Source organism: Panthera leo, chromosome B4 (genome assembly GCF_018350215.1).
Source record: "Panthera leo isolate Ple1 chromosome B4, P.leo_Ple1_pat1.1, whole genome shotgun sequence".
NCBI classification, from domain to species: domain Eukaryota; kingdom Metazoa; phylum Chordata; class Mammalia; order Carnivora; family Felidae; genus Panthera; species Panthera leo.
In genome coordinates, this window is record NC_056685.1 from 93117399 (window position 1) to 93261098 (window position 143700).

Sequence of the window (143700 nt, forward strand, 5' to 3'; positions counted from 1 at the left end):
AGGTACTGAAAGATACATACCAGGTTGTTAACATGGCTACAGAGAAGGGAAGGAGTGAGGAAGTTAGGGGGATCTGAGTAGGTGCAAGAAGAAAAGCAAAAATACATCAGTGGGGAAAAAGAAAAACAGGAACATGAAGATACAGAGAATCCTCATTGTCAGTAGCAGGTAAATAACAGTTTCTGGAATATACATTTTAAAAGCTATATGAATGTCATTATATGTAAAATGTGAATGCTAACGTGATAAATAATGTGCAATAATAAAAATTACTGTACTAAGCAGTAGTAATATGGATGCTTTTGAATTATTTGTTGTCTCCTAATATTGTTATGCTATCATTAAGTAAAGTTAAAATTTTTTAAATGAAGTCATCATCATAACTTCATACTTAAATCAGAAAAAACAAAAAGCATCATTCAAAAAGTCAAAGAAGTTTAGCTTTCTTTTATTACCCAAAATTCAACCTTTTTACAAAGCTAGAGAGCTTCCATTGATTTTGTGAAGGACAAAGAAGCGGTACTCCCCTAGGATGGCAAGCAGTTTCCTAAAGATTAAACTCCATCATTTAAAAATTGCAAATAGGACGCAAGGATGGATTTTGAAGTACAGCTTTACCTAATGCCCTTTTACAACACAGACCAAAGCTTCCAAATAAGTTTCAAGGTCAATGTTCAAGACAGGCACAGGTTTTTTTGCATTACAGCCTACTGCCAATACTTATAGTCTATATTTTATGCTTTTAAATGCACTTCTATTTATAGAACCTGCATAGTTTGCTCTTATATGTCAATATTTTTGTAGCTCAAAATACTCTCAAAGTATTTTAAAAGTCAATTCCTGCTCTTGACTTATGAACCAAATATGCTATATTTTCTTTTCTTTCTTTTTTTTTTTTTTTTTTTTTTTGAGCAGGGGAGGTGCCGAGAGCGGGGACGGGGCGGGGGGGGGGGGGGGGGGGGGCGGTGGTTGTGTGTAAGAGGATAACAAAGTGGCTTGTCATCAGGAGCCTGATGCAGGGCTTGAATTCACAAACCTTGAGATCATGATCTGAGCCCAAGTCAGATGCTCAACCGACTGAGCCACCCAGGTGCCCCAAAATATGCTATATTTTCAATCTTTAAAATAACACCTTTAAAATTTTGTCATTAAAGAATAGACTCGGGGTGCCTGGGTGGCTCAGTCAGTTACGCGTCCAACTTCAGCTCAGGTCATGATCTCGTGGTTTGTGACTTCAAGCCCCGCGTCAGGCTCTGTGCTGACAGCTCGGAGCCTGGAGCCTGCTTCAGATTCTCTGTCTCCCCCTTTCTCTGTCCCTCCCATGCTCATGCTGTGTCTCTCTCTGTCTCTCAATAATAAATAAATGTTTAAAAAAAAAAAGGAATAGACTCATAGCATTATGGATGCATGATGCATTCTCTTAAGGATACATTTTCAAAGATCCTCTCAATTAGAAGATATTTACCTACAGATAAAGATAATGGTCCATATATGGTAAACTACCTATTCAAATTTTAACTATTCGTTATATTGTTTCTTAAAGGCTATCATTTAGTCAGATAATAGTGTGTGTTTGTTTCCTCTACATTCTTTCCCCCTCCCTGCCTTCTTCCATCTCACTCTGTAGGTAGGAAGCACATTCCTCCCATATTCAGCCAACACACTCAGGCTGGACAATGACCTGCATTAGGTAAAGTGAACTGAAGGCTAAATGCCTTTAGCACCACAGAAGACACTCACTGGATTCTTGTGCAAACCCCAGAAGAGAGGAGAGAACACTGTGATCTGTGAGATTAAATTTCTCGCCTTCACCCCACCAAACCAGGCAGGATGAGGACTCAGTCAGAACTAACACCATAACGCCTGGGTGGCTGATTCGGTTAAGTGTCCAGTTTTGGCTCAGGTCATGATCTTGCAGTTCGTGAGCTCAAGCAAAGGGTCAAGCTCTGTGCTGGCAGGTCAGAGCCTGGAGCCTGGTTCAGATTCTGCCTCTTCCTGCCCCTCTCCCGACTTGCGCACTCGCACACTCTCTCTCTCAAATATAAACATTAAAAAAAAATTTTTTTTAGAACACTATATAAGAAAAAAATTGTAATGTGACTTTTCTTAGTTGAATTTATGGGGTAAGGTTCATGCCAGTTATCTTCTTCTCATAATAAAATCTAAACACCGTATAAAGCGTACTATTTAGAGAAAACAGAACAAAGCAATGCTCTCTCCAGGGCCTTAATAAATCATTCTTCAGAAACGCAAATGTGTTTGATTTACAGAATTCCTATGCCAAGTAGAGAAGTATGTGAAACAGCATAAGCTGCATTGTGGTCTAGCTGGAGAATGCCCTGTATCAACAGAGAATAACGATTTTAGCTTTTCAATTGCTTCCAAGATCATTTCCGCTATTGATGAAGCCTGAGATGTCTGTAAAGAGGAGTCATTGCAATTGATTTATTTGTCTGGCAAACTTTTTGTCAGCAAATTCACCACTACCTTGAAAATGTCACTGACTACTTTATGCTTAAGACACTAGAAACACAAGCCACAGTGAAACCTACATTGAGCTAATTCTTACTGTTAGAATTCTAAGAAGCAATAATGTATTTACGATTTTATGTTAAAAATCTGCCAGACATCGATGTTTAAATCACAATTCAGCAGTAAACGGGTCACTCCAAATTACAAAGTTTTACATTTCATCATTCTATTTTCCTCTTCAGATTCAACATAATTCGAAAGAAGAAAGAGAAGCTGTAACATAAATTATTCACGGGTTCTTCCTGTTTTTAAGCTTCTCAAGATGAAGATGATAAAGAAATCTTTTGAGGTGGTAGAGGGTACTGTGAAGTATCTACATATGACAGAATATAAGCGAAAATAAACTTAACCTGATTATACAAATGTGGATGCTCTTACTAGAATACTTGCTGAGGAATTGAATGCAATTGTATTGATTGGAAATGACCCACTCATTCAAGAAAAATGTGAGCTTTTACTAAATGACAAACGGTAAAGGTGAAAAAAACAGATATGGTCCCTGCCTTCTTGGTGCTGAACAAAAGAGCAAACACTTATATTGAATATTTGCTACATGTGGTGCATGATAATATCAGCCAATGTTTCTTGAGTGATTATTATATACTAGTATTGTTCTAAGTGATTTATGCATTCAAACTCATTTAATTCACACCATAAACTTGTGAAATAAATTTATTTGTTATACAGAAGCATAGACATAATTTGTCCAAGGCTCCACCAACTAAGTAGGGGGGCTAGGATTCAACCCAAGGAGTTTTTGTGTTCTGCACCACCTCTCAAATTGCGGTACAGATATTATTTAATTGCCGGTACAAACTGTGAAATAGAATACTCTTATCTTCTCAAGTTTACAGAAGAGAAAACTGGATTGTAGAGAGGTGAAATAACTCATTAAATGTGAACTGACCAAAATCCTACCCACCACCCTGCCTTACTGGAAAGAAAGACCAGTGTCAACCTGACTCTGCATTGAAACTTTTGACCCTCCTTGACCTCAGCGTAAAGCATTTTGCTTCAAACCAAATAGCATCACCTCCCTCCCTCAAAAAAAAAAAAAGAGTCCTATCTGAAAAGACATAATGTACTCAGTCAATAGCTTCCCGGTATTATCACCACAACCACATCCTTGGCTGGAATCCTATCAGTGTCCGCTCGAGCCTTTAGTCTTTCTGCTACTTTGTCTTCTAAACGTGAAGTCAAATAACACATCTGAATCTTGGAGGGCATACACAGTTTACGCTTCACACTTAAGTACATTTTTCCTCCCTGACTCATGAACTTCTTTTTCTTGAAATTTAACATTTTATCCTGTCTTTTTTGCTGCCTGATCTGAACCAAACTTGAACGTTGCAGGTTCCCCTGTAATGCATTCAGAGCTCTGTTTTGCTTCATATTATTGATGTTTAACTACTTTTTTTTTTTTTTTTTTTTTTTTTTTTTAAGTAGGCTTCATGCCCAGCGGAGAGCCCAGCGCAGGGCTTTAACTCAACACCCTGAGATCAAGACCTGAGCTGAGATCAAGAGTCTAACGTTTAACCAACTGAGCCACCCAGGTGCCCTGAATTACTTTACAATATCACTGCTCCTTATGTATAAAATGTTTGTCAGAATTTCATCTTAATTACCAAGATCTGATATGTTTTGAGCAGGGAGACGAATTAAATAAAAATTATTTGGGGTTCATTTATATGTATATACTTATAATGATATATATTATATATTTTTATATATATATTTAAGACTATACATAACTTTGCACAACACTTTGAATATACTTAACTCCACTGAACTGCACACTTAAAAATGGCTAAAGTAGTAAATTTTATATTATGCATGTTACCACACTTTTTAAATAAATAAGTAAAAGAGCTGGTCAATATGAGGAGGAAAAAAGAATAAAACATTGCCAACCAAGTACTAATATCAATTTGCAAGATGGAATAGTTTAACCTCAAAATAGGTTTTAAGCAAGAGCATTTTAAGAAAATAATAACCAAATTTTATCTGGTAGCTACGATAGTGATTTAAAAGACTTATGTTGTGGGGCACCTGGGTGGCTCAGTCGGTTAAGCATCCAACTCTTCGTTTCGGCTCAGGTCATGATCTCACGGTTCATGAGTTCAAGCCCCGTGTTGGGCTTTGCACTGACAGTGCAGGGCCTGCTTGGGATTCTCTCTCTCTCTCTCTCTCTCTCTCTCTCTCTGTCCCTCCTCTGCTCGTGCTCTCTCTCTCTCTCTCGAAATAAATAATAAACTTAAAAAAAAAAGTATATATTTATGTTGTCCATGTTATGATTAAATAAGTATGTTCGAATAGGTAAGTTTACATGATTTTTTTTTTAATGAGTAAATGGTCTTTTTCCCCCAATCTGTATCTTCGAGGTGCAAGCACAGTGCCCAGTGCATAGTAGACATTTAATACAAAATTGTGAGTGGATGAGTAAAGGATTCTTCAGGGTTAGATCCACTGAACTCCTTTATATGGAGAACAAAAGGAGACTTTACAGTCATATTTATATTTTTCAATATAAAGTATTCATTCTTTTGAGCTCTTCATATAGACAGGGGAAATTGCTTCTGCTGTCATTACAGCATCACAGAAAAAAAAAGGATTGGGATTGGTTCAGTTCAATCTATGTTACTCATGCCTCTATCCCTGTGTCTTGAGTTTGATGTTGCCAAATGAACTGATAATTATTATCAGAGTAAGAATAAGATCGTTTTGAATATATATAAATATGCCATACTTATCATAATTCCCGGTACTGTTCTAAGGCTTTACATATATTAACTCAGTAAATCTTTATAACAACCTGATGATCTCGTACTGTTATTACACCCAGAAGAAGAAACTGAGGCATGCACCGGCACTCAAGGTCACCTCACTATTTAGTGGTGGAGCTGGATGTGACCTCAGACGATCAAGCTCTCAAGTCTGAGCCTTTGACCAGTTTGCTCTATTGCTATTTGTGTAGTTAGTCCTTGCAACTACCCTAAAGAGAAGAGTCTCATTTACAGAGAGGAGGTTTAGAACAGTTAAGGGCCAATAAACTGCCAAACTGAGATTCAAACCTGGGAAGTCTGATTTCCAACACTGTGCTCTTAACTTCCAGGCAATAGTGTTTCCTGAGTCAAGCCATGTTTTAAAACCTAGATATTGCAGGGGCACCTGGGCGGCTCAGTCGGTTGAGCGTCTGACTTCAGCTCAGGTCACGATCTCGCGGTCTGTGAGTTCAAGCCCCGCATCCAGCTCTGTGCTGACAGCTCAGAGTCTGGAGCCTGCCTCCAATTCTGTGTCTCCCTCTCTCTCTGCCCCTCCACCATTCATGCTCTGTCTCTCTCTCTCTGTCAGAAATAAATAAACTTTAAAAAAAATAAAAAAAAAAAACCTAGACATTGCAATTGGTTCATGGCTCAGCCAAAAACTGGCATTTTTTTTTTTTTATGTATTTATTTTGAGAGAGAGAGGGAGGGAGAGAGAATCCAAAACAGGCCCCACACTATCAGCACAGAGCCTGATGCAGGGCTCGAGCTCACGAACTGTGAGAACATGACCTAGGCTGAAATCAAGAGGTGCTTCACTGGATGAGCCACCCAGGCACCCCCAAAACTGATATTTGTATTCAGTTCATGATCCATTGTTGTTTACTATACTTTTGGCTGGTGGTTTAGTTTAGTTCAAGTCCATGTCTATAAGTAAATTACTTCAGCTTCTGCAATTCTACTTCTTCAGATTTTCCGAATAGTCTTAGGAAATTATAATCGAATGTTTGCAGTGTTTTGAGCTCAAAGAAGAAAACTGCTCCCATAATACTAAAATTAAAAAAAAAAATCTCATATCTGAACAAGAGGCTAGTAATTTAAGTACTTCCTTTAGTTTTATAGAAGTTGCAGTGTATCCTACAACTGTATTCAAAATCCTTCTAACTATCTTTTGGGCAGGGAAAAAGTATTTAAGGATGTACCATAACAGGGCCGTCTGGGTGGCTCAGTCGGTTGAGCAGCCAACTTCGGCTCTGGTCATGATCTCACAGTTCTCAAGTTCGAGCCGCGCGTTGGGCTCTGTGCTGACAGCTCAGAGCCTGGATCCTGCTTCGGATTCTGTGTCTCTCCCTCTCTCTCTGCCCCTCCCCCACTCACGCTCTGTCCCTCTCTGCCTCACAAAAAAATGAATAAACATTAAAAAAAATAAAAAAGAATAAAAAAGAATGTACCATAACAATTCACCAGATTCACGTCTGACTCACTGGAATTCTTAGTGAATTTATTTAAAAAAATTTTTTTTGAATTTCAATTAAACCATGCTATGAAAATAAATCACTTTAAATAAAGCAAATTGGTGAACTTGCAACAATAACAAAATCATCCAGTCTCACCAAAGGCAACCGCTATCAACATTTGGTGCGATCTTTGTTTAGATACTTCTTAAGATTTCATTTTTAAGAGCAATTTTAGGTTCACAGCAAAATTGAGAGGCAGGCACAGAGATTTCTCATATGCTCACTGCTCCCAAACATGCGTAGCCTCCCCTCATTATAGTATCTCCCGCCAGAGTGGTACATTTGTTATAATCTCTGAACCCACATTTATACATCATAATCACCCAAGACCCATAGTTTACATAAGTTGTGTATTCTACGGATTTGGACAAATATATATGACAGGGAGGACACTAGCCAAGAAAGCCAGAGAGGACTAGGAGAAGCCCACTACGAAAGTAGTAACACATAGGGACAGGAGAGTGACAGAAAAGAGAGTAGTCTCTGATGTCAAATGCTCAAGAGACGATGAGAAATGAAAAAATAGACTTTTACTGACAAATCATTGGTGACCTTGTTTCGAACAATTTTCCTTTAGCAGTGAGGGCTGAAGTCAGACTGCATTAGGTTGCATTGTAAATGTAAATGGAGACAAAAAGGAATATTATTTTTTCAAAATGTTTGGCTAAGTTAAGAATGATATAGATGAATGATACTGGATATGATACGATGTTCATACTGTTAAGTGAAAAAGCAGATCATGAAACAGTGTTACGGTATAATCCCACTTGTTCCAGTTATCTGTGACTATATAACAAGCCATCCCAAAACGTAGTGACATAACATGTTAAGTTTCTTGGTTCTGTGGGTTAACCAAACTCAGGTGATTCTTTTTTATTCTTATTATTTTATCTGACAGAGAGAGAGAGAGAGAGAGAGAGAGAGAGAGAGAGAATGAGCGGGGAAGAGGGGCAGAGGAGAAAGAATCTTAAGCGGACTCCATGCTTGGTGCAGAGCCCAACGTGGGGCTTGATCCCAAGCTCCCGGGATCATGACCTGAGCTGAAATCAAAAGTCAGATGCTCAACTGACTGAGCCACCCAGGGGCCCCCCAGGTAGGTGATTCTGGATGAGAGTCTCTTATGTAATTGTAGCCAGATATAGTTAATGGAATCATAAGAATCGTTTCATTTTCTCCATATCCTTGTGTCTATTTTTGTATCTTTCTGTAATAATCACATCTACTGGATTTATAGTAAGAAAACCACTAACCAGGTACTTACAATTTACCAAAAAAGAAATTGGGCTGAGAAGGAGAAGACTAAAAAGACAACAGCTAGAAAGAGGTGCCAGGTGAAAGAATGCTTTCTTTTGAGAGAAGAGAGAGGTCAGGCAGATTTTGAAACAGACAGACTGGCCTCATGTGCCACTTGATGTGATTGTGAGAAACACCCAACAATACCTATGTAGTATGCCTGTATCCTATCTTCCAACTGTTTGTTTTTATTTTTTTATAAATTTATTTATTTGTTTGTTTTGAGAGAGAGAGAGAGAGAGAGCAAGCGGGAGAGGGGCAGAGAGAGGGAGAGAATCCCAAGCAGCCTCCACACTGTCAGCACGGAGCCCAATGCGGGGCTCGAACCTGCAAACGGTGAGATCGTGACCTGAGCAGAAATCAAAAGTCAAACATTCAACCAACTGAGTCATGCAGGCGCCTGGTGTGTTTTGTTTTGTTTTGTTTTTTTAAGTGCTCATGTTTTCATGAGGAAACAATTGGACAAATCCAAATTGAGAAATATTCTGCAAAAACTAGTCTGAAAGTCTGGAGGACTACTCTAAATGAAAGTAGAACGAAGAGACAAGACAACTAAATGCATAATCCTCTGTTGGATGCTGTATTTGAGGAGAGCTGTTATAAAAGGCATTATTGAGGGGCGCCTGGGTGGCTTAGTCAGTTAAGCATCCAGCTCCTGATTTTGGCTCAGGTCATGATCTCACGGTTTGTGAGTTCCAGCCCTGAGTGGGGCTCTGCACTGACAATGTGGAGCCTGCTTGGGATTCTCTCTCTCTCTCTCTCTCTCTCTCTCTGTCTCTCTCTCTCTCCCCCTCTCCTCTCCCCCCTCCAAATAAAGAAATAAACATTAAAAAAAGGCATTTGAGACAACTGAGGAAATTGACTATGTTAATTATGGTATTCTGCCAATGCCAAATGTTCTGTTTATTGTATTGGTTAAGAGAATGTCTTGTTCTTGATTTAGGAGATGCCATTCTGACGTATTTAGGGGTGAAGTGTCAAGATGTCTACGACTAACTTTCAAATAGTTCAGGCAAAAAAACCCAAAGAGCAAGCAATTGTGGGGAAATGTCAGCAATTGGCTGTTGCAGGTAGAGAATATATTGACACCTAGAGTACTGTTTTACAGCTTTCATGGAGGTTTGAAAGTTTTCGAAATAGAAAGCTAGGGAGGGGGCAAACAAGTAATGATTTTCTTCCTCAGCTGCTGAGGGTAAGAGAGAGAGCAAAGAATGCTCCAGATCAGAGACAGTTTGGCTCTGAGTGCTTTGGCGGTAGTTGTTTTCTGGGTTCTAGCTCCTGTGCAACTGTTCCCAAGCCTTTTTTCCAGCTTCGTAACAATTCTGTGAGTTCCTGATAGGCTTCTGGTAAATTCCCCTTTGCTGAAGTTAGCTGTAATGAACTTTTTTCATTGAAATCCAAACATAAAGCCAGAATATATACACCAGGCACCATACAAAAGATTTTATTGCAAATAGTTTTAAGGTAGGTAATCAAACGAATACATTTTCAAATATTTTGGGGGTAGTATGATGTTCATGCCTACTAATTAAATGTTCATGCCTACTAATTAAATGTGTCAAAAGTGACCCCCCCCCCCACGCTTTTCAACAAGTGTTTTCTCTTCGCATATGAACTGAATATTGGGCTAACCCTTCACCCAAGACTGCTCTTCCTTTTTATTGTGTGCCTTATGGTCAATCACTTCAAGTACATTATATGAATAGAACACATTGGAATTCAGTTGCCAGGGGACGCGTGGCAAGAACCTGAACCACTGGCTCACGCTGTGAATAACTTTGCTCCAGCACCACAAAATCATTAGAACCAGATTTCACCTTCAACAAGAGAACAAGAACCAGATTGCACCTTGGATAAGAGAACAAGTGCACTTTTTGCACAGGAAAATTAGGAGACAGGATGAATGAGAGAGCACCAGGGTGGGGACTCATTAAGTAGGTAATTGAAAGAGGAGACTCAATGACTACCATGTGAAGGTGTACATTTGGCATCTTGTCATTAATCTTTGCGACAACGGTGATAAAGGTGGTATTTCCATTTTACACATGAGGGGGAATACGCGTGGAGGGTTTGTGCCTAGATGGAATCCAAGGTCACTTTTTTTTTTTTCTCCAAATGTCACGTGGTCATGATGTGGGAAACAGAGGCAAGTGAAAAATTAAATTTCCTTACTGTCTACAGCCCGTTGACAAGTCCTTGAAACAGGCAGAGTGACCTCCCTCTAGGAGCTTGATGATGACACTTTGCTGAGGGCAAAAAGCAATCTTAGCTTAACATTATCCTGACCTCAAGATCCTTTAAGTCTACTTTAACATATAAAAATTCCTTTCCAAACTTCCTTTATTTCTACCCACCCCCCGTTATGTTAGGAATCATCCTCCAAACTTATGGCCCACTGATATGCATCTGAAGGGTCTCATGACTGAGTTTTGACTAAACAGTAATAAATGAACTTTTCCTAACGATAGCTAGCCCCCTCCAGGTCCTGGAAACCTTGCTTCCAAAAATCCTTAGAGACTTACGCTATCCCTAACCCCCTCATAATTTGAAGGTATATAATTAGTCACTCATCAAAACCCTAGGGCAGCCTTTTCTGCCCACAGGTCCTTTCCCAAGGTTTTAGTAAAACCACCTTTTTGCACTGAAGACATCTCAAGAATTCTTTCTTGGCCATGGGCTCTGAACTCCAACACTTCCACATCAGTCTTAATGGGAATCCAGTATGAAGAAGCCTTCCCAGTACATTACCCAGGAGTGCAGCAGAATGTAAATGGGTAAGGCAAAGCTTTGATTCCTTCAGCGCGGGAATATACTGCTTTTTGCCTATCCAGGCACTTTGAAATAGAGGGCAATTCTATCACCCTTTATACTTTGTTTGTATCAAGTTATTAAATTCCAGTTAGTTAACATATAGTGTAATATTAGTTTCAGGAGTAGAATTTAGTGATACATCACTTACATATCACTCTTTATGCTTTTTCTTTTAATGTTTATGTACTTATTTTTTTAATATTTATTTATTTTGGGGAGCTAGAGAGACAGAGTGCAAGCAGGGGACGGTTTGAGAGAGAGAGGAAGAAACAGCATCCGAAGCAGGCTCCAGGCTCCGAACTGTCAGCACACAGCCCCACGCGGGGCCTGAACCCACTGAAGCGCGGGATCATGACCTGGGCGGAAGTCGGATGCTTAACCCACTGAGCCACCCAGGTGCCCCTTTTAATGTTTATTGTTGAGAGAGAGAGCGAGAGAAGGAGAGGCTGAGCCAGCAGGGGAGGGGCAGAGAGAGAGAGGGAGTCAGAGGATCCGAAACCGGCTCAAACTTACAACACAGGAGATCATGCCCTGAGCCAAAGTTCAATGCTTAACCGACTGAGCCACCCAGGCACCCCACTCTTTATGGTTTCTAAGGCAAATGATCCTTTTCTCCTTAATAGGGAAAAATACCAAGTTAAAGAAAAACAAAGAGCCATTACGGAAAACAATATCAAGAACTGTAGGGGGTTTACGCTACAGTTCAAACAAGATTGAGTTGAGTGAGACTGGCAGGGACCCCGGAGGTGGAGGGGAGAGCCTGCATGTCTGAATTCAGGGTCCAGGTTCCTTCTCAGTCCCGGCCTCCTGAGAATACCAGGAAATGACCGCACACTTCTCTAGACTATCAATACAAGCCAAGTTTCCCTCTAGGATAACCTGGCGCCTGGACCACGCCCACAAATGCCAGTCAGGCAAAGCGGCAGCGTCGCCACACCGCTAAACCCACCCCCCCGTCCTTGCCCCGCCCCCTGCTCCGCCCCCTCAGCCCTGCCCGGCTCAGCCCGGTCCCGTCAGACGCCATCACACTGAAGCACCGCCTTCGCGCCTGCGCAGACCGGACCTGCGGCAGGAAGGCGGAAGTCGTCGCGCGTGCGCTCAAGGGGAAAGGTGTTTCTTCCTCCCTCCCCTTTTTTTCTAAGACGGCTTAGCTAGGACATGCTTCCGGGTCGAAGGGTTTGCTTCCGGAGAGCGGGAAGGCTGAAACGCGGTGGTTAAGCTGGAGTCGAGTTGGCGAGCTTCTCGGTGGAGAAGGCTGTGGCCATGGACAGGTCAGTTGAGGTGGTAATGGTTAAGCTAGGACACTTGCCCTTCCTGCTTGTAGGGCGGAACTAAACAGTCGAAGCCCGACTCCCACAGGAAGCCGAGGAAGGCCCGGGTGCTAACCCTAGGACTCCTTCCCCGGGCTGGGAGTCTCTGCAGATGATGGAAGAAAGGTAGCTTGGGTCGGGAATGGATACGGACAGTGATCGTCCCTTGCGTTTTCGCGGCAGCTCTGCCATCTGTTCTGCGTTTGGGGGCAACGTTTTTCATTGCTGGGGTGGGCGGAATAGGAGGTGGTCTGGCTTTCGACATGCCGACTGACCTGACCGAGATCACAAAGCCAGACAGTGACGGAACTGGGATCTCAGCCCAGACTTTCTGATACAAGTTCCAGCATCAGGTAGTTACAGTATTAAAGTCTTTCTATGACCCTGGCACTATGCTAGCCTCCTGCTATACAGGTGAGTTTTTCGTGTTCTTGGCCTCTGGGAATTAGTTGTAGTGGAGGAGACAATGGAGCAGTGCAAAATGATGTGTTTTAACTTTTCTGTGGGAAGAGAAAATGAGGATGCGATAAAAGTCTCTCTGCCACGGGATCTATCAGGAAGACTTCTCAAAGGAGGTAACTCTCTAGTTGGCCTGAATAATAGCTAACATTGAGTGCCTTAAATGCTTTGTTATTACCATATATATTGTATTAGCTAATTTAGTCTTCCTACAATCCTATGAAGATAGGTACTCTGATCCTCTTTTCATAGATTACACTGGGGCTAAAAGAGTTTAAGAACTTAGTGACAGTTAGGAAGCTAATAAGTAGAAGAACCAAGTTGCCCACCTGATATATGTGTCTCCAGACTCCAGGAGGCTCTTTGGTGAGTAAGTGTTCACCAGGTGGATGAGAGGGGCAAATGTAGGCTTCTGTGGAAGAAACATCTACAGGGTGCAAGAATATGAAAAGGAAGGCATTGTGTAGCTGAATGGTCACATGCAATGTATGTTTGTATGGGGATGTTTGTGGTTGAGTATAAGACTGAACTGGTAAGTCGGGGGTTAGATTGTAAAAATAAAGGAAATTTGGACTTGATTCTATAGGCTTCAGAGCTATCTTAAGATTTTGAGTGGAGGAAAAAGCATGTGAGATTCTTGTCTCAAAATACAGGTCTTTTTTTTTGTTTTTAATGTTTATTCTTTTGTTAGAGAGAGAGACAGAGCATGAGTGGGGGAGGGTCAGAGAGAGAGGGAGACACAGAATCTGAAGCAGGCTCCTAGCTCTGAGCTGTCAGCGCAGAGCTGGACACGGGGCTCAAACTCACGAACCATGAGACCGTGACCTGAGCCGAAGTCAGATGCTTAATTGACTGAGCCACCCGGGCGCCCCTCAAAATATAGGTCTTTTAATTCACACGATTTATTTTCTAGACCTTGAGCTGAGAACAACGGGAGATCAGGGCAACTGCAACAGTACTGAGACAGGAGATGCCATTAGTGTACTTTGTGGAGAAATGACTTGAAGAGTCATTTCTCCAATTTATTAGAATTCTTTTTTAGTTAGCTCCCCATCTCACCAGTCCCAACAACAGATTTTATTTTTCGTAGTACCCATGGTTTGAAGACTTTTGGAAACTGCGGAAGATTCTTTTAAGAGATGGTTCCTGCAATTTCAGGGAACTCCTCAATTCAACCAAGGAAAGACCTGCCTTCATGAAGCAATTATGTAAAACAGTGCTATGATATAGATGCCAAGTGTTGAAATCATTCCATAGGTGAGAATAACATAGTGAGTGCTAGAAACTCAAAGATGCCTGTGCAGGAAAAATTTGAGAAGTGGGCTTTGAGGGATAAGCAGGGTTTGGAATCAAAGAGCGCTGTTAACCAAAAGGTCAAAGACTTGGCTACTGGGATGATCTATGCTTTGACTGACCCAGGGTCTTTTGCTCCAGTCACGATAGAGTTCTTTGCAAATGGTACATTGTCATTTCACTCACATGAACTTAATTATACTGTTTTAGGAGCGGCTATGGAGAGATGTCATCTCCTGTGATCCGAGAGGCAGAAGTGACTCGGACTGCACGGAAACAGAGTGCTCAAAAAAGAGTTTTAAGTATCCTTTACGTTGTAAGCATCATTATTCAAATTACAGCATGCTTGGAATCAGAATTATAGAATTGTCTTTTTATGAGAGATATTAGACATTCAGTATTATAATAAAATGATAGGGAAATTGTTAAAATTTGTGTTACCCTGAAAATAAGGACGTTCTTGCTATCCTGTTGTAGCTAGCTTCTGCTGAGATGAGGTATCCTTTTTTTATTTGAAATCTAAGTACTCTTAGTTCAGTGTGTAGTAATATAAGACTGATATCTGAGAAATTAAGCAGTAGAGGGAGTGATTTACTCTTTGCATAGAAAAAGTGGTAGCCATCAAAATCTTGTTGAAAAGTGTATTCAGATATTTTATGTATTCAGAATATGGTTGATTCTAACTTTAATGGTGTCTTTTTTGTATGGAAAACTTTTCTTAACTCTTCCTATAGTTCGGCCATCCCAAGATGAAATTTTTGCTAATACTACACCAAGAAACCAGGTTATCCCTCGAACTCCCAGTTCGTTTCGACCACCTTGTAAGATTTTTTTTTTTTTTTTTTTTTTACTGTTTTATTTATTTTCGAGAGACAGTGTGAGCCGGGGAAGGGCAGAAAGAAAGGGAGATAAAGGATCCAAATTGGGCTCTGCGCTGACAGCAGCAAGCCTGATGCGGGGCTCTGACTCATGAACTGTGAGACCATGACCTGAGCTGAAGTGTGATGCTCAAATGACTGAGCCACCCAGGTGCCTCATAAGAATTTTTGCCTTTAAAGCATTTAAGAATATAGTAATGTATATTAATATGTACAAATATATAACAAGTATTTGTTGTATATATAAATATTATGTACAATATATAATATATATATTTATATATATATAACAAGTATTTGTCATATATATTTGTATATGTTAAATATACATAATATTTAATAACTAATATAATATTTAATAATAGTAATAGCTATATGTTAAAGCTTACAGTACACATGATAATCTTTGGTTACAATATCAATAGTTAAGAACAAATAATAATGATTGCATTACTATTTGTTGAACCCTTACCATGTGTGAGGCACTATACATAAATACACAATAACTGTGATGTAGGTATTCTATCTCTATTTTACCAAAACTGAAATCGAGACGTGGAGAAGTTATTCAATGAGGATAGCATGGCTAAGCATATATGTAAGTGATGGAACCAAAATTCAGACAATGATCTGTTTACTTCAAAGCCTGTGCCCTTTACACTAAACTACCTCTTCAGTATTTGTAAAATTGGAATATGAATAATCCATGGACTCATTAGTGTCTTTCTTTTTTTTACTACTTAATTATGTTATAATGAAAGCATCTCTGTTTGCAGTAAAAGATTTTCCTGCTGGGCTCACTAGTACCAAAAGATCAAATTTACAAAAATAAGTTAAATCTTCATATCATGGAAATGTTAATATTTAAAGGATTTACTTGGTTAGAATCTAAATAATTAGAAACAAAGTTATTTATTGGTTGTTTGATTGTTTTGTTTTCATGATCAATGTTCATGCACTTTGGATTCTTTTTCTAACCTCTTGTTTGTAGTTACTCCACCCAGCCGAAGCTTACTGAGGCATCCAGATGTTTCCTGCATTCTTGGAACAGGAGGGAGGTCTCCCCGGCTTACACAGTCTTCAGGGTTCTTGGGAAATCTGTCTATGGTATGTGGAAAAATGGGGTAAAAATTTCCCCCTTTTCATATAAGTAAGATATGGAGCTTAAAAGCCTTTAGTGAGGTTTGAAGTCATAGTCCTCAAAAGAGTTAACTAGGTTACGTAGATTGAAACTGTTTTTTGGTTAGGCTTTCAGAAAACTGAAAACCTTAAGCATCTCCTGTCACAGTTGGAAACTAATGCCAGCAACATTTGGGTGCAGGTAGAATGTGTTAATCTGACAGTCTGCTCCTCTGAAGAAATACTTGATTGGTTGCTGATGATCCCTGTTTTGAAGCATAGAAGAGTAGGAAGCCAAGAGAAATGGATGAAGAGTATCATAAGGAAGAGAGACAATGTATTAAAGGAAAGAAAAGAGAAAATGTTGGAAAAAGTAGATGAGACACTCTTTAGAAATCACTGTGTGGTACAGTATTGAAAATAGAAGAAATGTAGTATAAACATACAGAATGACTTGACCTAGGTGTTCAAAATACCCTATAAAAAAGAAAGGATTCAATCTAATAAGAGAAGGAAACAGAAGAGTTCTGTTGGAGTAGTAGAGGATGATGGAAAATTTAGTGCTAAAAACAAAATAAAAACAGTTCTGTGTTTGGCTCTGTGCTTATTAAAAGGGCACAGCGATTTTTTTTTTTAAGTTTATTTACATTGAGAGAGCAAGCAGAGGAGGGGCAGAGAAAGAATCCCAAGCAGGCTCCACACTTGTGAGTGCAGAGCCCGACATGGGCTCCATCTCACAAACCGCAGATCATGACCTGAGCCGAAATCAAGTCAAACACTTAACTGACTGAGCCACCCAGGCGCCCCAGAAAAGTCACAGGGATTTTTGCACACATTTGAAATTGTCTAGATTAGGTGTTTTCTGAAGAATGGTTTAGCTTGTTAAACCTCTCCTTAAAAGGATAAATTGATTTGTTAAATACTTCTTATTGTCTTACGGATTTTTAGAATGTTAATGTCTAACAATGATATAGTCATTGAATAATTTTACGCTGCTTTTGAATCTGGTTATGTTAGCAGCATTTATCTTATTTTGCTTAAAAACATGAGTGAATTGACTGCATCTGGGGTTAAACAAAAGAAGATGACTTATTATTTATTGCTTCAGAACTGCAAGATTAATAGTAAGATTTCTAGTCTCATAAAGCCTAGGACAGAGTAAATTATTAATAATATGGGCATTATTATAAAATGTTTGGGTTTAAATAAACATTTTTATTGTTGTTTGTGCCTGGATTTTAATAAAGACAAATTTTTAAACCTTCAGACAGCTTTCTCTGGTTTTCAGAAGATCTTAAATAAAGGTGATTTTAAGTAAAGGTGAATTTAAAAAAATGTGGGGGCGCCTGGGTGGCTCAGTCGGTTGTGCGACTGACTTCGGCTCGGGTCATGATCTCACGGTTTGTGAGTTCGAGCCCCACGTCGGGCTCTGCTGACAGCTCAGAGCCTGGCGCCTGCTTCGGATTCTGTGTCTCCCTCTCTCTCTGCCCCTCCCCCCCTTCATGCTCTGTCTCTCTCTGTCTCAGAAATAAATAAACATTAAAAAAATTTTTTTTTAAATGTGTGTGCACACACTTCAGACACGTCCGGGAATAGAACAAGCCCTCATGTGCTCTTTGCCCAGTTATTAATATATGGCTGATCCTATTTCATCTACACCCACAAGTGTTTCCCCTTTGTTACTTTACACCTCCCAGATTTCATACCATTTTACCCATAAATATTTTTGTGCATATCTCTGAGACATAAGACAATTCTTTCTTTAACACGATGCCATTAACACATCTAACATTCCACACACGCACATACGTACACACAGAGTAATTTGTTTATCATCTTAAATATCCATTTTGTGTATATATATGTTTTCATTATTGTATATATTTTACTAAGTGTTCACATTTCCTCGGCTGTGTCAAATTTTAAGTTGGTTTGTTTAAAATTTCCTCAGTTGTATCATGTCTTCTTAAGTCGGTTTGTTTAAATCAGGATTCAAATAAGGTAAACACACTGCATTTGCTTGATGTGGCTCATCTTTTAATCTGTAAGTTCTTCCATCACCCTTTTTGTTAGCGTTTATATGTTGAAAAAACTGGATCATTTGTCCTGTACGTTTTCCCAATAGTGAAAAACCGATGTGAACTTAGAGCAGTATGACCGCCTTATTTTACATGTTAATATCAGCTTAAATGTTACAAAATGCAGTATTTATTGCCTTTTAAAAAAAGATACGGAGTGGTACAGAGAAGAAAACAGTATAAAAGCTGTGATTTCCTTAACAAAATAGCCATTAATGTCTTTTTTTGTACTCAATGGCAATAGCTCATTACTTTTCCGTATCTTCCTTTTTTTTTTTATAGGTAACTAATCTGGATGACAGTAATTGGGCTGCTGCATTCACATCACAGCGTTCAGGACTCCTCACAAGTACAGAGTCCCACAGTGTAACAGAGGATGTAACTCTCAGTGCCGTTATGTTACGTGAGGATGATCCTGGCGAAGCTGGTAAAATGGCGTTAACTCTTTAACAGTGTAGCCTGTTGGCTTGACTGAGACCCAGGAAACTATCTCCTATTCCTGAGCGTCATTATAAAATATTTTTCATTAAGCTGATTAGTTATGGTTATGGCTGAGCCATTTAATGTAGTAGCTCTGGAAGGTTGAGAGTCTCACCTTCGTTCTCGGAGCGGCATCTTGCCACTTCATTTTTCAGTTCAAATACCTTGTTAGGTTATTAGATAAGTCTCATATCTTCATTCTTTTCGTATTTCTGTTGAAAGGGCATCTCTTTTTCTCTAGGTTTAGTTTTTATCTAATATTGACATGTTTTCACCTGGATGCTAATGCTGTCTTTTTTTCAAATAGTATGAAGACCTTTCTAGTTTCAGGTTGGTTATTACCATTCCCCTTTGGAAAGAAAAGTTTGCTTTTCATGTGCCTGTATGTGTTCATTACCACATGGGATCTTCATTTTATCATCATCGTCAGCTAACGTGCCAGAGTCCGTGTGCTTACCCCTGGGTGAACATTATCTTCTGTAGCGGTCCATTGAAGAGTTACAGTAGCTATTACCGTCAGAGGGGAAAGGGAACTGCTGCTCAGAATGGGTAGCTTGCATAAGCTCACCTGGCTAGAAAGTGATGGCACCAGGATTTGAAACTAAGCAGTTTGATTATACAGCCCTTCTCTTAACACTGTGGTAACCACTGCTTCCTTATAGTATCTGCCAGTAATAAGTACTCAGATTTTGAGTGATTTAGATATCCTTTTTACTAAATAGATAAAATAGAAAGAAAAAAAGTTCATTTTTAGTATGAACACTGGATGAGACCTTCAATATGATACAGTACTGTAGTGGAGTGTGTATGTTTTCCCTGAGTAGAATATATCATCTTAGTATCTGTTACAACTTTCTCAGCTACTTTGTTATGTGTTTAAAATACAAATCAGATATTTTAAAATTTGGCTCATATTTTTGTAGTAGTTGTTGACAGATTAATAGCCAACACATCCGTGTGCTCTTAAAAGACTTGTAGGTAACAAGAGAAAAAAATACATTGAACTACATCAAAATCTAAAATTTTCATGCATCAAAAGATACAGTCAGTAGAGTGAAAAGGCAGCCCACAGAATGGGAGAATGTATTTGCAAATCCTATGTCTGATAAAAGGGTAATATCTAGAATGTAGAAAGAACTATAACGTGGGGTGCCTGGGTGGCTCAGTGGGTTAAGCATCTGACTTCAACTCAGGTCATGATCTCACAGTTCTTGAGTTTGAGTCAGACTTTTTGACTTTTGCTTTTGTTTCTTGTGCTTTTGGTGTCATATCCAAAAAGTTGTTACCAAGACCAATGTCAAGGAGCTCTTTGCCTATATCTTTTTCTAGGAGTTTTATGGTTTCAGGTCTTAAGTTTAAGTCTCCATTCCATTTCAAGTTAATTTTTTTTTAACATTTATTCATTTTTGAGAGACAGAGTACATGAGCTGGGGAGGGGCAGAGAGAGAGAGGGATACACAGGATTTGAAGCAGACTCCAGGCTCTGAGATGTCAGCACAGAGCCCGATGTGGGGCTTGAACCCATAAACTGTGAGATCATGACCTGAGCCAAAGTCGGATGCTTAACCAACTGAGCCACTCAGTTGCCCCTTTAAAAAATTTTTTTTAGTGTTTATTTATTTTTGAGAGAAGCGGAGCACAAGTTGGGGAGGGGCAGAGAGAGAGGGAGACACAGAATCCAAAGCAGGCTCCAGGCTCTGAGCTGTCAGCACAGAGCCTGACACGGGAGTTTGAACCCACAAACCATGAGATCATGACCTGAACCAAAGTCAGATGCTTAACCGACTGAGCCACCCAGGTACCCCACAAGTTAATTTTTATGAGTGGTGTAATCTAGGGGGTCCAATTTCATTTTTCCATATGTGATCATCAGTTTTTCTAGCACCATTTATTGAAAAGGCTGTTCTTTCCCCAGTGAGTATTCTTGGCTCCCCTGTCAAATATTAGTTGACTATACATGCGGGAATTTGTTTCTGGATCCTATTCTGTTCCATTGATCTATGTGTCTGTTTTTATGCCTTCTCATACTGCTTTTTTTTTTTTTTTTTTTTAACTTTATTTATTTTGAGAGAGAGCATGTGCACATGAGAGTGGGGGAGGGGGCGGGGAAGAGGGAGGGAGAGAGAGAATCTTAAGCAGGCTCTGTGCTGCTTGATCTCAAGAACTGTGAGATCATGACCTGAGCCCTAATCAAGGGTTGGACACTTAACAAGCTGAGCCACCCTAGGGGCTTCTCATACTGTTTTAATTACTCAAGCTTTGTAGTATAGTTTGAAATCAGGAAGTATAGTACCTCCAGCTTTGTTCCTTCTTAGGATCGCTTTGGCTGTCCTGAGTTGTAGTTCTGCAAGATGAAAAGAATTCTGTGGATGGATGATGGTGATGGTAGCACAGCATTGTGAATGTACTTAATGCCACTAACCTGTACACTTAAAAATGGTTAAGATGGTAAATTTTGTTATGTTTATCTTACCACAGTTACAATTTTTTTTAAGTTTAATTTATTTTGTTGGGGCGGGGGGAAGGACGGGGAGAGAGAGGGAGAGACAGAATTCCAAGCAGACTCCACACCACCAGCACAGAGCCTGATGTAGGGCTCTAACTCATGAACTGTGAGATCATGACCTGAGCCAAGATCAAGAGTCAGACACTTTAACTGACTGAGCCACCAGGCACCCCACCACTGTTGTAATTTTTTAGAAAATACAGCAGAAAAAAAAGAGATACGTAGCTGTGTTGTTAAGTTTTCATAGAAACATAATTACCTAGGAGTATGTCACTTAACTTTCTTGTTCCTTTTCTTTTTAATGTGTTCTAGCATCCATGAGTATGTTTTCTGATTTCCTGCAGTCTTACTTGAAGCACTCTTCAAATACGGTTTTTGACCTTGTAGAAGAATATGAAAACATCTGTAGTAGTCAGGTAAGTTACTTTCACTCCATTGTTGGTCAAACTTCAGTACTCTTAGTTTTTTGAACAGCATCAACCTGTGAATTTCCATACTGTATTTAAGGGGGGAGATGTCTTAAGGGTGTAGTGGCAGGGGTAGCATGGTTGGGAGGTTAGCCAGGGCAGCTCTGCTTTTTGCTTATTGAAGGTCCATATGAGATTTCTTTGGGAGACCGAAGGATTCTGCTACTTAAAAAAAAAGGAGAATCTAGAATATACAAAGAACTCTTTAAACCCAATAATTAGAAAATGAACATCCAATTAAAAAAACAGACAAAACACATTAACAGACACCTCACCAGAGAAAATCTACAGATGGCAAAAAAGCATGTGAAAAGGTGTCAACATCATATGTCATCGTGGAATTGCAAATTAAAATCATGAGATGTCATACGCCTAGTAGAATGGCAAAGGTCCCCAACACCTATCAATACCACACGCTGGCAAGGGTGTGGAGCAGCAGTAACTCTCATTCGTTGTTGGTGGGATTGCAAAACGGTGGAGTCACTTTGCAAGACACTTTCTCAGTTTCTTAGAAACCTGAACATAGTCTTATCATATGATTCCACAACATTCATACTGTGGTATTTACCAAAACGAGTTAAAAACTTAGGCCCACACAAAAACCTACATATAAATGTTTATAGCAGCTTTATTTGTCATCTCCTAAATTCAGAAGCAACCAGGTTGTCTTTTAGTAAGCGAATGGATAAATCAACTGTGTGTATCTAGACAATGGAATATTGTTGAATGCTAAAAAGAAATGAGCCATCAAGCCATGAAAAGACAAGGATGAACCCTAAGTGCATATCAGTAAGCTAAAGAAACCAATTCGAAAAGGCTACATATTACATGAATCCAACTAAACAATATTCTGGAAAAGGCAAAACTTTGGAGAGAGTGAAAAGATCAGTGGTTCCCAGAGGGTGGGGGAATATAAGGATGAAAAGTGGAACCTGGTAAATGTTTAGGGGAGTGAAACTGTATGAGATAAATGGTGGTGGATACATGTCATTTATGTCAAAACCTGTAGAATATACAACACCAAGAATGAACCCTTATGTAAACTATGGACTTTGGATGATAATGACATGTCAGTGTAGGTTCATTGTTGTAACAAATGTTCCACTCTGGTGCTGGATCCTGATAGGCAGAAAGCAATGGGAACTCTGTACTTTCCACTCAGTGTTGCTGTAAACCTAAATCTGCTCTAAAACATTAAGTTTGTTTTTTTAAAAAGGAAGAGGAAGAGCATTTGGCTGGCTCAGTTGGAAAAGCATGTGACTCTTGATCCTTAGGGTCATGAGTTCAAGCCTCATGTTGGGTGTAGAGATTACTAAAAAAATAAGCAAATAAATAAATGGACTTTATTACATTCAAGAATGATTACAATATAATAGCCAACATTTCTTGATCGTTTAATATTGTTTCAATAATCAATCTCTGAATTGTTCCATTATAAAAGCAGTAACTTCATTAAATAACTGAAGCAGTAACAGTCACTTAGTGAATTACTAGAGTTAGGGTTCCAATAGAAAATAATGAGAAGTACTGATAACACTTTTATTAAACACTGGCCTTAAGACAAAAGTAACATTATTTTGTGAGTACTTTTTAAAGAGAGGGAAAAGGTGTTGTGGTGGTAATGATTCTTCATGTTCTGAATAAGAGCGATTCTGTGTCTGAATTTCACTTCAGAAGATTAAGAGGTACTGTTCAAAACTTTTGAGAAAGGTTTCCTTTACCCTGGATTCTTAAACCTTCTGATAAATAATTTTGTGTGTGTTTCTGGGGAGAACATCCATGCTGTTCGTTAGATTTTCACATAATGCCTCAACCTGAAAAAGGTTAAGAACTCTGGTTTTAGAACAAGGAGGGGACTTTGGTTAAGTTGTGGTTAGCAATGACAGTGTTTTAGTACCAATCTTAAAATATTTTTCTTGATTTGATATATGGTATAAATTTTCCAGGCATAAATTGAAGATAACTTTATTTTCAACTTTCATTGCTATGCTGTTAGTCCATGTTATCATTTTGTCAGGAATAGGTTAGATTTGGTTTATCTTCTGGTTAGATATAGGTTAGATTTGTCAGGAATAGGTTAGATTTAGCTTATAAAAGAAGAAAAAAATGTATCCATGGCTGTTCTTGTTTAATCTGAAATTTGGAGTATATTAAACTTTTACATATATACTCACATAAACACACCTTACTTCAAATTAAGACCGTTTCGAGTGGGAATGTTATATTTCCATTCAATTTAAAAAAGGCAATAGATAGGAAAAATTCATACTCTAAATGTGTGTGTGTGTGTGTATGTTTAGTTTTAGAGCTGTGCACTTGAAGAATACGCAGTTATGGCTCAGAATGATAGAAAACCTCTTTACATGTGTGTCTTTACGTTAGGTGAATATACTGAGTAAAATAGTGAGCCGAGCAACACCTGGACTTCAGAAGTTCTCAAAAACAGCCAGTATGCTCTGGCTTCTTCAACAGGAGATGGTCACATGGAGGCTGCTGGCTTCTCTGTATAGGTAAAGTTGTGTAGGCCTCATAAGTGAAATAAACACAAGGTAACCAATAGGCAAATTAATTTAATTAATTTAAACATGGTTTGTCTTTTTAATGTTTATTTATTTTACAGGGAGAGAGAGAGAGAGAGAGAGAGAGAGAGAGAGAGAGAGAATGAAAATCCCAAGCAAGCTCCACGCTGTCAGCACAGAGCCTGACATGGGGCTCAGTCCTAAGAACTGTGAGATCATGACCTGAGCCACCCAGGCCCCCAAATAGGCAAATTAATTTAAAAGTTGGAGTAGGATGTGTGGAAATAGGTTCTATCTTTGGTACTTACTGTTTCTAATGCCTCATCATTAGATGATTATCAGGAGTGAGTGAGGAGGGAAGAGGGGAATATTAGATCATAAAGCTGGTAGCTCCCAAAAATAAGATCAGGAAAGTACTGAAAATACTGCAGTACTTAGGATAGACAAGAAAAAGAACTCTGCTTTGGATTCTGTGTCTCCCTCTCTCTCTGCCTCTCCCCTGTTCATTCTCTCTCTCTCTCAAAAATAAATTAACAGTAAAAAATCTTAAAGAAAAGGAACTGAAAAATAGACTTTATATAAAGTGGCAGTTTGAAAGAAATTAACCAAATATTCTGTCTCTCAGATGCTCAGTGGTTTTGCCTCTCATTCTCTGCTTTCTCACTGTGATGAGAAAATCCTGAAAGAAAATTAGATTATATAATTTTTGCCATGTGAAAACAATTATATTAGCAAGTTCAGTGTGTGCCTTAGCAGGTAGCCAGGAAAGACTTTTGCAGTGTCTGTTTTTAGTAAATATCAGATTTGCTCAGATGTCAATATCCGATCCAGAAGGTACTTACTACTTGTATCTTTGTTTCAAAAGAATGATTAAGTTTATTGGAAGCTCAACTTGTTTATGCTGGAGAGAATGTAGGTTTGTGTATATATATAGTTTAAAAGGTGATTTCATATATTTATGCAATTTAAGCCTTTTTCATTTTGTTATTTTTCCTCAGAGACAGAATACAGTCTGCATTAGAAGATGAAAATATGTTTGTACTTAGTGTAAGTTTAAGATTAATTTTTTTCCTTTATAAATGTTTAAAACTTAAAATGGTTTTTAATAACAGGATTTGATTTCTGACCCTCCATCTTGAGTTTCTTCATTTAAAAAATTTTACAAGTAAAAGATACAATCTCATAAAGTAATCAAATATTGATTTATATTATAGGGTAAAAGGTAAAAGTCCTCTTTTATCCCTTACTGTTCTAACAATTTACAACCAGACACTTTTCTGTGCATCTTTATATGTATATATACACATGGTTGTGTGTGTGTGTGTGTGTGTGTGTCTGTGTCTGTGTGTGTGTGTGTGTGTCTGTGTCTGTGTGTGTGTGTGTATGTGTGTGTTTTAATGTTTACTTATTTTGAGAGTGTGTGCACACGAGAGGGAGAGAGTATGTGTGTGACGGGGCAGAGAGTATCTCAAGCATGCTGTCAGCACAGAGTTCCAGTTTGGGGCTCAAAATCAAGAGTCAGAGGCTTATCTGACTGAGCCACACAGGCGCCCCATGGGTTTGTTTTATTTTTTTAACATAGAGTATGATTTCATTTATACGTCATACTAAGAGTTTCTTTTTTAATCACCAATATTTGTTTTTTCTGTCAGTTCATGTAGGTTTACCTTATTTTTTCATAATATGCCAGAACTGAAATTTTTTCAGACATTCTGATAGACATATTTAGGTTGTTTCCACTATTTCTGCTGTAGCAATCAGTAAGGCAGTGAACATTCTTCTTCGTATTTGTCTATGTATTTCAATATTTCCTACATTTCTGGAAGTGAAATTGGGTCAAAATTTGATAGATTGTCATCTTGCCTTCCTAATGCAGTGTACTGACAATGGGTGAAAATGCTTCCTCTAACTCATTTGACGTTGCCAATTGGAGATTAGGTGTGTCACTTTAATGTGTATATTATCGATTATTAGCAAGGTGGAGTGTTCTTCATTTTTAAAAAAACGTTTTTTTTTAACGTTTATTTATTTTTGAGAGACCGAGTGCTAACAGGGGAGGGTCAGAGAGAGAGGGAGACACAGAATCTGAAGCAGGCTCCAGGCTCTGAACTGTCAGCACAGAGCCCGACGCGGGGCTCAAACCCACGAACCATGAGATCTAGACCTGAGCTGAAGTCGGACGCTTCACCGACTGAGCCACCCAGGCACCCCTAGTATTCTTCATTCTTAAACCTTAATATTCTTACATGAATTCTGTAATCATACACTTTGCTCATTTTCCAATTATTGTTTCCTCTTGTATATGTTAAAGATAGTCCTCCTTTTACTTGTCGTTCAGTTTTGTTTAAGGGGTCTTTGTCAAGTAGACATTCCCATTTTTATATGATCACATCTGTGAAGTTTTCCTTGATCATTCATTATCTTGTGTCTTGTTAAGGAAAGCCCTTGGATTGTGAAATTTTATTACCTATCAATTTCTGCTATGTAGAATGAAAGAGTTTCTATTATTTTTTTCAAATTTTTATTTAAATTCTCATCAGTTAACATATGGTGTAATAATTGTTTTCAGGAGTAGAATTGAGTGATTCGTCACTTATGTATAATACCCAGTGCTCCACACAGTTTTGTCCTTAATGGCCATCACCCATTTAGCCCACCCCCACCCAAGAGTTTAGAAGTTTTTAAATGTTCACTTTCTGATAATGTCACATGATTGCATCCTGCCCTTTACTATGATTTTTTTTGCTTGTTTCATTTTGTTCTGTGTTTTGTTTTCCCTAAACATCTCTGAGGAAGTAGAGTTTTAAAATTCCACGAATAGCTAAAGTATAAAGTATCAAGAACAGCTGCAGATTGATCTAGCAGTTTGAAATTTGCTTAAGAAAAATTTTCACACATGAATGTACAGATCTGCTGTGTGGTTAAATGTTTATGGGTAATTGAATACATGTCAGGTTCACCTTTTCCTTTCTATTAAAATAATATTCTTAGAACATCTTTTTTTTTCTTTCTTTAAATAATTTTTTTAATAGGCTCTTAATGCCAGTGAGAAAGTGGTGGTGGAAACATTATTTCAGAGAGATCCACTTGTCCGACAAAGTCAGGTAAGATTAGAATTTTAAAATATTTTTTTATGAAGCATGGAGAAAAGGTAAATGACACACAACTGAAACTTTTTTAAATTTAAAACTTAAAAAAACTGTTTTTCTTTTTGATGTTTTTACTTACAGTTAAAAGGAGTTATGAACCTTGTTCTTCAGTTTTCAAATAAATAGCCCTAGCATTTCCAGGAATAGCTTTTTAAGAACTGTATTATTCCTATAGAAAATTTCGTTCTTTTGCTATATTTATGTATCTTAAAAAAGCAAAAATAGTGGTTGGAAAAATTGTTAGTTGGTATTTTTTAATCAGAAACATTTTGAATTAAGGATGGAAGTACCATTTCAAGTAAAACAGTAACAGATTTTATAGTTAATGGTCTTTTTTTTTTTTTTTTTCCTTTCCTAGCTCGTGGTGGATTGGCTAGAGAGCATTGCCAAAGATGAAATTGGAGATTTTTCTGATAACATTGAGTTTTATGCAAAATCAGTTTATTGGTAAGTTACTAAACGCTTATTCTTGAAGTCACTCAGTGTTGGTTTTGTTTGTTTATCTTTCAACAAGTATTTAAATTCAGTCTGTCAGCAAAGCAGACAAAAACCCTGCCTTTATGGTGTTGACATTATTTAAGGGAGTTAGACCACAAATAAATATTTAGCCTGTTGGGCAATTAGAGCTTTGAAAAAAAGAGAGTTGATGGATAGAAGATGACAGTGGGTACAACTTTAAATAGAAGAGGTAATCAGGACAGGCCTCTTCTAAGGAAGTAACAGGTAATGAGTGAGAGGAGGCAAAATGTGCAAAAATTTGGGAGACAAGTTGTTCCAGACAGGAACAGAAACTGCAAAGATCCTGAAAACAAACTATTTATGCAAGGAGGCCAGTCTGAACACAGCAAAGAAAAGTATGGTAGGAAATGAGATTGAAGAGAGTCAACTCATATGGGACTTTTATAGGCAGGCTAGGGTAAGGCTGTGGGACCTTATTTTAAATGTAATTTGATTATCAAGAAGATACTTCTGTTATGTTTCTAGCTACTTGTGCTTTTTTGAAAAACTTTGGTCACTACATCCTTTAATACTTCTAAATTATTTTAGGACCTTGAAACCAAAAAGCATCCCTAAGTTAAAGGGACAGTTTATATTAAGACTCGAAGAAACTGTTCAGATTGCATTTGAATTCAGTAACATTATGCCTGTACAAAATCTGCAAGTCAATTATTATATCTTTTCTGTGCTAACTAGGAAATTAGTGCTATTCAGTGGTTGTCAAAAATTAAATCTTGAGTAGTTGTGATTTTTCTGGGAGAAAGAAATTTTCATTTAAAATTGAAAAAGTTAAGGTAAATGTCTTCGCACATTTTTTATGAGTTAGTCTTTTCTTACTGGTCAGTGGAACAGAATAGAACTGTAAAACAGACCCACACTTTGATGGTCAGTTAGTGTTCAATAAAGGCGTCTAAGCAATCCAATGAGGGAATGAATGTCTTTTCAACAAACCTTGCAGAAAAACGAGATATCATGCAAAAAAACACCTCCCTCACACCATACCCAATATTTAATTCAAGATGGATCATAAAAGCTAAAACCACAGAGCTTTTAGAGGAAAACATAGGATATCTTTGTGACTTGCGGATAGGCAAGAGTAAGAAAGATCATAGGAAGCAATAATTGGGAAAGATTGATTCGATTTCATAAAAATGAAAAACTACTCATTAAAGACATCATTAAGAAATGAGAGAGGGCGAGCCACAGACTAGAAGAAAAATATAAGACTTGTAGCTGATAAGAGAACTACAACTCAATAATAAAAATATAATAATATAGTAAAAGAAAAAAGGGCGGGGGACAAAGATTTGAACAGATAAGCTCACAAAAGCAGACAGATGAGTGGCCAATAAAGACATGAAAACATGTTTAGCATCATTAGTCATCTGAGCTAAAATGCCTCTTAAAAAAATTTTTTTTTTTTAATATTTATTTTGAGAGAGAGCAAGCGAGCATGAGTGGGGGAGGGGCAGAGAGAGAGAGGGAGACACAGCATCTGAAGCACGCTCCAGGGTCTGAGCTGTAAGCACAGAGCCTGACATGGGGCTTGAACCCACGAACCTCAAGATCATGACCTGAGCCGTAGTCAGTCACTTATCTGACTGAGCCACCCAGGTGCCCCTAAAATGCCTCTTTATATTTAGCATTTTTGCCTGATTTTCTGAGTTTGTACTCTCTTTTTCTACTTTGACTTGATTTTATTTCCTTAAATAAACATATTAAAGTTACTCCTTTTAAAAATGTTATATTTTTTCTTGCAGGGAAAATACTCTGCATACCCTGAAGCAGCGGCAGCTGCCTTCTTATATAGGAAGTGTCCGTCCCCTTGTCACTGAATTGGTAAGTTTCTTTGAAATGAAAGTTGTCTTCAAGGTTTTGTGTTTGTTTGTTTTTTTAATTTTTATTTTTATTTTTTTTTATTTATTGTGTGTGTGTGTGTGTTTGTTTTTTAAAGGCTGAGAATTTTCTTCATAGGGATCCTTGTTTTGGTTTCCCAAAGATTGGTATATACCGTTTACCACTAACTACTTGGTTGCCTTTGAATTTGATGGAATGTATTTGAACATTTGAACCTATTGCCTATGAATTGTAAATTGTAAAAGAAGGTAGAGAAAGTGATTTGCCAGCTTTAAAAACAAATTAATTTTGGTCTTACAGTAAGGTTTGACTCTTCAACTTTAAAGTGATGACTCATGAAGCCTCTTACATATAAAAAGTGGGGGGGGGGGGTGGGTGGTGGGGGAGGAGAGGGGAGCTTTGCATAAGCTTGAGGTTAGAAAGGCCATTCTAGGATATGAGTAATAGGAATAACAATAGATTTGAAAAGAAAGGAGTCTAATTCTTGTAGAAATAAAGAGAGAAAGAAATAAAGAGAAATAAAGAAACAGGAGTCTAATTCTTGTAGAAATAAAGAAAGAGAGAAATAAAGAAAGAGGAAATGTGCACTAAATGTTTATAATGAAAAGTAGAAGTAAGTAACAGATGGAAAAATTGATAGAATTCTTTGGGAGCAAAAGTGGTTTTGATGAAAATTGTTTGGAAGCTACTGGAAGAGCTTGAAATAAATCATAGCTAAATCACCCTGTAGCAAACAACTAAAAATCATTTACTTTTAACGTGGAAAGTGGTGATTTCCTTTTTGCCAGAAAGAGACCATGTTCCAAAACTGAATGATTGTATCGGTCCACAAAATACTTATGAAAGTAGCCATTTCACCTAAAATGTACTTTATTTTCTGAATTGATGTATTACCATACATAAGAGTAGCATTTAAAATAAGAGTCACATTAAAATAGTTTTTCAGTTAGGGGCACCTGGCTCGCTCAGCTGGTTAAGCATCTGACTCTTGGTTTTAGCTCAGGTCATGATCTCACAGTTCGTGGGGTTGAGCCCTGCGTCAGGCTCTGTGCTGACAGCAAGGTGCCTGCTTGGGATTCTCTCCCTCTCTCTTTGCCCCTCCCCTGTTCGTGCATACGCGTGCTCTCTTTCTCAAAATAAATAAACGTTTTCAAAAACTAAAATAGTTTTTCATTTAAAATTCATCATGAAGACCACTTGTGATGTTTGCTGCAAAAGTGAGGACAATATGTTATCCCAAATGTTTAAAGGCACATTTCTTTATCCATGAAAAATAATAGGTGGGAATAAACTTCTAGGTAGATTTATTTATTAGAAATCTGTTCTTGAAAAATTATTTTATTGGACATCAGTGTGTTTTATATGGCCTTAATCCCACTATGGCTCTCCTCTCATGTGAGAAGCACTTTCAAGTCATAGAATGTATTATTGACTCTTCCTTCAGTGTTTCCTCTGTGCTCATTCTCCATCTAGACCTAATTCTGTTTAGGATTAACTTGGAGGTACAGTTGCTACAACAGGCTACAGCTCATGTTGTAGCATTTTTAAGAGTTGCCTGGTTTGGCTGCCATTGTGTTTCTGCCTTGTCTGACGGAGGTATGTACCTTTGTGGGCCAACAGTCTTTTTTGAATGGGCAGCAGACAGTTCTATGGCTCTCTGGAATGCTTGTGTGATACTTCACTCCCTTTGTTACTTAACTAAATTGTAAATAAACTTATCTCAGTATATAAACTCGAGAGTTTTATCATCTCTTGGGGATGTTTAAAATGTATGTGGGTACAAAGAATTTATTGTTATTTGTTTATTTATTTGTTTGTTTGTTTGTTCAATAGGACCCTGATGCTCCCATTAGACAGAAAATGCCCCTTGATGATCTGGATAGAGAAGATGAAGTCAGATTACTCAAATATCTTTTCACTCTAATCCGTGCTGGAATGACAGAAGAGGTAAGTCATATACACCCTGCTAGTTCAGTTTCAGAAGTCATAGACTCTTTCAGTTGGAAAGGACCTTTGTGACTACCTCGTATGTCTCCTCGATGCTGTAATCTCTGCCACATTATTTCTGGATCTACTTTGTGTTTGAACATTTCCAGTGATGAGAAACACATTACTTCAGAAAGCAGTGCATTGTAGTTTATGCAACTCTAATAGAAAATCTTTTGTAAGAAGTCAGACTTTGCCTTCCCAAATTGTACTGCATACCCTAGGCATATCCCCATTATTTTTAGTTCTGATTTTTAAGAGTTAAGAATGAGTCTGACCGTAATTGCTCTTCTAGGTGACACTATTTACCTGTGAAAACTACAGTGGCCCTCAGACTTCTGCCTTTTAACTTCATGTTTTAAAATCTCTTTTGTTGGGAGGGTGCCTGGATGGCTTAGTCAGTTAAGCATCTGACTTTTGGCTAGGCTCAGGTCATGATCTTGTGGGTTTTGGAGTTCAGGGCCTATGTGCCGGGCTCTGCACTGGCAGCATGAAGCCTGCTTGGGATTCTCTCTCTCTGTCCCTCCCCACACTTGTATTATGTCTGTTTCTCTCAAAATAAATAAACTTAAAAAAAAAAAAAAAAAAGATCTTTTGTGATAGTGAAGATATTCTATAGAGAATGTTTAGTATCTAAGTAGACAACATACTGGATGGCTTTGCTGACTCTTGAGGACATCCGGTGCCTAGGAGCTCCAAGCTTACGGTAACAGCTTGTGCCTATTTTGCAGTCTCTTTGGCAATGTTCTTTAGAGAGACATATGTTCAAACTATTAGAATTTCTTATAGTAATAAGTGGTAATAAGCATCATTCCTTTTTTCTTCTTTTTAATTTTTTAATGTTTATTTTTGAGAGCGAGAGACAGAGCATGAGTTGGGTAGGGAAGAAAGAGAGGGAGACACAGAATCTGAAGCAGCCTCCAGGCTTTGAACTGTTTGCACAGAGCCCGACGCAGGGCTTGAACCTGCGAATCGTGAGATCATAACCTGAGCCAGAGTCAGACACTTAAACGACTAAACCACCCAGGTGCCCCTCTTTTTTTTTTTTTTTTCCAATTAAGAAAAGAAGTGTTTATTACATACTAATTTATTCAGAAAATAGTTAAGTTCCAGCCACTCTGCCAGGTGGTACGGAAAATAACTAGGAATCATAGTGGCAAATAGGGATGTATTTTAAAAAACAGAAAACAAAAATGTGATCACATTACTGAAGGTTTGAAAAACAAAAACCTTCAAGGTCCCACTGCCTTTACAAAACCATAGATAATGGGGTTTTTCTTTCTTCTTATTTTTTACTTCTAGCATTCTTTTTTTTCTTAGAGCTAGAAAGAGCTTCAGTATAGTCCGTGTTTTCCAGTGGTCTCATTTACAAGCAAACAGTAATACAACACTGAAACTTGGAGAAGTTTGGTGACTTTCAGGGTCACAGAATCAGTGAAATAATCAAGGCTGGAATCCAAGGCTGTGATCTCAGTTCAGTGCCTGTTCTATTACAATGTGGTCACTCTGGCTGTACCACTCACTGTCTGTGTGTCCATGAGTAAGCTAATCACCTTTGTGCCACGATTTTCTCATCCATTGAACAGGCACAGAATTAGCACCTCTCTTTGGGTTCATATGAGAAATGAGATAATTCCTGTGAAGTATCTAGCACATTGTCTGGCTTACAGTAAATACTCAATAAATGAGAACTTTCATTATTAACATTTTCATCTTACATATGATGAAAATTCTTTTTCTTTTTTCCTTTTTACCTTTTGACCCCCTTCATCCATTTCTCCCACTCCCAACCTCTGGCGACCACCAATCTGTTCTCTGTATTTATGATCATGTTTTGTTGTTTATTTTTTTAATTGCACGTATAATAAGAGCAGTCCTATGGTATTTGTCTTAGTCTGACTTCACTTAGCATAATGTCCTCTAGGTCCATCCATGTTGTTGCAAATGGCAAGATTTCATTCTTCTTTGAATGATATTCCATTGTGTATGTGTATTGGTATATGTATATATACCACATCTTTTTATCCATTCATCTGTCAGTGAACACTTATGGTTGTTTCTATGTTTTGGCTACAGTATATAATGCTGCAGTGAACATGAAGGTGTATATATCTCTTCAAGTTAGTGTTTCTATTTTCTTTGGATAAATACTAGAAGTGGAATTGCTGGGTTGTAGGGTAGCTGTATTTTTAACTTTTTGAGGAACCTCATTGGTTTTGGTGTTGTTGTTGTTTTGTTTTGTTTTGTTTTTGTTTTTTTTTTTTGAGAGAGAGGGAGCAGGTGAGCTAGGGGCAAAGAGAAAAGTGGGGCTTATCCCAAGCAGCGCTTATGTTACACCTAATGCGGGGCTCGTGCTCACTTGAAGCGGGACTCTAGCTCACCTGATACGGGACTTGAACTCATGAACCATGAGATCATGACCAGAGCTGAAGTCAGATGCTTAATGACTGAGTCACCCAGGTGCCCTCCTTATTATTTTCCTCAGTGGCTGCATCAGTTTACGTTGCCACCAACAGTGCACAAGGGTTCCCTTTTCTTCACATCCTCACCAACACTTGTTATTTACTATCTTCGGACAAGACCTGTCTTTTATACCTCTTTTGAACATAATTGTAATCATAGTATACATTAAGGTTTTTTAATAACTTTATTTAGATACAATTCACCTACCGTACAATACATCCATTTAAAATATACAATTCAGGTGCACCTGGGTGGGTCAGTCAATTAAGCATTCAACTCCGGGTCAAGTCATGATCTCGCGGCTTGTGGGTTTGAGCCTCGCGTCGGGCTCTGTGCTGACAGCTCAGAGCCTGGAGCCTGCTTCAGATTCTGTGTCTCCCTCTCTCTCTCTGCCACTCCCCTGCTCACCCTCTGGCTGTTTCTTTGTCAAAAATAAAATAAACAGTAAAAAATTATTTTTAAATCTATAATTCAGTAGTTGGGTATATTGCATTATTCATTTTTTTTCACTGTGGTAAAATATAGATAACACCATTTGTCGTTTTAACCATTTTTAGTGTACATTTCAGTGCCATTAATTGCATTTCCAGTTTTGTGAAACCATTACCACTATCTATTCCCAAAACCTTTTCATCACACCAGACAGAAACTCTGTAACATTGTGTAATAACTCCCCGTTTCTCCCTTCCCTCAGCCCTTGATAACCTCTGATCTACTTTCTGTCTCTCTGAATTTGCCTATTCGAGCTATTTCATGCAAGTGGAATCATGCAATATTTGTTCTTTTGTATCTAATTTATTTTACTTAGAAAAATGTTTTCAAGATTCTATATTCAGTTTTTATCCTTCCTTTTTTAGATAGCATATCAAAGCATTTCCCCATGTTAATACATAGCTTTCATTATGTTTAATGGCTATAAATCCAGAATGATGTTTTGGGGTACGATATTCTTTAGTTACATTAGTTGGGTTCTCTAGGTTCAAGTGGTAGAAGCCCAACTCAAGTTACTTACATGGGGAAGAATTGATTGGCTTGTGGAACAGGGAAGTCTGTGGGGTCATAATCTGGTTTTAAGCAGGATCCAGGGATGGTATTGGGATACTGTCTCTTTCCCAGGCTCTTGGCCCTGTCCTCCTTTCTGTGGCTTCATTCTCAAGAAGCCGCTCCTTGTGTCTCTGATGGCCCCCAGCAGCTCCAGACTTGCATCCTCCTGCCAGCTAGCAATTCCAGCAAAAGGACTGTGTCCCTTTGCCAGTATTTCCAGCAAGAGTCCTAGGAATGATTCTTGTTCGATCACATGCCTAATCTTAGGGTTTGGAGGTGGGATCGTAGGATCTGGCCCAAACTATATGAAGTAAATGACGAAGAGATGGTTCCTAAAGAGGTGGTCTCTCTATCTCACTGATGTATCTTGCTGGTTACTCTAAGTTCATCTGATTCATCACAGTGCACACAAATATCAGTGGGCTGAATGAGCACTAGCACCCTGTCGTTATAGAGACTGACAATGTTTTTATAATACTTGAAGTCAAGGGTCATCAACCTCTTTAGCCCCATTTGTCTCTAGCAGAATTAAATGCCTGTGAGCCCCATGGGAGCCTCCTCTGCAAGCCCAGAACCAAAGAGCAAAGGGTAGCAAAGTGAAATGCCATGACTAGTTGTTGTCTGCATCTCCCTTTGAAGTATCATGCTTTAAGTTACCTAATCTTGATATGTATTGCTTGTACTTTTCTGTAAGGCACAGTGCTTTTCCAGTATCACACTTGGTTATAGGACTGACTGCTCTTTTTCTGTTTCTAAAGGCACAACGACTCTGTAAACGTTGTGGTCAGGCATGGAGAGCTGCGACACTTGAAGGCTGGAAACTCTATCATGACCCTAATGTTAATGGAGGTATTTTAGTAGATTTTATTATGAGAATTTAATCTCTGGGTATGTATTTAGCTCTAAATGCCAATCTTTGTGAAGCACAGCTTTTGTTTTTAGAAATTGTTGAAATAAGGAGTTCTATATTTTATACTATAAATTTTATTTCTTTTACTGTTTTATAGGAACAGAATTAGAACCTGTGGAAGGGAATCCATATAGAGTGATTTGGAAAATAAGTTGTTGGAGAATGGCAGAAGACGTAAGATATTTACTGATACTCATTTTTACTCTAATTAATTGAAGGCCTGCTGAAGGTGCTTTGAAACATTCAGAGTAGTGTAAGACTAAAGTTTCTGTTTTCAAAAAACTTCTGATCAAATTGGAGAATAAGGATGGTCAGGCTTAACTACTAATCAAACACTGATAAAAGATGAAAATATGAAAGAGGTACCAAGTGAGTTCAGAGAATAAACATTTGGGCTAACCTGGCTTCCCAGGAGAGAGAACTGAATTGCACTTTAAAAAATTACTAGGATTTTGAGTTCTTGGGTGTGAAAAAAAAAGGAAGGAATTCTAGGTAGGATGTATAGGTTGGACAACTCAAGGGAGGTAGGTCTACCAGGTTGGAACAGAAGGCTCACAAAAGAATTACAGTCAGTCCTATTATGACATCATGTGACTTGTGCATTCCTAAAAAATCACTACAGCATGCAAAATCATGCAAAAAATCCACAGGGTTTTTGGGGAAAATGGAGTTGAGAGCACAATACTAAAAAATTCTCAGTGATACATAAAAGGGTAAAAACTCAATAAAGCACTGTTAAACAGGAAATACACAAATGCTACAATAACTACAGCATTTTACCTTGAAAAAGCACTGAAGTTTACTTGTGGAATTGAGGGTCAGAGGGTTGCAGCTTGTGAGTTACTGTGAAGTATAGAAGGAGGTCAGCTGAAATCAATCAAACTGAAAATTGTCACACAATGTGGATGGGTTTAGCTTATAACACATGTAATGAAGTGAGGTAGTAAGTAAATGTTTGAGGTATCTCAGTTTTGTGTAGTATTTCTAGGTGACATCATTCAACCAGGTGTAGTTTTCTGCATTCACCTAGTATTACTTTCGGATGAAATTGTATGTTATGGGAAATTTGCATCATGTTTAAATAGTTCCTTAATAGATCAGTTGCATTGGAACCAATTCACAGTTTCAAAACAAACATTGTAACAGGACTAATGGGAAAGGTGATTGAAAAGGGTAAATTAAGAACAGGCATTGGTGGTCCTCAAGTGTTGCTCTAAAGAATGAGTATATCACAGATAGCAGTGAACCATCAAAACCTCAAGGCACATGACAGCAGTGTTTTCAGATTAGCATGACAGTGAAAAATAGGCTTAAAAATTGAATGGACTATAGATGTCTGGCTGGCTCAGTCGGTGCAGCATGTGACTCTTCATCTTGGGTCATGGGTTTGAGCCCCCACATTGAGTGTAGAGATTAACAAAAAAAGTAAAAAATAAATAAATAAATAAATAAAAATGGAATGGACTAAAGGCTGAGAAACTAGTTAGGAGCCTGTTAGAATTATTCAGATCCTAAGTAATAAGGGCCTGTCCTAGAATAATATTGATAATAGAAAGGAAGAGAGCAAGAATGGTCAAGAGGGTGATTGGAAACAAAGGCAGAGGACTCAGAAATACAGTGATAGTCTCTGAGGTCACTGGATAATAAGAAGACTGGAAATGCCATCAATAGAATGTGGTAGTGAAATGGGCTAATTTGCTGAATATAATTAATTCTACTTAGGAATTAGATGCAAACTGGTGCACGACAGGTTCCATCCAGGTGCCTTGCTTGATGTTCTCAGAGAAGGATCAGGTGGTGTTAGGTATTTAGAAACTTCTTAGGGGAAAATGCCTACACCGGTTCTGGCTGAAATAAAATTTGACAGTGATACATAATCAAAGCATCCGCTACAGTTGGATCTGCTTTCATCCTGTATTCGAAATTTAGATGGTTGATTTTTCCTGAAGTTTTCAGCACTGACTGTATCATCGAATTAAAGGGTCCTTCCCCTTTTTTGCCTCACTAGATTTTTCACTAAAGTTTACAACTGTCAAGTGAATAAGTTCAGTTTAGAAGACATTGTAAAATTTCAGATTATGAAAAAAATTGACAAGCTGAGGAAAACTGTAGTTCAAATTTATATTCTGTATTTCAGGAGCTTTTTAATAGGTACGAGAGAGCAATTTATGCAGCTTTAAGTGGGAATCTCAAGCAGGTATGTAGTCTGTTTTAATTCTTTTTTCCCTGTGGAACAAAATCAGATATATAAAATATTCTAATCATATAGAATAAATTTTATAAGCTTTTTTTTTTTTAATTTCTATCCAAGTTAGCATGTAGTGCAATAATGATTTCAGGTAAATTTTATAAGTTTAAGTTACTTTGTAAGAAGTAGCAGCGATAGCGATAATCGTGAAATGGGATAGTGACTTGAGCTGCTTAATTTCATGTATCCTGTACACCAAGTGATGTTTTAATACATGGAATCAGATTTTAATTTCTGAGAATTGTAAATTTAGTTACAACACACTTTTTTGCAATACACATTTATTGCTGACTTCTAGTGCCCATAGCTTTATACAGAAGTGTGCCCCTAAGGCACAGGAACTGTTTGGATTGTCTTACGTGTGTGGGCTTCTTGCAGACCCCACCATCCCCTGCACTTTATAGTTATTTGAGGGATGTTATAATAATTAGTTGAAACACCATCTTACATCAACATGGAAAATTGATGCTATTGTGAATTCAATAGGAAAAAGTCTCAGTACTTCAAACTTTTTAGGGGCGCCAGGCTGGCTCAGTCAGCAGAGCATGCGACTCTTGATCTCAGGGTTGTGAGTTTGAGCCCCACGTTGGGTGTGGAACCTACTTTGAAAAAAAAAGTTAATAGTTCGAGCTTTTTAGAAGATGTGGGGGGGGGGGGTGGTAAAGGATTATTTGGTATGGTATGTTATAATCCACAGTGTTTTATGTTATTCTAATGATTTTATAGTCCATATCAATGGAAGTTAACTGTTTTTTCCCCTTTTTTTTCGTTGACTGTGTGTATGTTTCTGGTTTGGAATGGGGGAAAAGCTGCTTCCTGTCTGTGACACCTGGGAAGACACAGTGTGGGCCTACTTTCGGGTGATGGTGGACAGTTTGGTAGAACAGGAAATCCGGACATCAGTACTGACTCTGGATGAAACTGAAGAACTCCCCAGGGAATATTTGGAAGTAAAGTGAGTTTATTGGTTTGGTTTTTGTCCTGGTAATTTGTAATACGCTCTGTAAAGTTTTATTTTGTAGCCCTTGTTCATATTATTAATACTGTTTTATCCCTTTCTTGTACTTTCTTTTTAAAGTTGGACCTTAGAAAAGGTATTTGAAGAACTTCAAGCTACTGATAAAAAGGTAAATATTGGTAGGAACATTTTAGGATAATTGGAATAGGAAACACTGAATGTTATGTTGGTGTGCACTGTAGCTGAAAGGCAAAAAAATGTATGAAACTGTTCTATTCTCTTCTTTTCTTTACCTCTTACCCAAATGAGAGCCATTCTTGAAAAGGAAGAGACTTAGCTGCATACTTAAATAATGTTTCATTTCTGTCTCTTTAGTTTAGGATTGGTTTTATCTAAAAATAAGAGTACGGAGGGGCTCCTGGGTGGCTCAGTTAGTTAAGCATCCAACTGCGGCTCAGGTCATGATCTGGCGGTTTGTGAGTTCGAGCCCCCTGTTGGGCTCTATGCTGACAGCTCAGAGCCTGGAGCCTGCTTCACATTCTGTGTCTCCCTGTCTATCTCTACTCCTCCCCCGCTCACACTCTATCTTTCTGTCTCAAAAATAAAAATAAGCATTAAAAATAAGGGTATGCATGTAAGCTAATTTATCCCTTTCTTTTTGAAAAGTAAAACTATTAATGGGAAATTAACAAGACTTTTCCTAGATCTTAAAATAATCTAATATTTTTAAGTATTATTCGCCTAACAAATTGTAAATAACTGAAGTATGTAACAAAATAATCCAAAAATATAAATAAGACCTATATAATAACTTCTTCCCAACCCCTTTATGGTTATTCTCATTCCCCAGAGATGATAAATATATAGCTCTGTATTCTTCCGTATCCTTCTCCATACCATTACAAATATGTGTAAATAATGTATACAGTTCAAGATAGGATTTTGATTTTTGTTGTTGTTTGCATCATACTACATACATTACAACTTGGTTGGGGGAGAGTTGTTTTGTCTTGTTTTTTCATTTAATGATACTTTATCCAAGGTAGTGGATATAGATTTAATGTAACCTAACTTACTCTTTTTAAGCATTCCTCTTTTGATGGTATTTAGGTTGAGAGCTTGTTTGGAGGTTCTAGCAGGGGAGCGCAGCTACTCGTATACCCTTGACCGAAGAACGGTCCTCCTCTATCGGGGAAGGTCGTCCTCTTCGACCGAGCGCGCAGCTTCGGGAGGGACGCACATGGAGCGGTGAGGGAGGAAGGGGACACCCGCCTAGCCAGCCAGATCAGCCGAATCAACCCTGGCGATCAATGGGGTGACAGATGTCGCAGCCAGATCGCCCTCACATCCAGATGGTATTTAGGTTGTTTCTTAGCACTGCAGTGAACATTCTTTCATTCTAAAGTTGCTGTTAAGCTTATATACATATATGCTTATCTACCAAGCCTGTTATAGGATAAGTGTCCTGAAAGCAGGGTTGCTGAGTTAAAGGGTAGATGTATAATTACCTGATTGTAGCACTTCATTCACATTCCTGTAAATAATTTATTAGTGTGGTCATTTCCCTGAATTCTCACCAGTCCCAAATGTCACACTTCTAATTTTTTTTGCTAATCCAACAGGTTAGGTGGGAAATAGGAGCTCACTATTCTACTCTTATTTCCCTTCCTGTTCGTAAGGCTGAGCAAGTTTTCCTATGTTTATTGACCATTTGTGAATTTCCTGTTCAAATCTTTTACCTGTTGTTCTGTTGAGTTTTATTTTTTCCGTATTACTTTACTTTGTATAGTAAAGAAATTAGTGTTTCTTCTGTCAAGTATTCATTACCAGTCTGTTATTTTGGAGATTCCAGCTAATGAAAAATAAAGGAATAAACATAAATATTAGAAAGGGGGAATGTTTACATATGATAAAAGTATAAATCTAGAAACTCAAGATTCAATAAGTTATTAGGATTAATAAAAGAATTAATAAGAATAAGAGAATGTTGGGGGCTCCTGGGTGGCTCAGTTTGTTGGGCATCCGACTTCAGCTCAGGTCATGATCTCACGGTTCGTGAGTTCGAGCCCCGCATCTGGCTCTGTGCTGACCACTCAGAGCCTGGAGCCTGCTTCAGATTCTGTGTCTCCCTCTCTCTCTGCCCCTCCCCTGCTCAAACTCTGTTTCTCTCTTTCAAAAATAAATAAACATTAAAAATTTTTTTTAATTAAAAAAAAAAAAGAATAAGAATTTTTTAAGTATAAGTTCCAGACAAAGTTATCCCCCCAAAAATCATAGCCTGTCTGTACTTTCTACAACTAATTAGAAAAGTCCCATTTAAATTATTGACCGAAACTATAAGACACATAGGAATAAAATTAACTGGGGGTGTGAGGACCTTGGTAAAGAAACTATAGAATCTTATGGGAAGACTTGAATAGATATACCATGTTCCTGGATGAGAAGATTTGATGTAAATATTAGCTATTCAGAAATTAACATAGAAACTTAATACTTTCGGAAATTTTTCTGAACAGAAAAATTTACAAGTAAAATAAGTGAGAATGGCAAAAAAAAAACTGGAAAAAAAACAGTATTATGCAGTACTTGTCTTATTCGATAATAAAGCAGCATAAAGATAAAACAAAATAATATGCAGTTGGTATGGAATGAATAGATCAGTGAAGCACAGAAGTCCATATGAGATCCAAGTATGTATTAGAACTTAATGACAGTGGTGATCTTTTCATTTCAAAGGAAGAGAAATGGTTTATATACATACATGGTATGGGCATAATTGACTTTCCATCTGGATGAAAACAAAGCTAAATCACTACCTCATGCCATGTTTTAAAATCAATTCAGATGGAGCAAAGATTTGAATGTAAAAAAGAACAAATGTGGGGCACCTGGGTGGCTCAGTCAGTTGAGTGTCAGACTTTGGCTCAGGTCATGATCTCACAGTTCATGAGTTCAAGCCCCACGTCAGGCTCTGTGCTGACAGCTCAGAGCCTGGAGCCTGCTTCGGATTCTGTGTCTCCCTCTCTCTGCCCCTCTGCCACTCGTGCTCCGTCTCTGTCTTAAAAATAAACATTAAAAAACAATAATAATAAATGCTGAAAGAAAATTCAGATAATGAAATAAAAATTAAAACATATTCAACAAAAAAGAAATAAACTCTTTGCTTCTAAACACTCTAACAGGTTACTTGGTTTTTCTACTCTATCTAATCACTATTTTGGTGATTTCTGTTACGCTTGGTGCCATGTGCAGAAGAGAATACCCAAGGAATGCCTGCAGGAACTGCCGCTCACGTTCGAAGGACTCATAGGGTTTGTTTTGCTTAGGTTCCATGTGCCCTCCCTTTCTGGCTCACCGTGGAGTGCCAAGAAAAACAGTAGTAAAATATAAAAAGTAAAACTTTAATAATATTCATAGAGATTAAACCGTTTTGTCATAGTTCCCTGCTTTCTTCTTTTTTTTTTTTTTTTTTTTTTTTTTTTTTTGATGTTAATTTTTGAGAGAGAGAGGGAGCACGAGCGAGCTAGGGAAGGGCAGAAAATATCCTTCTCATATTTTGTTTTGATCTCCTGAGACCCTTCATTAAAACTTTTTCTTTGTATATATTGTTTCAAAAGTTGACATTTTAGTTTGCCAGTGAACAATACTATAGAATGACCACTGGAAGATTTATGGAAAATGTAAACATTTTTTCAGAGAGTTCTGGAAGAGAATCAAGAACATTACCATATAGTTCAAAAATTCCTTATCCTGGGAGACATTGATGGTAAGGTACTATACTTTTCATTTTAGTTGGTATGAATTCTTTTTTTCTTATGGCAATTTTGTAAAAAGTCAACAAAACAATGCATGACTCACCACATCTTTTAATCTTTATATTGAATGCAAGTATTGTTAAAAAATGGAGTTTGAAAAAAAAAAAATGGAGTTTGAATTTAATCCAGGATCTGTTTTATATGTCGCATATTAACAATGAGGTAGTGATTTAATAGCACTATAGGAATGCAGTAAAATGTCTTTGATAATGTTTATTTCTCCTTTTGATTTTTATCCCTATTGTTGAATCTTTGCTTTGATGGCTTGTAGGTTTGATGGGTGAATTTAACAAATGGCTTTCCAAAAGCAGAAACAATCTACCTGGACACCTCCTCCGCTTCATGACTCACCTCATTTTGTTTTTTCGCACACTGGGACTACAGACCAAAGTAAATAAAAAAGAACAATTTATTCTTCTTTGCAAGGCTGATGCTATATGCCTCTCATCAGGAAAACACACTTATTTTTTTGTTGTTGTTTTCTAGAAATGGTGGTATGGGTGCAAAAGTGTTCTGTATAGTCTCTTATGGTCACTTGGTGATAACCCACTGCGGGTAACCATTTAGGGCTCTAGTCTGTGAATGTAGAATGCTGGTGGTTATGTGGTTTTTGATAAATTCAAGAACTTTATCCCCATCAGCACCCAACTCTAAATCAGTCAACTAAGCTAACTGAACCAGACTCATTTTTGTATGAGATTTAAAATTTCTGTTTTCTTTTTCTTTTTGTTACTTTTTTCCTAAATGATGATAACATTTTGGTCAGAGTACATGTAGAAGGCAGATGGTACAACAGTTGAAAGCTTGGGCTTTGGAGTAAGAATCCTGGGTTCACATCCTCACTCGGCAGCTTCTAGCTGTGTAATTCTGGGTAAATAAAACCTCCCTCGTTCCTTAGTTTAGAAATTCTTAATTCCCTCCTTGGTAAATTGTGAACAATAATAGTAACCGCCTACAAAAAGCTATGGTAAGGTTAAATCAGGCAATACATGAACTTTGCTAAGCGCTTAGCCTAGCGTATAGTGATTGCTCAGTGGTAAATATTAAAGTCATTAAATCATTTGATAGAATTTTTATTAGATATATTGCTGGTACACATACACATAAACAGTTGTGTTTATAATTGGGTTGTATACTTTTTTTTCTATCAAGGAAGAAGTCTCCATTGAAGTTTTAAAGGCATACATCCAGGTAAACTTTGAGAATCCACAATTTGATTTTTTTTCCCCACCATTTTGATGAAAACAAAAATCAGAACAGTAGTATGTTAATGCTCAGTGGCAGGAGAGCCATCAGAATCCATAAGAGATCTTTTAATTATTATAAGTACATTTTATTTGGAATTTTAAATTATCCTGTTTAGCAGCACAAATCCATGTCTATATGAATCTCTCATAAATATGTTTGAAATTTTGAAGTGAACTTTTTAAAAAGCACTGTTGATTCCAGAACCTGTTTTATTATTAACATCCTTTGATTTTTTTTTCTGTTTTTTAGCTTTTAATAAATGAGAAACATACAAATCTGATTGCATTTTATACTTGTCACTTGCCACAAGACCTAGCTATTGCCCAGTATGCGTTATTTTTGGAAGGTGTTACAGAATTTGAGCAGCGTCACCATTGCCTGGAGCTGGCTAAGGAAGCAGGTAAAAATGGTTGAGAACTTTATCTGTTGGGCTTTGTAGGCAAGTTACCATTTTGGCATCAGTAATACTTATCTTTCCAGGTTTAAATTTTATTTCTTTTGAGAGAAAAAAAAATAAAAATTTTCACGGAATTCTGTTTTAGGAATAAAATGACTTACAACTCGTGTGTAAAATATCCTCATTTTGGCGTTTTCTTTTGTAACGTCTTTCATATTTTATGTGTTACATTTTTAAGGAAATTTTATCCCAGTTTACCAAATCATTGTGACCATTTAGAGAATATTAGTGTGAATGATTAGTTCTTATTTTTGTCTCTTAAAAAAAATTCCTTAGATTTGGATATTGCGGCTATAACAAAGACCGTAGTTGAGAATACCCGAAAGAAAGATAATGGTGAATTCAGTCATCATGACGTGGCCCCAGCCCTAGATACTGGCACTACAGAGGTAATATGACTGGCAAGGGAGGTGTGTGTGTAACTCTGAATAATCCCTCATGTTGCTTTTTGGTCAACTTCCAACTTAGAATATTCTGGCGTCTTTTCTTTTTTTAAGAATTTTTCTTCGTCAGCCAAAACCTTTTAAATTATAAAAGCTGGCAGCAAAATGAAGGTCTTATGTAAGGGATTAAAATTATTTACAGTAGTATTGTGTTAAAGGAAGCTTCTTTATTATTATTTTTTAATGTCTATTTTTTGAGAGACAGAGACAGAGTGCAAGTGGGGGAGGGGAGAGAGAGGGGGAGACACAGAATCCGAAGCAGGCTCCAGGCTCTGAGCTGTCAGGACAGAACCTGACGAGGGGCTTGAACGCATGAACGGTGAGATCATGACCTGTGACCTTAGCCAAAGTGGGATGAGCCGACTGAGCCACCCAGGTGCCCCGGGAAGCTTCTTTAACAGAAAAAAGTGAGCTTTGGGTTTTTGCTCTTGAGACTATTCTAGATACTTGACCAATCACTAACTCTTCAGTAGTTTACTTATCCTATTTTCAGACAGGACACCTGGTTGTCTCTGTTGGTTAAGCATCTGACTCTTGATTTTGGCTCAGGTCATGATCTCATGGTTTGTGGGACTGAGCCCCAAGTTGGGCTCGGTGCTGCTATTGTAGAGTCTGCTTGGGATTCTCTCTCTCTCCCTTTCTTTCTGCCCTTCTCTTGCTCTCTCTTTCTCTCTCTCAAAATAAACATCTTTTTTAAAAGGGTTTTGTTTTGTTTTTTTTAATTTTTTTTTTAATGTTTATTTATTTTTGAGACAGAGAGAGACAGAGCATGAACGGGGGAGGGTCAGAGAGAGAGGGAGACACAGAATCTGAAGCAGGCTCCAGGCTCCAAGCTGTCAGCACAGAGCCCGACGTGGGGCTCGAACCCACGGACCGTGAGATCATGACCTGAGCCGAAGTCGGACGCCCAACCGACCGAGCCACCCAGGCACCCCTGTTTTGTTTTTTTAAAGAAAGTTTTATCTAGGAAAGAAAAATGTTTTAGAATAACAGTTAAGTAATGACCTGGTTAAGTTGGTGGGACACAGAATATTTAATTCCAGATTCACACTCCAATAAGTTTTTTTGTAATTTAGTAGAGAGCTATTAAATGTGAAAAGAAACTAAGGAAAGGTAGATTCTTTCATAATTCTGTATAACTTGGGGGAAAATCATGTTTACTAGAAGTGCAGATGTAAGTTAATTCTACTAATTTGCAAAATATCTTAGAAAAATACCAAAATTGATGTCTTTTTTCCAATTAAATAAATAGGAGGACCGCTTAAAAATTGACGTAATTGACTGGTTGGTATTTGACCCAGCACAGAGGGCAGAAGCGCTAAAACAAGGCAATGCGATAATGAGAAAATTCTTGGGTATGCTTTATTTTAATACTTTTTAAAGTTTTTGTTTGAATCCATATATTCCTAAATTTAGTTTTAACTGGTTTTCTAATCCTTCCAATGGGCAGGGGAGGACAGATGACAAAACAGCCCTTCTTGTATATCAAATCTGATGTTATGAAACAAAACATATAACAATGGATTTTCATTGTCTAATCAATTTTTCATATAATCTCAAGGCTTTGAAAAATATAATTGCTTTAAGACACAAAAGTGGGTAAAAGCAACTGCATTTAATGTATCCTTTTGTGGCTGTCACATTGGAATAAGGAAAATCCTGGTCATTAGGTAGAAAGATCCCCCACACCTTTAATAGAAGTACATTGGGACTGGAGATGCTTATAGCTGACTGTAAAAGTTGCAAACCAATGATTTGGCTCCTTTATAAACGATTATACAGAAATTCACACGTGTACCATCTTTTTCACAGCATCAAAAAAGCATGAAGCTGCAAAAGAGGTATTTTTGAAAATTCCTCAGGATTCGATAGCAGAAATCTATAATCAGTGGGAGGAACAAGGAATGGACAGTCCACTTCCTGCTGAAGATGATAATGCTATCAGAGAACATTTATGCATTAGAGCTTATTTGGTGAGATTGTAAAGAAAATCATAAATGTGCCTATCTTCCTGATGACTTTTCTGATTCACTCTCAGACTTTGAACTGTTTTTCAGAAGTGGTGATTGACTTATTATCTTATTTCTCTTGTGACTGTGGTACTGACTGATCCACAGGAACATTGAAATCGTGATCTGGCCTTCATTGGCCTTAAGTATCTAATCAATGCCAACCAACCAAGAACATCTCCTGCGGTAGTGTGTGTGATGTCTGAAACTTAGTTTTCTTAAGATTCTTTGAATGCTTGTATCAACTTTAATATTTCTTTTTCTCTTTCTCTTTTTTGGCAAAAACAGAAAAGCGAAATATTCTAGAGTCTTTATAACTAAAATAACAACATACTCATTTAAAATTCATTCAGCAAATAACAATTACATTGGGCTAAGTTCTAGAGCTACATCTGTGGATAGCAGTCTATCCTTGCCCTCTAGAAGCTAATGGGCTAGTCAAGAAGACAGACAAGTAGACATATGTACATCACAGAATGGTAAAGGTCAAGATACGTGTATGACCAGGTGCTGAGATAGGAGTAGGTGCCAGAAAACACAATATATGCGTACCTTGCTGGTGTTTACCACTTGACAAAATATTTATTCACAATGATTTTTTTGTGTGCAAAAAATAAATATTGAACGGTTCTGTTTCTTGATGCCGCAAAATTACTTCTAAGAACCAGATTTTAAGTACTGTGTTGAACATATGGAAAACCTGTGGTTTTTTTGTATTTTTCTATTTTACATCTTAGGAAGCCCATGAAACCTTTAATGAGTGGTTTAAGCATATGAATTCAGCTCCACAAAAACCTACATTGATACATCAAGCAACTTTTACGGAGAAAGTGGCTCATGAACACAAAGAAAAGAAATATGAAGTAAGTTGAATATAGATAAGATGTGTCTATTGCATCTTAAAAATACAGGTCATATGTTTCACATTTTTTAAAAAAATTTAATTCCAGTATAGTTGACATACAGTGTTATGTTAGTTTCAGGTGTACAATATAGAAATTTAGCACTTTCATATATCCCCCTGTGCTCATCACAAATGCGCTCCTTAATCCTCATCACCTACTTCCCCCATTCCCCCCACCCCATTCCCCTCTGGTAACCATCAGTATGTTCTCTGTAAGAGGTTAAGAGTGTGTCTCTTGGCTTGTCCCTCTTTTTTTTTTCTTTGCTTGTTTTGTTTCTTAAATCCCACATATAAGTGAAATCATATGGTATTTGTCTTTCTCTGACTTATTTCACTTAGTGTTACACTCTCTAGCTCCATCCCTGTTGTTGCAAATGGCAAGATTTCATTCTTTTTTATGGTTGAGTAATTTTCCATCATACACACACACACACACACACACACACACACACACATATTCACATCACATCTTTATTCATCCATCAATGGACATTTGTGCTGCTTCCATAATTTGGCTATTGTAAATAATGCTACTGTAAACATAGGGATACTGCATGTATCCCTTTGAATTAGTGTTTTTTTTATTTTTTGGGTAAATATCCAGTGGTGTGATTTTTGAGGAACCTTCATACCATTTTCCACAGTGGCTGCCCCAGTTTGCTTACCCACCAGCAGTGCACAAGGGTTCCTTTTTCTCTACATCCTCGCCAGCACTTGTTGTTTCTAGTGTTTTTGATTTTAGCCATTCTCACAGGTGTGAGGTGATATCTCATTGGAGTTAAGTTTTGATTTGTATTTCCCTGATAAGGAGTGATGTTGACCATCTTTTCATGTGTCTGTTGGCCATCAGGATGTCTTCTTTGGAGAAATGTCTGTTCATTTCTTCTGCCCATTTTTTAATTGGATTATTTATTTCGAGGATGTTATTTGTATAAGTTCTTTAATATATTTTGGATACTAGCCCTTTATCAGATATGTCATTTGCAAATATCTTCTCCCATTCAGTGGGTTGCCTTTTAATTTTGTTGATTGTTTCCTTCACTGTGCAGAAGCTTTTTATTTATTTGTTTGTTTGTTTATATTTTTTATTTTTTCTTCTTTTTTCTTTTCTTTTTTTTAATTTAAATTTTTTAAAAATTTACATCCAAATTAGTTAGCATATAGTGCAACAATGATTTCAGTAGATTCCTTAATGCCCTTTACCCATTTAGCCCATTCCCCCCTCCCACAACCCCTCCAGTAACCCTCTGTTCTCCATATTTAAGAGTCTCTTATGTTTTGTCCCCCTCCCTGTTTTTATACTATTTTTGCTTCCCTCCCCTTATGTTCATCTGTTTTGTCTCTGATATTTGTCTTTCTCTGACTAATTTCACTTAGCATAATACCCTCCAGTTCCATCCATGTAGTTGCAAATGGCAAGATTCCATTCTTTTTGATTGCCGAGTATACACACACACACACACACACACACACACACACACACACCACATCTTCTTTATCCATTAATCCATCGATAGACATTTGGGCTCTTTCCATACTTCGGCTATTGTTGATAGTGCTGCTATAAACATGAGGGTGCATGTGTCCCTTCAAAACAGCACACCTATGTCCCTTGGATAAACGCCTAGTAGTGCAATCGCTGGGTCGTAGGGTAGTTCTGTTTTTAGTTTTTTGAGGAACCTCCATACTGTTTTCCAGAGTGACTGCACCAGCTTGCATTCCCACAGAAGCTTTTTCTTTTGATGTGGTCCCAATAGTTTATTTTTGCTTGTATATCTAGAAAAATGTTGCTACAGCCAATGTCAGAGATAATACTACTGCCTGTGCTCTCTTCTAGGATTCTTGTGGTGTCAGGTCTCACATTTAGGTCTTTGAATGAATTTATTTTTGTGTGTGGTGCAAGAAAATGGTCCAGTTTCATTCTTTTGCATGCTGTTGTCCAGTTTTCCCAACACCATTCATTGAAGAGACTTTTTCCCATTAGATACTCTCTCCTGCTTTGTTGAAGATTAATTGACCATATAACTGTGTGTTTATCAGGTTATATATTTAAAGAAGCAGGTTTTTTGGCAGTTATATCCTTGTAATAGGTGATATTTCTGTTAATATTCTTTGAAAAAAAAAAGCCATGTGTTTAGTTACTTTTCTGTAGGTTATTAACCAAACGTGAAAAATGCCTTCAGATGATATTAGTGTTCAGTTTTAGTGTTTTATTTAACTACAGTCTGTTGATACTTATTTTTGTATTTGGCTGATTAAAGTCAACTCTTTTTTTTTTTTTAAGTTTTATTTATTCGAGTAAGCTCTACACCGCACAGAGCTCAAACTCAAGGTCCCAAGATCAAGAGTCGCGTGTTCCTCTGTTAAGTCAACTCTTTAGAGTGATGTTCCATGTAAATATTCCTGTGTGTGCTTTACAAATACATTATTTATTGGTTTTGGTCTGTTATATGTCTGCCCTTATGTTTGTTTTGCAGATGGATTATGTTATTTGGAAAGGGCATTTGGATGCCCTAACTGCTGACGTGAAGGAGAAAATGTACAATGTCTTGTTGTTTGTTGATGGAGGGTGGATGGTGGATGTTAGAGAGGTAAGCTTGTGCCTTGTGTACAGCTAAAAAAAAGTCTTTTTTCAAAAGGCTCTTTCTCTGAATAGGAGCATCTACAGATCTTATATAACTGTTGTACTTATAACAGAACATCTCATAATTGAAACCTAAACTGAAAATACTAGCTAAGGAATAGAAATCTTGACTCTTGGATAAAGTATTTCTTCAGATTTAATATGTTCATTCAGGATACTAAAATCTAATTTTTTTAAATTCTGGACCTGAAAATTTAATTATATGTCATATTCAACTCAATTTAAGGATATGAAGGTAGGTCTAATAACCGTGGCTCTCACCTCTGAGCTATTCATGTAAATGACTTGGGGAGCTTTTCAAAAATGGGGTGCAGCCTCAGAGATTCTGGTTTGATTGGCCAGAGGTAGGTCAGGGGAGGGTGGTTGTTTTCTGTTTTTTTTTAATCTGGCTTGAGAGCTTAGATGTGTATCCTGGGTTGAGAACCAGTTACAAAAGTACTAAATGTCGTAACAAAGCACAGGTTAAGTATTTTGTGAGTTCAGAAAAAGAAAAGGTTGCTTCTCACTGGAAGAGGTCTAGATAGGATGCTTGAAATGTATAGCATTTGACTGATTCCTGAATGAATGGGGTAGAATCTGGATGAGTTGAGATAGGAGAAAGGAGGCATACTGCAGGTAACTATTCACGTGAGTGGAAGACGCTGAGGCCTGATCCTAGAGCGTAAAAGAAACCAGGAGTGACCAGCTTTGCCTCTATAGACCTCATGATCTGTCTAAGGGGAAGTGGAAATGCTGGATTTTTGGATGTATGGTGTAGTATTTTGAACAGAAAACCATAGAAGCATTCTCAGTATCTTTCCTTCTGCTATTCTCCATATCTTGATATATTCCCTTTTTTTTTTTTAGGTACTATATTTTTCTAGCTCCTCTAGCTCCCCTTTTCTGACCAGAAGCAAAAAATGATAGGTTATAAGGCTAGATTAGAGCCCCTATTTACTACTATTCCTGATACTGTAGTTATCTTAAAATTCTCCCTGAAGTTCATAATAGAACTCTGCTGATTTCTTACATGGTTTTGAACCTTCAGTAGGTTACTTGGGCTAAATTTTTCTCTTCAGATTCATGCTGGTATTCATGAAGATAAAATTTTAATGTTGCAAAATGCTACTTAAGTATTTAAATTTTGAAAAGACTTGAGTATTTATACATAAATCTTTGTTCTAAATTATTAATTTTAGTAGGTTAGATGATGAAAGTTACAAAATGGATGGTCTGGAGTATTGTAAAATAGAATTGACAAGAGTCACTGGTTCTGAGTGACTGGGTTGCTCGCATCTTTGCCCCTGCAGCCTTGGGGACAGACGGCACGGGAGCACAGATAGCAGTCACTCAGAAGGAAGCAGGCTTCTCTCATTCTTAGCAGGCTCCAGCTGCTCATTTGACTTATGAGTAAGACCTTGATTTTAAATCCCCCTCTGAAAGTAGGGAGTGTCTATTTGAGGAAAGAAATGAAAGTGCTTTCCCTTTTAAAGCTAAGAAAGCATGAGGTATGCATTTTAATATTTACCGTTCTATATTTCTATCTCAAAACAAGACTAAAAGATTGATAGTAATGTTTCCTGTGTGTGGAAACCTGACCTAGGTCAGCATCAGTCAGTACAATTATTCATTGGTAGAATTACCACATTACATTTTATTGCTTCCTGCCACCACGTACATCTACCTTTGAAAAATGCTTTAGCAACTTAATACTCTAGTCTGTCACATGAAGATACTTTCACTGATTCATATAAGTGGTCCTAAAGGAAGAAAAAGCCAAATTCTAAGAAGATTCTGCCTTTAAAAAAATTAGGTTTTTTAAAAAATTTTTTTTTAATTTTTAAAAATTAGGTATTTTATTAGGCTCTTCTAAAGATCAGTTATTTAGCTTGCTTTTTCTTTTTTTTTTTTTTTTTAAGTTTATTTTGAGAGAGAGTGAGAGCCAGGAAGGGGCGGAGAGAGAGAAACCCAAGCAGGCTCCGTGCTATCAGTGCAGAGGCCAGTGTGGGGCTCGATCTCCTGAGCTGAGACCCAGAGTTCGGACGCTTAACTGACTGAACCACCTAGGAGCCCCTAGTTTGTCTTGTTTTCTGTTTTATCTTACACTATGAATTCTGTGGATTTCCTTCCTATATTTAAGATTATTTCATACATTTCAAAGCTGGATACTTTATTATTATTTTAATGATTCTAGTTTTCAAATCTGTTATGACAAAATGCCTTGGATATATTTCTGTACTCTTACTGCCCACATAATTTTTAGAAGATCCACGTATATTTAGAAATGTTAATTGTTTTCTCTAAATTAAGTTTTCCTCATATATCTGTTAGTTCTCTCATTAATGGTATTTTTCAAATTTATAGGTTTTTTTAGTTATATATATGTATATATATAGATAGATAGATGTTTATTTTTGAGAGAGAGAGAGGAGACAGAGTGTGAGCGGGGAAGGGGCAGAGAGAGGGAGACACTGTATCCAAAGCAGGCTCCAGGCTCTGAGCTGTCAGCACAGAGCCCTACATGGGGCTCGAACTCACGAACCATGAGATCATGACCTGAGTCGAAGTCAGACACTTAACCGACTTGAGACACGCAGGCGCCCCTAGTTTTTATATTTTTGAAAAATTATACAAAGGAATCCTAAATTCACATTGCTTAAAAACAAAGTTTGCAGTGACATTGTCCTTCTGTGTATGCCTCTCCCCACCTTCCCCCACCCCCATCATGACCTTTCTCCCCAGCAGCAATCACCACTGTCAGTTTGGTGTCCTTTCTGGATGTTTTTCCATCTGTACACATACATCCAGGGGAAAGGGGCTTATTTTCTGTTCTGATTTTTGTTCTAGCAATATTTAGTCTCTAACTCTTACTGTTTTAAGCATTTTTTTTTTTTAAATGTTTATGAGAGAGTGACAGAGAGTGAGTCGGGGAGGAGCAAGAGAGAGGGAGACACAGAATCTGAAGCAGGCTCCAGGTTCTGAGCTGTCAGCACAGAGCCCGATGCGGGGCTCAAACCCACGAACCTCAAGATCATGACCTGAGCCAAAGTCAGACGTTTAACCAACTAGCCACCCCAGGCGCCCCTAAGCATGTTTTTATTCAAGACATAATTATTAGACATACAAATTCAGAAGCATTTTGTTTTCATTATCAGACCTGGGACTCCTCTAGTATATTTTGTTTCCCTTCATGCTTTTTTACCAAAAAATGGTGTCTCTAGCTATCATGATTAAAATCCTGCCTTGTTTTATTTTGTTTTTAATGGGCGTCACAAGCTTTAGAGAAACCCCATTAGGTCCTACCTGTTACATTTTGGTTTTGATTTACTACTTGATTTTTTTTTGTGACACTACTTAGCTTAAACTTGTTAAGATGACAACTTGATGTCTGTCTATAGGATGCTGAAGAAGACCATGAAAGAACACATCAAATGGTTTTACTGAGAAAGCTTTGTCTGCCCATGTTGTGTTTTCTGCTTCATACCATATTGCATAGTACCGGCCAGTATCAGGAATGCTTGCAGTTAGCAGACATGGTATCCTCTGAGCGCCACAAACTGTATCTGGTAAGTTCTAGAGCATTTGCAGTTTTAAATTTTAGTGATTTGAGAAGCTCTGTAGTAATATTTGATTTTGCGAGATGTGTCTACATTTTTTAGATGTTCTTAGGTTTTCTTTTATATTTTTATTTTTATTTTTATTTTTTAACGTTTATTGATTTTGGAGACAGAGAGAGACAGAGCATGAACGGGGGAGGGTCAGAGAGAGGGAGACACAGAATCTGAAACAGGCTCCAGGCTCTGAGCTGTCAGCACAGAGCCCGACGCGGGGCTCGAACTCACGGACCGCGAGATCATGACCTGAGCCGAATTCGGCCGCTTAACCAACTGAGCCATCCAGGCGCCCCTTAGATTTTCTTAAAGTAATGGTCCAGTTCTAATGTTTGTTCTTTTCTCCAAAAATATGTACATATTCGTAAGCAGTTAGAAGTAAATAGATTGGCTCAAAGAAATAGCTTTGAAGTTCTTGGACCACGCTAACATACTGGCCTCCAGCTACATAAATCGTTTTAAAGAGGAATTTCTTCTTACATTAAGCTAATCTGGTTGATTAGGTGACTCCAAGTTCATAGATTCTTCCTTGTTCTCATTCTCTTTTTCCTTTTCTTAAAATCAGGTATTTTCTAAGGAAGAACTGAGGAAATTGCTACAGAAGTTAAGAGAATCCTCTCTAATGCTCCTAGACGAGGGACTTGATCCATTAGGATATGAAATTCAGTCATAATCCACCCACTCTTTGTGATCTCGCTAATTTCCATGATAAGTGGACTTTTCTGTAAAATATACATATTTGTAACTACTGGGTTTTTTTCTTTTGCATTGTCCTGGGGAAAATGCTTGAAAATTTAGACATTTGAATTTTGTATTTTTTGGAATATTATGGTGATATACTTTGAAATTTTAATGTATTATGTCAGTATTTCCCTGTGTTTATTAATAAAATTATGTAAAAATTAAAATTTTCTGTTCTTACAAGTTCCAGGATTGTCTATTATGTAATGAATGAGAAGTTGAATTTCTTATTATCATATTTTTCTTCTGTGATCATAAGTACTCTAATATCTCAAAATTATAAAGAGGATGAAAAGTAGATACGTTTCTAAGCCAGTTATGTAATTGCTCATAAAACGTAATACTTTTTAAATACTACAGGTAACATGAATATAGCAAGACTTTTGTCTAATATTATGCTCTTGTTTATTTTGAAAACATTTCTCTTTTATTAACCTCTCAGCAAACTGGCTACTAAAATAAGTGGGGGGGGCGCCTGGGTGGCTCAGTCGGTTGAGCGTCCGACTTCAGCTCAGGTCACGATCTCGCGGTCCGTGAGTTCGAGCCCCGCGTCGGGCCCTGGGCTGATGGCTCAGAGCCTGGAGCCTGCTTCCGATTCTGTGTCTCCCTCTCTCTCTGGCCCTCCCCCGTTCATGCTCTGTCTCTCTCTGTCTCAAAAATAAATAAACGTTAAAAAAAAATTTTTTTTAATAAAATAAGTGGGATCTTGCAAAGACTTAATGTAGTATCTGGTACATAGAAAGCACTGAATAAACTAGGAAATACAAAATGAGTGGAATCTAGTCCAGCCCTTCTAGTAGGGGAAATAAAACAAATACATTTTTAAAATACCGTCAAGGGGCACCTGGGTGGCTTTGTCGGTTAAGCGTCCGACTTCGGCTCAGGTCATGATCTCACGGTCCGTGAGTTCGAGCCCCGCGTCGGGCTCTGTGCTGACAGCTCAGAGCCTGGAGCCTGCTTCAGATTCTGTGTCTTCCTCTCTCTCTGCCCCTCCCCTGTTCATGCTCTGTCTCTCTCTGTCTCAAAAATAAATAAACGTTAAAAAAAAATAAAAATAAAATAAAATAAAATAAAATAAAATAAAATAAAATAAAATAAAATAAAATAAAATACCGTCAAAAAATGCAAGTAATCTGGGGCACCTGCGTGGCTAAGTTGATTAAGTCTCCAACTCTTGGTTTTAGCTCAGGTCATGATCTCGTAGTTCGTGGGTTTGAGTCCTGCATCGGGCTCCATGTTGACAGTGTAGAGTCTGCTTGGGATTCTTTCTGTCCTCTCTCTGCCCTTCTCCCCCCACCCCCCACCAAAATAAATAAATAAACTTAAAAAAAAAACGCAAGTAATCTGAGCAGGAAGAAACTACTTCCAGCTAAGACGTCTCTGAGGACGAAGCACTGGAGTTGCCGTTTGAGTAATGCACTGAATTTGCAAAGGCAAAGATACGGCCCAAGAAGGGTGAGGCACTGCATGTTGGGAAATCAGTATGTGCAAGGCCCAGAAATGGTGCTGCCTGTTTATGAATCAGCAAATACGCCAAATTGACGAGAGCGTAGGACTTACAAGGGGGAATAACTAAGATAATGTGACTCTAAAAGAAAACACGGTCCAGATTAGTAACTCCTAAAGCTGGCTGAACATCTGAGTTACCTGAGGAATTTCTTAAATACATATTTATAGATGCCACCTCTACAGATGTCTGGCAAGGGGGCCTGGAATAGTGTCTTAGAACTTGTACTTTTAAGTAGAATATGGCATAGGTGATTCTAATTAGTTTGGGATATTCTGGCTTAAATGATCCTCCCCTTGTACCCAAGGCAGACAGCAGTAGTTGTCCTAACATTGTTCTGTCATCAGCTGGGGAAAGGTGGAGAAGCAGTGGACTCTGCCTCAAGTTTTTACTTGTGAAGCTGATCCAAAGATGAAATATTTACTTCCCAAAACCTCTTTCATTTTTAGACATTAAAAAAATGAGATGGGGCACCTGGCTGGTTCAGTAGGTTAAGCGTCCGACTCTTGGTTTTGGCTCAGGTCATGATCTTGCAGCATCATGGGTTCAAGCCCTATGTCGGGGTCTGTGCTGACAATGCGGAGCCTGCTTGGGATTCTCTCTCTCCCTCCCTCTCTCCCTCCCACACTCGTGCTCGGTCTTTCTCAAAATAAATAAAATTTTTAAAAATTAGAGCATTATGAACGGACTTGAAAATCTAAATCTTAAACTATGTATAAGACTTGTATGCTAAAAACTACAAAATACTGATAAAGGAAATGGAAAAAGACCAAAATAAATGGAGAGGCACACCATGTTCATTAAATGGAAGACTCAACATAGTGAAGATGCCATTTCTCCCCAAATTGATAATCAGGTTTAACACAGTTCTTACCAATATTTCAGCAAGAAAATAGATTGTATATTAGTTGCTGTGCTTGAATTAATTTTCTTAGGTGTGATTGTTGTATTGCGGCCAGATAGGAGAGCATCCTTATTCTTATTCTTTTTCTTTTTCTTTTTTAATGTTTATTCTTGAGAGAGAGAGAGAGACAGAGCATGAGCAGGGGAAGGGCAGAGAGAGAGAGGGAGACACAGAATCCGAAGTAGACTCCAGGCTCCAAGCTGTCAGCCCAGAGCCCGACATGGGGCTCAAACCCACGGACCACAAGATCATGACCTGGACTGAAGTCAGACGCTTAACCGACTGAACCACCCAGGTGCCCCAAGAGTATCCTTATTAAGAGATACACACTAAACTATTTAGAGATGAAAGGTCGTGAAGTCTGCATTTTACTTTAAAATGGCTTAGCTGTAAAATAAAAGTCTACACTGGGGCGCCTGGGTGGCTCAGTCAGTAAGCGTCCAACTTCAGCTCAGGTCATGATCTCGTGGTCTGTGGGTTCGAGCCCCGCATTGGGCTCTATGCTGACAGCTCGGAGCCTGGAGCTTGCTTCAGATTCTGTGTCTCCCTCTCTCTCTGCCCCTCCCCTGCTTGTGCTCTCTGTCTCTCAAAAATGAATAAATGTAAAAAAAAAATAAAATAAAAGTCTACACAGATAAATATGTCAAAATATTAACTAGGGACTCTGTGAAGGGCACAGGAGTGTTTATTATACTAACCTTTCAACTTTTCTGTAGATGTAAAAATCTTCAAAATAGAAGATTTGGGTGGCGTTAAATAATGACAGGACAACTGAATATCCATATGGAAAAGAACTGTGACCCCCACTTTATACCATTAATAAAAATTAATTAGAGATGGATTATAAAGCTCAATATTAAAGCTAAAACTAAAGCTTTGAAGAAAAGGAATACCTTTATGGCCTGCAGATAGGCAAAGATTTCCTATACAAGAAAAAAATGACAGAAAGCCAAAAGCATAAAGGAAAAAATTTAATCCTTAGACTTCACCAAAATACAAAATCACTCATCAAAGACACCGTTATGAAAATAAATAAGGTAGACACAGACTAGGAGAATATATTTGCAAAAATATATCAGATCTTTGGTCAGAAAAAACTCCCACTCAATATATAAAGAAATCTTACAACTCAATAAAGCAAAAAGTGGGCCAAAGAATAGATGATTCATAAAGGAAGATAATGCATAACCAATAAGCCCACGAAAAAGTGCTCAAATCAATGGAGAATGCAAATGAACACCACAATGAGATATCACCACACGTCCATCAAAATGGCTAAAATCAAAAAAGACTGACACAACCAAATTGTGAGGTTGTGGAACAGCTGTGATACACCTGCTGGGGGAATATAAAATGGTACAATCTTTGGGGAAAGTTTTGACTTTCCTATAACCACCTATCCTTTAACCTAGAAATTTCACTCCTCTGTATTTATCCAAGAAAATGAAAATAAATTCTACAAAAACATGATGCACACATATTCATAGCAGCATTATTTATAATAGTCCAAAACTGGAAATGCCCCAAATGTCCATAAATAGGATGACTATAAACAAATTGTGGAATGTTCATACAAAACAATACTCAGCAATATGAAAATGGAAAAACCGATCTACTCAACAAAAGAACCTAGGGGCGCCTGGCTGGCTGAATTGGAAGAGCATGGGACTCTTAATTACAGGGTTGTGAGTTTGAGCCCCATGTTGGGTGTAGAGATTACTAAAAAAATAAATAATTTTAAAAAATATTTTGAGAGAGAGCAAGCAGGGGAGGGGCAGAGAGAAAATCACAAGCAGGCTCTGCACTGTGCCTGACACGGGGCTCGAACTCACAAACTGTGAGATCATGCCCTGAGCCGAAAATCAAGAGTCAGACACTTAACTGGGAAAAAAACAAAAACAAAAACCTAGATACAGGGGCACCTGGGTGCCTGGGTGGCACGACTGGTGGCTCAGTCGGTTAAGTGTCCAACTTCAGCTCAGGTCATGATCTCGCAGTTCGTGAGTTCATGCCCCACACTGGTTTCACTGCTGTCAGCCTGTCAGCGCAGAGCCCGCTTTGGATCCTCTGTCCCGTCTCTCTGCCCGCCCCCCCCCCCCAAAAAAAAACACACAAAAACAAAACCTAGATGCAAAAAGTACATACTGTATGATCCATTTATATGAAGTTCTAGAACAGTCGGAACTATGGTGAAGAAAAAATGAGAACAGGGGCGCCTGGGTGGCTTGGTCGGTTAAGCGTCCGACTTCGGCTCAGGTCACGATCTCGCGGTCCGTGAGTTCGAGCCCCGCGTCGGGCTCTGTGCGGACAGCTCAGAGCCTGGAGCCTGTTTCAGATTCTGTGTCTCCCTCTCTCTGTGACCCTCCCCCGTTCATGCTCTGTCTCTCTCTGTCTCAAAAATAAATAAACGTTAAAAAAAAAAATTAAAAAAAAAATGAGAACAGTGGTTTCTTTGGGCGTTGGGGAGTGGGGATTTTCTAGGGAATTTTGTGAGGTGATGGATATGTACTGTATCTTGACAGGGGTGTGGGTTACATAGGTGCATACACTTACCACAAAATGTACAGTTTATTGCATTTGAATGAATGCAAATTTGCTTTTGAAAGATCAAATGGAGAAGTGAAGGGGCGCCTGGGTGGCTCAGTTGCTTAAGCATCTGACTTCCGGCTCTGGTTATGATCTCTTGGCTCTCGTGGATTCAAGCCTCCCAGTCGGGCTCTGTGCTGACAGCACAGACAGAGCCTGGAGCCTGCTTCTGATTCTGTGACTCCCTCTCTCTTTGCACTTCCCCTGCTCACACTTTATCTCTCGCTCCCCAAAATAAATAAGCAACAACAACAACAAATGGAGAAGTGAAGAGCAGGTACACATGAAAATGGCAGTTGGTGAAACCAGGTGATGGGTACAGGAGGGTTCACAATACTATTTTAACTTTGCACAAGTTTTCAATTCTCCATACTTAAAAGAAGGGGCAGTGGTCCCAGAGCCAGAGAAATTGGGGTTGGAATCTTACTCTCATCCCATTCTAGCTGCAAGGTAACAGCCACAAACCTCTATAGTCAACATCTGTAAATGAGCAATAAGGCTAATAATCACATTTCAGGACAAGTAAGGATTAGGACTCCTGTGCTTTGGTAGAGAAAGCCACTTAACCAATTAAATCGGTCTGGAGAAGGGCAGGTTCCAGAACAGCAGAAAACTGGTTGAATGGCAAAGATGGAGTCAGACTCAGGAAGGTCTTGAATGGCAGGATTAGTAACCCTAACCCAACAGGCAGTTGGAATCCACTAGATGCTATTATATCTTAACCCGAAGTTCAGAGTTCATATTGTAACTATTTTCAAATATTGCAAGAGAAATAGATGAATGATAAAAAGATAATGTATCATCCATGCTAAGATTATCAGTCCAAATCTACAACCACAAGGAGACAATGAATTGAATAGACTAAATGAAGACAGGGTGCCACAGCTCTTAAGTGGGGACCAGGTGAGGGTTAACGTTGTAAATCATTGACCAGACAGTTCTGTAGGTCCAAACTGGACCAGAGGATGGCAATATAAACATACAATGGAAAAGGCACGCAGTATGGTAAGAATCAGTAGAATTTGGTAGCATGATAGGAAGAAAAGCTTATCAGGAAGACTATGTTAGGAAAACTAGACTGTAGACTTTGCCTTATTAACTTCTACTCATTCTCAAATCTTCACAGTCATTTCCTTGGGGAAGCCCTTGACCGCCTTGCTCTCCCTAAGTTTAGATCTGATTCTTTTATTATACATTCACAGGACCACATTTTGTTACTTTGGAGAAGTAGACAAATTGCTGGCAGCCTAATCAAGGGACAAAGAAAACCCAAATGCATAGCTTTTAGAATAAGTGATAGAACAACAGATGAAATAAATTTCAAATATGTTAGATTACTATATAAAACTCTAACCAAGTATATTAGGACATTTAAGCTAAACGGGCAGTTTTCTAGAACAATTAAAAGGCCAAACATTGATTCAAAAAGAAGAAAATCTTAATAGTGTACTAACCATGAGTTTACGAGAGTTCATCATATTGTCTACTTTTTTGTATGTTTTGATTTTTAAAATAAAATGTTTAAAAACATGCTTTCAAAAAGTAATTCTTCCCCCTCTCTGGCCATGACTACATTTGCTCAGCACCTGTCTCATACATAAACCGGCCGATAGCGTGTGCACTCCACTAACTTGAGAGCAGCTGTCTAGCAAGTAAATCAAATGACACACAGGAAATGTCCAACCCCAAGAGAGAGGTCCCATATTCACCCAACCAGAGTCCAAGTTAAGGGACCAAGCAAATAAGGGACCGAGAAAGCAACTTTCCCTCACGCAGAGCCCAACGCGCCTGCGCAGGGTAGAGACTGCTCCGCCCACACCTCGGGGACGGAAGCACTGGAGCCCCGAACCACGTGGTCGCGAGCGGAGGTGGGCGGGGCGCGCGGGACGTGCTGCCGCGTCGTCACCAGCTGAATGGGCGGCGGCGGAGCATGTGTGTGTGTGGCTGAGGCTGCTGCTCGCCAGGGACGCGGAGAGTGCATGCCTCTCCCGGGTCGGACCGTGAAGCCGGCGAGGACGTGGAGGCAGCGGAGGAGGGGAAGAGCAGCCGGAGACAGACTGGCATCCCTCTCGGGAGCTTAAGGGCCCCGGCTCGGCCGGGGTTATGGCATCGCTTGCGGACCGAATGCGAGGCAACGGGCGCATCGCCGCTGGGCTCCTGCTTAACCTGCTGGTGTCCATCTGCATCGTGTTCCTAAACAAATGGATCTATGTGCACCACGGCTTCCCTAACATGAGCCTGACCCTGGTGCACTTCGTGGTCACCTGGCTGGGCTTGTACATCTGCCAGAAACTGGACATCTTTGCCCCCAAGAGTCTGCCGCCTTCCAAACTCCTCCTCCTGGCCCTCAGCTTCTGTGGCTTCGTGGTCTTCACCAATCTCTCTCTGCAGAACAACACCATAGGCACCTATCAGCTGGCCAAGGCCATGACCACGCCGGTCATCATAGTCATCCAGACCCTGTGCTACAAGAAAACCTTCTCTACCAAAATACAGCTCACGCTGGTGAGTAGCTTTAGCTTCGCAAGGCGCACCTCTAGCAACCTACCTCCTGGATCGTCTTTCTCCCCGGGAAATTTGAATGTGTAACCTTGCGCCAAGCTCTTTCCAGTCATCTTGAAATGCACAGATGAGTCATCTGTGAGTTTGTGAACTTCAGGCTTATTTGGGAGAGGTGAAAAAAGTCATCTTGGCACTCTGTTGGGCTCTTAGCCCAGAAGAGTGTGCTTGTGTGAGCTTTAGTAACTGCTGTTTGATGGAAATCCTTAAATGCTGTGATTGGTAAGAAAAGAACGCTGCATTACATTATGCAATTCAGTGTATTGGAATATCTGCAAAATCTCAAACTGAAAAACGGCCCTCCTTCGACCCAGGGGATTCAAACCATGTATGAATTAACGTTAAGGGTTCAGCATAAAACATGTCTCCGAATATGTCTGCAGCGAGATACTGCAGAGGTTTCTGTGTCTTTAAATAAGAGAACATACTTTTAGCACTTAATGACTTACAGTGTTTAAATTCTTAATGCTTTTGCTATACGTTCATGCTTATATGTTGTTTAGACGCTAGTTTTGGGGGTCTGTTTACTCCTATGTGCATGCACGTTGTATGCCTTTGTTGCAATTTGCAATGTATTGATTCATTTTACCCGGAATTTTAAATAGAATTAAATATGAACATAAATATAGAATTCACATATTTCACTTTGAGGAAATCGGTTTAACTGTTTTTTTCAGATGGAAAAAAAAATTACAGAGGTTGTTTCCCAGTGATGCTTTTATGATTAACTTTGTAAGACAACATGAAAGGAATACTAAATTTGTGTCTCATGAATTTAATCTGAACATTTACCTCTTTTTCTTTACAGATTCCTATAACTTTAGGTGTAATCCTAAATTCTTATTACGATGTGAAGTTTAATTTCCTTGGAATGGTGTTTGCTGCTCTTGGTGTTTTAGTTACATCCCTTTATCAAGTGGTTGGTAATTTTTTTTTTCTTTATGTGCCTTTTTAGCAGATTTCATAAATTTTGAAGCTGTATCCCAAGGTTTAGAAAATACAGTATAGAGACAATAGACTGTTGGGAAGAAAGCCTAATTGCATAAATTGGCTCAAGGTGAAGAGAAGAAAGGAGACAGAGAAACTTGGGTGTGATGCTCACCAAATACCTACCTACCTGGTGTAAGTGTATAATACCCATGCTTGACAGTCTGAGTTTGGGGTGATGCTATACTATCATCTGGGAAATCTTTACAAAATGAGTAGGAAGACTTTGTTCTTGAGACCGAGATCATTGGTTAAATTTATGATTGACTCTTTAATTATTAAGATTGCTGTGAAGGAATGAGTACATTTCCGAAATTTGAGCAGGAGAGGAAAATTTCAGATTTATAAATCTTTGTCTCAGAACATACGCTGCTGTTACAACTTGTATATCAGCTCCCAATAATTTGTCTCTCTCAGTATTTTATAGTATATACTATATAATATATAGTATATATATATGGGTATTTCCCTTCTTGTACTATAGCAGCACAGTGCGTTGCCTTTAGCAGGCGTTCATTAAAAATTTGTGCATGGATTCACTTACTTCATTACCATAAAGTCTCAACAAGTATGTTTTTTGTTTCTTGTACAGTGGGGAAAAATAACTTGGTGTAGGGCTCAGCGAAACAGTATTTTCTCTATACTGGAAACCTTGGCCTGGAGATTCTGGGTGAGCCTGCATGGGGAGTCAGAGCCAAAATGTGTAACCGGTTTTACCTTTTTCGCATATGTCTGCTGGTTATAAACTAAGGCATTTCTTGTTATGAATGTTGGAAGTTTACTAACACAGCCTTAGCATATGAAGCTTTCTAGTACTGATCATTTCAGAAATACTGTTATGTGAAAATTCTGGGGTTGAGGACATTTGTAAGTGGCAAGAAGCGGTGTTAACAAGAGACCAGTGGCACGAAAGGAAAGAGCACCCACTCAGTGTTGTCACTGGTCGCCAGGATACTGTGTCTTTCACTACAGAGAGTAATCAGAGGAAGTTCGGCTTTGTGCTCTAAGAAGGTTGTATTTAGGTATACTTCAGTGAGCTTAAATTTTGTTACTAGAAACAGTGAACATTCCTATTCATCCTTTTTGTGAAACTGATTTTGTGTGGCCCAGGAAGGATTAAATGTTTATTAAATATAGCAAGGAATTTTATTTATCGAACATCAGAATTTCTTACATTCCTTATATGTAATTTCAATTCAGAGTATTAAGTGTCCCTGCCAATATGACCATTTTTGTTCCCACAAGTCTCAAAATTGCTACAGATTAGAACCAAAGGATTCTGTATCCCTCAGGCGCATATTTGAAATGGGATTGACCAAGGAATGATTGTTCACAGACTAATAAACAGAGTTTTCTATTATTAGTAAACAGTACATGTACTGTTAAGGAATAGGTATATTCCCCCAGAAATTCATTTTAAAGTTGTTTCCCATTGTATCCAGGTGTAATCTCTAAGCTATTTCTGCCTTTACTGCTAGGGCATTGGAGTTAAAAGGGGCATAGGAGTTAAAAGATGAGTGATTGGGTATTAGCTTTAGTTGCGGAAAGGCTCACTTATTCAGCAGACATTTCTTTTGCTTGTTGCTCGAAGATAACAAAGATGAAAAACGGCTGTAATGCAGCATGGTAGAAACACATGTAGACAGGTGATCGCAAGTAGGATAGCTCAGGATGTGAGGAAGGTTCTGAGGAACACCAGAGAGGAAGTGGCTGTTCTTCAAGGGGGTGGTGAGGTAAGACTTTATGGGCAAGTTAACGATTGAAATGGAAGGGCCCACAGGAATCTGCTGAGCAGAGAAATACAGCAGACGTCTTTCTTTGTGGTGATGTGTGAAAGTACAGAGCATTTTTGGAGAACTTGATTTATTTGGTGAGACTCTTGTTGCGTTGTGGAAGGACAAGGTCTAGGGGCGGATGAGACCAGATGGCACAGTCTTGAATGTCATGCGCTTTATCCTGCAGGGGCCAGGAAAGGGGCTTAGATAGGGGAGTGACTTGACCGTCCCCTGTGCTTGAGAAAATTAACTCTGGTGGCAGTGAAGGGTGAGTAGGAGGGGGACAAAGGGTGAAGGCAGAGCAATTAGGAAGCTCTTCGTGGCTCAGGAGGAAGACAGGAAGGCGCTGAACAGACAGTGGTAGTTGATAGAGACCCCAGAAGCCTTTTGGAGAAGGAATCAGCAGGACCTGACCGAATGTGGAATGAGGAAAGTAAGGAGTCTCATCCTTGGGGGAGATTATGTCTTTAATTATGGGAGCAACACAGGAGGAGCTAATTTGGGGAAGTGAGTACTGAGCTGCTTTTAAAACAGTCCCTGCAGATTGTGTGAGTTAAGGCGTCCAGGCAAGCTGTGGAAGTTTGAGCACGCCCTGAGAAGGAGGTCAGAGCTGGAGAGGTCTTCGGGTGTCAGTGACGTCAGTCAGGGAGATAAAAGAGAAAAAAGGCCAGACATCTACCTTAAGAATAGTAAATGGAGGAAGAGGTAAGTGAGTGCAAACCAGAAGTCAAGTTCTTCCACGAGAAACCTGTCAGGTCTGTCGAGAGCCCCCACAGGAAGAAGGCAGAGGGGTAGCCATTGGGTGTGGCTGTTGGAGGTGTGTGCCCTTTGGGAGAGCAGTTTCATTCACGGTGGGCAGAAGCCAGGGTGCACTGCAGTGAGGGAAAGTGGAGGCCCTGAGAGTTGCCACCCTTCCAGGCGGTTCAATGTCAGAGACATGCAGCTGCCTCGTGAGGTTGCTAAAAGAACCGAGGAGCGGGCATCCATGCTCTGCACTCATTTTTGCTCTCTGCAGCACCCCCGGGAGCGGGCAGCAGAAGAATCGATTCTTTGTCCTTCATATTCACAGAAGACTCTTAGTTGAGGCTGGCAGGGGTATGTTTCAAATTTCCTGCTCTTCTATTTTTGTCTTGGTGAATTTCTATAGACTTCACGTTTGTGTAACAGGATACCCAGATCTACAGGAAAAAGAATTATGTAGGAGTAGTTATTCAAAAGCCTGGCTGTTCTCTGCCAGATCTTATTCAAACGGTCTTGTCAAGCTTTCTTGAAAGTCTCCTTTTTATTCATATTTGTGCAACATTTTGAGGGCTGATGGGATCTGAGGTTTCGAGGTGTTGGTTCTCCTGAATGATGTAGTCTTTGAAAAGGGTTTGTGACTATCTAATTTCTTCCAGTGCATCAGTGCGAGATTAGCCACAGAAAAATCAGTCATCGAGAGGAAAATTCCTTCTGCCATTGATTGGGTTTTCTAAAGTGGATGAGAAGACCTCACATACTTTTCTAGCTACACACACTGGCAGCCACCTGGGGCAGCTGAGGTTTCTGTCAATCCCTAGTTAGTCTGCCCTGCCCACCCCTCATCTTCTCTTGCCTGGGGTGGGGGGGGGCAGTTTTAGAAAGAAATGAAGTCTAGCACTGTATTTCCGGTTCCTGCTTATCACCTAAATCTCCATTCCCGTCTCTTTCCCAAGATCTCTGATACTCCTGGGCCCCTGCGTGCATTCATTGATTCCCCCCATTTACTAGGGCCAGCAGGGAAGAGAGGACTCTTTTTTCTCTCTCTTCAAAGCTGAGAAGAAAACAGATTGTCACATACTGAATTTGTAAAGCTCCTTTCATCCAGGGTGCTTAAAGGACATTCGTATATATTATTGATCTTTGGCATCAAGTAGAATAATCGGGTTTCCTCTTCCCCGAGCACCACCCCCCCCAACCCGCCCCGCCAGGTCCCCATCCTTGTGACTAGAGTTGCATCATTTGTTTACTAAGTGATGCTATTTTTTTCTATCTAACTTGTTTTGTCTCCTAATTTTCAGTGGGTAGGAGCCAAACAGCATGAATTGCAAGTGAACTCAATGCAGCTGTTGTACTACCAGGCTCCGATGTCCTCCGCCATGTTACTGGTGGCCGTGCCCTTCTTTGAGCCCGTGTTTGGAGAAGGGGGAATATTTGGCCCCTGGTCAGTTTCTGCTTTGGTAAGTTCTAATTGTTATGGTGCCTAAGAACCAAGATAATCCTCCCTTTGCTATTAAGTGTGATTTTTAGTTTTCAGAGCATGATCTCAGAGCCGTTCTCACATTTATCTGTATAATCACCCTTTAAGGGAAGCAAGCTAAGGATTATTTTTTAGATGAAGAAACCAAGGCACTGTGTGTGTGTGTTCATATACATGGTTTCATGGATTCCTTCTCGCCAGCCCTCCTCCCCGTACACATTCCACACTTCATTCCTGGTCCCTGCCCCTTGAGGTGAGTCAGGTTAACATTCTAGTGTGTGTTCTTCTGTATTTTTCTCTGTGTTGTACATACCCATGTAAACACAATACACACACACCTGTATAAACATAAATTACACATTTGTTTCTTTTACAAAAGTGGGATCATAACATAAATAATTTTCTGCATCTTGCTTTTCCCACTTAATATCTCATGCAGATCTCTCCAGCTCATTATTTTTAGTGTCTACAAAATAGATCTAGTTCTTGACCACTATGAACAGTGTTGTAGTAAACATCCTTACACGTATGTCTTCAGGAACTGGTACTTTTTCCCTTTGGAATAGAGTCCCAAGAGTAGAATTGCCAGATCAAAGGGATATGCACTTTGGGGACATTTTAAGTTAGAAAGTATAGTCTCCCTGCTTAGGGAAGGAATTTCTGCCTCCCACAACTTTAACCTTTGGAACACTGTCAGTGGAAAAGTCTTGTTTGTTGGTGCTGGTAACTTATCAAACTTGGATAGCCCTTACTCTGTTCCAAGAACTATTCCAACACTTTGCAAATATTAACTTATTTAATCCTCACATTTTATTTTTTTAATCTACTTTATTAGTTGGATACTATTATTATCCTCATATTTAGGATATAGGATGAGGAAGCTGAGGGACAGAGTTAAGGAGCTGACTCAAGATCCCACAGCCAGTAGGCGGAGCCAGAGCCTGAGTCCAGGCATGCTAGCTCCAGAACCCCTGTTCTTAAGTGCTCTGCTTTGCTCCCTGTGAGCAGAATGCCAGTTATTTCAAGTGCGTAGACTCTGGCATATAACCTTTCTTCCACAGTAGAAATCCCTTGACCATCCCTCAGATAATATTTCCTTTTAATTTAGTTCTAGCCATCTTGGTTACCTGCTTTTCAAATTTAGTGCAGCTTAGAGACCTTAAACTAGAAGGAGGGGGTCTTATGCAATAGACCCTCTGACAGATTCAAAACAGAGAAAAGCAGCAGGAAGTCCCTCCCTCCCCAAAAGTCAGAGGAACTAAGACCATAGCAGTTGCAGTCCATTTAATATGAAAAAGTCACTTTCATTCCTTAATATCCCTAGAAGGCATCATTGCCTCAAAGTAAAGCATGCAATTGTGTTTTTAATGATATGCCAAGTCATCAAGAATTATGTAACATTCTGTCAACTCAATAAAATTAACAATGGTATATTTCTAGAAGGATTTTTTAAGAAGCCCTAGTAGCCTAATGGATAAGGCATTGGCCTCCTAGAAGCAGTTTTTAAAATCTTTAGTGAACAAGGTTCTCTTAGTTGAAAATGTAACAGACCTCACTGTTGTAAAACTAATGAGGTATTACTGTTTTTACCTAAATAGGACACAAATCCAGCTCCTTTAGTCCTGACCGCAGTGATCTAAAAACTGATAAAAGCCCCAGGGGACAGAAGGAATCTTCAAATACGACATGTTTTCTTTGGAATGTAGATTTCTTACATTCCACAGAAAATGTTTTATCTAAATTCTCTTATTTTAGAAATAGAAAATGACTTTATAACTCTTTAAATACAATTGTGGGAAAGGTTTGGACAGATGTCCTATGTGCATACAGTGGTACAACCACTTTGTCCCCCGTCCTCAGCCGGGTTGGCTTATTCACATCCCATGCACAGCCTTGTGTTCTCATGCCTCTGTGCTTTGGCCCCTACTGTTCCCTCTGCTTGGGACCCTACCACTACTTCTGCCTCTAATCTGTACGTACATTCAAGATCCAAACAGTCGTTCCCTATCCCAGCCCCAAATGACATCTGTCTAGAGATTCATATAAAACCTGTCGTGTGTTTGCCTGGCAACGCTCAAGACTTTTCTATTTCCAGAGCTCACTCTCTTTCATGTGGTTATAGAGGTAGCCTAGCAGAGTCGGTTACCAACAGAGACTTTAGAATCAGGCTGCCCTGGCCTTAAATCTCAGCCCTACCACTTACTGTCTGTGTGATCGAAGGCCAGTCACTTTTCTTCTCTGTGTTCATCTGTAAAAAGGGATGGTATTTACTACCTCATGGGCATTTGTGAGGGTTAAATGAATTAATATATGTAAAACATTTAGGACAATTCTTGGCATGTAGTGAGTACTATGTAAGCGTAAGCTATGATTATCATGGTTTTTATTATGTCCTCAAGTGGTTTCTGAGCTCTTTGAAGACAAGACCCTACTCTGTTCCTCAGAAGGTGTGGCCTAGCTTCATAGATACTCAATGAATTCTTAGCGATTTAATTTAAATAAGAATATACATGAGCTATTAACTAGAAAAATCTCTGGAAAGGATATGTGCAAAGGTATTAACAGTGGTGGGTAGTTAGGATTGTAAGAAGTCCTTATGTGCTTTTTGCTTATCTTTGTTTTCTGATTTTTCTATAAGCAGTCTGTATTACTTTTATAACTAGAAATTATTACAGAATAATTTTTCTTCAGATGGATAAGAAAAATGAACCTGGAAATTCACATTCAGAGGCAGGATGTTACTGGAGAATTTTCCATTGCGTTTTGTAGACAAAATTACATTTCTGAATACTATTCATTCTGCTATTTTACCCTCCGTTCTTCTTGTCTCCAAAATGGATTCTTTTAAAAATCTTGTTCTAATGGTTGTCATTTATGTTTTTAGAAATGCCTAACAAAGTGTATTTTTACTAGGTGACTATAATGATCGCAACTGCTTTACATGAATAATTCTTTGGGTTTGTTTGTAGCTTATGGTGCTGCTGTCTGGAGTAATAGCTTTCATGGTGAACTTATCAATTTATTGGATCATTGGGAACACTTCACCAGTCACGTATCCTTTTCCTAGTAACTTACAAATGCATCATCTTCTATTTTCTAAAACTCTGTCACATTCGTTTCCTTCTAGGAGTCTTGCACTAACTATTGCGTGGCCTACTTTGAGTAGATAGACTTATCTTTAGTCTTTTACCGTATCTTTCCACTCTGGACTCTATGGAAACTTAAAGAAATGTGAGCTGGGGAAATGTGTTAGTTTTCTGTATCATGAATGCTTTTGAATTTTCTTAAGTAGTAAGTGACCTTTTCCCTTATCAAAATTAACATGGAGCACCAATCCTTGCACATAGTGGAGTTCAATAAATATTTGTTGAGTGAATAATGGACTGGACACCAGGTTTTAAAATCACTTTTCAGTCTCTTTGGTAATAAAGTAGGGGTACAGCTAATCCAAAAACAAAAGATAATTTCAGACCATTGACATCTGACTTTGGAACCTGTTTTTGTACTTACTTGGATATTGGTGTGCCTGTTTTTCTCAATATTACTTTCAATCAAGAAATGAATCAGGCCTTGAAGAAGTGAATCTGAATGACTAGCATTTTGCTTGTAGTTCTGTTTCTCTTCTCATTTATCTCTGCCTCCACTCTTTTTTTAAAAAAATTTTTTTAATGTGTGGTTTTTTGTTTTTTGGGTTTTTTTTGAGAGAGAGAGACAGAGCAAGCAGTGGAGGGACAGAGACAGAGGGAGACACTGAATCAGAAGCAGGCTTCGGGCTTTGAGCTATCAGCACAGAGCCCGATGTGGGGCTCAAACCCACAGACCACGAGATCATGACCTGAGCTGAAGTCGGCCACTCAACCAACTGAGCCACCCTGGCACCCCCCTCTGCCTCCACTCTTAAGCAGATGCAAAGAAAGATTTCCCCAGGGGCACTGGGTCACTCAGTCAGTGAAGCATCTGACTCTTGATTTCTGCTCAGGTCATGATCTCACAGTTTGTCAGTTCGAGCCCCATGTCAGGCTCTGCACTGACAGTGCAGAGCCGGTTTGGGATTCTATCCCTCCCTCTCTTTGTGCCTCTCTACCATGTTCTCTGTCTCTCTCAAGAAATAAACTTTTAAAAAAGTCTTAAAAAAACAATTTACTGAAAAAAAAAAAAAAGGATTTCCCCAAATGAGAGAGGTAGTTTAGTAACGTTATGTCCAAGTGTGCTGATTGATTTAAATGAGTGAACACTGAGATGCCAGCAAAGTAAAAAAGCAACATATTTACCAACTATCAATAAATACCAACAAGTTATAATAAGAATTATATTTTTATTTTCATTTTAATGTTTTATTTGTATTTGAGAGCACGCAAGCGGGGGAGGCACAGAGAGAGAGGGAGACGGAAGATCCAAAGTGGGGTCTGCACTGATAGCAGAGAGCCTGATGCGGGGCTTGAACTCATGAACCGTGACCTCATGACCTAAGCCAAAGTCAGATTCTCAACCGACTGAGCCACCCAGGTGCCCTAAGAATAATATTTTTGAAGAACCAACACTAAATATTTCTTTGTACCAGGCACTGTTAGAAAGAAACACCTAAGGTGTATTAGGCATCACACTCTCAAAGCAGCTCTGTGAGTTAAATTCTATCATTTTATGTTGTAAAGGCGGAAACGGAGGTGCAGAGAGGTTAAATAACTCACTGACAGTCATATGTGTAGTATTCAGATTTGAACCCATGGCAGTCTAGTCCCAGAACTTGTGCACCATGCTGCCAAATCAAGGCATTCGATGATGTGCCCTGGTTTAAGAACATTCATTCATTCAACAAATATTTATTGAACAATTCACTGTAAACCATGCATTGACTTAGTAAGTATTTACATGATGGCATATGTACTCTATGTTCGGCACTGGAGGTACTGTGGTGAACCAAATAGACAAAACTCTTTGTTCTCACAAGTTTCAATTCTGGCGAGGAAGGCTATAAACAAGAAAATATTTAACATACCCATCTAGAGCGTTAGATTGTGCTAAGTGCCGAGGAGAAAAAGTAGAGCCGGAAAGAGGATCCAAAATGCTGGGGACTGGGTTGCAACCTCGGAGGGGGTAGTCAGGAAGGCATCTACAGAAAGGGGACTTGTAAATGAAAACCCAAAGGAAGTGAAGTCGCCCCATGCAGATTGGGATGAAGAGTGTTCCCGGTGGTGAGAGGCCCTGGGGAAACAAGGAAGCCTTGTAGAGTGGCAGCAGGAAGAGTACAGGGCGGAGAATAGTAAGGCTCTGAGAGGAACCGGGCGCCGGGCTGAGCAGAGCTTTTACATACAGACTGTGACTGTGACTTTTACATACAGACCGGGTGAGATGGGAAGCTGTGGGCGTTTGGAGCAGGAAAATGACGTGATTTTACTTATGTTCTAATAGGATCAGTCTGGGATACTGTGTTGAGAACGGACTGAAGCACGGTTTTTCAGACTCAGTGCTGTTGACCTTGGGGGTTGGACAGTCCTTTGTGGCAGAGGACTGTCCTACACATTGTAAGATGTCTAGCAGCGTCCTGGCTTCTACCCGCTAGATGCCCCAAGTATGACGGCCGAAAATGTGTCCGGACCTTTCTGGTGGCAAAATCACCCCGGTTGAGAACCGCTGCACTAAAAAAGGCAGGAGAAGAAGGGAGCCCAGAGAAGTAATGGTGGTTTGGTACCAGGATGGTAGCAGTGGATATAGTGAGAAGTGATTGGATTCTGGGTATATTTTCCAGTGGCACCAGGAGGTTTTGCTGACAAATTGTGGACAGTATATTGGAGAGGGAGCAGGTTGGCTCACATGGTTTTGGCCCGAGTACCTGGTAGAATGGCGCTGCCGTCAGCTGAAATTGGACAGCCCAAAGGAAGCTTTGGGGTAGCGAGCTGCGGGTAGAACAAGTCTGAGCGTCCAGGATCGAGGTTCTCAGATGCAGATATTCCAGAGAGTTGTGTGTCGCGTGTAGATGTTTAAAGCAGTGGGGCTGGTTGAGATTAGCAAGCAAACAAGCAGAAGAAGAGCCGCCCAAAGATGGAGTCCCTGGTCGTGTCAGCATTTACTCCTCCACAGATGAGAGGAGCTGGCAGCAGAGGCCGAGGAGGAGCAACCGAAGGAGGGGAGGGAAGTGATTCAGACCCCACGTAAGGAGAAGGGGTCAGCTGTGCCGACAGGCCAAGTCAGGGAAGGCCGGGAATTGAGGAGGGGGCTTGGTAAGGTGGGGGTGCAGACATTCTGACGAGAGCTGGGTGTCAAGGTGAAAGCCTGACCGGAGCAGAGAGCAGAATTAGAGAGGGGAATCAGAAATACCAGGTATAGACTGTTCCTTTTTGATTTAATTGAATGTATTATTATTATTTTTTTTTTACCTCACTGAAGAATTTCTTTAAATTTGCCTCCCCTCCAGTATAAACACCTTCCACAGATCGTGAACTCCTTAAAAAGAGAGGCTGTGGCGTAAGGCAACACTGAGCGTGTTAGAGCCACTGCACTTTGAGATCGTTCATAATGGGCAACGAAGCATGTGTTGTGGTGGTTACAACTAATGTCCTGGGGAAGACCCTCTGCCCTCCAGGATATCACTTCCAGTGGCTCAGGCAGCTGCAGGTACCCTGGCGCGCGGCCTGCGCCCTCCTGCCCAGAAGGAGCTTCCGGGCTGCTTGGCTGGCCCCCCAACGGGGGCCGGAGCCCGGGTTTCGAGGTCAGACAGCTCGAGGGCTGCACCCCCGGGCCCACCGCTCCCTGTGCACCTGAGCCGCCTGTGAGTGCTGTCGGCTGTCACCGCCCTCTCTTAGGAATCGGGGGTGATAACATCTACAGCATCAGGCTGCCGGGAGTGTTTGAGAGAATACGCGCCAAGCACCTGGCAGATGTTGACTCTGCATCAGCACTGCTGTTGACAGCTGCTGACACGTGTGGGGCTTGCCACGTGCTGGAAAGTTTGCACACACTCTCTAGTTCGTCCCCTCGGTAGCACTGTGAGGGAGCTTTTATCCATTTCCGTCCTATAGACGCAGAAACTGAGGCACAGAGCACTGGCTGCTTCTGTTAGCATTATCCGAAGAGTCGCGGGGTACACATCAAACCTCTGAACAAATAGTCGTAAAATACGGTAAGAACAACTTTTAAAGGAGTGAGGTGTGTGTGTGTGTAGTCTGTTTTTTAAGAACAGTGATTTGGAAACCCCTAATCTAGCAGCACTTTACTGCTGGCCACGCACCAGACTAGAACATGGGCTTGGAGTTAAATAGACCCGTCCGTGTTTGGACTCCAGCTCTGCCACTTACTAACTCTGTGATCTAAGTTACTTGAAGTCCTTGGGCCCCGACAGTTACAGGACGGGAAGAGTGATACTGTGGTGAAGGTAAATGTCATGCTTAATACAGTGGGGTGACCCACACATCTAGCATAGCGCCTAACATGTCATTGGTGCTGGGTCTTACTCCCTATACTGTCCTTGTTTCCCTCCTAAACTTAAGCATACTGGATGTGTTCACCTTGAGTCTGGTCTCCGGGGCCGCACACACCTCCCCTCATGTGCCAAGGGAAGTTTATTAGAAATAGCACTAGGAAATATAAGTGGCTCAGCAAAATATCTTCTCTGTACCTTGTTCTGAATTCCTTTTCCAACCTTATTGTATAGCCCCTTTTCTTTTCTTTTCTTTTGGGAGAGAAAGAGTTGAGGCACTCTCCTGTCACTGTTGCTGAAGTCTACTGAAGGAACTAGGATTGATCCAGATTGAAGTTGTCGTTTCTCAGATGGGGGTGCCAATTCAATCCATGCTCCATGAGGCTCTTCCAGCCACAGGAAGGCTTTGCTTCGTATGTACGTGTGTGCGTGTGTGTGAATATGACCTCTAGCTTGCTTTTCCTTCTGTGTGTGTGTATGTGAATAGAACAGTCTAGCTTGTTGGGTTTTTTATCCTTATCCACAAACTTCAGCTATAACATGTTCGGACACTTCAAGTTCTGCATCACTTTATTTGGAGGATATGTTTTATTTAAGGATCCATTGTCAATTAATCAGGGTCTTGGCATGTTATGCACGTTATTTGGCATTCTCGCTTATACCCATTTTAAACTCAGTGAACAGGAAGGAAGTAAGAGTAAATTGGTACAGCGTCCTTAATTGGGTTTTGGTGGAGAAAAGAAAGCCACCCCAAGAAGATAAAAGGCGTTAAGTGTGCAAGTTACCTTCAAAGAAGAAGAAAAAATTACATTGCCAAATTTGTTGAATGATGGTTCGCAAGAAGTAACACAAAGGAAATTTTGTTCATAAATACAGCTTTCTCTTTTAGAGTACCTCTAAAACAATGGCTCGTGCTTCTTTTCAAGGATTGGTTATATGAAGTCTTTAGGATGGTTTGGTTATACCAAATGAAATACAGGAAATTAAAATTCTATAATAGTGACAAAGGAATCCGTGTCACTGTACTACAGAGGTGTCATGGTTTTTAAGTGTTCCAGCCCTTCTGAGGAAGGACACAGAGGACTCCTCTCCTTGCTCGTAGGTGGCCTGCAGTGTGAGCTCTTTTAGAATTTCAGCCAAAATGTGCAAGTCAGAAGTTAAATCCAGCATTTCTGTTTTAGTTGGTTTAGTATAACCTCCTGATCATTTAACTTACAGAAATGAAATATCATTTATAGAAAACAAAGTATAGGAAAGAAGACCATCAGACAAAATCCAATTCTAAAAGCGCTATATTTCTGGTAGAAAATAGATATGAGAAGTTATATGTTATCCAGAAAACCACAGTTGCCACAGGTATTCTCTTTCTGAGCTCTCTCTGAGCTCTAGAGACACTATGGGAAGTTAAAAAACAAAATAGCTCCATGTTGAAACAGTCCAAAGAGAAGATGATGGATGGAATTGAGCAGGTGTCTCCTCCCATTCTCCTGGCCTCTTTGAGCATTTCACGTTGGTAATTTCCTAATACCACCTCCCTGCTATCACCCCCTACCTACCACATTGGAGGTATCCGTAGAGCTTCCGTTGGCATTGAACTATTTGCAGTGAACTACGTTCGATCTTTCTAAGGTGGCTGAGGAAAATTTTCAGGCAACAAGTCAGGGCAAATAGTGTCCAAACATTTGGCAGAAACTTGGTGAAAATATGAGGGAAGGTTTTAAAGAGAAGCAGAAGAATAATCAATATTTAGCGAGTTCTGCTAGTTTTTAAAGGGATAATTTTCTAAAAAATTAGGTTGCAGGGGAAGTACAGGGTTTCCACTTAAGGAAATACAGTGCTACATATTTACTTGCAAAGTGTCTTTCTGCCTTCCAGCTTCTTGACATTGGAGGGTTAAAAGCTGTCATTAATAACGTCTCACAAGAAATTGACTGAGACAGATAACCCCTCTTGTAATAAATGGTTCTTTTAAAAAATATTACTTATAAACGTTAAATGAAAAAACAACTCTTAAGAGGACAAAGAGCCACGTGAATAAAATGTACCTTCTAAGATTTTTTTTCTCCCCTGGCCTGTTTGAAATGAAAAGCCTCACTGAAAATCTATTTTGACAGAATTTTAGTGTATCGGTCCATTAGTTGTGTGACTGGTACGTATGATTTTCTGTTTTTGTTTTAAATATTCTTTGGTTCTGGGGCTCAGTCAGTTGAGCGTTGACTCGTGAGTTCGGCTCAGGTCATGATCCCAGGGTCGTGGGATTGAGCCATGTGTTGGGCTCTGTGCTGAGTGTGGAATCTGCTTGAGAGTCTCTCTCTTCCTCTGCCCCTCTCCCCAGCTTGCACTCTCTCTCTGTCCAAAAATATAAATAAATGAATGAATAGTAAATATTCTTTGGTTCTCAGTTTCTAAAGATATATTTTATTGTGCTAAGAATTACAAAGCAATTTGTCTTACCAGATGAGCCTTAGGCATTATGTTTGTCTAAGAAATGTTGTCTGTGTGTGTTCAAACCAACATACAATTATTTCCCCAAAGCTGGAGAAAAATATTTCAGCGCCGTGAGGATTATGTGACTTCTGTACACTGACAGCTGAGTTGATTTGTGCTATGTGCAAATTCTTTTTCATTGTAAACACTTGGGGTATAGTAAATGTCGGGGGAGGGCTGTAATAAACGACTGATGTCAGGAATGCAATGAGAAGGTTGGCTCAAGATCGAGTAGGGGTACGTGTATATAGAAGTGAATAAAATATGTACTACTGGAACTAGAGTCTGATAAACATTTTTTTGCCCTGAAAATGATCTTCCCATTGAAAAGGAAATTCCTGGGGAAATGAGGAGGCCCGACCACAGAAACAAACCAGAAACACAGTGCTGTGGATGAACGCCCACTGTCCTTTCGTTACAGATGTAACTACACTTGTTTTTAATCTTGTGTTAAATGGCTGAACTTCAGTTTTATCTGTTACAAATAAAGAGAACCTGTTATTTTTACTTTCCTGTTGTGTGTCAGAACTTATTAGAACCAGTGGAAAAAGGATGGCATCCATGTGTATATGCATTGGTAATGCTGGCCTGTCCAGCTCCCAAAAATGCAGAATCTAATAAAGTAAAATTTTTAAATAACACAGGGGCGTCTGTCTGGCTCAGTTAGTGGTGCACGCGACTCTTGATCTTGGGGTTTTGCGTTCGAGCCCCATGTTGGGTATAAACATTACTTAAAAATAAAATCTTAAATGACGTAAAGGAGAAATCTGTCTCTGAAATGAGGCAAGCTTTCTCCTGTTTCATTTTTAAAATGCTTTTTAAACCTTGCCGTTTTTAAGTGTTAGCTGTCTTTTTAATTTATTTAAAAGCAACAGCATTAATCAGGCACTGCACATTGACTCCATCAGTAAACAGTTGTTGGGTGAATTCGTGTACAGAATGGCCAAAGGTGAAAGTCTGAGTAAAAGAATGGAGACCAGATTTATTAGATGTATTCTGTTTTGCATTTCCGTTTCTAAACTTGAACTGGGTTTTACTTGCCAACCTCAGGAATATGATGATCATTTTATTCACTCGGCAGAAGTTTATTGAACATATGTGCCAGATACTCTAGGAGGCACTGTGCAAAGCTAGTCCTTTTATGCCAAAACAGTCTTGTATTCCCTGTGATCTTAAACTTCTGTCAAGCGGAAAAGATAGACATTAAATAAAAACAGAGTGAATTTATGATTACAAATACAGGTAAATACTAAAAACCTAGTTCTCTAAAGCATGTAGCAAGAATCTGGCCCAGGTTGGCTGTCCGTGAAGGTGTCTGTGAAGAAAAGATGACTGAGATGGGATGTGATGAATTTATGGAAGTTAGGTAAGTGAAGAGAGGGGATCGCACTCTCGTAAAAAGGGAAGGCACGTTCAAAGACCCATTGGTTGGAGGACTTATAATGAGTCTAAAGAACTGCAAACAGGATGGAGGATAAAGGCTACATTTCAAGGAGGGAAGGTAAGGTGGAACATGAGACTGGAAAGGAAGGCTGGCCTCAGACCATGGGACACCTTGCAGGCTATGTTAGGAATCTAGTACGAGCAAAGGGGAGTGTTCTGAGTGTTTTCGCAGGCAACCCCTTTGTCTTGAAACTAATGGAGGAGAACCAGAGGGATGCTGGGAGACAATGTACAGAGATATGATAGCTTGAGAGGGAGGAGTGGCGGTGAGATGTTAGAGCGGGACAGTCCAAGAGAATTTAATAGATGGCATCAACCGGGCTTGAGATGGATTGGAAATGGAGGGCACGGAGGAGGTGACGTCGGGAATCACATGTGTCTGGTGTAGCTGGAGAGAGAATGGTGCCATTCGTGAAATAAACACAAGACGGGGTGTGACATGGGAAGGAGGAAGATTATGAGTTCGTACATAGCCATCCAGATTTTGAGGTGTCTTTGAGACATCCAGTTAAAAATGGAAGGTCTAGAAGGCAGGAAGTTTTTTAGTTGGAGTGGAGATAACACATGGGGAGTTCACAGAGTGTGCCTGATATGGAAGAAAACATAGATCAGGATGGGCTTCCCCAGGAGGCTCATATAAAGCAAGAAGACCGTTTACTACTGCGCCTTGAGGAACTCCAGCATAGACTGGCGGAGGAATAGAATTCTGAGAAGGAAAAAAAGAGGTAGGAGAAAAACAATAATGTAATGGGAGAGAGGGTGGGCAAATGCGACAACACTACTGAGAAGGTTAAGGTAGGTGTGTACAGAAAAGTAGCCATTGCATTTACTGACAATTCACTGTTGACCTTAGTAAGGCTGTTTCAGTGCAGTGATGGTGGCAAAAAGCAGATTGGAGCAGGCAGAGACATTTGTGGGTGAGAGGAAAGGATATGGAATCCTAGAGTAGAGACAATTCTGTTTCTTTTGCAACATGCAATATTGCAAGTGATATTGAATGTAGGTTGACATGAGCTGGGAGCTTTTTGTGTGTAAGTCAAAGACTTTAATGGTAAATTATTATTATAAATAAAATTGGAAACCACCTTGTAAGTAGTATACATACTTCTTTCTGTAAAAGGGATGATCTTTTGCCCTGAAAAGGAGTTTCATTTTTGGCTCCTGAAGGTATTCTTGAAATATGGGTTGCTATTAATAAAATTGTTTGCAAGCCTATTAAGGAATGATCCGTTGTGCATTTTTTGGTTTCTGTTATTGCTAAGGTTAGAAAAAGATAAACCTACTGAGAGAAAGACCAGTCTCAGTTTGGGAGCTAGCATGGCACGATGGAATGGGTCAGCCTGGAAATCAAGGCTAACCATGACTTTCAGTCCAGGCTCTGCAATTAAATAGTCTTTGACTTTGGGCAAACTGCTTGACTCTTGGCTCTCAGTTTCGTCATCTACAAAATGAGGGCCTGGATCCAGATAATTTCCAAGGGACTCTTCATCTCCAAAATTCCCTGGTTCTGCTTTTTCAGATCAAAATTAAAATTTCTCATTTGTTTATGTTGAGAGCAGATGTGATTAACTGAGAAAGATTTTGTTTGACCCCTATAAGAATTCTTCTTGTTCATGTGCATTTTTTTTTTACTGATGGATTGTTTTTAGAAATTATCTTCAAAACATTAAAGGTAATTTATTTTCATGTTATGTTAGAAGGCATGATTTCATTTGATTTATCAAAATTGCTTCACACTCTATATGAAGTGATTGGAAGGCAAATTATTGCCCATTCACTGAATTTTTTATGGCTATTTGGGGGATATTTTTTGCTACGCTGTTTTTAATTTGGAAAAGAGCCCATCACCCAAGCCACAGTAATTCACATTTTTCTATTTAAAAATCCCATAAATACTATGTACCCCACAAGAACAAGCCTGCTTATTTATTTAACCAGCCAGGATTATGTGCTCTTTTTTTTTAAGGACTTTAAAGTTTAAAGCAACTTTAGGTTCATATGCATTTCTAAATTTTGAATTTTTTAATATCCATAAAAAATATTTTTTGTTTTTTTTCAACTTTTTTTTTTTTTTTTTTTTTTATTTTTGGGACAGAGAGAGACAGAGCATGAACGGGGGAGGGGCAGAGAGAGAGGGAGACACAGAATCGGAAACAGGCTCCAGGCTCCGAGCCATCAGCCCAGAGCCTGATGCGGGGCTCGAACTCACGGACCGCGAGATCGTGACCTGGCTGAAGTCGGACGCTTAACCGACTGTGCCACCCAGGCGCCCCAAAAATATTTTTTCTTTTACAATCAAATGATCTGTATCAACCAAATGTTTTCATTTTCCTTTTCCTATTTGTTCTTATACTCCCCAAAGTCAGCTTCCTGTTTTCTCAACTCTTCTCTCATTTAAAATTAGTGCTGGATGGGGTGCCAGGGTGGCTCAGTCAGCTGAACATCTGACTCTTGATTTCAGCTCAGGTCATGGTCTCGTTCGGGAGATCAAGCCCTGTGTCGGGCTCTGTACTGACAGCACAAAGCCTGCTTGGGATTCTGTCTCTCCCTCAGCCCCTCTCCTGCTCTCTCTCTTTGAAAATAAATAAACATTAAAAAAATATATAAAAATAAATAAGATTAGTGCTGGCAGTTTGGTGCCGAACAGTGATGAGGGCAGTGTCTTACCAGGAGATGGAATGCTCGGAATCAATTAGTCTGTTGGGATCTGGGGTCTCCAAAACTGGGATTTACTACGGGAACATTCAGACTCTCCAGGTTTTTCTCTGCCTGGGGTTCAGAAGAAAGACTAATCTCTTTCGACTAGAGTTCTTAGAGAATCATGGAGTGGCTCACTGACCATATTTGTTAGAATCAGAATGTTTTATACAACTGAACAAAAAGTTATACAGGAGTGAAAAAAGGCACAAAATGCCACGGAAGACACTGTTGGTTTCTTAATGGAACACCCATTCCTATTCTTTGTTTGCTTCTACTCCAGAGGCTAGAAATGCTAAATCCTCTTTTCACTATGTTGCCCTATAGTTAGGGATGGTCATGTAAGGTATCGCCACTGAAACATAATTGGAGGTCTGTCGAGGATTTATGGGGAAATTTTTGCTTTCCTACTAAAAGGAGTGGTTACGGCTGGCGCTGCCTTTTCCTGCCTCAAACATAGCTGTGGATGTCTGGAATTGTACTAACTGGCGAAGGACAGGTGAGGAGAACATGATCTGAAAGTACTGAGCTGCTAAAACAATGCCATCAGGTGCCTGTTTCCGGGCTTCTTGTTCTAGATGAAAAGTAAACACTGATTAGCTTAAGCCACTTTGAATTGCAACCTGCTGCTCCGTGTGACAAGGGCCAAGGATGGAGGACTTGCTCTATCCGTTGGACTTTAAAACTCAGGAAGAAACAAGTAAATGTAGCTGGTTAAAAACAGAAAAGGAGTAGTTGCTAGCCTGACCCCAGGCATCTTTGCATTCCATAGAACACCAAACTCTGGGGGGCCCGGGGGATGGGAGACAAGAAGTGCTTTGGTGGACATGAGGACACATAGATGGAGTCCACACATGGGGCTATTGGTACCTTGGGGTGAGTGAACCAGTTCTAACAGGAGCAAACTTTCTGCTCAAGTGGGAGGGGGTCTACTTGGCCCTCCACCATCTTCTTTTTGCTCCTTGACTTTGATCATCCCTAATTACCCAATACCCCCCTTGCCCCAGCCACAGCCTTCTACCTATTCAGTAACTACCTCATTCCCAGTATTTCCCCTAATTAATAAATAAATATGGATTGCCACTAAGCATAAAGGGAGTGAGCAGGAGGGACATTTGGGGCCCCTTCTTGGCCCCAGTTTCTATCATTTCTTTTTTTTTTTCTTTCAAGTGTATTTATTTATTTATTTATTTATTTATTTATTTAGTAATCTCTACACCCAACTCATGGGGCTCAAACTCATGACCCCGAGATCAAGAGTTGCATACTCTTATGGCTGAGCCAACCAGGTTCCCCATCTTTCTATCATTTCTAATATTATTCCTAATGCAGGACATCTGGGTTGTCCTGAATTAGTTTGTATGTTTTTGAGAGAAAGCATGAGTGAGAGAGGGGCAGGGAGAGAGAGAACCCCAAGCAGGTTCTGCACTGTCAGCTCAAAGCCCAACATGGGGGTCAAACCCACAAACCGCGAGATCGTGACCTGAGCTGAAGTCGAACGTTCAACCAACTGATCCACCCAGGTGCCCCAGTTACTCTTTTTATTTAAATTCGTTCTAAATTTTGTTCTAAAATCTCAGTGCGTAATTTCTAAAGTCACACTTTTTGTTAAAAGTTTAAAATGTTCTATATGCTATTCTGAGAGCTTTGCTGCTTTTCCAGTTGGAGAACTTTTTCCCTCATACCTGAGATTGAAGGAATGCAATTTGGTGCCCTCAGCCTATGAAAAGGAGGCTTGTCTTCTCTGGCATTTATGACTTAGAGCATTGGTTCAGAGGGAACAGCCCCGGCCTCGGTCCAACACAGAATGAATGTAGAGTGAGGACACAGAGGGGAGAAAGCAGGAAAGCCTTGTTTAAACTGGGGTTGCGGCGAGCGTCTTTGGGGGAAGAAGAATTCAAGTTGAGTTTATTAAGAGCATTATTTTAAAGGTATAAGATTCACGATTGCAATATGAACTTAAGTGACTTTGGGAGCGAACAATGTATATGGCACAGGGATGAAAAGTTAGTCATCATTCTCATTGTAAATTTGACAGGGTATTTGGTTGGAATCAGGGTGATCTGTGATATTGCCACTTGCCAGTTAATTCTGAATGTTCTCACGTTGAAAATTCTCTGGAGGAGCACGGATATAAAAAAGAAGAAAGGAGGGGCACCTGGGTGGCTCCGTTGGTTATGCATCTGACTTCGGCTCAGGTCATGATCTCACGGTTCGTGAACTTGAGTCCCACATCGGGTGAGCTCGAACCCCGCTTTGGGTGAACACGAGCCCCGCTTCAGGTGAGCCCTGCTTCTCTCTCTCTCTCCCTCTCCCTCTCTCTGTCCTTCTAGAGATTCTTTCCCTGCTCCTTGCTCACTTGTGCCCTCTCTCTTAAAAAAAAAAAAAAAGGCGGGGGGTGGGCGCCTGAGTGGCTCATTCGGTTGAGTGTCCGACTTCAGCTCAGGTCATGATCTCACAGTTCGTGAGTTCGAGCCCCGCGTTGGGCTCTGTGTTGACAGCTCAGAGCCTGGAGCCTGCTTCGGATTCTGTGTCTCCCTCTCTCTCTCATCCTCCCCTGCTCACACTCTGTCTCTCTCTCTCTCTCAAAATTAAATAAACATTTAAAAAATTTTTAAAAGAAAAAAAAGGCAAGGATATATAAAAGGGAAAAAAGCAAGATCCTTAAAGTATCAGGATAAATACAATCTCATTTTGCTGAATAAAACTGTTATGGTCACAGTTATGAGAGGATTGTTTCTACATTTTGGCTTATAGCCCTTAACCGCTCTGCTTTGCTAATAATAAACAGTAGTGCTTTGCAGACTTGTTTCCTTAATTAATGCATTTCCTAAGTGATTTCCTTTTGGCCTCTTTTTCTCCTCCTAGCCCTTAGCTTCAAATATGAAGCAAACTTCAATTCTGACCTCTTTCTTTATTCTCTTGGAAGCTCCTTGAGAGCAGAGAAATGTGTCTGTTGCCAGTGGCTGAAATAGTGTCGGTCACATATTAGACCCTATCAGCTCTACGCAGTCAGTTCTCAAAACGACATCTTTAGTTCTATGCTCCAGTCCAGAGTTTGTCCGCTGTTCTTTCAAGTAAAAATGGTGTCCCGTGAAAAGAGCGGTTTACTCCAGTTTGCAGCTCAACCAGGAGAGAGCTCTTGCTTGAGGTCAGCCGTGTAACATGCTTCAGTGTGCAACAGGGGTGTGTGCGTGTGTGTGTTTCCCACCTTATCACGGAGACTACTGAAAAGGCGTGTACCCAAGGGTCAGGACTAAGACAGACCAATAATTTTGATTGCTTCTTCGAGGACATTCTTAAATGACTCTTCAGTGAAACCGGCTTGTTTTTGCTTTGTTTTGTTTTCTTTTGTTTGCGTGTGAGTGAGGAAAAATGCAGCCACTGCTGATGCATCTGGGGCCACAGCCTTGATTCACGCCAGGTGCCAACACTTTTGCCCGCCGTCGCCTTCGCACTGTCGGTGCAACGGTCAACATGTGTGAAAAGCAAAGCAAATCAATTCTTAGTAGCATTGTGAAGAGTTTTGACCTTACAAGAGGGTCACCGGTCCACACTTTGTGAACAGCCACCCTGGGCTTTCAGGACATCCATCATGGTTGCTGCCTCTGTGGGGCTTAAGTTCCAGCGATGGAAGATAACCAGCAAGCGGAGGCATCAACAAGGTTATTTCAGAACCTGGTCAATTCCGGGAAGAGAATGAACAACGGGAATGTGCTAGACCCGAACCAGGGATGGAGGAGGGGCTGCTTTTGAAAAGGTCTCTCTGAGGAAGTTACACCTGACCCAAGAACTCAAGGGTGAGAGAGGGTCTGCCATGCACAAGACTGGGGAAGAAGTTTCTGGAAAGGTGATATAGCAAGGGCCAAAGCCCTGAGGCAGGCAGTAGCTTGGCACTTAAGAAAGACAAGAAAGATTGGGGCGCCTGGGTGGCTCAGTCGGTTAAGCGTCCAACCTCAGCTTAGGTCATGATCTTGCAGTTCATGAGTTCGAGCCCCACGTCGGGCTCTGTGCTGACAGCTCAGAGCCTGGAGCCTGCTTCAGATTCTATCTCCCTCCTTCCCTCTCACTGCCCCTCCCCACTCACGCTCTGTCTTTCTCTGTCTCTCAAAAATTAATAAAAGTTAAGAAAATTTTTAAAAAAAGACAAGAGAATGGCCGGTTCTGGATAACAGCAGTATTTTTTTATGACCCTTACAATTCCTTCAGGGGGATTCCACATTATTATTATTAAAAATGATAAAAGTGTATGTATTACCTTGTTTAACCCTTGTAACAGTCTTGTTGTCCTCATTTTACAGATGAGGAAACCGAGGCATGCCAAGGACAGGAAAGTGGTGGCAGTTTGGGCACAGAACCAATGGTCATAATCTTTAGAGCCTTTTTTTGAGAAAACACTCAATAGATAAAAACTTCCTTGTTAGTACATATAAAAGTGTTTTTCCTTTTTTTCTTTTCTTTCTTTCTTTCTTTTTTTTTTTTGGCGTATAATATATCTAATTTATCCCTCTTCACCTTGGGTCTGGAGAGCTGGAAGCTGTCAAAGCCACTGACACATCAAATCTGCCATTTTAAGAAGGAAAGGAGTTTCTCTCTCAAATTGAGCAGTCACAGATGCATTGAATCTTTATGAAGTTTTTTGTCTTATTCTAAGTAGGTATAAATAGCAATGAGCTATGAAGCCAAACAATCCACTCTGTGACAGGCTCTCTATCTCTGTGACACAGGTTGTCGTTGAGTGAGTTGTCAGAATTCTGTGCGATCCCGTGGCGGGGGGGGGTGTTACAGAGGAAGAGGGCCCAACTGCCACATCTAGGCAGTGAGGCCAGGTTGTAATTTCCTCTCTAGGAGGGAAGGGAGGGGACCTAAGTGTCAGCGTGGGTAGATGGGGCACCTGGGTGGCTCAGTCGGTTGAGCGGCCGACTTTGGCTCAGGTCATGATCTCGCGGTCCGTGAGTTCAAGCCCTGCATCGGGCTCTGTGCTGACAGCTCAGAGCCTGGAGCCTGTTTCAGATTCTGTGTCTCCCTCTCTCAGACCCTCCCCTGTTCATGCTCTGTCTCTCCCTGTCTCAAAAATAAATTAAAAAAAGGTTTAAAAAAATTAAGAAAAAAAAACTGACTAAAAAAAAAAAAAAAAGAAAGAAAAGGACAGTCTTCCCCCATACAAGGGCAATGAGACCACCCGTATCACATTCTTGAGATGTTTGTGTGTGTGTAGACCCAGGAGCATCTCTTTAATCTTCTTTGTGGAATCTTCTCTGTTTTGCTTCCTCTCAGCTCCCCCTGCCTTCCCGCCGCCCCCACCCCCTCATCCTTCCTGCCCCAGTCCACAGGCATTGGGCGAAGTAGCAAACCCAGCTCAAAAAGTCAGACTCACTCCCTGATTACACTCCGTCATTTGCAACAGCACCACATTCCTTACTGAGAAACCAACCCCAGTTCAGGGTTTTGCCACCCACACCTTAGCCCTAATAATAGACTCTGGCTTCTGTTCACTAAGGATCCTGCTCTGAGCTTCTGGGAATTATGTGGTTAAATCAAGGCAAGGCCCTTTGTCAGGAACTCTCTCCTGGCAATAAAGACAACACAGTATATGCTTGATCAATTTACTACCTCTGACTTTTGTAATACTTAATAGACTGTAAGCTCCACAAGGACAGAGTCTTGTCTGTTTCTGCTCACCTTTGTACCCTCAGCACTGGCATCATGCCTGGCATGCCGCATGTAGTCAGTGATTGTTGAGTGATTGAGAAATTAAATGACTGGTTTAATTGGACACAGGGAAATAGACATATTTGCGTAGTGAAAAATGTATTCACTTGGTCTTATATTCACTATTCCACAAATATGTATGGAGCACTGATTATGGCAGACATGTCGTCAGATGCTAGGAATGCAAAATCCCTGGTGACATTTATCAAACCCAACACACAAAAAACAAACAATCCAGTGAAGAAATGGGCAGAAGACATGAATAGACACTTTTCCGAAGAAGACATCCAGATGGCCAACAGACGCATGAAAAGATGCTCAACATCACTCATCATCAGGGAAATAGAAAGCAAAGCCATGATGAGATACCACCTCACACCAGTCAGAATGGCAAACATTAACAACTCAGGCAACAACAGATGTTGGCGAGCATGCGGAGAAAGAGGATCTCTTTTGCGTTGCTGGTGGGAAAGCAAGCTGGTGCAGCCACTCTGGAAAACTGTATGGAGGTTTCTCAAAAATCTAAAAATAGAACTACCCTACAACCCAGCAATTGTACTCCTAGGTATTTACCCAAAGGATACAAAAATACAGATGCAAAGAGGTACATGCACCCCAAGGCTTGTAGCAACATTATCAACAATAGCCAAACACACACACACACACACACACACACACACACACACACGTCAGAATATTACTCAGCTATCCGAAAAATGAAATCTTGCCATTTGCAATGACGTGGATGGAGCTAGAATGTATTAGGCTAAGTGAAATAAGTCAATCAGAGAAAGACAAATACCATATGATTTCACTCACACATGGAATCTAAGAAACAAAACAGATGAACATATGGGAAGGGGGAAAAGGAAAAGAAGGAAAGAGGGAAACAAGCCATAAGAGACTCTTAACAATAGAGAACCAACTGAGGATTGACAGAGGGAGTTGGGCTTGGGGGTGGGCTAGATTGGCGATAAGTGTTAAGAAGGTCACGTGTGAAGAGAACTGGGTGTTGTATGTAAGTGATGAACCACCGAATTCTACTCCTGAAACCAATATTGCACTGTTGTGTTAACTAAATAAAATTAAAAAAAAAAAAATCCCTCGTGAAGCAATCCAACCAAGGGGACTTTCTCAACTAGGTAGCCTCAAAGAAATAGTCCTTTATTCCTCTGGTCACATGAGTTAAGAGTCTTCTGCATGCAGCACTCTGTACTAAACCCAGAAAAATGGAAATAAATGGAAGACATTTCCTTTCATCACAGAGCCTTCCATCTAAAGGCCAGAGAACATGGCCATATGTAAAATGCTAAAATGTTATGCAATGACACATATATGAACAAGAATTTTCTTGTTAATATATCACGTATTGTACCAAACCACTGCAGCCTTGTGAGTAATTGAGTGATCATTACTCATGGTGTCTCCGTCAGAGTTTCCGTTTGCCTGCAAAGCTCTCCCCACCCTGTGTGTGGGTAACTCCCCTTCATGCAGATCTCAGGGAATCTGTGTCTACTTCTGTGTCCAGATGCCTTGGTTAGTCTCTCTGTTAAGAACCCAATTCTCTTCCTTCTAAAGCTTCATCCCAATTTGCAATTAGATATTTACTTGTTTGCTTATAGTCTCTCTCTTTTATTGCACAGCAAGCTCCAAAAACGCAAGGACGTTTTATTTTGAGAAGGCTATCTTTCAAATGCCTCACGCTGTGCCAATACATATGTGTTAAATACATGAATTAAGGATCACAGCCAAACTCCTGCTTATAACATTTTGATATTTAGCAGATAGGATTGCAGTAATAATTCAAGAAACTCATGACTCGATTGGTCACACAGAATTTCTTCACATTGAGCTAAATGACTGTCTTCACCCATGTTGGGCAATGTTCTAGTCTAGATTCTAGTTTACTTTTTTTTTTAACCTTATTTACTTGTTTTTAATCATGATAAAGATCTACCTTTTTAAAAATTAGTACTTGAGGGGTTCCTGGGTGGCTCAGTTGTTTAAGTGTCTGACTTGATTTTGGCTCAGGTCATGATTTCACAGATTTGTGGGTTTTAGCCCTGCGTCAGACTCTTTACTGACAGCAAGGAGCCTGATGGGATTCTCTCTCTCTCCCTCTCTCTCTGCCCCACCTTTGCTTATGCTCGCTCTCTCTCTCAAAATAAATAAATACACTCTAAAAAAATTGGCACTGAAATTTCAAGTGATTTATTTCCACAGTTTATTTCATACTGTTTTTTCCTGAAACTTCAGAAATGTTTCAAACATCCACTGATTTAGAAAACATATCACAAATCAAGTAAACTGATACTCTGGTAAATGCATATCCATTACTCTGTCTTTTTTTTCCACTCGCTTTTATTTTCCATCTTTTATTTTTATTGAGATACAATTGATGTCACAATTATAGGACAACTGTATATAACATTATGCACACGTAAGCATACAACGCATTGACTTGATACACTTACATGCTACAGTATGATTACCACCATAGCCTTAGCGAACCTCTCCATCACCTCACATAACTATTTCTTTTTTTTTTAATGTTTATTTATGTTTGAGAGAGAGAGAGAGAGACAGAGAGAGACAGAGTGCGAGCAGGGGAGGGGCAGAGAGAGGAACACATAGAATTCGAAACAGGCTCTAGGCTCTGAGGTGTCAGCACAGAGCCCGACGTGGGGCTCGAACTCACAAACTGTGAGATCATGACTTGAGCCAAAGTTGGACGCTTAACCAACTGAGCCATGCAAGCACCCCCATAACTATTTCTTTTTTGTGGCGAGAACATTTAAGATCTAGTCTCTCAGCAACTTTGAAATATATAATACAGTATCGTTAACCATAAACACTATGCTGCGCTTTAGATCCCCAGAACTCATTCTTCTAACTTCAAGTTTTCACCCTTTGACTAACATCTCCCCAGTTCTCCTACCCCTCAGCCCTACTTTTAAAAACACAATAATTTATTTTATGGGGCACCTGGGTGGCTCAGTTGGTTGGGCGTCAGACTTCGGCTCAGGTCATGATCTCACAGTCTGTGAGTTCGAGCCCCGCGTCAGGCTCTGTGCTGACAGCTCGGAGCCTGGAGCCTGCTTTGGATTCTGTGTCTCCCTCTCTCTCTGACCCTCCCCTGTTCATGCTCTGTCTCTCTCTGTCTCAAAAATAAATAAACGTTAAAAAAAATTTAAAAACACAATAATTTATTTTAAAAATTACTCTTGGGGCGTCTGGCTGTCTCAGTCAGTAGAGCATGTGACTCTGTCTTGGGGTCCTGAGTTCAAGCCCCATGTTGGGTGTAGAGTTTACTTAAAAAAAATTACTCTATTGATTTTTATTCCCTTTTTATGTGGTATATTTGGATTTACATCTTTAAATAATTTGAAAGTGCTGACACTTTTAAGTAAGGTGATGAGAGATAGGAAACATTTAGCCTTACCGAGATATTCTAATACTAACCACAACCTCGGAGCTTGAAAACAAAACCACAGTTAGATTGTGGCATTTTCTGGCCATTAGAGGGAGCCATCGCTTTCTAAATCTTAAACTTCTCTGTAGAGAAACGTCCTCTCCTGTCATAAAAGCAAAGACTCTTGAAAGTATTTAAATTAAATTTTACCTCAGTAAATTCCCTTACATAGGAAAGATCCTAAGAGGTAGAAAGAAATAAAATAGGTAGTCGATTGATTTACATTCAGAAATGCGGCTTCTTAGAATTTGAATTCATTTTCCAATGTTTCAGAGAAGTTTGAAGGGCCCTGCAGGGTTTATTGACAACACGGTGGCCAGTTAGAAAACGGGAACTGTGTTAAAAGGCAAGAATGACTAACTGGGGTCAGAGCCCTAAAATCCTGGTGACTTAGCAAATTGCAACACAAGGATTTTCCCTTTAAAAAAAAAAAAATCTTATGTTGGGCCCAGTAATTACTTCTCACCCTGTAATTGTGCTTACTCTTTCATTTCCTCCTCTAATGATAAAGGAAGCTGCAGTTGCTAAATGTTTGCACCAAAACCATCAGACAGAGCAACCACACAAGAAAATAGACAAGCACGGGCAGAGTGTGTGCCTGCAGAAGTCTGCGCCTTCTTGCTCCCCCGACGTTGTGTTTTGTTTTGTTTTCTTTCGTTTTCCTCGCTCGCTCGTGTTCTTTTTGTCTTCCCTTCCTGTCATACTGTGGTTTTTTTCTTACCCCTTTCCCCCACCCTTGTTTTGTTCCGTCACACTTCCATCTTAAAGCTACCTGTCAAAGCATCGGAGAACTTCTAGTCCAACTCAGGAACATTGGTACAAACAAACAAAACCCCAGTGCTCCCTGCAATATAATATAAAGCAAATTCCTTGTTTCATAAGGGCAGCGTACACGTTTTTCTAACTAATTAAAATATTTACGAAATGGAAACGGACATTTTGACATCGAAAGTTGGCAAATATTTGGTTAATTTTCATACAGACCTATAAATCCAGGTCTTTCTAAATGTAGTGTATCCAAGGGGGGCAGGGGGAAGCAAGCACACTCCTCTGTCAATTGTAGGGCTGTAAATTGGCACAGCTTTTCTTTGACCCAGAGAATCCACCTGATCCCAAGGGAGTTAAGATGTGCATATGATTTTTGTCCAGGGAAGTTTATCATGACCCTGTTGTTAGCAGCAAAAAATTGGAAAGCACCTAAATGTCTAACAGTTCTTGGTCTGCTAATCTGTGTGATTCCCCAATCTTCTGGAAAGACCTGGGGTTTTTACTTTGTACTTGACACCTGACCCTTGGTTGGATAGGTAAGGACCCTGGAGGTCCATAGACCTTTCTAGTTTTCTGAATAAAAACCAGCTTAGTTTCCCCACTGTTTTCGACCTACTGCTTGGAACTTCCTATGCGAGTGACTTGTTCTGTGAGTGTTCCACAAAACCAGCAAACATTTCTAATAAACTTTAACTTGATAAATGAGCGATGTCTTGCAATACGAGTAGTAGGTGTTGCCAAATGTCACATGATCACAACTGAGCCAATGGTTCTGGAAATTCGCTTTGACATACAAGTGCTTTGAATTACAAGCATGTTTCCGGAACAAATTTTGCTCACAAACCAAGGTTTTACTGTACTTGCAATTACAACCTCCTCCACCTTCCAGTCTAGTTAAATACAATAACCGTGGTCCTTAAAATTATTATTATTGTATCCCCCAGAGCTTAGCACCATGGTTAATAGGTTCTTAGCAAATTCATATTGAATGATTAAATAAATGAATGAGATATTTGTGATCTGCCTTGAATGTGATTAGCTCTGCTTCAAGCTGCAGACCTGTATCTCTTTGCAGAAAGAAATCATTTACATGGTAATCCAATGGGGGGGTGGGGGGGTGGAAATGACTATGATTCATAGCATTTCAAATATTAACCTAACAAAACAACAATGACAGTTTTGCCATCCATGTATTCAACAAATGTACTGAGTATCTTCTATGTATCAGGCACTTACAAGCACTAGAGGTAAAACCACAGAATTAGAAATTCAGAAAACTATATGGCTTGAGTTGTTTAAACTATGCAGTTAAAATCTCTTAAGAGACTGATTTGTATACAGAGTATCAATTTCTCAATTCTGTAAAGGAGATATACCTGAAATACTCATTTCCTCTCTATGGGCATCCCCTCCTTTTTTATCAAGGTGCCTGTGAAACTAGATAGGCTTGCAGAAAGTTTTTTAATTTTTATATCATCAGAAGTAAGGGAGTAGACTAATGTAGAAAGCTATTTCTTTTAAGCCATGAAAAGACTTAGAAAACTTCATGTTTTTCTCTAGTGAATTGATTATTCCCATGTTAGACAATCAGGATCGAATTCTTACTGTTTAATTCCCTTTTTTACATACTTCCTGTATGTAAATATAACAGTTCTTTAGTGTATATTATTCCAAACAGTCTCTAAGATAACTAAGTTACAGTTTTCATTTTAAGGACACATCCTATGCTCACTTAGATAAGTATTTGCCTAGTTTCAGCAGCCTATGTGTAAGCCTTTACTTAGGGTGGGTTATTCCTGTAGATGGCTAGTTCATCCAAGTTAGGGTCATGTGAACAATAAAAATGGAATCCCATCTCAGTGGGGGAGCTATCAACAGTTCAGTAAATGGCATTGGGACAACTGATCATTTGTTTTGATAAAAACGAAGTTATATGCTCTACCTAATACCATTCATGAAAATACATTCTGGAGGGATTAAAGACCCAATCAAAAAACAAAACTCTACATATCTTGGAAGAAAATATAGGAGAGAAACTAGACTTTGGGAAACTAGAAGTTTATGACTTTGGGAAATTAGCAGTCATTCTAAACCAGACCCTACATGCAAAATATGTAAAGGAATAGATTGATAAGTTTGATTCCATGAAGACTGAACAGCATGAAATGTGAGCAGCATGTCAAAGTTGTCTGCTACAAAAAGCATCATAAGCAAAGTTATAAGATTGATAATGTGTGAATAAGGCATACAACATGTTTAGGCAAAGTCAAAAACAAGTGACAGATTAGGAGATCGTTTTTTGCCATATATAACAGAAAGGATTAGCATTTAGATCTATAAAGCACTCCTACAAAAAGGGAAGACTCAGACCAATGGGAACATGGGGAAAAAATAATAGGGTAAGTTACTTATAAGTACTTATAGAAATATATAAGTACTTATAGAAATATATAGAAATATAAGTACTTATAGAAAAATAAGGAGAACTGACCAATGAACATATGACTAGAAGCTGAACCTCGCCAAGTATCAGGAAAAATTGATTACATTTAGAGCATCAAGATAACAATTCTCAGTCACTGTACTGGCAGAAGTTAAGCATACTAATAAAATGTATTGATGCAGGTGTGGGAAAGCCTACACACACATTGCTAATGGGAATATAAAATTGGTACAGTCATGTAGAGGAGCAATTTGGCAATGTTGACTAATATAAAAATACAAGTTTGCTAAGAGCCAGCAATTCCAGCTATTGGTGTCTACTTCGAAAAACACTGGCAACTTGTGCAGGAGAAAACATGTACAAACATGCCCACTGCAGAGTTCCTCAAAGGGAGAAACTGGAAACACTGAACTATGAATAGAAGAATGGGTTACAAAGTGTTCATTCAAACTATGTAAGCAGCTGTATGAAGCAGTTAAAAAGAACGCTACCGAAGTCAGTGCCAATCTGGATGGCCCCACCACCTCATCGGATTAGATAAAAAAGCAAGTTACAGGTATAATGCCGTGATACCATTTCATATAAAAAGAAAGTAAATAACATCACAGAATGAAATTACATATTGCCTAAGGAACACATGTAAACCTGTGTAAATATCTGAAAGGACTGAGAGGAAACTAACCTAATTGATAAACCAGGTTGCCTCTGGGATGATGGGGCATGGGGATGTGGGCGGGGCTTGAAGGGGATTCGTCCTTATCCCCTTTTTAAACAAGAACTTATGTATTATTTAAATTTTATTTTTATCTTTTTAAAGCTTATCTACTTATTTTGAGAGAGAGGGTGCGCATGAGCAGGGAAGGAGCAGAGAGAGATAGAATCCCAAGCAGGCTTCACGCTGTCAGCACAGAGTTCCACGTGGGGCTTGAACTCACTAACCATGAGATCATGACCTGAGTTGAAATCAAGAGTCTGAGGCTTAACAACCGAGCCATCCAGGCGCCCCTAAATTTTATTTTTATTTAAAAAAAATTTTTTTAATGTATTTATTTTGAGAGAGAGAGAGAGAGAGAGAGAGAGCAGGGGAGGAGCAGAGAGAGAGAGGGAGACAGAGAATCCCAAGCAGGCTCCATGCTGTCAGTACAGAACCTGATGTAGGGCTTGAACCCATGAACCGTGAGATCACGACCTAAGCTGAAACGAGAGTCTGACGCTTCTCTGATTGAGCCACCCAGGCACTCCCCCCAATTTTTATTTAAAATTAAGTCAGTTTTCTGGTGAATAACTGCTGAAGAGAAAACTTTATACTCCCTTTAAACATATGTAGGTGCATAAAATAACAGATAAAATATAAATATGTATACATTTATAAATATAAATTTAAATTTAAACACACACCTATATGCCTATATAGCATAACTTGAAATCAAGATTTTCTTTTTTTTAATTTTTTTTCAATGTTTTTATTTGAGTGACAGAGACAGGGCAAGAGTAGGGGAGGGACAGAGAGAGGGGGAGACACAGAATCTGAAGTAGGATCCAGGCTCTGAGTTGTCAGCACAGAGCCTGACCTGGGGCTCGAACCCATGAACCATGAGATCATGACCTGAGCCAAAGTCAGACACTTAGGCGACTGAGCCACCCAGGTACCCCAAGAGATTTTCTTTTGTACCGGCAATAAAAAGGGAACTCACAAATCTAAGCAGTAAGTGCTGAAGCCAAGAGGCTCACAGAGCAAGGGGATGGGATTAGATTTTATTAGTGGAGACTGGGATTTAACCTCTAGGTAGCAGCATCAGAAGCTAACAAACGTAGAGAAACCTGGTAGATAAGGGACATCAGGCTGGAGAGCAGTGGATGTGAGCAGAATTGACAAAGGATAGCCCATAGCCTGGAGCACCTCCTCCCCACCCCCATACTAAAATACCAATTTAGAAAAGCAGGGGTGAGGGGAATCTAAAGGAAATCAATCACTCTTTCTCTCTTTTCTTTCTTTCTCTTCTTTCTTTCTTTCTTTCTTTCCATCTATTTTTTTAAAACCAGAATATTTATTGCATGACTACTCACTGAAATCCTTAAGATAAACTGTTAAATGCCATAAGCACCTATAAACAATTCTACTTAAAAGAGACTGGCAACTGTCTAGATTGTTAACATGATCATATCCAACCAGATTTTAAAATATTGGACATTGAATTAATTTTCCTATTAAAGTCCAGGTATAGGTTCAGCAATAATTTTTTTTAAGTATTTATTTATGTATTTATTTATTTATGAGACAGAGAGCAAGCGAACAGGGGAGAGGGGCAGAGGGAAGGGCAGAGAGAGAATCTTAAGCAGGCTCTATGCCCAGCCGGGAGCCCAACACTGAGCTGGATCCCACGCCCCTGGGATCATGACCTGAGCCGAAATCAAGAGTCAGATGCTTAACTGACTAAGCCACCAAGGCGCCCCCCCAGCCTCAACAACAATTGTGGGTAAAATTAAAACGTAATTTTTTATTTATCTGAGTTGTAGCGAGCTAGATGTGCAACCCCACTACTTAGTAAAAATCCATTACAGTATGTATTGTTTGTAGGTCTATTCCCCCCATGTTTTCAGTGCCTATTTGTTCCAGCCAAAGAGAGTAAGGGTACGGATGCTGCCAAGACTCTTATCAATGAGAGTATCTTGAGCTATTTTTGGTTGAGCATGTACTGCAAGGTCAGTCATTTGTGCTTCTTCGTCTTAACTTTCTGTCCTTTATTTGGGGTTCTAGGGAACAGTTTGACCTGAAATGCCTAACATAATCTATGTAAGCGATAGCGCTGGCTCTCATAACAAAGAGTATCAGGACTTTAAAAAAAAGAAGAAAGGGGCGCCTGGGTGGCTCAGTCAGTTAAGCGGCCGACTTCGGCTCAGGTCATGATCTCGCGGTCCGTGGGTTCGAGCCCCACGTCGGGCTCTGGGTTGACAGCTCAGAGCCTGGAGCCTGTTTCGGATTCTGTGTCTCCCTCTCTCTATGACCCTCCCCTGCTCATGCTCTGTCTCAAAAATGAATAAATGTTAAAAAAAAAAATTAAAAAAAAAGAAGAAAAAAAAAGTGTTCCAGTGACCTGAATTACAGGGCTGACAAATAGAAATTGGCTGCCCCCTTCTAGAGCTAGCCATGTGAGAAAAAATTTGAAGATCCATGTGTCTGTGAGGCAGCTCCTTATCATGGAGAAGGCAGTGTCTTTTTTAACCGCCTCGAAGATCCATAGCAGAAACATCTGGATCTAGTTGTAGTCATCAGTTTCAAACAACTCAGAAACCAGCAACAGCATAAAACTGAGTGGTCAGGCAGAGACTGTGGACCTCCAGGGCAGGAAATCTCTGACCCACTCAAAGCATCCACTGAGGATGGTGCCAGCCACCCGTCCCCACTTGGGAGGAAAACTTTAACACCACCCAAGATCGCTCTACATACCTGCAAGACAATTCTACTTTTGTGAGATTTTAATGTGAAGCTCATGCCAACCTGGCATTCAAAGACACTCATCTCTGCCCTAAGCTGTCGGATTCACCAGTTCTGGGTTGTTCCATAATTAGTCACTCAATACAAAGCGGTATCAGTCATGCTTCTCAGCGGTAAGTCATGGAAACTGTTAGTTTGCTAGGGCTGCCTTAACAAAGTGCCACAAACCAGGTGGCTCAGAACAACGGAAGTATATTGTCTCACAGTTCTGGAGGCCCCAAGTCTGGAGTCAAGGTGTCAGCAGGGCCATGCTCCCTCTAAAGTTGCTTTGCAAGGATGTGTGTCAGGTATTTCTCCTAGCTTCTGGCAGTTCCTTGGTTTGTACAACATAAGCAATCTTCGCATGGTGTTCTCCTGTGTGTCTCCATGTCCAGAGTTCCCCTATTTATAGGGGGACCAGTCATATTGGATTAACGGTGTTCTCTACTCCAGTATGACTTTATCTTAACTAATTATATCTGTAACGACCCCCCAGAGGGTCACATTTTCAGATAATGGGGGTTAGGACTTCATCATATGAATTTTTAGGGAACGTAGTTCAACCCATAATATCAATCTTTAATGTTTCTTTATTTTTGAGAGAGAGAGAGAGAGAGCGCGCAAGCAAGGGAGGGGCAGAGAGAGAGGGAGGCACAGAATCTGAAATAGGCTCCAGGCTCTGAGCTGTCAGCACAGAGCCCGACTCGGGCCTCCAACCCACGAAATGTGAGATCGCATCATCAATCTTGTGTGATTTGCGGGGGCAGGTGGAGGCACTATTAAAAGGATATTGGCTCATAGAATCATTGGAAAAGCTGAGTAACCAGCTTGGAAAGCGGACAGGTACGGAGGAGGCTGGGCAGCAGCCAGAACCACAGCGCAAATCGTGCCCCAGACCAGCCCAATGAGGACATCCTGGCCTCTACAGGACCCTGGATGCTGTGGCTTATGCTACCCCAGAATCTCTGAGTTGCTGTGCTGCAACTTCCAAATGTTTTCAACCACCCAGTACAAGAATGGGTTTTCCAAGATCTTGGCTTTAGAACACATCCTCAATATTAAATATCATATATTAGGACTGAAAAGAGCAACATGACTACAGATACAGTTGTAGAGTCTTTTGTATATCAGAAGATCATGATATAAACAATCACACCCCCAAAATAGAACTACTAGGATGAAATGGATCATTTTGTAGGAAAAATATACATGAACAAAACTGACTTCAGGAGAAATAAGAAATCTAAACAACAATCATTAAAGAAATAGAAATTTCTTTAGTAGTCAAAAGTTTCCAATACCAAAAGACCTCTCCATGCCTTAATCATTTCATAGATCAGTTTTATCAAGCCTTTAATGAACATGCATTTCCAGTCTTCTACAAGCTGTTTCACAGAATAGAAAAAAAAAAAAAAAAACAACTACTCAATGCATAAGACCATTAAAACCTTGATATCAAAACAAGGGTATGTAAGGAAAAAACAATATAGACCAATCTCAAAAACCTAGATGAAAAAGTCCCAATTTAAAACATCACCATAAAGAGCTTCTTTCTGGAGTTTTACTGCAACCAAACGTCTTGGTTTAATGCACCATGGTAATCCCCATTTTCACTGGGAGGCAGTTTCCCTCAGTGACACCTCAATCCAAATTCATCATTGTTCAGTTCTTTCAGTTATCTGAACAGGGTCACATTTCACTTATTAAGACTGACTCCTTCATTTTGAAAGTTCAATTCATATTCGATCCAAAGCTGGCCTTCCTCGTGCACTAGAGCAGGCTGAATCCGTGGCTGTGGTAACCTGGAACTAGGGATGAGGATGTGGTATTGGGTCTGCAACATCCCACTCTCCCTTCCCTGTTCTCGCTACCAGTATGCGGATTCCAGAAATGACCGACAACGACCCTTGCCCTGTAGGATTCTCTCCCCTGCGAGCATGTCCAGAAGCTGGGGGATACGATGAGATATTATGCCCATGAGGATGCGCTATCACTTGGCAAAAAGGAGTTTATCTAGGTTGGCCAATTCTAATCACAGGAGCCTTTAAACTCAGAGTTTTCTTTGGCTATTGGCAGAGGAGTAAGTTAGAGATTTGAAGTATAAGGGGGACTCCACACACAGTTGCTGGCCTGAAGATGAAGGGGACCAGGTGCCAAGGAATAAGCTGAGTGGGGGCCTCCATTGACAATCAGCAAGGAAAGGCAGCCACAATTCTACAATTACCAGGAACTGGGACAACAATCGGAATGAGCTAGAAAGCAGGTTTTTCTTGAGAGCCTCCAGGTAAGAACCCAAGTTGGCCAATCTTGATTTTTGACTTTGTGAGAATTGGAGCAGAGAAATACAGTCGAGCTTACCTGGACTTCTGACACACAGAACTGTGAGCCAATACATTTGCATTGCTTTAAGCCAGTACATTTGTGGTGCTAGTTCTCCAAATGGTCCTATGGCATAGGCCTGGCAGGAAGTTGGGCAGGGGGAAGCTGAATAAAGCTCACCTTGTTTTGCCCAATTCAACACATTCCACCAATGGACATCCCATAGCATCTACTGCTGCCAGCGTTCTATCGCCAAAGCAGTAGCCATCTTGGGAGCTACCAGCAAAACTCCTTCTACCCCTGCCATCTTCTTTAGGGACCACTGACCTGTGAGAAACTCCAGAAACCCCTCCACACCAAAGCAGGGGATGCTATTCAACCTCTATGTCTCTTTTGCCAGTTGAGTGCCTCAGCAATGTTCGGCCAAGGTGTGGTCACAAGTCTCAGATTTGACTGAGGGATGGGTAGAGGGGGGTATAAACTCTTCATTCCTCTAGAAGGTAACCTGTTTTGCTCCTGGTCCTCCTTTAAAACTCTCAATGCTGGGGTGTTTGGGTGGTTCAGTCAGTTGAATGTCCAACTTTGACTCAGGTCATGATCTCATGGTTCGTGAGTTCGATCCCCTCATGGGCTCGTTGCTGCCAGTGCAGAGCCCGCTTTGGATCCTCTGTCCCCTTCTTTCTTTGCCCCACCCTGCACACATGTGCACTATTTCTCTCTCTCTCTCTCTCAAAAATAAACATTAAAAACAAAACAAAACAAACCATCTCAATGCTAAAAGTCATCAAACTGGTTGAGCCTGTATTGCCCTGTGGGAACCAGAATCTCAAGTCAAGAACTGGGCCTTATCTGAACTTAGCCTTGGAGAACTGAGTAACTGTTCTCAGCAGGACAATATCTCCACTTAAATCCCTGAGATATTTGGTAATCTCTAAGAACAGGATAAGATATCAGTTAGGCTCCATACCATCCAGTTACACTATTCCTGCTGCAAATTCAGTTCATCAGTGTCTTAAAAAAAAACAAAAAACAAAAAACAAAAAACACGACCCAGGGCACCTGGGTGGCTCAGTCAGTTAAGCATCTGATTGCAGCTCAAGTCATGATCTAGTGGTTCACGCATTTGAGCCTGGAGCCTGCTTTGGATTCTGTGTCTCCCTCTCTCTCTGCCCCTCCCCTGATAGTACTCAGTCTCTGTCTCTCAAAAATAAATAAAACATTTAAAACAAAAGACCCATCATAACTAAGTAGAGTTTATATGAGTAAAAAAGGATGGTTCAATCTTAGAAAATCTATCACTACAGTGCTCACTTCAGCAGCACAAATACTAAAATTTGAACGGTACAGAGATTCTTATGGCCCCTGAGCAAGGATAACATGCACATTTGTGAAATGTTCCATATTAAAAAGAAAGAAAGAGAGGAAGAGAAAAAGAGAGAAAGAAAGAAGGAAAATCTGCCACTACAGCTCTGACCATATTAACAGATTAAGGAGAAAAGCCACATGATTATTTCCAGATACATAAAGAAGCATTAGATAAAATTGAACTCTCATTCATATTAAAAAAAAAATTCAAACATGAGTAGAAGGAAACTTTTGTAATATAATAAAGGGGCTCTACCTAAAACTTACATCATCCATCAATTTTAAAAGCATTTTTTTCATGTTTATTTTGAGAGTGCACATGCACGTGCACGAGTGAAGGAGGGGCAGAGAAAGAGAGGGAGAGACAGAATCCCAAGTAGCCTCTGTGCTGTCAGCACAGAGCCTGATGTGAGGCTCAAACCCACAAACTGCGAGATCGTGACCTGAGCTGAAATCAAGAGTCAGACACTTAACTGACTGAGCCACCTAGGCACCTCTAAAAGCATTTTTACTAAAGTCAGGAATAAGACAACGATGTCCACTATCTTTGCTACTATTCCATAAAATAATAATTGCTCTAAAGGTTATAAGAAAAGAAGATATAAGAAAGGAAGAGACAAACTGATGATTTTTACAGATGACATTACTGTTTTCATAAAAATATTCAAGAGCATCTACTGAAAAACTAGCGGTATTTATAAAACAAAATGCAGCAGTATTGATGGCTGTAAGATCAAAATACAAAAATCAATCATTGTCTTATAGAGAGAATGATAAAACATTATTAAAGAATGCAAAGGGAGACCTGAAAAAAGCTGTCATGTTCTTATCTGGAAAGAATCCAGACTGAAAAGACGTCAAATTAATCAATTCATCCAATGCAATTTGAATCAAAATTCCAATAGGATTCTGGTTTAGGATTTAGACAAATGAACTCTAAAAGTGACATCCCAGAACAGACAATACTGAAAAAGATAAGGACAGCTTTCCCTGTTAGATTTTGAAATTCCATATAAGGCTTACTACCGTATGGCCCAGCAATTCTTTTTGTATGTATGTAGACTACTGTATTTACTGTTTACAGTTTCATAAAATTATAGTCAACATATAAAGACATGGACTTAACGGATATACACCAAACTGATAGTTACAATTTCCCCAGGAGAGGGAAGAGAATGGGATTAAGAACAGGGATATTTCAATGTTTTTTTTAGTATCCCATACTTTAAAATATATCTGGGGGCGCCTGGGTGGCTCAGTCGGTTAAGCGTCCGACTTCAGCTCAGGTCACGATCTCGCGGTCCGCGAGTTCGAGCCCCGTGTGGGGCTCTGGGTTGATGGCTCAGAGCCTGGAGCCTGCTTCCGATTCTGTGTCTCCCTCTCTCTCTGCCCCTCCCCCGTTCATGCTGTGTCTCTCTGTCTCAAAAATAAATAAACGTTAAAAAAAAAATTAAAATATATCTGAAGCAGAAATGACAAATGTGAATTCTAGGCAATGGTTACATTGGATATTAATTGTTGTGTGAATGTTTCTGCATATTTTAAACTTCTCAAAATAAACAAAAAGTTAGTCGATGAATTCTTAAAAATAGAAACAAAAAGTCTGTGGGCACCTGGGTGGCTCAGTTGGTTGAGCACCTGACTCTTGATTTTGATTCAGGTCATGATTTCACAGTTTGTGAGATAGAGTTCTGTGTTGGACTCCTCGCTGAGCCTGCTTGGGATTCTCCCCCCCCCCCGCCCCCCCCCTCCGCCTCTCCCTCATTCGAGAGCTCTCTCAAAATAAACAAATAAACATTTAAAAAAGCGCCTGTGTTTATATTCACCGTTTGCTGGGATTTTGCTTTTTAAATAACACTATCCATCTCCAGACGTTTGGAAGGATAAGTGGAATTTGAACTACTTCTACAATTTTACAGTTAAATAAATATTGTGAAACTTTCAGCATTCTAAACACTGTTTCTGAGATAAATCTTGTTTATTTTCCCCCATTCTTTAAAGATTAATCAGTTATCATTAATAAGTGCAAGTCTGAGGTGGCCCTGGGACCAGGACAAAAGTCTATTGTAAATGTGTTTGCAGACTTTAGGTCCCAAAGAACATGACGCTCAAGGTGTCTCCATCTCTTGGAACAAAGAAGCGTCTCGAGAACAATGCTACTAAAAATTAAGCAGATGTTTGCTTCCAGAAAAGTCTGGTATGAGTACAAGGGCAGAGTGACAAACGATGATGGTGGAATGCAGGAAAACAGCAGCAGCTGTTTGCATTTCTTTCTTAATCATAAAGTCACAAACGATGCCAACGATGTTAGAGTGAGAAGATCCAATGTGTTTTCTTGTTCCTCATCTTCTTTGACTCCTGCAGTATTCAGTATCATTATTTGACTCTTCCAGTTTGGGGAACACCATTAGATAGCCTGCTTTAGGTAGACTTATGGTCATTTCGCTTATTTTTTGCTGTTTCTACCCCGGCTGCCTTATCCCAGTCTGTCTCTTCTCTCCTTTGAGGAGCTCATCAGTTCTTACATGTTGAGCCAATCGTCATCTCAAAAGCTCTGTCTCTAGCCGGAGCTTCAGTTCCACATTTTCGACCACCGAACTCTTTGTTCTCTGGTGCATCAACCAAAACTCAACAACAGCCAACTTTTCATTTCCTCTAGACTTTGTGTCAGTGATATTGTCATTCTCTTTGGGTGGAAATGTAGAGTCAGACTGTTAGATTCTATGACAGCAGGGAGTATGACTATGTTGTTGACCACCTGGGGCCTTGGGTAGTGCTTGTTCCACATGGTAAGTTTTTAATACCGTTTCCTTGAAAGATAGAATCCTTGCCTCATCCATCTCTCTCCCCAGCACCTAAAATCCTATCACTTTTTCCTTCCTTCCTGGTCTTCTCTGATTTCATTAGAGAAAGACTAATCCGGTCAGTTCTGCCCTTTGCTCCTCTGCTCTACTAATTCTGCCAAGAGAATTTTTTCAAAACACAGAGCCAGTGAGAAAGGGGACAGTTGATCTAGAGGCGGCTAGCCAGACTATTCAGAGCTTGAATTGGCTCAAGGTGGTGGTGCTAAAGCCACAGTTTAAAGCAATTCACCTATTTACCTCCTTCTGATCTCTCCTAATTTGCTTACTCTGTCCATAGCCCAAATTCTTGTTTGGCATTTAATGAAACTCCAATTTCTTTTTCTTTTCTTTTCTTTTTTCTTTTCTTTCTTTCTTTCTCTTTCTTTCTTTCTTTCTTTCCTGTTTATTTATTTATTTTGAGACAGAGGGAGTGAGAGAGAGAGAGCATGCACACGTGTGTGTCCACAGGGAATGGGCAAAGAGAGAGAGGGAATCCTGAGAGAGAGAGAGAGAGAGAGAGAGAGAGAGAGAGAGGAATCCCAAGCCAGCTCCTTGCTGTCAGTGCAGAGCCTGTCTTGGGGCTCGATCTCATGAACCACAAGATCATTACCTGAGCTGAAATCGAGAGCCGAATCACCTGAGCCGAAATCAAGTGCCACCCAGGTGCCTCAGGAAACTCCAATTTCTTAATTTTTTTTAATGTTTATTTATTTTGAGAGAGAGAGAGAGTGAGTCAGCAGGGGAGGGTCAGAGAGAGAGGGAGACACGGAATCTGAAGCAGGTTCCAGGCTCTGAGATGTCAGCACAGAGCCGGTCATGGGGCTCAAACCCATGAACCATGAGATCATGACCTGAGCCAAAGTTGGATGCTCAACGACTGAGCCACCCAGGCACCCCAAGATGAGGTTTTTCTTAAAAAGCCAAACCAAATCCCTGAAGATAATAATGTTGGCAATTAAATCAGTTGACAGACCAGTATGTTTAAGAGATTCCTTTCTTGTAGGCTAGGGAGTGGGAGAAGGTAAAGTTACAACTTAAAGGAAAAAAAAAAAAAAAAGTCCTTTTAAAAAAGGAACTAATTGCTTCCTGGCCAAAGAAGCTCGTTCTTTGCAATGACTGTGCTTTTTGGGTTGAACAAACTCAATTCTTACGTCCTTATTTATTTTTGAAATTGCCACGCCTATATGCCAAAAGGGGCAAGGTGAATTTTTCAGTACCTAGTCTTATATATTTTTTAATGAGAATGTATATATTATATAAACAAACCATAACATTCTAAAAGCATAAAGTGAAAAGTAACCGCCGTTCCTTATCTCCCTGATACCCCCTTCACTGTAGCCACAAGTCGTCTATTTCTCCAGCCAGAACATTTGTATGCATCACATACGAGTCTATATTGTGCTATTTTTTATATTGTACTATTTTTAATTGTACTTAAAAAAAAAAAACAAACAAGTCTTGAAATAACTCGTTTGTATATAACTCCAGTGGCTGGCGGTGTGGGCTTCATCTATCGCACAGCTGTTAATTTTGGTTTCTTTTTTGGTAGCTGCACTCAGATACGCCTGGTGCCTTCAGTTTCCATCGCGGCCGAAAGTTGTAAACACATGAAATACAGAAATAGCACAACGGTTAAAGAAGTCCCAAGGGTCGCGCGCCAAACGAAGCGCGGCGGGCTGAGCCGAGCCCCACCCCGGGAGAACTGGCGGTCGACACCCGCCGAACGCGCGCGCCGGCACGGCCTCTCCTACCGCCGGGTGGCGGCCAGTGGCATGGGCTGCGCGCGCCGCGCTCCCGGACCGCCCCCTTCACGGAGGCGGCCGGCCCAGCCCCCTCCCCCAATTGGCGGACGTGGTGGGGCCTGGGCGCGCGCGCGCGCGCAAGCGCCCTGATGAGTCGCGGCTTCCGGCGCGCTCCTCTGGGGCAGCAGGGGGCGCGCATCGGGCGCGCCTCGGCCGGCTCGGGTCCTCCTGGGGCCTGTGCGGCCCTGTGTGGCTGGAAAGAAAATGGAGTAAGAGCCCGAGTCTGAGGGGCAGCCCTAACCCCTCTGACCGAGGTCCTGCCGGCTTCGCCGCCAGGAGCCTCTCTCTTCTCCGGACCCAGTGCGTTCGAGCGCCCCAGTGGCCTGGGCCCCGTGAGTGGAATGGTCGCCGAGGCCCACGGCGTCGGGCTTCTGCCCGTCCAGTGAAGGGTACTGGGGAGCCTCGAGGGTCCCCGTTCTTCCTACTCCAGGCGCGGACAACTCCGCTTGGTGAGAGCAGGTACCGGCCGGGAAGCGCATGGGCAGTTCTGAGTTTGTTCTGTGACTTGGGTTTCCCAGCTCGCTGTCGTTTGTAGCCTCTTCCCCGCCTGCGGGCTTTGTGCATTTGGTGGTGGGGGGCGCGGGGCACGTGGGTTTGTGGAGGTTTTTGTTGGAAGGAGGTGAGGCTGTGGCCGCCCGGGGGGGGGGGGAGGGCGGGGTTTCGGGCGCGCCAGCCAGCAGGCGGGAGGCGGGGGGCTCCACGGGTGGTCAGGGTAAAGGTCACGTGGGCGGGGGGTGCGTTGCGGGGCCGACGGCGGCCTCTCGGCTTGGGGTCCCAATGATGACAGGTGCCTGTTCCGTAGCGTGCGTGAAGCCGGCGCCTTGTCTGGGCGAGTTTGGGCTGGTTCTGTGTCTAAGTTGACTCAGCTTTTCCCTTTGGGCTGGTCAAGTTCGGACACGTTCCTAGTACGCAGCAGAAGGAGCTAAGCCCTGACTTGTCTCCAGCTGGGGCTATTTAAACTATGCTTTTTCCCAGCTGTATTCACTGGCGATTAGAGGTAGATACCTGTGGTCACCGACGTAGAGCACTTATTCTACATTGATCCAGGTAAGGACCCGCTTGTTACTGGCTTTAGTTTTACTACAATATTTAAGGGCAGTGTTTATCTTCTTCCCATATGACTTTGGTGGTTTTTTTTTTTTCACCTTTGTTTCATTATTTCAAGTTTTTATCATGTGTGTTTTTTTCCTACTCATAGGCAAATGTGCAATACCAACATGTCTGTGTCTACCGATGGTGCTGTAAGCACCTCACAGATGCCAGCTTCGGAACAAGAGACCCTGGTTGGTATTTTTGTCTCAAGTGTAACTTTTAAGAATAATTTATGAGGTGATCAACTAAATTCCATAGACCACATTTATGGCATGGCTCTTTAAATGAAATTGTATGAACATAGCCTGAATTCTGCCACTCAGGCATAACTGTAAAAGCTGACTGTAAGAACCTGTATCATTTTCTTCGTACTTTCCCACACTGGATTTAAAATTGAGTTCCATTATATTCTTAAGCATGGATGCTGAAGTTATGTTTATTATGTGACCGATTTTTTTTTCTATTTTGACTTATTGAACTTCCTAAATGGTTTCTAAAAGTCACAAAACTAATTCATGCTTAGAAAGATTTTAGGCATTACAGAAAACTGAAAATTCTGATCATCTCTCTCTCTCTCTTTTTTTTTTTTTTTTTTAAGTTTATTCATTTTGAGAGAGGATCCCAAGCAGGCTTCGAGCTGTCAGCACAGAGCCTGATGTGGGGCTCTGTCCCATGAACCATGAGATCATGACCTGTGCCGAAATCAAGAGTCAGATGCTTAACTGACTGAGCCACTCAGGCACCCCTCTAGTCTTCTCTTTCAACCATGTCTCCTTTTAGATTTTTCCTATGTATATACCCATATATGATGTGTTATTGTTCTGTTCTATTAAAACAGGATTAAACTAGAGGTGTGGTGCAAATTCCATCCATGTCAGTAAATCTACAGAATTCTGTTTAATGCCTCCATAGCGTTCCAGAGCATTAGGGTAGTAGTATTTAAAAAATTTATGCCTCTACTGATAGGGTTTTTTTTTTTTTTTTTTTTTTTTTTTTATAGTTTTTTAGAAAACTGAGTTTTATTTTTGAGTATTACGAACAGTGCTGCTTTGGGGTGCCTGAGTGGCTCAGTTCGTCCATCTTCAGCTCAGGTCATGATCTCGTGGTTCATGAGTTCGAGCCCTGTGACTGGCTCTGTGCTGACAACTCAGAGCCTGGAGCCTGTTTCAGATGCTGTGTCTCCCTCTCCCTCCCCCACCCATGCTCTGTCTATCATAAATAAACATTAATAAAAAATTTTTATAAAAAAAATAGCGCTGCTTTGTACATGTCTCCTCCTGTAGGATTTTGTAGAAGTAGAACTCTTGGGTCCTAAACTATACATGTATTTGATTGCTATTCACATCTTGATTACCACAAGATTGTAACAGTTTTCACCTCTGCCAACACTGAGTATTACCAGTTTTTATTATTTTGCTACTTTTGTGGTAAAAGGTACTGTGTCATCGTTTAAATTTGTATTTCCTTAATGTCTGTTGAGATTGGGCGTCTTGTCATTCGTTAAATCGTTTCTTTCTTCTGGAATTTACTTGGTCTCATCTGTTCACTTTTTTTTTTTTTTGTTTTATTGTGTTTTTTGTAATAATTTGTAGTTCTCTGTGTTTCAAATATATTTGACTTTTATCATTTACAAATGTTTAACTTTATGTTGTTTTTGAGAATGTTTTTATGAAGTCAAACTTGTTGGTTTTTGAATTTCATATCATGCTTTGGAAGAATTCTCCCATCCCAAGATTATGCAGATATAGCCCTGTATTTTCTTGTAATATTTTAATTTTCACATCTAGATCTTTTTTCATTTGGCATTTATTTATCTCTTTGTTATTAAATGTAAGATTAAGAATGCTTCTTACAGTTTTCTTATGGCATGTCTTTCAGGTCTTAATAAAAAACTAATGGCTCTCCATTGCAGATTTTTACTTTGAGATGTTTTATGTAGTTTGAAGTTAACATAGCATATATTAAATTTGAGGAGGAAAAAAATAATTTTTTATCTTTTCAGAGAGGTCATTCTTTAAGTACCCTGGAAGTAAAGTGTATATGTAAGCACACACACAAAAAAGTGTGTGATCAGAACAGCTAATGATTCAGTACTACACTTAAGTGTATTTTAAGTTTTTTGGTTATTTAATTGATTAGCTGGAAGTAGGCAGCTTTCTTAAATTTACTTTTGAGAGTTAGATTGCATACTGGGATGCTGTTAGATTTCCAAGTTAGACAAAGGATGGGAATATATTGAAGAGAGGTGCAGAGACACTAGTCTTTGTGGAGGGAGCAAGTTATAAAGATAGTTGAGTTTTGAAGATTTTGATATAGCAACAGTTAGGGAGAAAGAGTATATTATATCTCTGTCTCCTTGCCAGTTATTTTCTCAATACCACTTGCAAAACTTCTAAATCAGGGTCAGGCAAGCTATAACCTGTGGACTGAATTTGGTCTCCTGCCTGTTTTTGTGAAGAAAGTTTTACTGAAATGCAGCCATGGCTATTGGTTTACATATATTCTGTATTTCTGAGTCAGACCACGTGGCAGGGAAAGCTTCAAATATTTACATTCTGGCTCTTTATAGAAAAAAATTGACCCCTGATTTAGTTGGCTGGCTCCTTGAATACAGCTCATATTTTATTTATTTCCCCTACCCCCCAATACCTAGCACTGTCTGGTGCGTAGTACAAGCTCAATAGATGTTTGTCAAGTAGGTATTTGAAATGTAGACCAATTAAGAAGCAGCATGATATAGTAGGAAGAAGATGCTGCTTTGTAGATGAGGGTTGTGAGTTGCAGTCTCAGATCTGCTCTTAATTATCCTTGTCATTTGGGTTAGTTATTTAAGTCGTCCAGCCTTCAGGAGCCTAATATGTGGAAAGAAGAGATTGGGAAAAGGACCTACCCTAAAGACTTACTCTTCTCTCTTGGATTTTGCAATGTAGTTTATGGTAATCTCATTGGAGTATTCCATTTATGCTTAAGTTTGTAAGGTAGTAAGCAGATAATAGGAATAGCTGGAGGAAAAAGAATAATTTTCACTGCCTTGGCGTGGACACTATTTCTGATTGCAACTGATGATACTTGAGGATTCTGTGACAATTTGCATAGTAATTAAATCTCAGTATTTTTTCCACACTGCCTTGACAGTCTGCGGTATTCAGTTTCTATAGTTTATTGCATTTAGTGAAAACATTTGACTTATTTTTTGAGTTCTAACCTTGTGAGATTGTTAAAAGTAATGTCTGCTACATTTATTGAAATTCTTCGTGGACATGCTTACTGTGGGACTTAACAGTTCTGGAATAATTTTGGAAGTATAATAGCAAGTTTTTGTTTTTCATAGGTTAGACCAAAGCCATTGCTCTTGAAGTTGTTAAAGTCTGTTGGTGCACAAAAAGACACTTATACTATGAAAGAGGTAAGCTAAATTAAGCGTGAACAAGATAACTAATGTCTTATTAGTTACATGTAGCCATGGGAAGAAATTGGCCATATAGAGGGATTTTTCAGGAAGCAGCAATATTAAGCATTGTCATTTGGACTATACTTTGAAGCTGAAAATTCTAATTATACTTGAATATCACTTCTCAGCTAGCACCTCTGAGACAAAGGGAGACTCTGTAGGGGTTCTTAGCATTTTTGTGCTGTGGACCCACTTGGCAAACTGGAAGTCTTCTCAGAATCCTGTTTCCAAATGCATGAACCGAAATGTATAGGATTACAAAAGAAACAAATTATGTAACATAGTTACTCAAATAGTAAACAAGCTTGATATATGTGCTTTTTTGTGTGTGTGCTTTTTTATTAACACATTAAATAAGATTTAGTAGTAGACCTAATAAATGTAATTTCAAGGAGTATAGTTAATATTTTGAGGAGTATAGTTAATATTTTGAGGAGTATAGTTAATATTTTGAGATGTTTACACCAAGCATAATATGATATGAAAACACTTGTGGTTTTTATTGGTGGCAAAAATCACAGGTATTACTAATACTTTGTGGTTTGTTGCCTATATTCATAATTGAAGGAAAGCTAAATTTCAGTGAAAAGTTAGTGAAAATACAGAAATTCTTTTTCCATCCAAATTAATGGACCCCCTGAATTCTATCCAAGGACTTCTTGGGCATCCATGGATCCCAGGTTAAGAACTTCTGCACTAGAGATACATGAGTACAGTATACTGATCTTTCTGGGATAGAGGTGAGCTGATTCATGAACATATATGTTCTATTTAATGGATACATTTCAATGTATTGTTCTCTAGCTTGAAATTTGTGCACAGAAGCATGATTTTCAGTGAGAGATTGGGTCATCTTAGGCAAAATTTCACTGTGAGTGAAATGTGCCTTTTCCCCATCTCTCTCACTTAGTTTATGGGTCCCAGATTGCTTAAAACACTGAAGTACCTTATCTACATTGGGATAGTGGGTCAAGAAGAGACTCCAGATCATTTTCCTTTTCAGCCACACTTTTTATAAACTTCCTAATGGGATGTTTGGTAGGAGTGTAGGTTCTCTTCTTCCTTGCCCATGGTCTATCAACAGTTTCTTCAGTCCATAGTTACCAGGGAATATTCCTTTCAGTGAGGCCTGCTTAGCTAGTTAAGTCTACAGACAGTAGGGAAGTGTCGAGGTTAAGGATATTTTTAGGGCTGTTAACTTGGGTTTGACCTCATTATCATCATGTAATTAGTTAAGGAAACAAAAGGTATGCGTTTAGTAGTAGATAGAAATAAGGGGAGGGGCGCTTGGGTGGCTCAGTTGGTTAAGTCCGACTCTGGCTCAGGTCATGATCTCATGGTTCATGGGTTTGAGCCCCGCATCAGGCTCTGTGCTGACAGCTCAGAGCCTGGAGCCTGCCTCAGATTCTGTCTCCCTCTCTCTCTAGAGAGGTTATTCTAGATGGTTGTGGGTATGGTTGCTGGTTGTTTAACCATCTTTAGATGAATGAGGTATTGAATGTTTTTGAAACTAACATTTACTTTTCTTTAATGCTCAGAAATCATATTTCTATTTCAGGTTATATTTTACCTTGGCCAGTATATTATGACTAAACGATTATATGATGAGAAGCAACAGCATATTGTGTATTGTTCCAATGATCTTCTAGGGGATTTGTTTGGAGTGCCAAGCTTCTCTGTGAAAGAACACAGGTAATTCTTCAGTTTAGTCAATTGTAAAAAGCCAACTGGACAAATGTTTCACTTCGCCTCCACCTTCACTCCCTTTTGTCAGAGAAAAATTGTTGCTGTATGTATAAAAGATGTGGAAATTTAATTTCTTGGTAAGATAGCATATTGCTTGAGAACCTACATTCTGGAATCTTACAAACCTGGCTTTGAGACCTAGCTCAGCTATTTACTAGCTGTGTGACTTGGTAAATTGATTTACTTGCTCAAAACCTTAGATTACCCTATTTGTAAAGTAGGGATAATATAAATACTTAATGTGGAGTTTATGAAGACAATGTGTAAAAAGCAGTGTTTGACACATAGAACACACTTAAATGTTAGTCATGGTTACTGTAAATTAAAAAATACTGCAGTTACTTTCAAAGACCATCTTTACCCTGGGGTAAAGGCTTAAATTTAAGCATTCGTTACTTTGGAGATTATTTTGTCATATATCGTAGCACTTCATCAGCCAAGTTTAACACAAATAACCTTTCTAGAATTACTGGGAACTGAAGACTGTTTTTTTTCTTTTTCTTTTTTTTTTTTTTTAAATTTTATTTTTTTAAAATTTACATTCAAGTTAGCATATAGTGCAACAATGATTTCAGGAGTAGATTCCTTAGTGCCCCTTACTCAGTTATCCCATCTCCCCTCCCATACCCCCTCCAGCAACCCTCTGTTCTCCATATTTATGAGTCTCTTATGTTTTGTTCCCCTCCCTGTTTTTATATTATTTTTGTTTCTCTTCCCTTATGTTCATCTGTTTTGCCTCAGAGTCCTCATATGAGTGAAGTCATACGTTATTTGTCTTTCTCTAATTTCACTTAGCATAATACCCTCCAGTTCCATCCACGTAGTTGCAAATGGCAAGATTTCATTCTTTTTGATTGCCGAGTAATACTCCATTGTATATATATATATATACCACATCTTCTTTATCCATTCATCCATCGATGGACATTTGGGCTCTTTCCATACTTTGGCTATTGTTGATAGTGCTGCTATAAACATTGGGGTGCATGTGTCCCTTTGAAACAGCACACCTGTATCCCTTGGATAAACACCTAGTAGTGCAACTGCTGGGTCGTAGGGTAGTTCTATTTTTAATTTTTTGAGGAACCTCCATACTGTTTTCCAGAGTGGCTGCACCAGCTTGCATTCCCAGTGAAGACTGTTTCTTCAGTCATCCTTTCCTTACATTTGGAATTCCTTTTCCCATGTGGTTTAGCACAGTCTGTGTAGAGCCTTAGCTTGTATGTTTTTCTTAATGGGATGAATACTTTTCACCTGAAACAATTAACTAGGTTCTACTAGTGTTTAATGTTCAATAATATTATAGCTAAAAAGATGGTAATTAAATGGAGTATTTATAACTTTAAAACAGTTTCATTATGTAAGCATAGTATGCATTATTGGACAATAGGAAAAGACAAAACTAAAAATAGGAAAAAAAAAGACTATAGTTTGTCATTGAATGGTATTTTTACCTGTTTTTCTGTTATGTGCAGATGTGTTTTAACCCAGTTGTGAACATACTATATTTAATTTTGTCATGCTTCTTAATTCAACATTATATAAACATCCTTCCATTAAGTCACATTTGTCTAATGTTTATTTTTTTAATGTTTATTTATTTATTTTTTGAGAGGGAGAGAGTGGGGGAGAGGCAGAGAGGGGGAAACAGAGGATCCAAAGCAGGCTCTGCACTGAGAGCAAAGAGCCCAATATGGGGCTTGAACTCAGGAACTGTGAGATTATGACCTGAGCTGAAGTCGGATGCTTAACCAGCTGAGCCACCCTGGTGTCCCTGTCTAATATTCATTTATGTTGTTATTTTACATTTGGCCTTGGGATATAAGCTTTATTTTATAACTATGTTGGTGATTTTGCACTGTTTGAGTGTTGAATCTTCTGATATGTTTTGAGGTACAGTTGTATAGTTTCTCACATTGAAAGCATAGTTTAAAAAGTATCTTTGACTTGAATTTTAATATGTTGAGAGATTAAACACTGGGGAGATTACTAACTTGGAAAAAGGGTATGAACAGGAATACTGGTTTTTATGAGTTTACAGAACTGTGTCATTAGTCCCAAGAGTGAAAAGAAATAATTGGGATTGGCACTTCCCCTTAATGATAGGAATTAGAAATGATACGTAACCAATAACATTCTCTAAAATCATTAGTTTAAAAAAAAACTGTACCATGACATCAGTGAAGGCTGGAATAACTGAATTGTCTTCCTGTTGGGGTATAAGTTCTATGAGGGCAGAGATTTGTTTCCATTTTATTCCTTGTTTTCAGTCTGTATTTACTAAATGAATGAAGGAAACTTTAAATAAATTTTAAGATTAAGAAAGAAAATTCATTAGGTGGTTGGTCCATGAGTTGATAGAAGTCAAAATTATAATCAAGTTCCTATGTAGGATGCAGGTTTTGCACAACCCACTACATTTTTAGGCAGTTTACTTCTAAGCTTTAAGTACAGAGCTAGAAATTTTTCTTCTCTGTTTGAAAACAAATATATTAAACTGCTTTCTGCATTCACACCCATTCCCTGGGGTCTTTTGGTGAGGTCCAAACAAGGCATATTTCAGGAAATGGAGATACGAAGTCTTTCAGCTAGAGGGACCTTTGTGATTAAATAAGAGTAACAGTAGGTAATCATACAGCTAATTATCATGGTGCTTTTTAGGGCCTAGAAGCTTACCAGTGGTACAGTTTGCAGTAATTTATTTAAAGTTTATTTATTTTGAGAGAGAGCATGAGTGAGCATGAGCAGAGGAGGGGAGAGAGAGTGGGAGAGAGAGAGAACCTCAAGCAGGCTCTATGCTGTTAGCACAGAGCCCAATGTGGGGCTTGAATCCACAAACAGTGAGATCATGACCTGAGCCAAAATCAAGATTCGGACACATAACTGACTGAGCCACTCAAGTACCCCTGAATGCAGTAACTTAAAATTTAGTTTGTGCACAATATAGTTCATATTAATATGTATTTATAAGTCTGGTTAAGTCCAGTTTAATATATTTTTATTTTAAAACGTATGTCTCTTTTTTTTCCTCCCTACAAGGAAAATATATACAATGATCTACAGAAACTTGGTAGTAGTCAATCAGCATGGTAAGTTAATTTTGAATAACATAAACAGACACCATGAAAATATTTTAAAGACGTTTTATGTATGTGGAAGTCATTTAAGAGGAAGAAATGAACTACATGAAGTAAAATAATACTGAGATTCTAATGCAGCTTTGTGATATGTAAAGTTAAATATCTTATTCCATTAACTGAAGCCTGGGGATATCAGTATTAATATTCTGAAAGAAAATTTCTGGGTGTTTTGGCATCTCACAAACATTTATTAAACACTTATTTTTTTAAATTTATATTTTTATTTTAATTCTAGTTTAGTTAACATGCAGTGTTATATTAGTTTCCAAGGTACAATACAGTGATTCAGCAATTCCATATATCACTCAGTGCTCATCACAAGTGCACTCCTTAATTCCCATCACTTAATTTCACCCATATTCCTCCCCCGCCCCGCCCCGTAGCCATCGTTTGTTCTTTAGAGTTAAAAGTCTGTTTTTTGGTTTGCCTCCTTTTTCTTTGTTTTTCTTTCTTTCTTAAATTCCACATGTGAGTGAAATCATATGGTATTTGTCTTTCTCTGTTTTCACTTAACATTACACTCTCTATATATATCCATAGTGTAAATGGGAAAATTTCATTCTTTTTTTATGGCTGAGTAATACTCCATTGTGTGTGTGTATGTATGCATAGAATACACACACACACACATACTATATCTTTATTCATCTATCTATGGACACTGGGGCTGCTTCCATAAAATAATTTGGCTGTTGTAAATAATGCTGCAGTGAACATAGGGGTGCATTTATCTTTTTTGAATTGGTGTTTTTGTATTCTTTGGGTAAACACTCAGAAGTGGAATTATTGGATCATATGGTAGTCCTGTTTTTAATTTTTTGAGAAACCTCTGTACTGTTTTTCACAGTGGCTGAACCAGTTTGCATTCCCACCAACCATGCACATGGGTTCCTTTTTCTCTACATCCTTGCCAACACTTGTTTCTGAAAGGTAGATAATTTCAGAAGGCCATGCTTGGAAGAGATGTCATTAAAACATATTAAAAGGTTTTGGGAAATAATACAGATACTTAAGTAGGACCATTCAAATAGATGGGGCCCATTTTTTATTTATTATTTATTTAATAGACAAAACTTTATCAGTTTGTTCAGGTAAGCGGCATCTTCTTTGCCTATCTTTAAGCTTGCAGTTCTTAACTGAGAATCTGATGAAAGCACTAGGTTTGTATTTCAGAGAGATACACATAAATATATATGGTGGTATGCTAGTAAATGTTTAACAACCCACTGACTCTTCAGGAAAAGCCCTGATTTGTGGTGTTTGCTGATTTCCATCGTGTAAATAACTCCCACCATGGCCATTTTCAAGCTGTGTACATGGAATTGGTAGAAGATACACAGTTGTTTGCCAGTAGGAGCTGGCTCCCAACACACCCCTGACTTCTTAAAGCCCGTTCTTGAACTACAATTAATTGTTTTCAAAAGCTTGTTTATGCAACAAACTGGCCACTCTTGTGCTTCCACTATTCTGTATTTGGACCTTATTATTACATTGTTTTGTTTCACTTGATTATATTTCTTGTATCCTACTCAGGTTTGCATTTTGCATCAATACAGTGTTTTAGTAATACGGTGTTTAATAAATGTGTTGAGTTGAATACTGTTCCATAGTTAGGATTTAAGACCCAGAAAAGGGCATTACTGTCTTATCCTAGAGTAGAAGTGACTGTTAGGCTGGTAACAAGATGCTTTATTGTTTTACAGAGCTCTTTATGAAATTAAATGAAGGCCAAAAAAATAGTATTATAGTAGTATTTTAAGTTTTTTAAATATTATACCTGATGTATTCATTGGTTCATGTAAAGACACCTTGGTAGATTACCAGGAAAATTATATTAATGAGATGGTAACCTATAGATTACTTAGGTTATTTCCATTTGTTATTTCTGTGTTTGTTTCAGGTTTCAGTTAGTAGAATTAACTTCAGAGCTCTTGTAACTGTGTTCTCAACCTGTCACACCTAGTACTTCCTTTTTATTACATCTATTTTGTAACATCTCCTTTATTATACTAAAACGTAATATAACCTGTCTATATGTACAACTTAAAATACATAACCCATGATATAAAGAAGCAATAAACTTACGATAATGTGCATAATTTCAAAGTGTTAATGCTTGGGCCTGACATTCGTATTAAGATGAAAATGTTTTGGAGGGTATTTGATTATGATCTTTGGCACCTGTATATATTCCATATCTGAAATGCTGACTTCTGAGCTCCAAGTCTATACATCCAACTAAAAACTAAACCTACCTACCTGAATGAGTTTCATCCACTTTAGTTCATTATCTTCCCATCCCAATCTCTTTGTCTTCTGAAGTTTCTCTCTTGGTGAATGGTTTTAACTTCTCTGGAATTGATCTTTCTTCCATGCCTTAGTTTAGGCTTTAATAGTTCTGCATTTGTATTATTGCAGTTACTTTCTAATGTTGGCTTCCCTGCCTCTGCTCTCTTTTTCTTCTATTTTGCTGAAGTAATTTGTCCCTCTCCGCTTAAAATGATCATTTATGGGTTCTTTATTGTTCTCTGGATAAAAAGACAATACAGTTTTATCTATTGGATTAAACCTTTTTAGGAGTGCCGGGGTGGCTCAGTAGGTTGAGCTCAGTAGGTTGAGCGTCTGACTTTTGATTTTGGCTCAGGTCATGATTGCAGGGTCATGGGATCTGTGCTGAGCCTGGAGCTGGCTTAAGATAATCTCTCTCTGTCTGTCTGTCTGTCTGTCTGTCTCTCTCTCTCTCTCTCTCTCTCTCCCCCCCCTCCCCCCTCCCCCCCTCCCCCCCTCTCTCCCCACCTCTCTCCCCCCCCCTCTCCCCCCCCTCCCTCCCTCTCCCTCCCTCTCCCTCCCTCTCCCTCCCTCACCCTCCCTCACCCTCCCTCACTCTCCCTCACTCTCCCTCCCTCACCCTCCCTCACTCTCCCTCCCTCACCCTCCCTCACCCCTCACCCCTTCTTGCGTGTTCCTTTTTATGCTTAATGGCTGCAACAGTGCTAGGGAAGGTTCTGAAGTGTCAGCTGGGAAGCATGCAGTGATGTAGGATTGAAGGCATGAGTGCTGTTTGTTGATGTCCTTGTTCTGTTTTGCAAGACACACAGGATCCTTTATGATCCTGCTTATATTCTAGTAATAATTAACTACCTGTAGTTCCCTGTAACAAGCGTTGGTAATTCACTTCTGGATTTTTTTTTTCACAGGGTGTTCCTCAGCCTGGAATAGCTTTTCTTAGTCCTACTTCTTTAAATTTTATGGAACCTTTCCTGACTCCTTGTTCCTCATACCTTGCTGTGTCCCTACCAAAAATCATTGCTCTGTCTTTTTCGTTACACTTTCATTACTCTTAATGTATTCTCTGTATTAAAATTGAATCTTATTACTTATTTCTACAATATCTAGCATGGGGTTGGCCCCTGGGAGACACACATTTAATGTTTGTTGAAAGGTTAAATTGTGTAAGGAGTTTTTCCTGGACTGACAGACTAGTTTCTTTTCTAGTTTGTGATTCTTTGTTGTTGTTGTTGTTTTTTTTTCCCCCATCAGAACCATCAGATTCAGGCACATCTGTGAGTGAAAATAGGTGTCACCTTGAAGGTGGGAGTGATCAAAAGGTAATCTTGAAATGAATGCATTCTAGTGTGATGTTTCTTGAAAGTTAGGTTATTTTAAACAAATAATTTTCAGCTCCCTGGTGTTACAAGTTAAGTTTTTGTTTTTCTCCCCCCACCTTGCATGCTTAGGACCCTGTGCAAGAGTTGCAGGAAGAGAAACCTTCATCTTCAGATTTGGTTTCTAGACCATCTACCTCATCTAGAAGGAGAACAATTAGTGAGACAGGTACATATGATTAATTGGCACTTTCAGACAGCTTTTCACTGTTTATTCTCTAATGAAATTAATGCATTTAGGCTTAATGAAATTTTGCGCTTTTTTTGCCTTAGACGAATTAATTTCTGGGTTTCTTTCATTCTTATTTTTATATGATTTGTTTAAAAATTTCTCTCTTAGCAATATTTTTCTGTTTGACTACAGCACAGTTTTCTGGGCCCAATGGAGTTTATAGTTAGGCACCTATTATTCAAGGTAATAGAGGACAAGCATCTAAACTGTATTTTAGTCATTATTCTTAGTTACCTTAGCAGTTAAAATATTTGTTGTTTCTAATAAGTGATGAAACATACCAGTGAGTTTAAAAACAAAGTAAATAACATCTTAGAAATGAAGATGAGATTAAAAAAAAAAATAGCTGAGGACATTTTTACAAAGAAAAGATAGTGGAGGAGGAGGAGGCTGTTGTCTGATCAAAAGTCAATAACTAAAACTGTGATTCAGATGAAAGAAGAGTTCAGCAGATCAGTGAGATAGAGTAGATAAACCCAGACTAGAATTACGCACAGGAGAGCAGAGGGCGGTAAGGGCAGAGGGTGTTTTGTTCACTACATGGGACTGGAGCAAGTGGTTAGTTATTTGGGGAAGAAAAGACAAATTCTGTCTATACCTTATGCCAAAGTGAATTCCAAATGAGTTTAAAAGATAAATGAAAAAATTATATTTGAAGGATATTCACTTTAAACCTGATGGTGTCAATACCCTTATTACATAAAAAGTTCTCCAAAATTGATTAAAAAAAAAATTAAAAATCCACATAACGAAAAGGAACAAAACACCCAATTTTTCATAGTAAATACAAATGACTAATAAATAGGGAGGGGGTGGGTTTTTGTGATTTAGCTTTATAGACAATAACAAATGCAAAAAGGCTTCTTTTCTAGGCTACCAAATTAGAGATTTTTTTACTCATCCTTGTTAACATGTGTATTGGCACTGATACACTATTGGTGTACCAATAGTTTAACAACAACTTAAACCTTTATGGATATAAAAAGGCTTGGAGTTCTTACCATTATCCCAATAACTCTGCTTCTAGAGATCTATCCTAGTGATATAATCAGAAATTCAAAGATTACATGTATTTAGAGATACTAATTACAGCATTATTTATAATTAAAGACATATGGTAGAAAACGTCGTCACTAGTTCAGGCCATTGCCCTCTGGTCTCCAGACCACAGCAACAGCTTTCTGATTTTGTTTTACAATTGTGTCCCTTCACACAGTACTAAAGGAGGTGGTAAAAGGTAAATTGGATTGCATCACTTCCCCACTTACCCACTTTGGTTATTTAAAATAAAACCCACGCTTTTTACCTTGGCCTACCAAAGCCATCATCTGCCTTTAACCTGGTTTTTGGCCTTTTCCTCCTACCTCTATTATTTCCATTGTACTGATTATTTAGTTCTTCAAGTCAACTCTTTGCTACTTTAAGGTTGTTGGCACACACATTTTTTGTTTTTGTTTTTTCCTGCCAGGAGTTTTTCTACCTCAGCCTTACAAGACCAGCTCCTCATTTTTCTGTTTTTGCTGAAATGTGACCTCAGAGAGCCTGTCTCTAACCAGTCCCAAAGGCAGATTGTTCTTTTCCTCAGCCCCCTACTTGTTTCCTCATAGCACTCATTATAGCTGGTAGATAATTATGTTTCGGTTGCCTGGGTGTTTGAAATTAAACTTTCTCTGGTGGCAGGGATGATAACTGACTTCACTTTTGTAAACCCACTGCCTAGCACAGTGCCAGACAGTAAGCAGTTGCTCAGCTTTGTGGACTAAATAGTTCAATTATATGAACAGTATATAAATCTATGTCATGGACACCATATTCTGTAGCCATTAAAAATAACGTAAAAGAAAATTTAAGACCAAACCACCCCCAAATTGTACATATAGTATGATTCAAATACGTTTTTTAAAAGGAAATAAATGGGTGTTTGGGTAGCTTTGTTGGTTAAGCGTCTGCCTTTGGCTTAGGTCATGATCTCACAGTTCATGAGTTTGAGCCCTGCATTGGGCTCTCTGCTGTCAGTGCAGAGTGTGCTTTGGATCCTCTGTCCCCTCTCTCTCTGTCCCTCTCCTGCTCATATTGTTTCTCAAAAATAAATAGGCACTTAAAAAAATAAATAAAAGGAAATAAAAACTGGAAAATTATTACACTAAAATGTTAATAGTAGTTCTCTCTCAAGGGTAGCACTACAGATGGTTTACATTTTTTAAATTTTCTGTTTTTTTTATTATTTCTATAATGAGTAATATGATACTTTAATAGAAGAAAATCCCAAATGATATTTTTAATGGAGGTAAACAATAAGAATCAGTTGGTGTGGTTTTAGGCTTCTAGCCCACATTATTCAACCAAGATCACCTTTTATAAGGAATACAAACATGATTAAGAACTTACACCAAGAACTTGTGATTTAGTTTTGGAGAGATCAACACAGAATTACTTAAAGTATAGGGTATAAGAGTGGGGAATTCAGAGGAAAAAGTTGACTTTGACTAGGAAGGTCAAGAGAAGGAAATGGAGTGAGCACAAGGGTGTGCAAGTTGTACCTGTTTCAGGCATATGGATTATGGTTTGTTTAATCCTATAACCCTATTTGGTACTTATGTAAAAGGCTGCAGCGAACATCCTTGCCACATACATCCTTAAGTAATTATGCAGATATTTCTAGGATAGAGATTGCCCACCAAATGTCATATTATTTTACATTTCTACCAACAATGTATAAAAATGTCCTTTTTCTCAAATCTCAAGACTCTCATTTTAATTTTTGTCATTCTTGGGGGTAAAAAAAATGGTATCTTGTTTTAATTTACATGTCCTTGATCAGGAGGTAGGGGATTTTTTTATATGCTTATTAGTCACTTGTATTCTGTGAATTGCCTTTCGTATCTTTGACTTTTTTTTTTTTTTTTTAAGTTTGTTTATTTAGAAAGAGAGGGAGGGAGCTGGAGTGGGGTGGGACCAGGGAGGGAGAGAGCCCAGTGTAGGGCTCTCAAACCCACGAAGGATACCATGAGATCATGACCTGAGCTGAATTCACCAAGAGACTGCTTAACAGACTGAGCCACTCAGGAGCCTCTCTCTGACTTTTTTTAAATCAAGAGTTTTTTTGTTTGTTTTTGTTATTTTTACTTGATTGGTGGCAGGTGTTTGTAGTAAGTATTAACCATTTTATGTATGTTGCACATATTCTAGGCTGACATTTGCTTTTTCATTTTTGTTCATTCTGCCATGTAAACCTTAATTTATTTAACATAGTCTAATTTTGATAAATTTTTTAATTTTTTTAATGTTTATTTTTGAGAGAGACAAAGCACAAGTGGGGGAGGGGCAGAGAGAGAGGGATATACAGAATCCGAAGCAGGCTTCAGGGTCTGAGCTGTCAGCGTGGAGCCCTGTGTGAGATCATGACCTGAGCTGAAGTCGGACACTTAACTGACTGAGCCACCCAGGCACCCTTGATAAATTTTTTCTTGAGGGCTTTGCAGTGTTATGTCACACTTCCTTACCCCAGTATTACAAGAATATTCTCTTAGAAGTATTTGGGTGGTTTTGTTCTTTGTGTTTGGCTCTTTAATTCATTTGGAATTTATTTTTAAATCTAATACGTGGTAAGACTCATTCACGTACCTGACAGATTTGGCAACATTCTGACTTAAAGTGAGAAGTAATTCATTATTTAAGATAAAATTTTGATTACTATTAAAAATAGAACTGAGGAAATTGAAATGTTAAGAATACCTTCTAAGTAAATTAAACATTTTTTGTTCTTTTTAGAAACAAAATGATATATTCTAAAGTGTGATTTTTGACAGAAGAATTTTAGATTGGTTAATGAAAGCTCTAGATGGATTAAATTAGTTGTGACTTAATGGAGACGAAGTTTTGAAAGAAGCTTGAAAAGCTTTTATCCCTTTATTTATTTATTTTGAGAGAGCATGAGCAGGGGAGGGCCAGAGAGAGAAGGAGAGAGAGAATCTTAAGCAGGCTCCACACTGTCAGCACAGAGCTGGAATTGGGGCTTGATCTCATGACGGAGAGATCAGGACCTGAGCCAGAATCAAGAGTTGGATGCTTAACGGACTGAGCCACCCAAGCACCTCTGAAAAGAAAAGCTTGTATGTGTGTAAGTAATGTCTACACACAACGTGGGGTGCAGACTCAGCGACCCCGGGATCAAGAGTCATATACTGACTGAGCCAGGCGTTTCAGAAGCTTGAAAAACTTTTTGAAAATACAGCCTTTTGGGGGTGCCTGGCTGGCTCAGCCAGTAGAGCATGTGAGTCTTGAATTTGGGGGTGTGAGTTTAAGCCCCATGTTTGATGTAGGGCTTACTTAGAAAAAATAAATACAGTGTTCTGCTGTAGCTCTCAGTTGGGACAGATCCAATAAAAGCATTAAGTTTTGAAATGGTAATAATGACTATTTTCTCTGTTTAATTTCATTGAGATTAAATTTCAGTACAAATAGGTACTCGAGGCAGCTCGTTTGCTAAATAAATCACAACATGGGGTTTTAATTGACTTTTTTTCCTTATATATGCAGAAGAACATTCAGATGAATTACCTGGTGAACGGCAGAGAAAGCGCCACAAGTCTGATAGTATTTCTCTTTCCTTTGATGAAAGCCTTGCTCTGTGTGTAATAAGGGAGATATGTTGTGAAAGAAGCAGTAGCAGCGAATCGACGGGGACTCCGTCAAATCCGGTAATCTTTTCATTTTAAATAAAATAAAACAAGACTCTTATTTTTAAAGTCTAGTTCTGTCAGTCCTAATAAACATTTGGATAGAATGCATATATATGCAATTGCTGTTATATACACAGTGGTAAATTTTTCTGTCCGATAAAATTACCATGTAAATCTTCTCTGTCCCCAACCCCAGGTTTGGGAGGAGGGTGGGAGATCGTGCAGTTGTGGGTGTGATGATAAAATTAGCACCAATATTAATAGTTGTTAATGTCGTCCTCCATAGTGGAGAATCTTTGTGGGCTGTGCACAAGTAGTACATTCACAGAAATTGGAATGGTCTGAGGATTTTTAGTTTTATTTTAAAAAAAAAATAAGGGAAGAAAAAAGTTAAGTATCTTAGAATCTAAGGCAAATTTGTTTTGAACATTTAGAGTAACAGTATCTTCTTTATTATAGCTATCAGCAAACAAGCCAGCATAGTCTAAGCTACACACTTAGCCGTACATAGGCCTAGATATCAGGAAAGAGGTGTTTAGTAAGGCTGTGAAATACAGGCATGTTGTTACATGGATGGCGGGAGAGATTTAGTAATTTTGATTATTGATACAAAAATCCAAAGAATTTGTAAAAAAAATTTTTTTTTAGAAAGATTCTTTTTTTAAAAAAAATTTTTTTAAAAATGTTTATTTATTTTTGAGAGAGACAGAGACAGAATGCGAGTGGGTTAGGGGCAGAGAGAGAGGGAGACACAGAAGCTGAAGCAGGCTCCAGGCTCTGAGCTGTCAGCATAGAGCCCGACGTGGGGCTCGAACTCACAAGCTGTGAGATCATGACCTGAGCTGAAGTCAGATGCTCAACCGACTGAGCCACCCAGGTGCCCCAGAATTAGTAAAATTCTTAAGAGAGATCACTGAAAGAAGTTTGGTTAAAAAAAATATATAAATTTTTTTAAATGTTTTATTTATTTTTGAGACAGAGAGAGAGACAGAGCATGAGCAGGGGAGGGGCAGAGAGAGAGGGAGATGCAGAATCAGAAGCAGGCTCCAGGCTCTGAGCTGTCAGCACAGAGCCCGACGCGGGGCTCGAACTCACAAACTGTGAGATCATGACCTGAGCCGAAGTCGGATGCTCAACGGACTGAGCCACCCAGGCGCCCCCTTTTTTTTTTTTTTTTTTTTCTTTTTTCATGTTTGTTTATTTTTGAGAGAGACAGACTGAGTGTGAACAGGGGAGGGGCAGAGAGTGAGGGAGACACAGAATCGGAAGCAGGCTCCAGGCTCTGAGCTGTCAGCACAGAGCCCGACGCGGGGCTCAAACCCACAGAGTGAGATCATGACCTGAGCCGAGGTCAGACACTTAACCAACTGAGTCACCCAGGCGTCCCTATTGTTGTTATTTCTTACATTATCTTTACTTTTTTTCCCTTCCAAAGCACTGATTTTATGGATACAGGTGTACCCTCTAGACTTAGTATTTAATAGAGCTGTTACTTCTGTAGGCCACTAGATGGCATAGAGAGCAAGTTCTTCATTCAGTAGGTACGTAAATGTTTTCTATACCAGGTTCTGTTTGGCACTGGAGTGGTTGTCAAGGTAGATATAGATATGGTCCCTGCCCTCATGGGGAGACACATCATCAACAATGAGGTAATTAAGACATTTAACAAATGTTGTAGAAAAAAAATACAGGTTCTTGAGAGCAAACATATGTGATCTGAAAATTGAATCCAATTAAAGAAAGCTTAACATGTACACAGACTTTATGTTTGGATAATTTTATTCCTTACAAATGATTTAAGTAGAACTATGACCCATTAAACTTGCAGACTTTGTTACAGTTGTTTCAGAATTCTAGTTAAATGATATTTAAAGTCCTTGTTTTTGCTTTCTACCCTGGGACACTGCCTTGTTATTAAAGCAACAGAGGATATTTTCTTTTTTCTTTTTGTTATTCCTATCCTATATTCTCTTCTAAAAATTCTATTAAAAATCTACTGTTTTGCAGGCTGAGTTCCTACTTGTGAAAGCTTTTGGTAGGGGCAGGGTTTTTCCTTGTTTTTAGCTTACCTGATATGAGAATGGTATAGTCCTCATTTGGTGTCATTATTCACCCGCCTGTGAAGGCAGTTAAAGGAAAGTGCGTTGACTTTCATCTTTTTTTCTTTTAGGCTTAATAAATTGAGGAACTAAGGCTATATTCTAGGCTCTGTACTAGACAGTTTACGTGGTACCAGCTCAGCAGCCTCACATTCCATTTATAGATGGGAAAGATAAGCTTGAAGGTTTCAAATAACTTGTTTAAGATTCCATAGCTAATAATTGTCTGTTTGGAAACTGAGAAATTGTCTCAGGAAAACCAATGGCCATGGCTGTGTTCAATAAAACTTTATTTGTAAAAATAGATGGGTAGTGGGCCATACTTTGTCAACCCATACAAGAGAAGATACCTGCTGAGACTTTCATCTTTTTTGTGATATATCCCCATATTCTAAACTTAGTGCAATAGGGGCGCCCGGGTGGCTCAGTCAGTTAAGCGTCCGACTTTAGCTTAGGTCATGATCTCACAGTTTGTGAGTTTGAGTCCCGCATCGGGCTCTGTGCTGACAGCTCAGATCCTGGAGCCTGCTTCAGATTCTGTGTCTCCCTCTCTCTCTGCCCCTCCCCAACTTGTGCTCTGTCTCTCTCTCAAAAATAAACATTAAAAAAAAAATTTAGACTTAGTGCACTAAAATGCTAGTTAATTGAAGTATACAGTTTATTAGGTTACCTTATTAGAGATCATATTCTAGCTTCATATGTAATTTTAACCTGAATGTTAATAGAACCCTTGTTAAGAATCATTAACTGCAACTTGTCAATTTTGCTTTTACTACTATCCTAACATCACTGTGAAAAAGTCTTTTGACCTCAGTGTTTATAAAATAATATACTTTGTTTTTTTACAAATGATAGAAGTATTAGAGATTATTTAATCCAAACTCTCATAGATGAAGTGGCTGCGGCCTTTACGGCTTTAAATATGTCCAAGGTTAAATAGCTGTTTAGTGGCAAATCTAGAAGAAGAATGTATCCTGGGGTGCCTGGGTGGCTCAGTTGGTAAAGGGCCCGACTCTTGGTTTTCACTCAGGTCTTGATCTCACTATTTGTGAGTTTGAGCCCCGCCTCAGGCTCTGCACTGACAGTGTGCAGCCTGCTTGGGATTCTTTGTCTTGCCCTCTGCCCCTCTTCTGCTCGCTCACTCTCTTTCTCTCTCAAAAATAAATAAACCTTAGAAGAAAAGAATGTTTGTATCCTGATTCTTAGACCAATGTATTTTTTCTGTCTAGCCTTCTGTTTTGTATATGTTCCTATTCTTAGCACTGACAGTAAATATGGGACTAATGGTCTTATTAGGGTTCTTATACTATAAAATGAGAAACCACAGGAGCTGATACAGAATTTAAAAAATAAATTTAAAAAATAATGTCTGAAAGCTCTTCCAAAGAAATTATTATCAAAGTTCATTAAAAAATAAATCTCAAAAAAATTATAAAATCTCATAATTGTCATGTGGGTTGTAGCTACTACTGTTCTACCAATCTGAAGATCTAAAGAGATTAAGACATGTTTTTAACTCTTAAAGTACGTATAACTCAGATAAGAAACATGTATAGAAAACTATGTTTTGTATAATTTTATGTGTAAAGGTATATAGTATTCAATATGTAAGTAGGAAAGGTAATTAAAAGTGGAAGTACTTTTCTTCTTGTGGTATTGACAGAAGCCTTATCAAAAAAGGATGAGTAGGACTTAAAAACTGTTAAGTTATTCCAGCGAGAGAGGTAAAGTGTGTAAGGTGAACTGTCAAGTTTGGTTTAGAACTTGTCAAGTTTGGTTTAGAACTTTGGCCAGATTTGGTAGATCTGGCCAATTGTTCGTATTGAGGGTGGGGGGAGCAGTGTCTAGTTGGAAGATAAGATGAAAGTGTTAATATGGCCCTACTCTGTGTGCCTTGAATGCCAAGGGGATTTGGCTTTTTTCCTTTATGTGATGGGGTTTTGAACTGGGAACATAATATATTAATAACCCAGAATCTTAATCTAGTGTCATTGTGTAGGGTGGATCTAAGATGGAAATGGGACTATAGGGATGAGCTAGGAAGCTGTTACAGAGGCCAACAGGTAATGTACTTCAAGTAACTTTTTTTCCCCCCCTATTTTAGGATCTCGATGCTGGTGTAAGTGAACATTCAGGTGATTGGTTGGATCAGGATTCAGTTTCAGATCAATTCAGTGTAGAATTTGAAGTTGAGTCTCTCGATTCAGAAGATTATAGCCTTAGTGAAGAAGGACAAGAACTCTCAGATGAAGATGATGAGGTAGTTTTATTTCTCTATAGTCTGAATTTCTTAAATATTTTCTGTATTCATTGATGCTATTTGAAATTATAATGTATTCTGATTTCACTTAATCTTTGACTCTTGTTCAAACTGGAATATTTTGTGGACTTCAGGCTTTTGTAGTTCTTTGATTTATACTCTTGTAACTATAAATGTCAAAAAGTCAACAGTTCTTAATGTTCTTATAAAAGTCTTATTTAAAAAAAAAAAAAAAAAATTCCCCTTTTTGGGATGCCTGGCTGGCTCAGTGGGTGGAGCATGCAACTCTTGATCTCTGGGTCATGATTTCAAGCCCCATGTTTTGGGGTAGAGTTTACTTAATAAAGTTAAATTTTAAAATTGCCCTCTTTTAATATTAATTTACTTGAAAAAAAATTTTTTTAATGTTTATTTTTTGAGAGAGAGACAGAATGCAGGTGGTGGGGGGGGGCGGGCAGAGAGAGAGTGAGACACAGAAACCAAAGCAGGCTCCAGGCTCTGAGCTGTCAGCACAGAGCCCAATGTGGGGCTTGAACTCACGAACTGTGAGATCATGATCTGAGCCAAAGTCAGACGCTTAACCAACTGAGCCACCCAGACGCCCCTAATTTTTAAAGTAAAGTATGCACACAGTTAAAGTCACTGGAGGTGACCACCTTCAACATTTCTGGCTGTTTCACAGTTATTTAATATCCCCATATTTATAAAATAAAAATGCTTATACTGAATTTTTTGCCTTATTCATTTTAAACATCCTGTTGCCTTTTTACCATAGTGGGTGAGGATTTCATGGTCCTTCATTTTTCCCCCTCTATTTCATTCAACCTCTGTCTCAGAGGTTCTCATCTATAGTAGTACATGCTATTTGTTAGGACTTACCACTAAGAAGCCTTCCTGGTTAAGGAAAAAAAGGTGATAAATTGATGTTGATGGATTTATTTTATTAGGTATATCGAGTAACTGTGTATCAGGCAGGGGAGAGTGATACAGATTCATTTGAAGAAGATCCTGAAATTTCCTTAGCTGTAAGTATACATCTGTTTTTTTAAGGAATCAAAACATTGAGGTTAACATTAGAAAAATATGCCTAGTCTACTTCCTGACATGAGGTAATTTCTATAAAGCTAAAATCCTTTTTAAAAAGTTTTAAAGCATTTTTTTCTTTTACTGGTTGTGTTGGAATCTGTTACTACATTTTTTAGGGGTTTTTTGGTGGTAGGATATGAACTTTTAAATAATTTTTTATTGAGAATTTCAAGCATGTACAGCATAGAGAGTAGTATAATGTATTTCTAGTGTATTTATCACCCAGCTGTAATAGTTACAAACATTTTTCCCATCATGTTGATTTGTACTAGAGAATGAGGTAGGTAGGGTTTGCCATTTAAGAATTCAGGACGTTCACATTTCATGCTTCATAAGGTTCCTGGGGTATTGGAAGTTGGGTTTTTTACTGTATATTAAAGCTTTAATTTTTTTTTAATGTTTGTTTGTTTGTTTAGAGAGAAAGCAATAAGGGGAGGAGAGGAGAGAGAATCTCAAGCAGTCTCTGCACTGTTGGTGTGTAGCCCAATGCGGGGCTCAGTCCCATGAACTGTGAGATCATGACCTGAGCTGAAATCAAGAGTCGGCTGCTTAACCGACTGAACCACTCAGACGCACTGCTTTAATTTTTTTTTTTTTTTTTTTTTTTAATGTTTATTTTGAGAGAGAGAGAACATGAGCAGAGGAGAGGCAGAGAGAGGGAGACAGAGAATCCCACGCAGGCTCCGCACTGCCGGTGCAGGGCCTGACACGGGGCTCAAACTTATGCACTGTGAGCTTGAATTGACCTGATCTGAAATCAAGAGTTGGGTGCTTAACCGACTGAGTCACCCCAGTGCCTGTAACTTTGTTCTTTTAAAAAAAATTTTTTTCTTAATGTTTATTTTTGAGAGAGAGAGAGAGTGAGTGCAAGTGGGGCAGGGGCAAAGAGAGAAGGGGACACAATCCGAAGCAGGCTCCAGGTTCCAGGCTCCGCGCTGTCAGCACAGAGCCTGACACAGGGCTCGAACTCACAAACTGTGAAATCATGAGCTGAGCCAAAGTTGGACGGACACCCAACCCACTGAGCCACCCAGGTGCCCCTAATTTTGTTCTTAATGCCTTTAGTTGTATTTGAATAGGAAATCTCATTTTTCTTGGCTGAGTTGGAAACTATTATCTAAATGCAAAAAAGGTGAAATTGTAAAATTCAAAAAAAAATTTTTTTTTTTTTTGCTGTAATAGAAAATAATTCAAGTAACTAGTTGACTTACTTTATGCCAGACAAAGATCCTGCAGTTTATTGGGGTCTTTGAAGCACTTTCTCCCACGTTATAAAACTTTTGTCTTTGGTTTTATCAGTTGGGTAGCAACCTACATTGAGAACTCGAACTAATGTACAATAGTGAACAGTCTCCATCCCTACTGCTGATGTCTTAGGCATTTGTGAGGCAACTTAAAAATGGTTATATTGGGGCACCTGGGTGGCTCAGTCAGTTAAGCATCTGTTGATTTCAGACCAGGTCATGATCTCACAGTTTGTGAGTTTGAGCCCTGTGTCAGCTCCAAGGGCTCTGTACTGACAGCACAGAGCCCTCCCTCTCCACCCCCCCCCCCCCAAATAAATAGACAGTTTTTTAAAAATGGTTATATTATTCATGGCAAGTTTTACATGTATGTTGTCCTCAGGCAAGAAACATGCTTCAGTTAAGATAGTGGAATAAGAATATATTCGTTAAAAGAGCCTGGAGGATTTAAAGGGGGTTTGTTTTCCAAATTGCATGATGGTGGAAAGGTTGGGAAATAAGTTGAGATATGGGAGAAGCAATAAGCAGTTACAGAGGTGAGAACACAGAAAAGCATAGTTAAATAAGGGGCATACATTTCGGATAGTGACAAGGATGACAGATTTTAGGTGGCCGTGATTGCCGAGAATGTTTTAGCATTTCCTTTGTGGATGAAATGAGGGAAACTCCCTTGAGCCCAGGTTTTAGAGCACTTCCAAGGCAGTCTTAGTCAGTGGCTCATTGGGCAGTGGTTTCGTCTAGATTGATTGGTAGACATTGGGCCTAGGGTTGAGCCTTTAAGAGAGTGAAGTGGGTACAGGCCTCATTTCAGAGTAAAAGACTACATCACACTTGCTTCAACTAGATGAACCAGCTGTATCTATGTCCCCAGATAACTTTATTGGCACGTGGTTAAGATCATGGTGAATACATTTTTTGTTTTACGATTCTTCAGCATAGTTTGCCTGAAAAAAATAGATACTTTATGTGTGTTGTTATAATCTCATGCTTGAGGAAAGATTGTTACATGTTGAATGTTTTATATAAAACATAAAATGCTGAAAATTGAACTCTGATAGATTTTATTTCAGACATACTGAAGTTGCTAGAGTTGGCTATGAGTAGTTGTTAAAGGGTTACAGAAACGAACTCTTTTTTCATTGAAGGACTATTGGAAGTGTACCTCGTGCAATGAAATGAATCCTCCTCTTCCACCTCATTGCAACAGATGTTGGGCTCTTCGTGAGAATTGGCTTCCTGAAGATAAAGGGAAAGATAAAGGGAAAATGCCTGAGAAAGCCAAAGTGGAAAACTCAACACAAGTAGAAGAGGGCTTTGATGTCCCTGATTGTAAAAAAACTACAGCGAATGATTCTAGGGAATCATGTGCTGAGGAAAATGATGATAAAATCACACAGGCCTCCCAATCCCAAGAAAGTGAGGACTATTCTCAGCCATCAACTTCTAACAGCATCATTCATAGCAGCCAAGAAGATGTCAAAGAGTTTGAGAGGGAAGAAACACAGGACAAAGAAGAAATCGTGGAATCTAGTTTTCCCCATAATGCCATTGAACCTTGTGTGATTTGCCAGGGTCGACCTAAAAATGGTTGCATTGTTCATGGCAAAACAGGACATCTTATGGCATGCTTTACTTGTGCAAAAAAGCTAAAGAAGAGGAATAAGCCCTGTCCAGTATGTAGACAACCAATTCAAATGATTGTGTTAACTTATTTCCCCTAGTGGACATGTCTATAAAAGTAGAATTCTATATTTCTAACTATATAACCCTAAAAATTTAGACAACATGAAATTTTTTTTACACATATCAAAGTGAGAAAGTATCTCCGTACATGTAGATTTATTTCTTCTCTAGTATAATTTACTTTTGGAATGGGAATAGTAAATACTTCCTTTTAGAAAAATTTCACTTCTGTTTATATTCTCTGTTTGGGTTTTAATGTAATTCGAGTTCGATATGTAGGTCATCCTTAACCCCGCTACTCATATTTTAAATGATCCCCACTTTGCTAAAATTTAGAGACGTATCTGATTTAAAAAAATATAAGTACATTAAATGTAAGTTATGTACATTCAGGGTATGGAATGCAGTGATTATGCTACTTAGAAAACATTCAGATCTGCAGATGGTTTCATTGCCATGCCTATCCATTGTCTAAATTTTTAGGTTTAGTATACATAAATTATTTATTGATTTACAAATAAAAATACTAAATGTTTGATTAAGCATTGTTTCAAGAGTGTGATTATTGGATCTTACAATTTTTCTGTAATGAGCTTTGTTAAAATAGAAATTATACTTGAATATCCTCTATTTGGGTAATCAAAGGTACAAGTCTGAATGTGCTTCTATTTTTGGAATGGCCATCACTGCTGTTGTGTCAGTACACATATTAATGGACAACTTAATGTAGTTGGGAGCATCCAAGGCAACGAATAAGACCCAGCTTCAGAGAATGAGGTTACATGGTTTAGTAGGGCCAGGACATGCTGTTTTCTCCCTCCTGTTCACTTGTGTTATCACATGGCAGGTTGGCTTAAGTGGTTTCTCAACAAGTGATGGTGAATGTTCTGGAAGGGTATAGCTGGGGCTGGGAAGGGAGTTGGGTAACCACCTTGCTACCTGTCAGCATGAAAGCTCCTTGTAATTACCTGTCATTTCTCTGCATCATCTCTGAAACTAAATTCCATGAGGCCAAGATCCTTTTCTTGATTGTGAGTGACACAGATATATAGGTGTTTGATAATAATTTGAGTCAGTCACATCATTGGAACCTGTCTTGTAAAGCAGGAGTCCACAGGCTCCAAAGCCAGACCAGGGTTAGCTGTTGTCATCATTAAGTGCACTTTTTAATTTTTAATTTTTAAATTTATTTTGAAAGAATGTGTGTGAGCCCACCTGTATGTGGGGGAGGGGCAGAGAGAGAGAGAATCCAAGCTGTCAGTGTGGATCCCCATGCAGGGCTTGAACCCACAAACCACAAGATCATGACCTGAGCCCAAATCAAGAGTTGGATGCTGAACCAACTGAGCCACCCAGGTGCCCCATTTGTTAATTTTGGGTTTTAATGAGTGTTTTGAAGATACTGGTTAGTGTGTAGATGTCTGTTGGTTTAGGGTGATAACTGGAAGTTGTCATGGCATTGTGAAAAGCTTGTACTTGGTCATTGTTTGGGTTTTGAACTGGGTTTGATTTCATCTTTACAAAAAAGTGTTTATCTTAAAATGCCATCTGCTTAAAATTTTTTGGCCATATTATCTGTCATAGAGCCAGCTTTCTCTTCTATGTAGTAGGGAATTTTTGACATCTAAAAATACTTTAAAAAGATAAATATTTTAGTGCAGCAGCACACAGGTGCTTAGAAGTGTTGAATATGTTTAATTATAAATTGGACTGTTAACATGAACTAAATAAAAACAGAAAACAAGAGCAGTTTCAAGTGACAAGCAGATGAGACTCCCCACAATGTACACATTAAAATAATATATTGAATGAGGGAACCACAATTGATTATTTTTAGGAGGGGGATGATCCTAAAACATACTTGAATTTTTATCGCTGTCTTTTAAAGCTCTTCTTTAAAGATTCATGTTTTAAAAAACTAATAGGGGTGCTTGGGTGGCTCAGTTGAGCATCTGACTTTGGCTCAGGTCAGGATCTCATGGTTTGTGAGTTCGAGCCCCATATCCGGCTCTCTGCTGTCAGCGTGGAGCGCACTTCAGCTCCTTTGTCCCCCTCTCTCTGTACCTCCCCCACACATGCTCTCAAAAGTAGACGTTTAAAAAATAATTAAATAAATTGACCGACATCTTCCTTTCATCTCGTTTTAGTCCCACAGATTTGTCTTCAGAATATGACTGTTTAGATGTCCTAACAAGCTTATTACAATATCTCACATTACAAATTACAAAATTTCAATCCTTTCTATTGTTGTTACTGTCATGTTAGATGAATTCCATTGAAACATCTCTCAGTTAAATTTTAGTACTTTTATGTGTTAATTTGGTTCACACCTTCCCAGTTGACACCCTACCCTGCATTATTAGCCCTTCTTCAAGATCACAGTAAAACCAATCAAATTGACTTCACTGGCTTTGGTGTCCCCCATATTTGGTGCCTTTATAGATATTTACAGATAGCTTCATGTTTCCCTGATTTGAAGACAGAAAAAACTTAATTCTATTTCTTGTTGGATATTATCTCAAATGTATTGCGTGTTCATTTAGACTTTTAGACTTCTCTGTGAAACAGCTTTCTCTTCCCCACCATTGTCTTAAACCCTTTTGGTGCAAAAGTTCATTTCCATCTTCTCGCATGACTTATTTTTATCCTAGTAGAGTGGGAAGGGCTAAATTCAAATAGCAGATCTGGTACTTGCTTGCTTTGTAACCTGAGAATTACAAATATATGGAGCTTAGGATAGGGTCTGGTTAGGTAGTGAGGACTTATAAATGGTAGCTTTTAATAATATTTTTCTTGTAGCCAATTGTGACCATAACAGTGCCAAAACCCAGCTAAAGTAGCCTTGAATTAACCAGATCTTTTTTCTCCCCTACATTGTCTCAGTTCTGAGGTACTTTGTTCACACTTAAATTTACTGACGTGTTGCTTTGTACCTTCTCTCCAAAAGCAGGTTGTAATATCCATTTGTATCTCTTTCTTCCCCCCAGGTACCGAATATAATGCATTGAATATAATGCATTGCGTGCACAGTAGGCATTCAGTAAAGGATGGTGACTGGCAAGGAAAATAGCCGTGTAGTTTTCTGAAATTTACAAGAGGGGAAAAGACAGTTTTAAAAAACATCCTGAAAAAATATTGTCTGCAATATTGCAATAAATTACTTCAATGGCAAAAGAAACATTCTGAGAACACAGTGGTCTTCAAAAGTTGATACGGTATCAGAATTGTACCAGAATTGGTAAAGCTTTGCTTAAAATATCCCTCTATGTAAAAGTTCTTCCACCTTTTCTCACATTTATTTCCTTCTTTTTTAAGAGGTATGTGGGGGCGCCTGGGTGGCTCAGTCAGTTAAGGGTCCAACTGCAGTTCAGGTCATGATCTTGCAGTGAGTTCGAGCCCCACATCAGGTTCTGTACTGACAGCTCAGAATCTGCAACGTGCTTCAGATTCTGTGTCTCCCTCTCTCTCTGCCCCTCCCCGGCTCACACTCTGTCTCTGCCTCTCTTTCTCAAAAATAAACATTTAAACACATTAAGAAACAGAGGCATGTGAGAAGACCAAATCTCTTTAGTTAAGCACTTTTCTAACCACCAGGTGGAAGCATAGCTCCAGGAGCTCTCTGAAGGCCTCCATTAACGGAAGGTAGACCCTTAACAGAGTGGACAGAGCCCTCCCGGAACAGATTGCTGGGCTGGAGAGCAGAGACGTGAGTGAGTTGTGAGTGAGTTCTGCTCTTGGTTGTTAAAACACAAACTTCCCATCTTGGTCCTAGAGTCCTTCACTATTCATCCTTCAGAACTCCCGTGTCCTTGGTCAATGAGGGAAAACCATTTTTAAATTAACTTTGACTTAACCAGGTGTTATTTCAACATAAACTCTGGAAATGTTTAATGAATACGTAAGAAGGTGTAACAACTGCCTTTGTAAACTGGTGTTTCTAAAATTTGAGGTTCTACTGTTTAAATCATTTACTTTTCTTATAAAAAAAAATAGAAAACTTCTAAATAAATAGAAAATTTTAGGTGTGCCTGGGTGGCTCAGTTTGTTAAGCATCTGACTTGGGCTCAGGTCATGATCGCACAGTTCATGAGTTCAAGCCCCATGTCAGGCTTTGTGCTGACAGCGTGGAGCCTGGAGCCCACTTCCGGAGTTCTGTATCTTCCCTTCTCTCCCTGCCCCTCCCCCACTCACTCTCTTATAAACATTAAAAATTTTTTCTTTTAATAGAAAATTTCAAAAAAAAGGGGGCGGGCGGGGTGGCGCTCCTGGATGGCTCAGTCAGTTAAATGTCTGAGCTCCGGTCATGATCTTACGGTTCGTGAGTTGGAGCCCCACGTCAGGGTCCAGGCCGTGGAGCCTGCCTCGGATTCTGTGTCTCCCTCGCTCTCTCTCTCTGCCCCTTCCCTGCATTCTCTCTCTCTCTCCCTCTTTCAGAAAATGAATAAAACATTAAAAAAATTTAGAAAAATAGAAAATTTCAAAAATTAAGTAGGAAGAAAAGCACATAATTCTGCCATCCAAAAAATGGACTGATCACTTTTTTCTTTTTCCCCTGTCTAATATTTTAAAAATTAGCTTATTTTAAAATTGTACCTTGCCTTTGGGGGTAGTGGGAAGTAATGGATCCTCTAAGGAGCTGCAAATTCTGAAATCTAGTAAAAATATTCCAGGGAACTTCTGCCAAAGGGTTCCTATTATAATGAATTCTCTTTAGAAAATAGAAAAAACTGTTCCCAATTTGTTTTCTAATTTGAGATACTTGTCAAATTTGATACTTTTCTAATTTGAGATACTTGTTTTCTAACTTGAGATACTTTTTTGAAATTCATACCACTAAACTAGCCATTTCCTACTCACCTATGTCTCATTTAAACTATTGTTTACATGTTTCAGAGGGCAAACTTGGGTCCAGCCTCTCTGTCCTTGGCTAGAAATTTGACATCAGGGGTTACAGTGATTAGGGTTAGGGACTAATTTTCCAGTTCCTATAGGGGGCAAATCTTTGTTTATAACTATGCTCTGTGCTTCAAAAGCACTTTGAATTCAAAATTTATTACTCTGGACAAAAGACTTCCCCCTACATCAGCATTTCCCAAAATGTGTTTGGTAATCAAGGAATTTAAGTTCAGAAGGATGGTACTAGGCTAAATTATTTCAAGAAATGGTTCCCTGGCTATGTTTGGAAAATCCATTTCTTTCCTGCATTTCTCATTAATGTGCATTCTTAATTTTGCAGGTTTTTTTTTTTAATCACAAGGCACATTTTCATCTATCATCTTCCCCATGGTAAAAAGTAATCTGGAATATATATAATAGGGTGGGTATACATCATATCATATATATAAACCATCCTGGGGTGACTGGGTTTTGAAGAGTTGCAATGTTCTTGCTTCATAAAAAGGTCATTAAATTTGGTCTTTCCCAGGCTTTGTCTGGTGGTAATCAGTTCTGTCCAGTATGTGGACTTTGTTACACTTGCAGATTTGTTTTTAAGGTAACGTAATGAAAAGAAACAGTATTTTTTGCTTACATGAATATTCTTTATTGAGTCAGAAATACTCAAATTTACTGAACTCAGAGGTAGTCTTGGCTCTACCCAATAAACTTCATTGTCCTAGACAATTTGTGCAAGTCTTTAATTACAGTGCAGAAGGTCACTGAGAAAACATAAAATTAGCTGTGAAACATCTGATAAAAGGCTATGGAGTAGTTCATATGCTAAAGTAGGATAAAATGTTTTGTGAGCAATAGAGCATCTGCTTATTAGTGATATAATGTAAAGTCTCTAATGAAGTTTAACTCTTTCCCTAAACTTCTTAGTTATTGTGAGGGTATGTGTGTGTGTTTTGTTTGTTTTGGCTCTTTTAGGTGGGAGGTGGGTAGAAAATGATTTTTAAAAGTCATGAGGAAGATATAAAGGATTGGTCATAAAATAACTATATTGTCCCTGCAGAATAAAAACCAAACTTCTCAATTAGCAGCTAGCCCTGTTGCAATGAGACAATATACTGTGCTCATTTTTTCTGGATTCCTTAGGAAAATGTATTTCCAGCCTGGTATCAGTTATTTTTACTCTCTAAAGGTAGAGGTAACTTCTTACAACATTTTAAAAAACATTACAAATAAAATTCTATTCTGGAGCAAAACACAACATTGATTTCTTAGACTTTCAGAAATGCTGAGAGGAGGCTTTTAACATTTCTGATACATCCAACAGCTCAAGGTTAAATGTGATAATTAAGCCCCAGAATCAACCTTGACACTTATCTGCAGGGACTTACCATTTCTCTAAAATATTCCCCTCCATTTAGATTCATTCATGTTAACATTTATCATAATTTAAGTAGATACATGAAAGAAACCTTTGTTACCTTCATGAGATTCCTTAAATATTATTAAATGCTCATTCTAGCTAACCAGTGATTGTTTTCAGGTCAATTCTGTTTATACCTGGGGGAAGGGACCTGGTCTTTAATAAGGTATATTATACTGCCTTCAAAATATGCCACCTAGTGTTAATTATCCTTTCTCTGCCTGGGCAAGTAACAAAAAATTGCATCAAAATATGGCATTTTCATACCACTGCTTTTGATAGTCACAGACTCAGTCAAGCAGGAGCTTGTACATTTTACAGGTAAGGAAACTATGTGGGGTGGGTTTGAATTCAGATTCTTGCTTTCTAATTAAAATTTCACTCCCATGTTCTGTCTTCTTTTTCTCTCTCTCAAAAATCTTCACCATGTTGATTTCTCCATAAAAAGAATTATACCTGAACTCAGAACCTGGGGATTATAATCACCAGTCTAAGAGGGTAAAGAGACAGTACGGAAGGTGTCATACAGGGAGATTTGGGGCTCTGGTCTTAGTTGGAATGTCATGGCTGTTTCTCCTCTTGGACATTTAACTTGGTTAGTGGAGAGTGTAGCTGGGATTGAGTCATACTAAACTCTCACTACAAAGTTTACTTTTGAGCACAGCCATTGCTGCAAAATATATACCCTGAATGTACTCTGTGTTGAAGGTTTGGTTTAGATTTGTTTGGAGAGTATTTTACTTGTTTTACTTGTCTTTAAATGATTTTAAGTTTGATTCTGATGAAATTTCTGATTTTAAAAACATTATTTCCTTAAGAAATTTACACTAAAGCTCATGAACCACATCACATTTTGGTTTATGTCCCTTTGAAAATTGGTATCTTAGAAAAGGAAAAGCTATGACTCCAAAGGTCTGCTTGAAAAATAAGGCTTGATGGTAAATCGAATTTTATGTGCTTTGTAGAAATCCAAAATCATTTTCTGCAATACATACTTTCAAGTATATAATAAATTACGGTTTATTTAAATAAAAATGACCCAGATATTCAAGTTATTACCAGATTTTATAAGTGATAAAAAGACTACAAATTCTGTTTAGATTAACAAGTATGATTGTGTACATGTGAATAAGCTTGGCACAAGAATAGCTCCTATGTGCCCATGTGTCTCCCATTCACTTGTGGTTCTCATGCATTCACCATACACCAAACCCAACCAGTGTAGTTTCATTTTCAGATCCTATAGAACTTCCAATTGAAAGACGAAGGCAACTCGCAGTCCATGAGCAATACACAGCACTTAGAAACCTGCTCACGGAGTTGCTATTTTTTGATGTCCCCCCTCCCCTTAATTCTTATAATATTTTAAGACGGGTTAACTCTCATGATAGCAGAGAACAGTTGCTTCAAATTGAGTACTAATGGTAAAAATTTTGTTTTCTAATTTAAAAAAGGTAGCTTGTGTTAACAGGTAACATGTTTACTATGAACCTTAGGATAAATGCGAAGCGTAGTAAAAACACCATACTTGAATTTATTTGTTGACATGTATTTGAAAACACTCTTCTGTCAGTGTTACTACTGAGCTGGAGATTGCCAAAGCATTGGACCTCATTTGACAAAATGACTCAAAGCCCAACAGTTTCTGAGAGAGACTGGGAGTAGTAGGTTTGTGGAACTCTTCACTCATTCATTCAGTTTCTGCTATGTACTGGGCTCTGAGGATATAAAAATGAATTTTCCCAAACAAATTAAATACACTCTGGCCTCAGAGCTCACATTCTATTAGGGAAAATCATACATGAAAGTAGAAGATCATAATACAGTTGTAAATTCAATAATAGAGGTAACACATTAGAGAAGCAAAGAGGAAAGGTCTCCAGATTGACTGGGAAGGGGTTGATGGGGTGGAATGGAATGGAATGATGGTCAGCAGAGACTTCCTAGAGGAGTTGATACCTGAACTGAATTTTAAAGGAGTGGGAAAGAAAATGTCGTGGTGGGTCAGAATGGTATTCCAGATATAGTACACAAATAGCACATTAAGTGTATAGGAGCTACAAGCAGTTGACTGATGGTTTTTGTTTTGAGTAGATCCTCTTCCTCAGTGCCATGTAGAAGATGGACTTAAAGAGGAGAAGGCTGGGCACAAGAGACTAGCAAAACTGTCACCGCGGTGCCAGTGAGCTATGGTGGCCTAAACTTGACAACGTTACTAGCCATGGAGAGAGGGAAGATCAATCAACATTTGTAATTAACATCAATCTTTAGTGACTGACTGAATATATGGGATGAAGGAGGAGAAGAAACTGTCAAGGATAACACTCAGGTTTCTAGTTTGGTGGTACCAGTCACTGAGACAACTACAGGAGGAAGAGCAGCTCTAGAGAGAAAAAATGTGTGTGATTTCTACATGAATTTGAGGTACCTGTGGGTCATATCCAGGTAGATATGTACAGTGGGAAGTTGGACTGGAGTTTGAAGCTCTGGCAAGAGGCTGGACTTACACATTTGGGGGTCATCAGCGTAACTGATGTGGCATCTGAGCGCAGGAAGGCAGGGACACTTAATTGACCTGTTATTTTGGGGCTCTGTAGACACAACCTTGTCATCCCATCAGGCCCATGTTTTTGTGGGCCACTGAGACATTGTTGCCTATTTTCTCTCCTCAGAACATCTGATAAATGAAATTTTCCAGTGCTATCATTTCTCCACGTGCTGAGAATTAATTATATTTGGCACCAGTAATTACTATATATCTTCACATCTAGCATTCACCACAGGGTTTTGTATATAGTAAGTAATCAATGAATGTTCATCTTCATTGCTTATATTCATCTGGCTCTCTGTATACAAAATTAGCTCCATTTTTTTCTTGCAGGAACTTCTTTCTTGATTCTCAAGTTTTTCTTACAAATTTCTAAGACAACTTCAAGATTGAGCATAAGTGGATAGTACTTGAAAGGTAGGTATCTTCCATTCATCAAGACTAAATCATTGCTTTTGTTATCACCACACATAGCTTGCTGTGATTTGGAAACAACCATTTATCTTCTGAAGGACCATGAAGTTTATTCAGTCAAGGTCCCACAGTGGGAGTTGAGAGTTGCAGTAACCTGGCATGAGTAATCCCTGATTCCAGGTGATGATGGGGAGTGTGTTCCATATTTTGCTTTATTTGACAAATATGTGAAAGACAGTCACTAAAAATAAGAACAGACTAGGCTTTGTTGCCTCTGACTGGCTTGGCAAATCACTATATAGAGGAATCTTAGAACATGAAGGATTTGATACTGGGATAGAATCCAGTTGCACTCTGAATGGAAGTAAAATATCCTTTTTAAGAGCACTGAAGTTCTGGGATTTTTCTGGAATAACCACGTTTGTGAGGTATGGATCATGCCCTGGGACTGTAACCTGAGAGGAAACAAGAAACAATTATTTTCTATATGCTAACTACTTTGGATGTAAATTAAAAAAAAAATTATAAAAAAATAAAAATGTTAAATAAAAATAAAAATATATTATCTTAGAAAAAGAATAAAGCCAATGACTTAAAAAAAAAAAAAAAGAATTATCTGAGTGATTTCAGATGTTTTGTGGGGCCAGCACTAAAAACACTGATGTCTACCACTACAAGTGTGCCCTCTATGAAACACATGTAACCATCTGCCAGGCCTCCCCAGCTGGTAACCGCTTCAGTCCTGCTCACTGAATGAATTGTCCAATGCCCATTGATATGGACCACCGTTGCTAATGCTGTTGCCCCAAGAATTATAAAGTGAAATAAGACAGGTCCTTTATTTGGAGATGTAAGCCAGGAGAAGAAAGCCACAGACTGTATCCCCATCATTTCTATGGAGAGCAAAGGTAAAGAGTTGACAGTTTCCCTTTGTCCCAAGTCTGTACTTAATATCCTGATTGGGTATCGATATTATTCGTAAGTGGAATTCTTTTTTTAATTTATTTCATTTTCCTTGCAGCTGATCTAAGTGTACAAGTTTATTGCTTCCTCAAAAAGCTTTGATTTTACCCAGTTTTCTCCATGAGTTTGAGTCCTAAGCTAGATTTATTTTTTTGGTAGAAGATATCAGAAAAAATACGACAAATGCTAACCTAACTACAGACCATGTCCACTAAGAAATACTTTTACTATATATGGTAGAGAGGGAAAAGAATGGGGAAAATCATTTATTGGGCACTAATATATATTTCAGTCATTCATTTCAGCTTCCAAAGTCTTGCCTTCCACTCTTATCCCAGAACTAGTAGCTAAAGCCAATAGGTACTACATTAGTCTAACTGGAAATGAACAATTCATAACTTTGTAAGTGTGTGACTTATTTTTGGGATTACATAAAAATAATTTAGCTTCATTACAAGGAGCCCCCTCCCCTTATCATAGAATGGACATGTCAGTGTAACAGGAACATAAGGGGCCTTTTAAGGCAAAGATTCACAGTGAATTGATGTCTTCCTGGTTCTAGGAGAGATTCTTAACAAGAGGATTAGCAGTTGATGAGCCCCCACTGCTGAGTACTGTGGGGATCACCTACGGAACAGAGAAGCTCTGAATCCTGCAGTTGTATAAATTGAAAAACATGCCTTCCATTATTTCACCTTTATAAAATACAAGGCCAGTTTTTACTACAGAATAGATGACTTTTTTCCCCAGGAGTCACTCTGTACAGAACGACTACCATAGTTGGGATCAGACTCACTAGGCAAAGCAGAAGAATCTTGAGTTTCTTAGAGAAAGTCAAATCAAAGAGGAACGGGCACAACCTGGTCAACTAAATGAGGTACTTCATTTAATTCATTTACAAAAACCTGTTTGCGCTCAAACTAGTCCAAGCCTCCTCCTAGGAAGAAATGACTCAAACATCTTAATAGAATTAAACCTGGAACTTTACTTGCATTGATTGGAACTCACCATCATTTGCTTATGAAAGGGCTGCAAAATAGGTCGGTCTGTGGATCAAATTTTATTTATAATGAATTCTAAGGAATCTGTGCCCCAATCCACTTAATAGCAGAAATTATGTTTCATGAAATGGGTGTTAAAATGGTATTCCATGAAGCTTGGAAGTACTTTGGCTACATTGTTTAATTATTGTTATTAATAAGGGTCATTCTTTTATCATAAAAGGGATCAAAAGAAATAGAACTTGGCTTCTATTAAAAACATTGCCAGTTGGGGAAAAACATGATTTTTTTGGTTTGTTCCTATCACTCTCACCCTC

At 39.2% G+C, this 143700-nt stretch overlaps 4 protein-coding genes, 1 long non-coding RNA gene and 1 other non-coding gene across 18 annotated transcripts in view; 5 read left to right on the plus strand and 1 right to left on the minus strand.

The window, feature by feature from the left end:
* Positions 1-11961: 11961 nt before the first annotated feature.
* Positions 11962-55115, plus strand: NUP107 (nucleoporin 107). 5 transcript variants are annotated; one of them, XM_042947119.1, is made up of 29 exons: positions 11962-12186; positions 13775-13941; positions 14188-14279; positions 14712-14798; positions 15847-15962; positions 18335-18479; positions 21351-21454; positions 23888-24015; positions 25023-25071; positions 27057-27128; positions 27532-27620; positions 29432-29510; positions 31362-31475; positions 35780-35870; positions 36029-36105; positions 38069-38128; positions 38989-39134; positions 39258-39306; positions 42834-42903; positions 43224-43342; positions 44105-44143; positions 44450-44600; positions 44934-45046; positions 46353-46455; positions 46913-47073; positions 47847-47972; positions 50491-50604; positions 54035-54202; positions 54813-55115. In XM_042947119.1, the coding sequence occupies exons 3-29, from the start codon at positions 14204-14206 to the stop codon at positions 54918-54920; spliced, it is 2754 nt and encodes a 917-aa protein (XP_042803053.1). In that variant the 5' UTR covers positions 11962-12186; positions 13775-13941; positions 14188-14203; the 3' UTR covers positions 54921-55115. The 5 variants fall into 5 exon arrangements, with proteins under 5 accessions (XP_042803053.1, XP_042803052.1, XP_042803055.1 ...); XM_042947121.1 differs by lacking the exon at positions 11962-12186 and adding an exon at positions 12560-12639; XM_042947120.1 differs by lacking the exon at positions 11962-12186 and adding an exon at positions 12705-12800.
* Positions 55116-61908: 6793 nt separating this feature from the next.
* On the plus strand, positions 61909-77159 carry SLC35E3 (solute carrier family 35 member E3). Its single transcript, XM_042947124.1, has 5 exons — positions 61909-62490; positions 63353-63463; positions 67346-67504; positions 70494-70576; positions 75472-77159. Exons 1-5 carry the CDS (start codon positions 62089-62091, stop codon positions 75656-75658), a joined length of 942 nt encoding a protein of 313 aa, XP_042803058.1. The 5' UTR covers positions 61909-62088; the 3' UTR covers positions 75659-77159.
* Positions 77160-101057: 23898 nt separating this feature from the next.
* LOC122225708 lies at positions 101058-101161 on the plus strand. Its single transcript, XR_006205318.1, has one exon. It is a non-coding gene; the product is annotated as a U6 spliceosomal RNA (small nuclear RNA).
* A 4710-nt stretch (positions 101162-105871) lies between these two features.
* Positions 105872-136100, plus strand: MDM2 (MDM2 proto-oncogene). 8 transcript variants are annotated; one of them, XR_006204947.1, is made up of 14 exons: positions 106134-106223; positions 106740-106811; positions 106963-107047; positions 110188-110262; positions 111866-111999; positions 115093-115142; positions 118734-118801; positions 118931-119027; positions 123630-123790; positions 127976-128131; positions 129079-129156; positions 131607-132134; positions 135132-135359; positions 135739-136100. XR_006204947.1 is itself a non-coding variant. In XM_042947128.1 (13 exons), the coding sequence occupies exons 3-13, from the start codon at positions 106967-106969 to the stop codon at positions 135150-135152; spliced, it is 1449 nt and encodes a 482-aa protein (XP_042803062.1). In that variant the 5' UTR covers positions 106134-106223; positions 106740-106811; positions 106963-106966; the 3' UTR covers positions 135153-135487. The 8 variants fall into 8 exon arrangements, 7 of the variants coding, with proteins under 7 accessions (XP_042803064.1, XP_042803066.1, XP_042803060.1 ...); XM_042947128.1 differs by lacking the exon at positions 135739-136100 and having other exon boundaries at positions 135132-135487; XM_042947126.1 differs by lacking the exons at positions 135132-135359; positions 135739-136100 and having other exon boundaries at positions 106124-106213; positions 131607-132686.
* Positions 136101-140790: 4690 nt separating this feature from the next.
* The window catches only part of LOC122224815, a 12887-nt gene continuing 9977 nt past the window's right edge, over positions 140791-143700 (plus strand). The window contains exons 1-4 of the long non-coding RNA XR_006204948.1: positions 140791-140881; positions 141130-141253; positions 141339-141422; positions 143133-143259. This is a non-coding gene — a long non-coding RNA (uncharacterized LOC122224815). The remainder of the gene's footprint in view (positions 140882-141129; positions 141254-141338; positions 141423-143132; positions 143260-143700) is intronic.
* Positions 141222-143700, minus strand: part of CPM (carboxypeptidase M) — a 79853-nt gene continuing 77374 nt past the window's right edge. For both annotated transcript variants that reach the window (XM_042947134.1, XM_042947135.1), the window contains exon 9: positions 141222-141874. In XM_042947134.1, the coding sequence (XP_042803068.1) occupies positions 141632-141874 (243 nt within the window). In that variant the 3' untranslated portion in view covers positions 141222-141631. The remainder of the gene's footprint in view (positions 141875-143700) is intronic.

What these genes read in the sequence shown, in the direction of transcription:
- NUP107 (XM_042947118.1), top strand. An exon ending in GTGCTGGAATGACAGAAGAG is followed by an intron (nt 31,476 to 35,779) that starts GTAAGTCATATA and finishes CTGTTTCTAAAG; the next exon opens with GCACAACGACTCTGTAAACG. An exon ending in GATAATGAGAAAATTCTTGG is followed by an intron (nt 46,456 to 46,912) that starts GTATGCTTTATT and finishes TCTTTTTCACAG; the next exon opens with CATCAAAAAAGCATGAAGCT.
- SLC35E3 (XM_042947124.1), top strand. Translation starts at nt 62,089, where the DNA reads ATGGCATCGCTTGCGGACCGAATGCGAGGCAACGGGCGCATCGCCGCT. An exon ending in CCAAAATACAGCTCACGCTG is followed by an intron (nt 62,491 to 63,352) that starts GTGAGTAGCTTT and finishes TTTTCTTTACAG; the next exon opens with ATTCCTATAACTTTAGGTGT. An exon ending in CCTGGTCAGTTTCTGCTTTG is followed by an intron (nt 67,505 to 70,493) that starts GTAAGTTCTAAT and finishes GTTTGTTTGTAG; the next exon opens with CTTATGGTGCTGCTGTCTGG.
- MDM2 (XM_042947130.1), top strand. Translation starts at nt 106,967, where the DNA reads ATGTGCAATACCAACATGTCTGTGTCTACCGATGGTGCTGTAAGCACC. An exon ending in ACACTTATACTATGAAAGAG is followed by an intron (nt 110,263 to 111,865) that starts GTAAGCTAAATT and finishes TTTCTATTTCAG; the next exon opens with GTTATATTTTACCTTGGCCA. An exon ending in ATCCTGAAATTTCCTTAGCT is followed by an intron (nt 129,157 to 131,606) that starts GTAAGTATACAT and finishes TTTTCATTGAAG; the next exon opens with GACTATTGGAAGTGTACCTC.